General features: G+C 42.5%; 1 protein-coding gene across 1 annotated transcript; it reads right to left on the bottom strand.

Moving 5' to 3' along the window:
* Nucleotides 1-29,228: 29,228 nt before the first annotated feature.
* Megf10 (multiple EGF like domains 10) lies at nucleotides 29,229-139,946 on the bottom strand. The gene is made up of 24 exons (XM_059245951.1): nucleotides 139,827-139,946; nucleotides 131,425-131,526; nucleotides 129,780-129,880; nucleotides 107,597-107,689; nucleotides 86,700-86,946; nucleotides 85,143-85,263; nucleotides 81,298-81,434; nucleotides 76,922-77,134; nucleotides 68,602-68,776; nucleotides 67,064-67,184; nucleotides 66,130-66,293; nucleotides 63,779-63,881; nucleotides 52,214-52,360; nucleotides 50,958-51,092; nucleotides 50,347-50,475; nucleotides 46,719-46,847; nucleotides 44,511-44,639; nucleotides 42,356-42,484; nucleotides 40,565-40,801; nucleotides 39,305-39,432; nucleotides 37,817-37,940; nucleotides 34,839-34,883; nucleotides 33,884-34,090; nucleotides 29,229-32,827 (listed from the first exon to the last, which is right to left on the bottom strand). The coding sequence occupies exons 1-24, from the start codon at nucleotides 139,940-139,942 to the stop codon at nucleotides 32,610-32,612; spliced, it is 3,450 nt and encodes a 1,149-aa protein (XP_059101934.1). The 5' UTR covers nucleotides 139,943-139,946; the 3' UTR covers nucleotides 29,229-32,609.
* Between the last annotated feature and the right edge of the window lie 4,233 nt (nucleotides 139,947-144,179).

Raw genomic sequence — 144,179 nt, 5'->3', positions numbered from 1 at the left:
CATACTTATTCAATATAGTACTTGAAGTTCTAGCCAGAGCAATAAGACAACATAAGGAGATTAAGGGGATACAAATTGGAAAGGAAGAAGTCAAGCTTTCCCTATTTGCAGATGACATGATAGTATACTTGAGCAACCCCAAAGATTCCACCAAGGAACTGATACAGCTTATAAACACCTTCAGCAACATAGCAGGATACAAGATCAACTCCAAAAAATCAGTAGCCCTCCTATATACAATGGACAAAAAAGCGGAGAAGGAAATCAGAGATACATCACCCTTTACTATAGCCACAAATGACATAAAATACCTTGGGGTAATACTAACCAAGCAAGTGAAGGACCTATATGACAAGAACTTTAAGTCCCTGAAAAAAGAAATTGAAGAAGATGTCAGAAAATGGAAAGATCTCCCATGCTCATGGATAGGCAGAACTAACATAGTAAAAATGGCAATCTTACCAAAAGCAATCTACAGATTCAATGCAATCCCCATCAAAATACCAACACAATTCTTCACAGACCTGGAAAGAATAATACTCAACTTCATATGGAAAAACAAAAAACCCAGGATAGCCAAAAGAATCCTGTACAATAAAACAACCTCTGGAGGCATCACGATCCCTGACTTCAAGCTGTACTATAGAGCTACAGTAATAAAAACAGCTTGGTACTGGCATAAAAACCGACATGTGGACCAATGGAATCGAATTGAAGACCCTGATATTAATCCGCACACCTATGAACAAATAATTTTTGACAAAGAAGCCAAAAGTGCACAATGGAAAAAAGAAAGCATCTTCAACAAATGGTGCTGGCAAAACTGGATATCAACATGTAGAAGGCTGCAAATAGATCCATATCTATCACCGTGCACAAAACTTAAGTCGAAGTGGATCAAGGACCTCAACATAAATCCAGCTACTCTGAACCTGCTAGAAGAGAAAGTAGGAAGTAGTCTTGAACACATTGGCATAGGAGACCACTTTCTAAATAGAACACCAGTAGCACAGACACTGAGAGAAACAATCAATCAATGGGACCTCTTGAAACTGAGAAGCTTTTGTAGGGCAAAGGATACGGTCAACAAAGCAAAGCGACAGCCTACAGAATGGGAAAAGATCTTCACCAATCCCACATCTGACAGAGGACTGATATCCAGAATATATAAGGAACTCAAGAAATTAGACATCAAAATGCCCAACAGTCCAATTAAGAAATGGGCTATAGAACTAAACAGAGAATTCTCAACAGAGGAAACTCAAATGGCTGAAAGACATTTAAGGAATTGCTCAACATCCCTAATCATCAGGGAAATGCAAATCAAAACAACTCTGAGATACCACCTTACGCCTGTCAGAATGGCTAAGATCAAAAACACTGAAGACACCTTATGCTGGAGAGGATGTGGAGCTAGGGGAACTCTCCTCCACTGCTGGTGGGAATGCAAGCTTGTACAACCACTTTGGAAATCAATATGGCGATTTCTTAGAAAATTGGGAATCCATCTCCCCCAAGATCCAGCTATACCACTCTTGGGCATATACCCAAGGAATGCTCAACCACACCACAAGAGCACTTGTTCAGCTATGTTCATATCAGCGTTGTTTGTAATAGCCAGAACATGGAAACAACCTAGATGCCCTTCAACTGAAGAATGGATAAACAAAAGGTGGTACATATACACAATGGAATACTACTCAGCAGAGAAAAACAATGACATCATGAGGTTTGCAGACAAATGGATGGATCTAGAAAAAATCATCCTGAGTGAGGTATCCCAGACTCAGAAAGACAAACATGGTATGTACTCACTCATAACAGGATACTAGATGTGGAACAAGGATGACTGGACTGCTACTCACATCACCAGGCAGGCTACCTGGAAAACAGGACCCCAAGAAAGACACAGGGATCGCCCAACGACAGAGAAATGGAATGAGATCTACATGAACAGCCTGGACATGAGTGGGGGTAGTGAAGGGCGAGGGTCGAGGGAAAGAGAGCTTGGGTGAGTGGGAGATCCCAGCTGGATCAAAAACAGAGAGGGAGAACAAGGAATAGGAGACCATGGTAAATGAAGACCACATGAGAATAGGAAGAAACAAAGTGCTAGAGAGGCCCACAGAAATCCACAAAGATACCCCCACAACAGACTGCTGGCAATGGTCGAGAGACAATCCGAACTGACCTACTCTGGTGATGGGATGGCCAAACACCCTAATTGTCGTGCTAGAAACCTCATCCAACTACTGATGGATCTGGATGCAGAGATCCATGACTAGGCCCCAGGTGGATCTCTGGGAGTCCAATTAGCGAGAATGAGGAGGGTTTATATGAGAGAGAATTGTTGAGACCAAGGTCGGATAAAGCACAGAGACAAATAGCCAAACAAACGGAAACACATGAAATATGAACCAATGGCTGAGGGGTCACCAACTGGATCAGGCCCTCTGAGTGGGTGAGACAGTTGATTGGCCTGATCTGTTTGGGAGGCATCCAGGCAGTGGGACCGGGTCCTGTGCTCATTGCATGAGTTGGCTGTTTGAAACCTGGGGCCTATGCAGGGTCCCTTGGCTCGGCATGGGAGGAGGGGACTGGACCTACCTGGACTGAGTCCACCAGGTTGATCTCAGTCTGTGGGGAAGGCTTTGCCCTGGAGGAGATTGGAATGGGGGGCGGGCTGGGGGGAAGGTGAGGGGGGCGGGAGGGGGGAGAACAAGGGAATCTGTGGCTGATATGTAGAACTGAATTGTATTGCAAAATAAAAATTAAAAAAAAATGCAGACTAAATAAGCACTCTAAATCAATTTGGAAACAAAGATTTTTAACTCTAAATGTCAAATCACACCTATTGAGAGGACAAGTTCATCTTGTCATGAGTCATATTGTTTTGTTTTGTTTTTTTCTTCAAATCCAAAATGACAGACTGGACTAAGTTTTATTCTTGGCCATATGAATTGAAAACATTCTATGCTATAAACACACACTGGAGAGAAGGACAATGTGTCTCATGAGTAATGCCACCTTTCGTGGCCGTGGGTGCTCTGATTGAAGTGAACAGTAATCCAGACACTTCTCACATAGAGATACAGGACAGGGCTACAGAGATATAGACCTTTTCCCCTTTGTAGCCCAGGCTGTCCTTAAACTGAAAGTAATTCTTCTGCCTCAGCCTCATCAGTGCTGAGCCAATATGCCAACTCCGATAACTTTTTAAGATCTGTGTGGGACAAGAGTTAATTAAGAGTTTGTGGTTTGGGTTTTAATTATTTCTGGGAATTTTTTTCTCTGAGCCAGTAGAGGGAGCTCAAAGCTTAATTTTCCTCTCTGACTGACTGGTTAGCTTTGATTCTTACAGTTGGTATTTTATTATTTTAAACCATTGTTTTATTTCTGTATGTTTGTATATCTGTGCACCACATGTGTACCTGGTGACTGCAGAGGCCAGAAGAGGGCATCAGACCCCCTGAAACTAGAGTCACAGACAGTCACAAGCTGCCATTTGGGTACCAGTGCTCCCTAGAACTCAGACGCAGCAATTGGTGTGTGACTCATAAACGCTCTGAAGGTAAGAGCCTGGCCGAAGCTCTCGGTGTTGTGTGGATGCTTTAGGAGACCCCGTCCTACATCACTACTGTGAAAGTATAAAGTAACTACAGTAACATAGGGACTGCTGAAAGCCAGGAGCTAAGTCAGGACGTTGTAAGCCATGCTCATAACACACAATAGGATTTTCTTTTCAATTAGAGTGGCTTTTAAAAGAAAGAACTAGAAATGGAGTATGGATCTAAAAGAGTGCTTCTCACCAGATTGTAAACCTGTAAGCCTTGAAAAATAAGTTTCCCTCCTCTGGTTCCCTTTTTATAGCCTCTCTCCTCTTTCCACTGGACTCCTCTTCCTTATTGTAGGCTTAGAGCTCACATCAGCCAAGCAGTGAAGGAGACTGGTCTACACTTGGATGAGGATTCAGAACTGTTTGCATTGTACTGGGTTTTATTATCTAAAAACAACTAGGGAACTGTGAAACGTCTCAAGATTTCACCCGGAGAACAAAGTCTTTAGAATTTGAAAGATTAGTTACCAGTCCTTTGTCCTTTACCACAACCAAACCGATAGGTCAGTAAGCTAAATAAAGGAACACACAAGTACGTCTATGTTATGTCTAGACACACACACACACACACACACACACACACACACACGATGGCTAGTTATATTCTAAAAAAAGTTACACCTTTCCTAACCTTTTGACATTTTCTACTTTTCCTTAAAATTCTTTCAATATTCCCCCCACTGTTTTAGATGACACTCTCAATTCCATATGGATTCAGAATTATCACTTCTAGGCAAATTACTTTTTTTTTTTTTGCCACATGTAAGAACTCAGTTGCCGCTAATAAAGCTTTTACTTTCCAGTCTATTTGGTTTGATGTTGGAGCCCACAGAGATTTTCTAGGGACATCTGAGCTTGATTTACCAGCAGGGCTACATAAGAGGATGATTGGACCACAGGCCTGGGTACCAGGTGTTTGGAAAGGTCTACACTTGGTTGTATCTAGCAAGGGGATGTCTTTTGCCTTGCCCTTTGGCATTGTTATAAAAAGCTCTTTTGAATAAAGTTCTGGGCTGGTGGATAAGGATCCAGGACCACTTGAGGCTATCCTGTGTTTCTATCTGTCTCTCTCCCCTCTACATTTCTATCTAAATCTCTTATCTCTCACTCCTCAAGAGTACCCTGGGGGGAAAGGTGGAGGTGAGTCCCCCCACAGTTTGATATTAACATAATAACAGCAACTTTCTCTTGAATGATGCTTGTTTAGTATGTATTTCTCCATCTTTGAAGTTTCTTTCTTGATCACTGTACGTTAAGTATGCCTTTTTGGTGCCATGAGATACATGGTTTTTGTTGTTGCTATAGAACCCTGTGTCTTTTATCTGACAAGTTCATCTCACGATTATAATTATTTACTGTTCAGAGATTTTTCATGAGATCTTACTGTGTTTCTATTGATGTCATTTACTACACTGTGGTCTCCTTTCTTATTCATCAGTGTTTCTGCATTTCCTTTTCTGCCTTTCACAGATTAGCCTCAACACTGATTTGATTTCCGAATTTTATAGATTTACCTAATTTTAAATAGTAATTATCTAAGAGCAATACTAGAAATTTAAGCACTCAAAACTTCTGTGTTTAAACTTTCAATCAAAAGAAGTAAAGCTACCTTTCCTCTTCCTAAGTCTCACTGTCCAGAGAAATTTCTTAAAATCCTTCAGCTTGTTCTTTTAATTAACATACATAACACCACATAAGGTTTTGATGCTGCTATTTAATTTCTAAAATTTTAGATACTGCCTATTGGCTGTGCCTTAGTCTATTGACACAGGACTACTATGTTCTGGAACTCTTTTTTCCGTGGTCCTATTATTTCTCTTTTGAACATCCTACTTCCTGGACTCTATGATTTTTCATTTTTTACTTCCCCAGATGTTTTGAGAGAACACATCCTTCTGTTCATCCTACTGGAAAAGGGCACTTAGGAGGTAAGATCTCAGGGCATGTTTGTCTGAAAGCTAGTTATGGTGTCTAATGTCTGGAACTCCGCTATCTGGGAGGCTGAGTCGGAGTGGTTGTAAATTCAAGACAAGATTGAGCTATAAGACTGTCTCCAAAAAGAACATGATTAGGAGTTAGATTCCCAGACAGACAGACAGACAGGGAGGAGCCATGACTGGGTAATAAAGATGGTCAATTTCCAAGATGACTTCTTCCTTACCCTCCTAACCTGAAACAAAAGCCTAATGGCTTAAAGCAAAGGACCTGTGGGCATTTTCTCCTGGCAGCAGGGCCTCTCCTGATGGGCATTTCCTGTATTTTTCTGCAGAAGGACTAGTACATCTGAAATTAGGTCATTGGTTTGATATTTTGAATGGCTTATATTCCTTTAGTAGAAATACTTGCAATGTTCAAGGTGTAATAAGGTGTAATAACTAAGTTTGAATAAGGCTGAGGTGGTGTTTCTCTCAACTGCGCTGGGGGCTGGCTCAGTAATTAGAACCTCAGCCTGTGTATTTGGGGCACTAGGCTGAGATCTCTATTACTATTCCATGAGTGGAACATTATCTGCAGGAACAATAACTACCCAAGCTCAATTAAAATACAATTCCTTCATCAACTGTAATTGTTTCAGGAAGAGAAGGTACTCCAAAAGTACTGTGTGTACTAAGATATTAGTTACTGATGGTATAAGTAGAAAGTGAATAAGCAAAATGTAACTGCTTATTACTATTAAGATGATAGAAAAATAATGGTCAGAAAATACACAGAGCGGGGAACAACATGGACGAAGGAGAGGATGAGGCAGCTGTGGCTAACGGGAGGATGAAAAGAGAAAGAGGCAAAGAAGTGCAATCAGATGGCCCAACTAATCACAGCTCTAGAGAGGCTGAGACTAGGGAACTCCAGCCCCAAGCCAGCCTGAAGTCTTGATAAGCCTATCCTAAGTAAAGTGGGAAAGGAGAGAGAGAGAGAGAGAGAGAGAGAGAGAGAGAGAGAGAGAGAGAGAGAGAGAGAGAGAGAATGACAACAGAGTAGGACAAAACTGGCTGCCAAATTAGCTCAGGCACTGAATAAAGGAAGTCTAAAAGTGAAGAGCGTGTTGGAGTGCGGAGTCTGACTCTGGACTCTCACCTCAGCGCTGGCTTCAGTATCACCTCTAAGCATTCATTGCTAGCCTCACAGATGCCAGTTACAGCCTTAGAAGGTCTTTGCTGTTGGGCTTGTCCAAGCTAGTCATGCTTTGGGGAAGCCAGTCTCCTGATGGCAGAGCGTGTGTTGGGGATCTACGTCTGGGGTATAGTCTAGACTGTAGCTCAGGCCAGGTCTGACTCAGAGATTCTTCCCTGCTGTCTGGAAGTACACTTCGAGTCAGGTGTAGTATATTCTTCAAGTCAGGTGTAATCTCACAATACTTGCTCTGGGTTTCCAAGTGTGTGGTCAGGTGGCATCTTTTTCCTCCAGAGTCACCAAGCCAAGGGCTCTTCAGGAGACGTTTAAAACTGGTTTCTCCCCTCTGCTCCCCCAGTACTTCCCCTTCCTCTGACAGAGCTGCTGTGACATTTGTTCCTCTCCCTCTCTCTCCACCCCACCTTCCCACCCCCTCTTACTGTCTCCCTCACTCTAGCTATTCTTGAAGACCTCTGTTGATTAGAATTGCAGCGCTTCTCAGTGCTCTGTCTTGATCGGTGCTCCTGGCCTTCTGCAGTGATTCTCTCTCTGTGTCTCTTCTCTCTCTCTCTCTCTCTCTCTCTTTCTTTCTCTCTCTCTCCTCTCTCTGTGTGTCTCTGTCTCTCTGTCTCTGCTCTCTCTCTCTCTGTGTCTCTGTCTCTGTCTCTCTGTCTCTCTGGGACACACTCTGGACTTTCCTGTTTTCTCTCCAAGCTTTCTTAGTTTGCTTTGCTACGGAAACCACGGCTTTTCTGCCACCACTCCCTTCTATTTATATCTGTCTATCTAACTACTCCCAGCTGGAGATCCTAAAAGTCTATGCCTGTGTATCTTTTGCCATCTCCCTGTATCTTGTATATATCTTTTTAAAATGCCCAAGCTCTACCCATTCTTCATTGCCCGTCTTAGGACTGTGGTCTGGTCTCGGCTGTCCAAAGGCCAGAAATAATCATCCCCTTTTGAACAGAAACATCACATTATATACTATCCCTGGCTTTCATAATAATTTTGGATCATCTACAATTTTGGGAAGGAAGGGATGTATCCACAGCCAAGCACCTAACGCAGCATCAGCTGCAAACACCCAGTGTAACGGGAGTACTCTGCAATAACTATCAGACACCTGTTAGTGACTTGATGTCTGTCTGCTCCATGTATCTGTAAAATGAATTACTATACTCACCCTGTTTACCTTGTAGAGTTGCAGCACACTAAAAGATGTGCACATAGAAAGACTTTATTAAGTATATTAAAGAAACCTAAGATACTTTTATTTGATATTCCACCAGTGTTTATTGAGCTAATAAAAACATTTGAATCGATATATGTTTACTATTTCATGGAAATGAGGGGAAGAATGTTCGGAGCAGGTGTGACTTGCATATTAATACAAGTGAATCTTTCTTTTAAGGAGAAGTCAACTTAAGTGATGAAGTAGCAAATTTAAATTGCAGATGATTTCTAGAACTCATAGATGGGGAGTATTTCTTATGCATACAAAACAGGCCCATCACATTCATTTAAAGTACCACAGACAGGAGTTGGAATAACGGCTCAGTGGTTAAGAGCACTGCCTGCTCTTCCAGAGGACTTAGGGTCAATTCCCAGCACCCACATGGTGGCTCACAATTGTCTGTAGCTCCAGTTCCAGGGGATCTGATACCCTCTTCTGGGCTCCCCATGCATCAGGCATGTACATGGTGTACATAGATATGTGCCCACAAACACTCACACACATGAAATAAAAATAAATTATTTTTAAATCAAGTGCCATGGAACATAGAAAACAAGTGAGAAAATAATCCAGCTGCCACATCTATTGAGTCATCAGCCCTCATTAGCCAAGTGCGTTCTTCCCGCCTCGAACCTTCAGCACAGTGGCAAAAATATTTCTGAAAATACTCAAAAAATTAGTAATTTCTGTGAAGTTAATGTTTTTGAGTATGTGTAACTTAGTCACTAAGAACAAAAATTTGAAACCAGACTAATTGGGTCTTGCTCTCTCTCTCTCTTTTTTTCCTGTTGCTATCATAAAGTACTCTTACCAAAAACAACTTACAGGAGAAGTATTAGTCAGGGTTCTCTACAGGAACAGAAGGGATAGAATGAATAAATATAAATATAATGAAGATATATAAAATTCTAAATCAATCAGCAATGAAGACAATGCCCCACATGCATTCCTACAGGTCAATCTGATGTAGGCAGTTTCTCAACTGATGTACCTTCTTCCCAAGTAACTCTGGGTTGTGACAAGTTGATAATCAAGACTAACCAGCAAGTCTGGATAGATGACTTAATGGTTAAGACCATTTTTGCTCTTGCAGAAGACCAGAGTTCAGTTTCCAGCACCCATGTCCCCATGTCAGAGAGATCACAACTGCCTATAACTCTAGCTCCAGGCCTCTGTGGGCACCTGTACTCACGTGTACATGCTCATGTACAAACACACAAGTATACACAATTAAAAATGATAAAATAATCTTTAAATTAACAACCAGCATATGATTAATACTTGGATCCTTCATTTACTAGTTACATAACTAGTTACACACAAGTTATTTTTTAAATGTTTTGCCAAGTGCTAAATGGGGATAATACTCCTAGTTATGAGTATTAGTGAATTGATATATAATAGAGCTTAGAACAGCATGTGACATTGTATAACAGCTGTCACATTATCTATGTTAATAGTTAACACTGTAAATTGTTCCTTTCTGTTCAGAGGAGGTGGGCTCCAAGGCTCATGTGGGTACAGAAGTCTCTAGTTGTTCATATCCTTTATGTAAGACAGCATACTATTTGCAAAGAACCCATGAACACCCTCCTAAGTTCTGGAAACCATTTACTAACTACTTATAATACCCAATTCTGTGTGCTGTGAAAATAGGTGGTGTCATACATTATTTGGAGAACAGAGTTGTGGGATATTTGATTGCACTATGAAACTCCAAGACTATGTTAATAAAATAACCTTGGATCAGAAAGTGGAGCCAGTGACTAGTTGACAGGAATTAGCCATAGAGAGGACAGAGGAGCTAAGCATAGTGATAGAGAGATGCACAGGAAGGAGTAGAGAGGGACTTAGAGATTTGTGGTCATTTTGGTTTGGGATGAGTGGAGAGATGCTTCTCTTGTTGGGTCTCCACACAAAAAGGAAGGTCAGTTGGTTGGTTCTTGGCTTCTCTGATCTAGCAGGTTTTCACCCTAACATCTGACTCCTGAGTCTTTATTGCTAAACAGAACGACAGAGACTTAGTTGAAACCTACATTTGGTGGCCACAGCTTAGCTGGTGCCAGTGGAACCAGAAAGCCCACCAGGCTATGATCTGAGCAGCAGGGTGCTGACTGTGGGGCTGTGGGGTGCAGACTGTAGTTAAAATATCACTAGGTGTGGCCACTAAGCCAACAGAAAAACAACAGAATAGTGACAAGAAAAAATTCTGTACATCTTCAGTACAGACATAATTGTTCCTAAGGTACTTGGGTCAGCAGTTGGTTGAATCTGTGAATGAGGAACTACAGGATGTGGAGAGACAACTCGTGACATGGCCCAGAGTAAAGCATTTAGAATGCTAAGCTGAACAGGGTTAATAAAGCAGGAAGGTAGGAAAGTGATCTTAAACTAAGCAGTTGTCAAAGGGATGCAGCAGGTAGGAGCAGAGAACAAATAACTCAGTGAAAGCCTTGCTGTAAATGGTCAAATCACCTTTGATGCCTTTACAGAAAATGAAATGAGCTTTTGTTGCCTATAGTAGCTCAGGAATCCTGGGGCTCCGCAATCACAGAAGAGGATGATCTTGCATACATTTCCATTCATCTTTAGGAAGCATTATGGGATCGTTCAAAGGATGGCTTGTGTAAGGTTCTCTTACTGAAGTCAACGTTCAAATCACCTTTTATTGTACAAAGACCCCAGTCTGTGGGAGAAGGGCATGGCTGTGAAAAACACTGGGATCATTGACTCACTGTGGAGAATCTTCAAGGTAAATAATGCAGACAGGAAAACAAGTGGTAGTCAAGTCCCTAGAACAGTCATCTGACTTCAGTGTGAAGGCGTTTTTCTATTGAGAAAGAGGAGACAACATCTAAGTACCTATCCTACTACTGTAGGAAAATGAATTCTTTTTAAAACATAATTTATTTTTAATTGTGTGTGTGTGTGTGTGTGTGTGTGTGTGTGTGTGTGTGTGTGTCTGTGTGTGGATATGCAAACGTGAGTGCACATTCTCATGGAGGCCAGAAGAGGGCATCAGATCCTCTGGAACTGGAGTTACAGACAGTTGTGAGCCATCTGACATGGGTGATGGGAACTGAACTCAGGTCCTCTGCACTAGCCATATTCATGCTTAACCACTAAGCCATCTCCCTAGCCCAGAAACTGGATTCTTAACGTGAAGGAGGCTACCACTCATCTCTGACACAATTTAGATGACAGTTTCCGCACTATTGTTATCACAGCTGCTTTTACTAAATAGTTGAAACGAAAATTAAAATAATGTTACAACAGTTTGTCTAATCTGTTTGACATGAAATTCAGAATGAGAAGTAGTTTCAGACAGAAACAGATGTTTTCAATATTATAAATGTATAAATATCAGTGATGTTATTAAAATGTAAAATCTTAAGAAACCATGTTATGCTTTGTCATTGTTATAAACTTTAGGTGAAAGATCATTTCAGAATCTAATATAGATTTATTCTGGACGTTGTCAAATGTTGGTAAATCTCTATCTTAAGCATACCTTTTTTTCTTTGACTTTTGTTGCTATTGGCTGCTGACTAGAAGAAAACATGACTGAGTCACCTGCACTGGTATTTTATACTTTCTCCATCAGACACTTAAAGGAGTCATCTGATAGCCTGTCCAATAGATGGCTGACCTTTTCTATTTACACTGACTATGTTAATTAGCGAAATTACTTTCTTAGGAACAATAACATATTCCTAAATATAGGAAATAAATTCATATTTGAGTATTTCGGTTGATACTAAATGACAGGCTTCCAGAAACGAAAGGGCAGTGAAGCAGGCAGAGACATAATATCCAAACAGGCATCCCTTTGAGGAAGGGCAGGAAAGACAGTGGTGTTGGAACTGACGTGTGGCTCAATTCAAAATTCACGGTGAATTTCTGCAACCTTTGAGGGAAACTGGACAAAGAGAGACCAACTGGCACGGTATTTTCACCATTGAGCTATTGTGTTTCATACATCTAAACATTCCACTATTTTATCTCCCAGAAGCATGGAATACAGAATTCCAGGAAACAATACACAAAAATTAGAAGATCCCTGTGCGTTTAAAGGATGGTGTGGCAGCCAGCCCTTCCCAGATCGGCTGTTTATGGTGAGAAACCCTACTCCTCAAGCTTTTCAGTCATTCACCCTTTTTGTCCATGTCAAGATGAAGTGGTCTTTTGTGTCTAACAATGCACCATTTGATGGTCACATCATCAAAGCCACTGGAAGTGGACAAAGCATGGAGGCATGTCACACTGTGCAAATGGCCCCCAGCCTGACTGCCACGGCACAGTTACCATTGTGTCCGAGTGTCCAAAGTCTGGTCCAGGCTATCCAGTCAGCCCATCACCCTGCATGGGAGAATTCACTTAAAATGCAAACCTAGCCCATGACCTCACTCGTGGAACTTTAACTATTGATGGCAGCAGCCGTGAACCTGACTCTCAACCCGGCATGGGAGCTGACTAGAAATAAAAGAGCAGATAGGGGAATCATCAGAGGGACTGTAATAAAGCACTGTTCTTCTCCACAGTGGGAAACGCTTAGATACGACTTTCTTTGAGGTTAAAACCCCAGCAAACTTCCATCTGTGTCCTTTCATGAGAATCTGCCAATGTCAGTTTGATGTATCAAGTTTGTGAGTTTCATTTTCCAAAAACAACTTGGCTGCTAACAGGAAGAAAAAGGGAACTAGCACCATGCATACTATCTCCTACTTTTATAAGAAAATATGCATTCAGAGAGACACTTCCTCCAGATCCATCTGCGTAACTCGATCTGACCTTTTCTCACGTGGCATTGTAATTTTGGTGGAAATGCAGTATGCTCTACTAGCCTGTAAATGCTTTGTGCACGCAATCTCTCTCTCTCCCCTTATACCTTCAAACCATTTGCAAATCCAATATGTAGACGTAGTTCATAAAAGTCAGCACAAAGGTATTTACAATGAAAGCAATGTCCCTGCCTATCCACAGTGATTTTTTTATTATAAGCAACTACCATTGATTTTTGAACACATGCTGTTCAAGAAGTTTTCTGTGCATATATGAGTGTGTGCATGCTAGCCCCTCATTATGTACTGAGGACACAGCTCAAGAGCCCCAGTGGGTGAGGGAAACACACACACACACACACACACACACACACACACACACACATTGTGCTAGTTCTAACACACAAATGCATATGATAAAGCACCACTTAGGAATTCGTGACAATATAGGTTAACAATAATGAAAATAAATAGAATAGTTATAACAATGCACTCTAACAAAAGTGATGTGACTGGGACCTTGCAAAGCATCCTACCAAATCGTACTCACCCTCCTTGTCGCGATGTGATAATACACCCCTAGATGGTAAGACAAGTGACGTGAACAACGCAGGCCTCACGACACACTGTGCTGCCCGTGTGTCAGAGTTACTTCAAAACAAACACTGATCAAGATGGCCACTGACAGGAGTGTGATCTGGCTGTTCAGCATGGTTGTCATAGGGCTGCTCAGAACAGCGTTCACCTGACACTTTTCACCGAATAGTTTCAGAATGGAGCTTGGATGCAGGCACCTGAGGCTGAAGAAAAGAAACTCACTCATGCCAGAAGGTATAGTGTTGCTTCTTTTTCTTTACTACTGCATTTTTTACAGTTTCCACACCAGCCTATTCCCATTTATGAAAATTCTAAGGGCAGCTTTATAGTTTATTCTTCTCAAATAAGTAATTCTTATATTCTTTCTTGGCATAGGAAATGTCAATTAGCAGGTACCAAGGACTTGTTGTTTCTGGAATTCTCTCTCTTTTTCACATCTTTAAAGTCAGAGTTGGTATTTGTGGCAAGTAGAATAGCATGTATTTGGTAAAGAAGACATCTCAATTAAAGAAGGAGAGAATAAATGGAATATTTTTTAAATGTTGTTTTTCATATCTGACCTCATTTATCATGGCATATTACACATCAACAATTTGTAAAAGTCCATTTGTGAGATCGTAGTGGCATAGGGAAGAGATCATTTAACACAGTTATGTTGATTCAAACATGGCGGCACACATCTGTATTCTCAGCACTTGGTTGACTTGAGTTTAGTTCAGGAGTTCAAAGCAAGCCTGGGCTGCACACTAAGACCTTGTCTCAAAAAAGGCAAGAGAAAAAAGTTTATTTTCCTATGATTTGCCTTCTAAGCACATAGTTCTCACATACCTATATCCCACCCAAGCCCCATCACAGAAACCTATTTTTCCCTGTTTTCTCTTAATGTATCTATTCCTTTAACCAAAAACTGGGAAGGCAAATGGTCTTTTGAGTTTATGGACACCTGGGAAATATGGGAAAAGATCCTTCAGTGGTTCCATTTAATGATCTTTCTTCAGTCATTTCTTCACTGTTTCTGGTTTTCTTTTTTGGTTTAAAGCATGTGTTGACTAATAATTAAACACGAGAATCAACTCCACAGAAGGAAGGTAGTCCTCGGATCCCTTTCTGAAATGCTGGTCTTCCTCTCTAACCAGAGAGCTGCATCTCAATGCCCACTATAATCAAATATGCAATACTCTTGATTTTCTGCCTGAGTCCTCTTTCCATTTTAGAATATTATTTTACTTTCTGGTCATTTACGTATATGAATACAGTTCATTTCAGAGAGAGAACACACCTGGAGCCTTTCGTTATATGCATCGCTAAACACTAAAATTGTTCTAGTCAAGGCTGGAGAGAAGGCTCAGTGAGTACAGGCAGCGCAAGCATGAGGATCAAAGGTCAAGTCCCCAGAATGTTAGTAAAGGCTGGATGCTTAGCAAGCTGATCTGTAGTTCCGTGCTTTGATGGGGAGCTGGGAGTGGAAACAGGATGAACGCTGGAAGCTGGCAGGCCATGGAACCTTATGTTTACAGTGAAAAACATCAACAAAACCCTTTGTCCAACAAGGTAGAAGCAAAGGACATACACCTGAAGTTGTCCGCTGACCTCTACCATGGAACATCTAGGCCTGCATATCCTCCATGCTCCTCCACCCCCAGTTTGCTCAAGCTTATGCCAATCTCTGAAACTTTTCAATAAGAAAATGAGACACTTTCTATTCCTAGCATTGGACTCTACTAACAACCTGCACTCTCTTTTATTAAGGTCGAAACATGCAAAGATCAGTGCTAAATCTTCCCTGTTCTATCAATTTGTGATCATCAGTGAATGACCAGCATTCTCGCCATGACTGATTTAAGGGTGCATTCTCAAAACCGTAAGTCCTGTGGCACGTCTCCTGTTGTAGTGTCCCGGGGATGCAGAATGTGCTTCTCTAAGCTTTTGAGAGCTGCTACTTCTCTTTCGGTGGCCTTTTTGTGCCTGACCCTGCAATTGCCTTCTTGAGAGATGAATTAAATTGTTTGTCCAGTTGATAGAATGAATATCTCTGAGGCTTGTTCTGTGGCTTTCATTTTGGTCTCTTGGATTGATTCCCTAAGGGTACTTGTTTAATAGTTTCAGAAATGTATGTTTACTTTTAGATTCCCAGTGACATGTGCTAAGACATCCAAACTCCAACCCTTGATTTTAAAAAAGCAGATGTTAGAAACTTTCAAACTGATCACCCTTTATAAAGCTTTTTAGATGCTGTAAAGGCAGAAATCTAAGGAACTTCTGATTCAAGTATTTCCTTTCTGTCTTTAAAATTTTTATTTATTTTTGATTTATTATTGTTTTGTGAATGTACATGCATGTGCATGCATAAGTGTGTGTGTGTGAGTGTGTGTGTGTGTGTGTGTCCATGTGAGTGCAGCATGAACGTGGCATGGTGTGTGTGTGCAAAGGTAAGGGGACGCCTTTGTCAAGTTGGTTCTCTCCTTCCATCTTTTTGTGGGTTCCAGACATCAAACACAGGTTGTCAGACTCATGGGAGAGTCACATGACCTCCTGGATCTTCTCACAAGCCCAAACATTTTTTAAAACAGCACACCCCAGTTCTAAAATTGCTACTGCAACTAGGGCAGAGTTAATGTGTCCTGATACTAGAGGCTGACAAGTGTTGTGTAGCACAAATCTTAGAAAGTCCCGCCAATTCCTCAGCTGATCCTGTTTCCTCAGACTGAAAGCTTCTGAGTCCTCATCCAAATGGATCTCAGCTGAACTGCTTCTTGAAAGCCTGAAAGCTTAACCAGGCCAAAAGCTTCTAGTTTCTGGTTTTCATGCCTTATATACCTTTTTGCTTTCTGCCATCACTTCCTGGGATTAAAGGCTCACTTCCTGGGATTAAAGGCATGAGTCACCATGCCTGGCTGTTTCCAGTGTGGCTTTAAACTCACAGAGATCCAGAGGGATCTCTGCCTTAGGAATGCTAGGATTAAAGGTGTGTGTGCCACCATTTTCTGGCCTCTGTATCTAGTGGCTGTTCTGTTCTCTGACCCCAGATAAGTTTATTAGGGTGCACAATATTTTGGGGAACACAATACCACCACAGTGTTGTTTAGCTCTGTAAGTCTGAAGGACTCTCTGCTGGTGAGAGAACACCCAGCAGGTGTTGCTGGGATAGCTGTGGAATCTGAGTGAATCCTCTGATTGGATAAATCCACAGTAGGTGCTTAGAGTCTTCATCCCGGCTTTGAGGCATCTCTTCCTCCCAAATCTACTGTGACTCAGAACTTTTCATTATGACTCTGCATAGAGCTTGGTTTCCGAATGTAGCTCTGAACTAGCCCCGAATCCAGAGCTCTGCGGTGCATAGCACCAGTTTGCCAAAGGCTTCAGTCTTTGGTGTCCCACCTTGGCTGCCTCACAGAAACTTAGAGATGAGAAGGGGAAACAAACAGGAAGCCACGTATAACAGTGTGGACACGGTACTGCATCGCATGCCATCGTACACGTTCAATTGAGACCCAGTTAAAAGGCCTAGCCCCTTCTCGTTGATGTGACAAATGATTGTGGAAAAAAAATTCTACCTTTCAAAAGTGATAAATGACCATGCCCCCTTTTAATTTAAGCCACGGAAATACGTTTTCCAAACCAACTTGGAACAGATCACACATGATGCTCGATCCGTGCAGAACATGCTTGGATATCAGAAGCAGAGGCAGCGAGGATTAAAAAGTAATGAGGCCACTGAACAAGGTATTGGAAATAATCACAGGGAAATAAAGCTTAGCAAAGGGTTTCCAGCCCTTGTTACTGCTGAATTTGTTTTACCAGCTTAGAGAGTTGTTGGATGCTCTGGGCAGCTAGAAAATGAAATCGTGCATTGTTTCAAACAGGAAGTGATTTATTGCCCTGCAGTGTCTTGACATGAAAGGATTCAGCTGTTGCTCTACCCATGTCTGGCTAAGAAAAACAGAGGGAAGAAAGCTCATAGTTGGACGGTGTGTATGAGGTTTAGACGCCTTCAGACAAAACCCAGCCGCGGGACTAGGGCAGTGAAATACATGGACTTATTCTAATGATTGTTTGAATCGATCTCAGGAAACTTATTCTTAGGCTGCTTACGTTGAATTTTACCATTTTGACACTTTTAATGAGTTCTGGGGCCAGCAGTTTCCGAGGGGAGATGAGGCACGTTAATAGTTTTCCCTCCTTTCTTGCTGTCACACCCAAGGACGAGAATTCAGTTTTCAGGAGAAGCACCAAAAAGGCAAAGCTGTGTGTACTTCAATACACAGCGCTCCACTCAGCATTGTGTTTATGAAAACTATTACATGAGCTGACAAGAGTGAAGCTTTCAAAATGCATATAGATTCATACCACGGGGGCGGGAGCTAAAATGTTAATCACTGTAAATTTTCTAACATGAAGTAGACTCATTGAGTTCTGCTAGCGAACTCAGGAGCAAGAACCTTGTCCATATTTAAGAAGAATAAATACAGTGTTTATTGAACAAAGCAATTATATACATATAATTTTGGTAAGAATAAATGTGTATTTTGAGAAGTCCAGCACCCTCTAGCATTCCAAGAACAGAAAGGAAATACCTTGTTCCAGCCTCTACTGCATGACTTACCCTGTCCCATCAAAGGAGATGGAATGCTCAGTAATGCACAGCCCAGGGCATTGGCTCCCCCAAAGAGGGAGACTAATCATAGGACTGCAGGATGCTTGCCCTCCCTCAGATTTACTGTTGCATGATTAAGGCATATTTATAGCAAGCCTTACCCATCCTCACCTTTCAACAAAAAAATTACAAGGCCAACTAAGAAGCAAACAAACACCCAGATTGAACTGACAGGACACGAGTCAGTACTATAGTCAGATATAATAAGAATTCCTAGACCATGAATATTCTAAGAGTTTTAATATAAAAAGCAGATAACATCCAAAACAGTTGGGAATGTGAAGAAAGGACCAAAAAGAAGTGATTGAAACCAAAACTCCATCACAGAAGTAAAGACTTCCTCTGGTGGGTGAACAGTACTGAAGACAGTTATCTCTGAACTTGAGAAAACAACAATAGACATTTCCAAAATGGAGAATCACAGAGAAGGAAGGAAAGGAGGAAGAAAATAGAATAGCCAGGACCCATGGGACCACGCTAGACAATGTAACATAAACATAGTAAGGACAATGGAAGAAAGATGATTAAAGACAATGCTGAAAGCAATAACGATTGAAAATCCTCCAAAATTAATGGCAGACCCTAAATATCATATCTAGGAAATTCAAAAATGGACACACAATGCAAAAGTAGTCAACTTTGAACTGTGGAAGAATGAAGTTGAAGGCCTGATGCTACCCAACTTCAAGACTTACTGCTAACTCACCGTACACAAGACTGTACCACTGACTGAGAGTGACATATGTCACTGGGAAGGAATGTCAATAGATGGGGAGACTATGTGTGTGAGAGCACATGATTATGTGCAAAGTCTGTACTTTCTACGGGCCACTTACTGTGACCCAAGACTAGCCTAAACAATAAAGTTTACTAATTTATTTTAAAGTGGCATTTCACTTACATAAGATCATCTCTGCTTTAAACCATTCTAGCTCTTTCATAAATTTCTCAGGGACATGTGCCATTTCCATCCTTACTTCTGTAGTGTGGTTGAAAGCTAGGAATGACATACACACCTCTAAGACACGATGTGAGGTCATCTAAACAGGCTGCCAAGAAAGTTCATCTTATAACTGAGAAGTTAAGCCAGGACTAAGTGCTACTAATATTAGCCTTTCTGACTCCCAAAACTAGTTGTGCTATTTGAAATTAGGTAGCTCATTCATTTGGAGTCATAAAATGTGTACTTTATATGTTATGGCAATTCTATTGAAAACAAAGTCAATAGCTTCTCTTCTCAGGTAAATAACTATTGTCAAATGAGACAAAATTATTTTAATCAGGAGCACACAAGGTATCAACAAGCCAGCCACCTCCACGTTCCCTCTTGTTTCTATCATTTTGAGAGTGAGTCAGTGATTGCATGCCTCTCAGTCCATAAAAATTTTGATGAGGACACAATGAAAACTGCTTCCACAGCACTATAAAAACAGACTATAAAGAGAGTGAGCTATTTAGAGAGAAGATAACATAGGTAAAATAATAAATATCAGATCAAAATAATTGCTATGCCTGTCTTAGTCAATGTTCTATCACTGTGAAGAGAAACCATGACCATGGCATCTCTTATACAGGAAAACATTTAATTAGAGCTTACTTACAGTTTCAGAGGTTTAGTTCATTATTGTCACAGTGGGAAGCATGGCAACATGCAGGCAGACATGGTGCTGGAGGGGTAGCTGAGAGTTCTACATCTAGACTGGCAGACAGTAGGAAGAAGAGAGATGCTGGGCCTGGATTGAGCATTTGAAACCCAAAGCCCACCCACAGTGACACACTTCCTCCAAAAAGGCCACACCCACTCCAACAAGGCCGTACCTCCTAATCCCTGTCAAGCAAGGCCACTCCCTAATGATCAAGCATTCAAATATATGAGCCTATGGGGGTCATTCCTATTCAAACCACCATAGTAAGTAACCATTAAATTGAGATGAGAATTCCTTAACTATAACGACAAAATCTCTGCATCATAAAGCAATGTTACCTGAAGAGAAGCTGTGCCCTGTTTGTGGTGTGATGAGAAAAAAGAGGAGATCAAGAAAAGACAAGGATGCTCTAGACCAGGTAGAAGCCAAGTTAACATCAGCACACTCTATGCGGGCCACCTATGCTAATAAAGAGAACAATGTGTGTCTCAGCATTATCCTCCACCTCTGCATGGTGTGACAAGATTTAGATCATGGAAGAGGGGAAAGAAAGAGTGTGAGAGCAAGAGGTAAATGACTCCAAGGAAACAGTGTCTTCTGAACACAGCAGGGCAACTGCACATGTGAACTCTGAATGGTCATGACACCATGCATAAGACCTGTGCAAGCCCAAGCCAGACCACATCCCAGCTGGGCACAAACTGCCACTCCTACCCATGGAGCTATTGGCAATCAGTGGCCGTTGGGTGAGGGAGAGTCAGTGTTCTCTAAGAGTATGGTTCCTGGCATGTCAACCATACTACAGTGGAAGATGGTGCATCCAGGAATATTTGGGCAGCCCAAGTTGGTCTTGAGGGTTGTTGGGGGCGGGAGAGATATAGAGTTAGGTTAATGAGAATCAGGAGGGATCTGGGAAGAGTTGGGGGAGAGAGGGTGACTATGATCAAATCACAGTGTGTGAAATTCTCAGACACAATAAAACCTTTTAAATGCCAATAAGAAATACTACCAGAGGATCCTGGCACTGCTGAGGAAGAGGGTTGAGTGCTCCAGCTGGCTGTGACACGGGATAAAGGACCCATCATGCTCTGCTTCTCCAAGAAGCAGCTGGCTTTCCTATATTCCTCTGAGGTTTCCCTTGGAGCCTTGCTCTCATTTTGAGTGGATTTCCAAAAGCATAAAGCTTGGAGCAGAAAAACAGCAGTCCTGGTTTTCATGACTCAAGAATTTAATATGTACACAAGCAAACAAAAGCTTTCCTTGAGGTCATTCCCTCAGATAACGAAATGTCCCTTTGGATGAAAGCAAGAGCTCCTTATTCACTACCACCTCACCACCCCACCATGATCACAAACACCACCACCACCACCACCACCACCACCACCACCACTATGATCATAACTACTACAATCACAACCACCACCACCACCACTACCCATCCCCTTCACCATCCCTCCAACCCCCTCCACCCCCCACTACCACCATGATCACAGCCACCACCACCTCCAGCACCACCAGCACCACCACCCCACCACCACCACCACCCACCACCCACCACTACCCCCACTACTCCCACCATCACCACCATGATCACAACCACCACATCTCACCACCACCACCCCCAGCAACCACCACCACCACCACCAGCAACCACCACCACCACCACCACCACCAGCAACCACCACCACCACCAGCAGCAACAAAACAGACACTAAATGAATCTGTCTTATATTAAGCACATGATGTTTTAACAGATTATGTGTGCCTCATTGCTGTTTTGTTTAATGGTGCTTAGCTTTTCAGTATTTGCTATTTAGTACTGATTTTGCCTTAAAATCATCTATGTAATGAAATAAATAATGTTCTAATATGTGTTCATCTAATCAAAGTTTAATGGAGCCCATTTTATGTGTGCCAGGTGCACAGCTCACAGATACGCCAGTTGTCCCACTAAGGGAAGGATGCTCCTTCCAGGATCATTTTCTTTTTCCTGTTTTCTGCTTTTTTCTTTTCTTTCATTAAAATAGTTTTTTTCATGCAATATGTTCTGATTATGGTTCCCCCTCCCCTACTCCCCCTAATTCCTTCCCACTTCCCCTCCCATCTGGATCCCTTCCCTCTCTGTCACAAGCCAGTTCCTATACCCAAGATAAAACCTGGTCCCATTGCCAGGGGATCCACAAACACAACAAGCCATGTAACTTTCACCCACATTCAGAGAGCCTAGTTTGGTCCCGTGCAGGCTTGGTCATTTCGGTCATTTCGAGCCCTCACGTTCCCACCTCCCACCTCCTCTCCTCTCCTCCCGTTTACCCAGGAGATCTTAACCCTTTCCCCTTCCTGGGGGGATCCAATCCATGCATGGCCCTCTTAGTGTCCTCCTTTTTACCTAGCTTCTCTGGCGTTGTGAATTATAGCCTGGGTATCATTTGTTTTGAGTCTAATATGCACTTAGGAGTGAGTACATACCGTGTTTGTCCTTCTGGGTCCAGGTTACCTCACTCAGGATGATTTTTAGGGCTCATTCCCAATGGTGCTATGCCTTACTCAGCTTTGATGCAAGGGGGAGGGGCTAGGTCCGGCCCCAATTTGGTATGCCAGCCTGTGTTGACTACCCAAGGGAGGCCTGACCTCCTATGAGGAGGGGATGGGAGTGTGTGTGTGGGGGGGGAGCAGGAGAAGGGGAGGGAGGTGAAACAGGGGTTGGTATGTAAAAGGAAAAAGATTTTTTTAAGTAAAAAAGAAGAAAACAGGCATCTAAGGAAAAGTAATAAAATAAAATAAACCAATAACAAAGAAATTGGAATATGATAAAACAGCAAAAATAAGAGAAGGACCTAAAGAAAAAGCACAAGAAACACATAGACATGCAGTGATACACAGGTTCGCACACTCAGGAATCCAAGGAAAACACAAACAGGAAGCCTTAATAAATACACAAAGGACCTGCAAGGTTAAAAAAAAAAAAAAAAACAACAACCATGACTTAACATTATGAGACAAAGAACCCCCTAAGATGCCTTCAATTCGTTTGCTGTTGGCCGTCTACTGCTTGGGGGCTGGGGACTACCCTTAAGAGTGGTGTGTATCCCCACTGAGACTCCCTTGGAGGAAACTATTTTTTCATTGACAAGTGCTTGTCATCTGGAGGTGACTTCTGGGGTAGGGATGGGGGCTTGTGTCTACTTTCCCTGTCAGCACTGGGACCCCATCTGTTGCTGACCCATGGAGGTCCTCTGTATGCTGCCAGTCTCTGTGAGTTCATATGCGCATCAGCCCTGTTGTGTCTAAATGGTCTTGATTCTGTAGTGTCCTCCATCTCTCTATCACTTAAAATCTTGCAGATTTTAATTTTCTAAGGAAATGACATAGACACGCATCCTTTGCTGTAGGGTGAGACTGTTCACTGGCCACCATCTAGCTCTCTCCTGTAGGAGGGCAACACCACATTTTGAGTTGCCATGTCCTTTCCTTGCTTCTTCCTTCCTGCTCCGTTCTTTAGGTTAACATACAGAGCAATGGGTTCATGACAGCATTTTCATACATACAGGTCAGTATACTGTGTCCCTATGCACTGCCCTCCTGACCTGCCCTCTCCCATACCCCCTGCACCTCTCTTTCTGGTTTTCTCCTTCTAAATAGAGCTCCTCTGCTTTCTCATCATATGAATTCCATTCCTTTATTTCCACCTCCTCTATGACCTCTTCCTTCCTTCTCACACTCCCCTTTCTAGTTTTATGACCTACACACACACATCTATAAATGCTTGTGCATGTGCGTGCGCGCGCACACGCACACACACACACACACAGAAGGTGTTGGGGGAAACAAATGTATGCTTTTAAACCCAGGTCCTGCCTATATGAGAAAGCATAATATTTTTCTAAGCTTGGATTATTTCACTTAGCAAAATGATTTTCATTAGTATCCATTTCCCTGTAAATGTCATGACTTCATGACCACAAACATTTCCACGAACATATGAAGCACGTTTTCTTTCACTGTGTACAGGTAAGCACATCTGCTCATCTGTTGATGGACATCTGCACTGGGTCCTTTTCCTGGCCATTGAGAACAGTGCGGCTATAAACAAGAATGGCAAAGTATCTCTGTGCCGACACTTATCAAAGCATAGTGCAGTGATCATATGGGAGCTCTGCTTTCAATGTTTTGAGGAGCCTCTGTATTGACTCCCACTGTGGCCGCACAAGTTCACACTTCCAACAGCAGTGAGTAAGGGTTCCTCTTCTTGTATCTTCACTCAGAGGTTGTTGACATTTGTTTTCTTGACAGCTATCTAGGCTGGAGTGAGATGGAGTCTCAAGTTTATTTTAATATACATTTCCCTGATGGATAAGGATATTGAACACATTTTCAAGTACTTCTTAGCTATTTGTATTTCTTCTTTTAGGAACGGTCTCATTAATCGATTTATTGAAGGTGTATGTGTGTGTGTGTGTGTGTGTGTGTTGGGTGTTTATTCTTTGCACAATTGTATCTATCTGGGTTGCTCACCCTTGTCTGATCGATAGTTGGCAAAGGTGTTTTCTTGTTTTGTAAGTTGCCCCTTCACTCTGGCACTCCTTTCCTTTTCTACGCAAAATCCTTCTCAATGTCATGCGATCTCATTTGTCAGTTCTTTGTATAATTTCCTTTGCTACTGGAGTCTCTTCAGGAAATACTCGCAGAGTATTCGCTGTGTCTCCAGGTTTTGCCCATGTTTCCTCTGGCAGTTTTAAAGTTTCAGGTCTTACATTAACATCTTTGATCTATGTGTGTGTGTGGTGTGTGTGTATGTGTGTGTGTGTGTGTGTGTGTGTGTGTGTGTGTGTGCAAGGTGGGATCTTGTTTAATTCTTCTACATGTGAACAGTTTTCCCAGGACCATGCTGGGGGAAGAAAAGCTCTGTTGGGGCTGGAGAGATGCCTCAGTTGGTAAAGTGTTTGCTGTGCAAGCGGGACGACCGGTGTTTGAATCTCTAACATCCACATTAAAAAAAACAAAAACAAAAACAAAAACAAAAAACCAAAGCTGAGCACAGTGGTGCATAACTGTGATCCCTGTACTGAGGTGCAGAGACAAGTGGATCTGGCTGGCCTGCACAACACATCTGAATTAGTAAGCTTTGAGTTCAGTGTAATAGAGCTAATTTCAAAATATAAGGTGGAAAGCAATTGAGAAAGATACCTGATGTCAACCTCTGGTCTCCACAAACAAAGGCACACAAACTCATGCATGCTCACATGCACACATCTACATGAGCACGGACACCATACACACACACACACACACACACACACACACACACACACACACACTTGTCAAAAATTAGGGGACTCTGGGCTGGGTTCTTTTCCCAGCACCCACATGGTGGCTCATAACTAACTCCAGTCCCAGGGGGATCCAATGTCCTCTTCTGTCCTCTGTACGTGTTGTGTGCACATGGCACACAGACATACATATAGGCAAAACATTCACACACAAAGGAAGTGAATCTGCTTAACCCTGAGCTGTGGTTTTTGTTTTTTATTTTTTCCTCTACATTTACATGTTAATGTACTGATTACACCATTACTGTCAAGGCCGTGTATGTGTGTGTGTGTGTGTGTGTGTGTGTGTGTGTGTGTGTGTGTATGTGTGGAATTTGAACCCAGGGCCTTTGCTATACTAGGCCTAAGCTCACCTCTGAGTTACATCCTCAAGCCTTAAGCCAGGTTTATCACCCATTAAACTTACACTATGAACTTCAAGCATTGAAGTATGATATCAAGTGTAACCCTTTTTTTCGTGATTCTTTGAAGTATATCATGCCCAGTAGAACTCAAGCTCAGAAGCCAGTGTTGAGCTTCTAAACTACTACATCAATACACTTTGGCTTTAGCTGATAGTTCCCCACATCCTTGCCTTTGTTTTAGCATGGCATCCATGGCTCTCTACTGAGCACATTGGAAGCAATGTCTTAAGACATCTCCATGTCTGTTCTCCCAGTTGTACTGATGACCATTAAGTAGCCAGAGAAAAACTAGCCTGGGAGCTACGTTGTCTCAGTTGGGGGCATGAGAATTTAAGCTTGGATCCCTAGCACCTTCATATAAAAGCTGAGTGGGGCAGTGCCTATCTGTAACTCTAGCACTAACCAAGACAGAAACAGGCAGATCCATTGGTCATCTGGTCTACCTGCATGGATGAGCTACAGATTCAATGAGAGACTTTATTGTGGAAAAAAGGGGAAAAATAATGGAAAAGAAAAAGAAGGTAGAGAGAAATTGAGGAAGACATCTAACATCAGCCTTGGGCCTTCACTTGCATATACATACAGATGTACTTGAACATGTGCACATGTATGCAGACCCATACAAATACATACACACACACACACACACACACACACACACACACACTCACAAAGAAAAACAGCTTGACAGTCAGCTAGAAATTTAGAAAACAGAGAGGTTCACTGTTAGTTCAGCAACATAGTCTCTGCCTTGGGGAGAGGTAAATGGAGGTTACAACAGGTTAATGGATTTCGAGTCCTGTTTGTCGATGTCTAAATGTCATTTGTCCTATAATTCTGGGCATATAATGCTAAATTATTAAATATGCTATGGCTGCATGGCCAGTTTGTGGTCCATTTTGATATTTTTCTACCACACGATAATCAGGAGTAGATTCTAAATCATTAACATTAGACGAACTGTAACAAATCGTATGCCAAGAGCTATGCAGGGTTTGACTCATTCTGACCTTGGAGTTTTCATTTTGCTGGTTCCCTACTAGTGAGTTAATGATAAACAGGTGCTTCTGTATGTCCAGCTTCCTCCCTATGCCCATCTACAGCACAGTCTTTCTTTGTGTTCCATCTTTAAGATTTACTCATGGGCTGGGGAGATGGCTCAGTTGGTGAGAGAACTTGCTATATCAGCAAGAGGGCATGGACTCAAATCCTCCATGTCCTTGGACCAAGAGTCAGGCATGGCTGTGCTTGTCACACTTGGAGGCAGAGACACAGGATCCACAAAGCATGCTAGCTAACTAGCCTAGCCAAAATACTGAACTTCAGGCTCAGAGAGAGACCTTGACTCAAAACTGAATGTGTAGAACTGAATTGTATTGTAAAATTAAATTAAATTAAATTAAATTAAAAAAAACTGAATGTGGGAAACAATAGAGGAAGACACCTGACATCCTCCTTTTGCCTCTTCATGTGTGCACACAGATATACATACACCATGCATGCATGCATGCATGCACACACACATACACACACGCACACACACATGAGAGAGAGATTTACTTTTTAATTCATCTCATCTTTGAAAATATGAATTCAATCATCTTAATTAACATATTTCCTTATGTTTATGTTCCACTAATGAATTTTTAAAATGATAAGTCATTTTTAATTCTGCTCCTCTCTGCTCCTATGATTATATTCCCTAAGAGCTTCAATCCTATTTGAGCTGTTTTCCACATTACCTCCATCTCCATAGTAGAGACTCATTTAATTGTCTGCTTTCATTTTTTCCCCCTTCTAACTAGGCTACAGCATTCCCACCAGTCTGCCTCTGTCTGTTCATATGGACAGTGTATTGAATTTCAGCACCTCTGTAGATCTCTCTGGTCCTTGGCATAATGCAAAAACAAGTGGCCTTTACAGATAGCCACTGGCCGGGCTGGTCCTTTTCACCACATCACTGGCAGAAGGCCTTCAGTTTGAAAATCCAAGTAGTGACAGATGTCCTCAACTCCACTCGGGAATTATCCTTCCTGCTTAAGAGAACCCAACACTGCTAGCTTCTGTCACTGCCGTGAGTGCGACAGTGGAGACGTTCCTCCCTTACTTTCTCTCTATGTACCCTTCCAAGTCAGCTGGCTGTCACTGGGTACTCCCTCCATAATCCCCCCTCACCAGATCACAGAAACTTAAATGTCATACTCGTGTTTCCTAAAATCACTTCTCCAGAAACAAACTGTGTGTGGGATTACATGATAGTACAGAGATGGTCTGGGATGCACATGTGAACAGACAGCTTTCACAATAGTCATTGAGTGCTCACTTCTAATCTTCCAGTCTCACCATTGATCTGCTGATCGCAAACTCATTCATATCATTGATTCTTTTTCATACTGGTGATGTTGCCTAACTTTTACTAGGTCTACCACATACCAGCCCCTGAAAACGTGCTTTGCATCTTTCATTTCTAATGCTCCTCAAGCTCCATGAAATAGGTGCCAATATTTCCAATATATTACAACACGGAAAACAAGGCCTTGAGAGGTTAAGTAACTTAGTAATGTCACATAGCTAGTAAGGTGATTTGCCTCCCTTAACTGAGTAGAGTGACTCCAGGGTTGTAACTTTTCTGCATTATCCACTACACCTGGCATGCAAGTTCACAAGGAAAGAGCTTTTTTGTTGGTTTGAATGAGAATGGCTCCCATAGTTCATTTGTTTTAATGCTTGGTCCCCAGTTAGTGGAACTGAGAGGTGTGGCCTTGTTGGTCCCCAGTTAGTGGAACTGTTTGGGAAGGGTTAAGAGGTGTGGCCTTGTTGGAGGAGGTATGACCTTGTTTTAATAGATGTGTCACTGGGGGTGGGCTTTGATGTTTCAAAAGCCCATGCCAGGACCAGTCTTTCTTTCTGCCTGCTGCCTGCAGATCAGGGTGTAAGCTCTCAGCTACTGTTCCAGCACCATGCCTGCCTACCTGCTGTCATGCTTCCCACCATGATGGTCATGGATTCACCCTCTGAAACTCTAAGCAAGTCCACATGTGAATAAAATGAAGATTCTGTCACTCAAGAACACTTAATCTGGGGCTGGGGGCACAGTCTATCTAGTTGGTAGAGTACTTGCCTATCATGTACAAAGCCCTGAGTTCGATCCTCAGTACCATATAAACTGGACACAGTGGTGCCTCTAATCTCAGCCCTCAGGAGATAGAGGCAGAAATGTCCGAAGTTCAGGTCATCCTCAGCCACCCTGGAGTACATAAGACCCAGTCTTGGAAACAAACAAACAAACATAACCATCTAAAGCAGTAGTTCTCAACCTGTGAGTTGCAATCCCTTTAACAACCCTCTTTCTCCAAAGATTATTCATATTACAATTCATAACAGTAGCAAAATTACAGTTTTGAAGTATCAATGAAAATAATTTCATGGTTTGGGAGTCATCACCACATGAGGAACTGTATTAAAGGGTCGTAGCACTAGAAAGGTTGAGAACTGCTGTTCTAAAGGAAAAGCATACACATTAGCAATTAAATATAAGTGCTACTGCTTTTTAATGTATAGCTAAAGTACTATGGAGCCATGCATGACAAAATGTTAATTTTCTAGTAGTATCATGCTTCTTTCTCTCATTGGTCAACAGAATCACATAAAGAAATAAATACTGCTTTAGAGCTTTTTTTTTTAATCAGAAAGTTTATTGCATTCATTTACAAACCTACTTGGCAGTATAAATGACAATGTAACTAATGCTGAGAAGGATTTGTCATCTTTGGAAAAGAGAGATCGTTTAACACTCAAAACATTAATTTTGTTTGCTATTACCAAGTAAACCATAATGCAGTCTGAATTTTTTCCTTTTAAAATATATATAGATATATTGCAATTTGGTCATATCAACACAAAGCTGAGACAAAATAGTGAACAGAACTCTATGGGGCATCTTGCTGTGTATCATCCCATGTTTCATAAACAACCACCCTACACCAAGCCTCTGGACATGTCCATGGCATTAAGACTTTAAAATCAAAAATAGCCCTTAAATGGTTCATTGGAATAATAAGGACATGTCACCCAGAGATGGAAAATTCATTATTTTAAAACCATAACCCCTAAATTACTTTTTATGATTTTTGTCTTATTTGAACTGTAGACTTCTAATATCAATGTGAATTATCAATGGTATATGATGCTTTTGTTTGACCTCAACTTATATTAGGTTGAAAAGTTCCCTAAGACTGACCACTGTTACACCCCACTGAGGTCCAAATGACTGTATTTCCATAAAGTAGTCTACATTTCTGACAGACAGCAGTCATTATCCTAATAGATTTGGCTGTGACACTCTATGCTGCTCAGTTAAAAAATTCTAAGGTCAATTTTTCTGTACTTGGTCAATACCAACAAAAACATTGCTAAACCCATTGAATTCTGTCTGCTACTAGTACTCTATGGGGAGGGGCTGGTGTCTAACATTGAATAATTATTAAAATTTTCTTATCATACAATTAACCACAGGTATCATAGTCTCCTAATAAAAGCAAGTATATGCGTTATCATTTGGGCAAGTTCGGATGTAATGCTGCACAAATATAGTAAATGATAACAATTTTAAAACATCTATTCTAGGGAAAGAGTAGCAGCTGGGATCACATTCTCATATGGATGTCTCTCGCAAGGCATCACCGAACTCATTCAGTGCTCTTTTTTTTTTTTTCCTGCCACAGGATACTGGAGAGAAATGACAGCAAAATATCTAGACAACTGTACTTTCTCTCCAAAGACAACGTGGGATTTTATAGTCTGAATTGTGATGTGGTCTGACTTTGGAAAAGTTTCAGGTAAACTGCTAGGTACGCTCTGCCTCGGACACTGGTTCAGGACAGCAGCTTGTGTTCAAACATGAGTATTGGCAGGACTCTACAGGGTAGCTAACTGTATATCATCCCCACTTCCTACGACGGCTATGGAGTCTTCATCTGCTCTGCAGGTTTTCCATGGAAGTCCCTCTTACTTTTGCACACAAAGCTTTCTTTTTTTTTTTCCAAATGGTAGAGTGAGAAAAGACAGCTTTTTTTTTTTTTAAACCTAGCTCCAGAGAGTAACAGGGGACCTCAAACTTAACCGTTATGCTCAAAAGAGATAATATTTAAGGAGAAAAAGGGCAAGTGCTCAATGTTTTGTTTTGTGTTTTTTTAACCAGGAAGCTCCTGTGGCTGCTAACCCATGTGTCTGCCTGATGTTTGTTCCCGAGGGATCAGCCAGTGCTTAACCACTGGGAAAAAATCAATTGTTTCTAAATATGGTCCAGATAATGAAAGAGCAATTGTCCTAAGTGAGCTTACAGAATTAGCCACCTGACCAAATTAACCCATCATGACAGGCACAGGTGTAAAATGCAAAATGACTAGATATTCCACCTCAAAGGCTGACTAGGACAACACTTTCTGGCTATGGCTAGTAGATGGGTATGTAGTAGACAATTATAAATGGACTCCAACAGAATGCCATGCATAGTTTCCAATCTTTAAAACATCAACGACTGCTGCATTCTGTTATGATGCTGCATTCCCTCACAGCCTTTCCACTCCTCTGCATGCTCATATTTAGCAATGCTTTCTTGTATCACTTTGGCACTCTCATGAGATAAAAGCCTTGGGTAAAGATGTATCTGCAATAGTGTACACCGGGCAATTCTCTGTTCTAGTTTCCTGGGAACACTCCATATTTAAACCCAATGCAGGATGATTATTAGTAATGCTCTCATTTACTGTTAGAAGTATCCCAGTTTAGATGCTCAGTTATGGATAACCATGATGGTTATCTTCATCATGTCTTCAGTAAAATTGCCTGTAGTATCCACTGCTCCTCCTTCCTGAGTTTAACCAAGACTCAGGGAACTAACGCCGGAAAAAAAGAGCTCCATTGTGGACTCTAAAAATTTCCATTTCAGTGATCAGCTACACATCTATGGCTGCTAAACTATTTTAGTAATGACCAATTTAATAGGTTCAAATTGTGTATTTTCATTTCCTCCCTCCAAAAAAGGCATTTTTATCAAGCAACTGATAAATGGTAATGATGTAGCAAACAATGGCCATATCATATTCTTGCATTAACAATCCAAACACTACAAAACATAGAATAAACGACTTAATGAAAACACAAACTGAAGAGGAATGGGTGCATAACACATTAGCAATGCAAAAGGCCAGCTTAAGCATAGTTTCTCTAAATCAACAATTAATAAGGAAAGTGCCCTTTTCCCAAATACGCACAAAAATATCTCTGTCACTTCTAGGAAAAAAATTAAGGTAAACTCATTCCTCTAAGTCTATATTACAGCATGTACTACTAAAGGTTTACCATACCCAAGAATCTTACACTTAAATGTACACCCTTTGCACTCATCACACACTCACTCAATCAAAAATAAAACGATTGCGTCTTTGTATTTATGAATAACTGAGAAGTTATGAATCTGAAGGGTAAATATGCATGATGGAGACAGGGATTAGAATGATGCCATGAATCTAACATGGGCCATAGGTCAAACAGAAATACCACATGTATGTATTGATTTCTGCAATACTTATACTATATCTAAAATAATTTTAATTGTACATTTCTCATTCTATAAACAAAAATTTTGTATTTAGATTTGCTCCCATTGCTAGTGTTTATTCGAAGTTTATGCAATCCTACTACCCGACAGGCTGCTTCCTCCAATATTCATACAATCCCTACAATCCTGAATCCAAATGGAAAAAATTATGCAAGAAGGACTCAGGACTATATTCCTTGTCTTCTACATGCTTAGTAATTTCCATCTTCATTAAGTAAATGTGTGGTAACCTGAACAATCCTAGGGGTGTCTCTGTGATGTTAAGGACAACAAATAGATTTTTAATTTTCCAGGGGATAATTACAGTGTCCCCTCAACTCTGTGTCTCTGAAAGGTTCTGCCAAGTTCACCCCATCAGCCAACATCTTAGAACAAGTCACTGGTACTGCAGTTTCTAACCTAACAGCAATGAGAAATCGTGAAGCTCTCTCCTTCCAAACCACCTGTTTTCAACACACCGAGATGGGTGTCAGCCCCAGCTTGGAGCTTTCTGATACATGTCCAACAGCTGCTTATTGGATTAGTTCTCTTCATCTGCAGCGTCAACTGGAAGATGGAGACCTGGACAGCGGGCATGGAAAGAGTTCCATTGCTCACCCAGTAGTTCTTCGATGTCATTCGCTGCTGCTACTGCTGCTGGTGCTGCTGCTGGTGCTGGTACTGCTGCTGCTGCCACCACCGCCATCCTCTCCCTTAGGGGAGGATGAACTGTCCCTTACTGGCAGCAGGTCATAATGGCAAGGGATGTGACTGTTCTTTGGAAGGTCATATGGATCTTGGGTGAGAGGACCATTATTGCTGAATACTCCTTGGACAACACTCACTGTAGGTTCTGTAATAACCAGCAACGACAGCAAAAATTTATCAGCAGGAGAAAATTTTTAAAGGATGATGCTATTTCTTTCAAATATAAAACACAAAGGAAGTACTATATAAAAATCTAGGGAAACAGTTTGAAAAAAAAAACCAATATCTTTTATAATCTTACAGGGAAGAGAACTCTATAATTGTTCAACCAACTGGCACCCAGAAATAGTGTTCAGAGAAAAGGATGAAGAAGTCAAGAGGATGTGCAGAAACCATGAATATGTATCATTGTCTCAAAACACCTTGAGAATAACCTAGTCCAAGACCCTGACTCTACAGGTGAAAGTGTTCTTAGAGGTTACCTCAATTTATGGAAATACTCAACATGTTTACAGCCTTAAACACTGAGCAGAGTTCTCATCTTAGTGTGGTGCCCTTAAAGAACACTTAGGGGATGCTATCACTGACTATAAATAAAGAAATAAGTTCACTATAGTTTCTCCATTAAGAAGATATTTTTATATGATAAATATAGACAGAGAGACTAAAAGATATAGGCCTACTATCTAGTCAACATTGGCTGCAGTATGTTTTGCCTTTTCCCAAATGGCATTCACAGAAGGCACTCAAAATAAGTATCATTTTATATTTAATTACTGCAAATTCATATGAGATTCATATGAGAATACATCTGACATATTAAATAAGTTTAAAATAAAAATGGTCCAATTCTGCCAAAAGTATTAAGTGAATATCACGGATACCGGCAGGAAATGGAGCCACCTGTTTGGTCCAATTGAGCCATTTGTTTTGACATACCTGCTGTATTAACTAATATGATACATATGCTCTTCCACATGTGTGCTGAAATATTTATTATGGTTATAAAACAAAAGATGATGGTCATGTGGGAGATGAGGGAAATTATTTTTAATTTGCTAAATGTTGTTTTCCTGACAAATTCATTTAACATCAATTAATACAATCTCTGTAAAACACAACCACATACAGAATAGGGGCTTACTTAGAGTTGTTTCAAATGGTCTTGTGCTAAGGTTCTTTATGTGGATAGAGAACTCACCAACTTCATAGACATTCCTGTTGGCTGACGTTGAGTTATTGATCTCTGCGTAGGGGGAGTCTCTCCGTGCTGGTGACTTCATCTCCACATAGCCACACTCAGAGCTTTTAGGCAAGAGTGCAGGTGGGTCTTTAATCGTGGCATATGGGTTTTCAGAGCTGCTTAGGGAACAATTACTGGAGTTATAGTCAGAGTTCTTTCCCAGATCTGAGAAGAGAGACGAAAGGGAAGGAATAAGCGCAGTTCACGGGCAACATCATTTCTTGGTGATAATTTCCTTGGGCAGATTAGTTCTTTTTCTTTATGGGTAGGTTTCTCTAACAGTATTTGCTGAAAACAATGGGCACTCTCTACTCATTTTGAAGACAATTTGCTATAAAATTGCCCATCTGTAAAGTAATTTTAGCTCCCCTCTAAAGGGATAACCAAGAAAAATGCCAAGGGTCTGATTTCATTTCGATGATCACATTCAAATACAATTAATTCTGTTCTGATACTATGAGAACATTTACTAATTAAAGCCTTTAAATCAATAAACCAGGAGCTGATGGCCCCAGAAACACAGGATATTTCTAATATCATAGAAAGAGGGGCATTTGTACCATGGAAACTCCTCAGTACTGGATAGCTCAAAGTCATTGTGAAGGGCCGGTGTTAATCATCAAATGAACACACTGATCCCTTCTTACTTCCAGCTATTTCCCAGGCCACATTTCTCTTTCCCCAGACATTGTTTCATTTCAAGAAAATGAGAGTATCCCCTCAGAAAACTGGAACGCTTGCCCTTCAAAACAGATCTGCCTATAGTCATTCTCTCCATGCCCATCAAACATGTTGGCGTCTTAGTACAGTGACTTGTCACATGGAAAATTCTAGGTCATCTTGGCGATGCCATGTTCGCTTATTTTAAAAATTACTCCAGTCTCTGAGATACTTCTTCAGACTTACACCGTACCTTTTAAGGACTTTCCCATGTAACTTCTGTCAAGTCCGAACGCACCTGTGATGAGGAAGGGAGAACCAGCCCATGAGGACTGAAAGTAAAAGGAAACAACATGCCCCACATCTCAAATCAAAGCAGATGATTGCTCCAAAGTGAGCCACCATGGCTCTGCTCAATAATCTTTATACCACATCAATCATGCCCAGGGTTGGACCCAAGTGGGCAGTACGTATGGACACACTCACCTCATCATCCACCTGCTTGTTTGCAGGGCTTTGGAAAAGGCTGAGGAACTTATGTAGGAACAAAGGGACAAGCAGAGAGCAACTGGCAAACCTGAATCAAGCTGAATAACAGGAAGGATGTACCCAAGGCTAGACCTGAGAGTTCACACTCTAACAGCTCCTTCAATGGTCTGATGGTTTTCACATCGTTTTCTCAGCAACTAGCATTCAGTTATAGCATCATCTCAATTATAAGTATGTTGACTTAACACTTTATCAGTCAGTGTTGGATCTTGACAATTTTTTTATTAACTTTTATTTGAAATTGTTGACTTTTCCAGGTTTTTTTTTTTGGGGGGGGGGCATTTATCTACCTAGACAAAACAAGTAGTTGTCTTGTTCTCAAATATCTGGACATCATGGAGATGGGGGCTGGTTTGGAATAAACAGCCCTGCTCACCCTGGGAAAAATGAAATCTGTTGGCAGTGAGAACATGTAAACACTGAAACCAATGAATTTAGTTTCATTCCCCTCTGACAGAGCGTCGGACTGGAACCACCAATCCATGGCATTCGCATTCCCAAGAAGACAGGAAGGCCCCTCTAGTCCCTTTTATGCGATGTAAACGCTACATTACACATTTAGTGCTGAACAGGAAACAAGGCTGGCCCTGGAGCCATGGGGGGAAGAGGAAAGGCAGCAAGCAGAAGCCAAAGCATGTAGCTCCATCACTCCCTTGGTGCACAGCTTTAGGACTTAGCTCTAAGTGTCAGTTTTCTCTTCTCCAAAAACCTGCACTCTAGTCTTACACAGCTATTCTCACCACTAAGTGAAATAGAAGACACACGCGCGCCTTGCAGACTTTGAAGCACCATATAAAGGAATGGAGTTTCAATTTCTGTAACACTTAAGCTATCATCACAACATCAGCATCAGTCCTGCTGTAAGCATTGCAGGACTTTTTTATTTTTAGTCTCTCAAAGAGATGTTAAGAACTTAGTTAAAAGCAGAGAGTGGTGATGTGGGGAGAGGGAGAGAAAGGGGGAAGGAAGAGAGGAGAATGGAGGGCAAACGAGGGTGGGGGAGCATCCTTCATGGCTTCTGCCTCAGGTTCCTGCCTTGATTTCTCTAACGGATTGTGTCCTGGATGTGTAAGATGAAATAAACCCTGTCCTCCTCTAAATGGCGTCTGGCTAAAGGTTTTTTATCACAGCAACAGAACGAACCCAGTACAAAGGCAGTGCATGCATGTTCATTACTGGATTGTTAATCTTCCTCAAACTAACGAGCAAACTGCACCGTGTGCTGGGTGGTGTATCCCAGAAGCTGGCACCCACAATTCCTGATCAGGAGGTTCTCAAAATTAAAACGATTTCATAGTAAAATGGCATTACTGGCCTGCCATTTTAATTCCCTTTCAAGTGTAGAACGGCCTTTCCCTGGAGCTCTACAGTATGAGCTCCACAGTTGACTGATGGGATGCAACGCAAACGTGAGAATTTGGCTATCTGCTCTTAAGCCAGACAGGAAATAAATCCATAAGGCCAAGCCCTTCTTAAGGCAGGGGTGGGAGGAAGGGGAATGCAGTTTTATAATATACTCTTAGTGCTATGAAATGAGATTATTATTGCAAATTAGCTAAAATAATTATTTTTAAGTTTCTTAATTTTTAATTTGCAGTATAATAACTATCAAGTAGACGTAGTCTACATCAGCAGGGGGCCCTTTCAGGTATTCAATAGTATTTGAGACTATAGATCCATCCTGTTCGCAAAAGGCTTGAGGACCACTAATCTCATGACTGTTTCCACATGCGGAAAGGGGGAGAGATGTTGAATGTGGTATTCAATAGCAAGAGGGAACAAAGCGGATCCTCCACCATGGCAAAAGTTGACAGGGTTCTATGGTGATACTGTGTTCCCCAAAATATTGTGCACCCTAATAAACTTATCTAGAGTCAGAGAACAGAACAGCCACGAGATACAGAGGCCAGAAAATGGTGGCATACACGCCTTTAATCCTAGCATTCCAGAGGCAAAGATCCATCTGGATCTCTGTGAGTTCAAGGCCACACTGGAAACAGCCAGGCATGGTTACTCACACCTTTAATCCCAGGAAGTGATGGCAGAAAGCAGGAAGGTATTTAAGGCGTGAGGATGAGGAACTAGAGCCTTGTTAAGCTTTTAGGCTTTTAGCAGCAGTTCAGCTGAGATTCATTCTGGATGAGGACTGAGAGGCTTCCAGTCTGAGGAAACAGGATCAGCTGAGGAACTGGCAAGGTGAGGTGGCTGTGGCTTGTTCTGTTTCTCTGATCTTCCAGCATTCACCCTAATACCCAGCTCCAAGTTTGTTTTTATTAATAAGACCTGTTAAGATTCGTGCTACAGGGTTCAAAGGCCAGATCTAAGAGATTTTAAAAACATGTTACTGGGCCATACAGAACTCCCTCAAGCTTTTTATGGCTTATGTGTTTAACTGTCACATGGAGCTGAGGACTACCTATCAAAGTTTTGGTGAGAAATGAGTTAATGTGGATGAAGCTACTAGCAGGCAGAGATGCTTATCTGTTGATTCTGGAGCCAGATAATAACTCAATCAGTGTTCATTGAACAAATAAGACATTAAGGCTAATAGTAAGCCCTGTAGAGGTGTTAGACATAATTCCATTATTTGGATTGGGTGTGTATTTCTGGTGGATGGTTACACGCTCGAAGCAGAATGAGTGCTTAGATTATCAAGAATGTGCATGCACTTGTGGGCCTCACCAAGCTCATTGAGGTAGCCACCTTGCTTCCAGTCGGCTGGCAGAGTCCCAGTGCAGTCCACCAAAGCACCTCTCTTCCCCGGATTCACATTTTTAAGATTCACAAAGAGCTGATTGTTTTTCGACTATGAAAAAACAAAACAAAACAAACAAAAAAAAACAAGATTTAAGAGGAGACCACACTGGGAGAAAGCAATTTCGGGGTTGATCGCAAGACATCCCCTTGAGGGGAGGTGAAAAAGAGGTGAGGTGATCCATTCCTGGCATGCTGAGTGCACATCCCTCAGTCCCCATTACCTGAAGGGCTTCATCTCACACCGTCACCTTTTACCAATTAGACTTCATTTGAATTATTGTGGGAGCCCACAGAGGTTTCCTAGTGAGATCTGAGCTTGCTTTACCCAGCAGGACTGTATGAGGGTATGACCACGGGTGTGGTTAGCAGGTGTTTGGAAGGGTCCACACTTGGCTGTATCTAGCAAGGGGGAAGTCTTTTGCCTTGCCCCTTGGCATTGTTATAAAAAGCTCTTTTGAATAAAGTTTGTGGCCGGTGGATTTTGATCCAGATCCTCCCGAAGCTATCCTGTGTTTCTGTCTTTCTTCTCACCGACTAGGCCTATCATTCTACCTAATATTTCTTATTCCTCTCTCCTCTTCATAGGAACCCTCTTAAAAGGTGGGAGCAGGCCTCCCACAGATGGTGCCCTGAACAGAGACATAGGTTCAGGCCCCCCACAAATTATAAATGGTGAATTTTAAATTGAAGAAAAAAAATTGTGGGTCTAATTTCTATCAGTGTCTTCATGATGCCATGGGTCCCCAGTGCCTTGGCAGTGCTGATAGGCATAAATATGAGTGTGAGAACCTGTAAGAGACGGGGTGGGACGATGACTATGGTATCTGGGCAATGTGAAGTACTTTTAACTCTCAGGTGCCACTATGAAAAACCAGCAGTGTCCATAATGACAGAGGATTAATTAACTTCACTCCCTGCCCCCTCTTTTGTTCTATTCTTCTTTCCCTAACAGAGAGCTGGACAGTAGTAAGCCAGACAATGGAGATTGGGGGCAGAGGTGGGCACAGTGAGAAGGTGAGTTTGGAACTCAGAGCATCCTGGGGAGGACACTGAAATACAGGTGGTCAGAAAAGATAAACTTGGTGATTTCCCCATAGGAATTTATGTTTTTATTAGCATCAGCACGAGACACAGTTTTAATCTCATGTAAAATTAGGAACACAGTGAGGACTGTTAACAGAGAAAACTTCATGCACACAGCAGCAGTGGAAGAGACCGGAAGCCATTCTAAGCCCCTGGTGAGTTCCCTGGAGATGCTTAGACACACTCGAAGGATAGTTTAGGAAGAATCAAGTGGACAAGATGCAGGACATAGCTAGAGCAGCAGTGGTGAGCTGCAGCCCTCATGAATGTGTGTTCCTTGTCTCTCTCCTCTCCCCATTTTCTGATTCTTGAGGCATTTTTTCCCCTCACCTTGGCAATGGTCATCCTGTCCCTGTTATTGACATGAGGGGATGTGGCACACTGGCTAAGTGTGTGGTAACTGGGATTGGTGAAGTAGTGGCTGTTGGCATTTCCACCATTGCTGTGAGGCAGGGTTTCTGCAAAAAGAGAGGGAATGCTTAAATCAAAATGATAGTACAGATGTTTTCCTCTCCTACCCACCCTACTCATCAAAGCCCCAAGAAGAGCAGGCAGGCATCAGCTACTGCCTCTCTGGAAATTGTGAATGCATCCACAGATGACTGCTCTTAGCTTTGGAGCCTGTAAGACAGATACAGCATCATCCGAAACTACAACAGCTACACCCATCTGCTTTTTTAAACATAGGCAATTTCTTGACACAATTACTCTGCATTGAAAATATACTCTTATGTAAATTGCCTATTTTGCATATTCCCCCAGAATCACAATATTTATAAGCATACAGGCAGGGCTTTCAGTAACTGCTCAAGACTGAGTAAGAATTTCAGCTTCCTCAGTTTAAGAGTTTACTCCTTTTGATGGTTGAATGGATCTAAACGAGGTTTTATAATGGACGGCCTTGGTTCTTGCTAATACCTCGGGTTTGTCTCCTTTATAACTTGGCTCTCTACAGTTACTGATACAGGCAGGATGGAGGATGCCAGGGGAAGCACTCATGCCAAAGACCTCGCTCTCTCTCTCTCTCTTTTTCTCCTCCCCATTCACAGAGGACAGAATTTGGGATTGGCTGTTCAGCAGATTCTATCCACAAGTGAAATTGCCTAACTATAAAGCAACCGTTCATTGACCCCAATTTAAAAATCCTCACAGAAGGGCTAGAAAGGTGGCTCAGTGGTTAAGACGGCTTGCTGCTCTTCCACAGGTTCAATTCCAAGATTCCAAGCACCCATGTTGGGCAGCTCACAACCATCTGTAACTCCAGCTCTGCTGAGGATCTGACTACTTCTTCTGGCTTCCACAGGCACCTGAACACACACACATACACACACACACACACACACACACACACACACACACACACACACACTAAATCTTTTTCAAAAACCTCTGAAAAAAATGAAAGTGATAGTTTTACTACTGCTGTAGCGTAAACCACATCTCTAGGTACAGGTACCTCTTCCAAAGGTGTGGTCACCTCATGGAAAACTGCCAGATGCAATGGACCCACAACCAAACACCAAATTCCAAAGAAGCAGGCGAAGCCTGAATTTCCAAGGAAAGGCATGCCTCCGCGCACTGCAGCCCTACCTGCAATGGTATAATCTGCGTTGATGACCCTCATGGCGGGGGTGTAGGTCACCGCCGGCATGCTGGACTCCTTCCTCTTCTGCTTGTGTCTGTAGATAATGAACAGTGCCAGCAGGAAGAGCACAACGAGAACAAGGATGATGATGCCCGCAATGGCGCCGATCTGATAGGAATCAGCGGGCAGGGCGGTGCTGGTCCGGCTTAAGCTGTTCAGATTGCCCACAATGATGACACCAGCTAGGAGAAGGGGGAAACAAGCTGAGTGTGGGTGATGACGGGCCACATGAAGGTTTGGTCTCTATTTAAAATAAAATAAAACATGAACACTCCCACTGGCCTAATGCCTGGGTATTTTCATTAACTTGGAAACAGAGAAGGGGAAAGACAGACATTCTTCCTCCTCCCTTTCTGACTCTGAGCTCCCAGGAGACAGAATATGAACCCTGAAATTCAGGACTGGGGTTAAGAGCTACTCGTGTATTTCAGATAAAACACAAAGTGGCAATTAGGCTTGGATAATGATTTATCTAATTTTTGGTTTGTTTTATGTATTATCTAGTACTGACCTTACACAGGAATAAATCCTAAATGCCTCCCGTCTAACCCAATCTTTTCACTTATCCTGAGCATTTTTTAAGAATGATTTGCCTTCTAAACAAGCACAGCTCCAATATAAGCCCAGTCCAAGGCTCCTTGTACTGCTAGAGATACCGTCCTCTGAAAAACTATTTTGAATAGCAGAAAGATTTTTTCTTGATAGTTCCTGGTAACAATACCTGGACCTTTACTCATTAAACTCAAATTTCCTGGTGGAAGTCATGCTCAGAACCACCAGAAGAACATTCTCAAAAGACCCTCTGCCCTGGACAGAACTATCTAAGTGCTTCCATGAAAAATATGTTTGACAAATAATTCCAGATGATTATGATACATGCCCTAGCTAAAGCAACATAGACGTACATTTCTTTAAAAGTTAAATATAATGCTGCTGTCCAGTTCAGTCACTCTCTTCTGGAGTGTTTAACCCAGAAGAAATGAAAGCACATGCCATGTGAAGACCGGCATTCATTGTTCACAGCAGGCTTAGGAATAGCCAGACACTGAAAACCATCCAGATGTCCACAGAGTGTGGTATATCTATTCACTGCAATACTACACAGCAGCAAAAGAACTGATCTATTGATTTGCTTAAAAAACATATTTTTAATTTCAAAATATTTATGGCAACTAAACAAAACCTGGTATAAAAAGAGTACCATATGATTCTTTCCATGTGAAATTCTAGAAAAATGTAAATGGTGGCAGAAAGATCAGTGCTTTCCTGCTAACTAGTGAAGAGGTGACAGAGAAGGCCATGAGAAAACAGAGTGATGGGTATTATCTTGATTGTGGTGGTTACTTCAGGGATTTCAGGGATATATACAGATTTTAGAAAACTGTAGCTAAATGTATGTGATTTTCTATGTCAGTTATGCCTAAACAAATCTAAAAAAATCCCAGGAAATTCATGCATTTTAGAATAAGAAAAGCATGCCATCAAAGCTGTGACATTCTGAGAACTAGCTATGGGACCTTGGGGACAGTGTCTGACTTCTCCAACTTTGAGCCAGTTTCCTTATCTATTATAGACAGCCAAGGTAAGACACCCACCCTGCAACCACATAAATAACCACTTAGGCCATATGAGGTTTTATGAGGCCACACACACAACACAAGCAAAAGCACTTAGTACCGAGTGTACACAGTGGCCACCCTCAAAGGGGCGGTCCTTGTTATTTACCAGGACTTTACCTTGATCACACCGTGCCCCTTTCCATCCGGGGCTACAGTAACAGGTGCCGGTGATGTGGTCACAGGTGGAGTTGTTGAGACAGTCACATATCTGGCGACAGCCATAGCCGTATGTTCCTGCGGGGCATTCTGGAGAGGAAATGAAACCACTCTGTTTCCCAAGTCTTGGGAGCCCATACATACCAAGGCTGTCTTCTTCGGTGTGCTGTGTGTATCAGGTGGTGAGTCCTCTCCATGGGTTCCTGCTTAGGTAGACCTGTGCCACCCGAGGTGTGGGAAGCTCAATGGTGGTCCTCAAGCCATGGTGGGGTTCATAGTCCTGCTGCTCAGGACTGAGCCCGTGAACATTATGGCTCAACTCCTAACACATTTGCCTGCTGGATGCCCACTGCTCTGCTGCATGGGTAGAGGGTCTATGGAACCCTCATGGAACCCATGAAAACATGAAAAGAAAACTGATGTGACTTGTACAGTCAGATCTGTGGGTCAGAGGGAACTTGACTGAGCAGTGCAAACTAGAGATAATCCCTTGAGAACTAGAGATAATCTCTTGAGAATACACGTTTTATATAGGCTCTGGAGTTCCCTCTTGAAGACATGTTCTTACTTGGATTAGCTTGAATTGGGAGCAGTTTGGGTTATACTCTAGGTAAGCATTTCACTTGACATAGAATGACCCAGTATAGTCTCAGAGTCTAACACAGTACGATTCTTACGATATATTATAATTTAAAAGAACAGTGTAGGGGGATGGGATTTCACTCTGAAAATCTTCAACACAGATGTTGTTTGAAAAGTGAACAGCAGGGAGCGATGTGCCATCGCGATCAGGTCTGGCCACCAGGAGTCCTGTTTTTAAGGAGCATTGGGAGTGAGCTTAAAAAACACGGACACTTTCATCACTTCAATTCCATGTTCAGAGAAATTATGGAAGTACTGAAGAGGTTTTTCTTAATAAGACCTTAGCTGGTTGCCTGGCATTTGCATGCAAGTCTGTTTAGAGCCTGTGCTGATTTCTAGGCCTAGGTTTAGCAGGCATTTATACACACAGAGATTGCTACACACGCGACTCTCTGGGACTCTGCATTGTATCTGTTTTATGATCACCTGGAACAGTGATGCAAAGCTAACATTGTGCTGTCTTTGTCTTGAACGGGCTCTGGGTGGCTCTTGCTGTATTTGCAGGAGGAAGGTTCCACATAGACATGTTATGCATTAGCACTTAAGGCTGAGACCTCTAAACTGCCCCGGGGCTGTAAAGTTGGAATGGAGAGGAGGAATGTCAATTCCACCCACCTGTCCAGGCCATACCATTTCTAGATCGAGTCACCTTTGAAGCCACCTTCCCAAGAATACATGCACTGGTTAGTGGTGATCTCTCATTTTGCCCTGCCTCAGGGCTTTTAGCATGAGAGAGTGTGCCGCACACAGCTTTGGCCTTTATTGTATTCAGTACTGTACAAAAGCCACAGAGGAAAAGAAAGGTACGCTCATCTTACATACTCCATTTAAGGCTAACGTTCTTGAAAACCTTGTGACCAGAGACATCGTTCGTGGGGGGTGGAAATTAAAACAACAAAGATGGGTAATTCCTTCAGTCTATTATTCTCCCTGAATGGGACTAAAATAAAAAATGTAAAGGCAGCGTGTTGTCTTGAAGATTAAGACTCAGATGACAATTTGTTAGTGGAAAGAGTAAAAATCATCATCAAAGGGTGGCAACGTTTGCCTGGACTCATTCCCACACTAGTTCCTGGGGCTGGCTCCAGGCCCCAGCACTTCTCCCTAACCAGTGCTCTGTCCTCCGATGTGAGTCTGGGTTCACTGCTGCCGTGGAGGGAGACTGGCCATCTCTATCTCTGTTAAAAGCCTCCAAGCCACCATGTTCCAAAAATAAGAGAGGGAGGGAAAGCCAGGGAAAACATAATGGAAAAGTTGGGCTTGCTTTCATTCCTATAGTTTCTCCACTTCCACTCAGCTTGCTGGGTAGTCACTCAGAATTTGGAGGAAAGACAGCCAGCAGGATTCTAGCAGGGAGGTCTTGAGAGGGGGAAATCAACTGTGCTGGTAGCTAACCATTGCCCGAACAACTAGCATCTCTGGGCCCTTGAGAAAGGTGACCCAGGGGCCCCGTGATGCCACGCAGCGTACTCACTCTGCTCACAGTGCCGTCCCATGAATCCTGTGCGGCAGGTACACTGCCCTGAGATGTGATCGCAGTCAGCTCCATTTTGACACTGGCATATCAGTGCACAGTCCTTGCCATAAAACCCCAGAGGGCATCCTGTGTGAGGAGGGAGGACAGTAGCAGTCAGAAGGCTGCCTGTGAGAAACTGGGCTCCTGCCTGCGTGCACTTGAGGTGGAACTTGAAGGACTGCGGATACTCTTGAAGAGTGAAGGTTTTCCCACACACCTCAACTGTCACAGGGCTGCTTAGGAGTCTCGGGTCTGGACTCCTGCAAGGAGATTGTAGTATACAAGCAGGAGACAGGAGAGTTTCCTAGCTGTCAGCATAACCACCACTGGTGTCTTCCTACAAAGCTCCTTGGAGCCCATGAAGGGTGTGGGATTCCCTTCCATCTCCACGCAGTTTCTAGAATCCTGGATTTGAGTTCCCTGGGCTGAAGTGAGTACTTTGTATTTAGGTTGTCTGTATGCTTTTACCTTTAGTACAAAAAGACTCAAATTCTTCTACTAGTCCTGCCCACTGTATCTGTTTTTAACTTAAATCACATTATCAGCATTATCAAATACATGTGGTAGAATGCTTAAGGAAAAAAAACAACAGTGTTTCAGGGGTGCTTTGGAAAGGCCTTTAAGTTTTCACGCTGCTGACCAGCTTCTAAAGCTTACACCACCAGGAGCCTGGGGCAGAACAAACACACACACACACACACACACACACACACACACACACACACACACACGCTCTCTTGGCTTACACGCATCAGCAGCTGCTCTGCAAGGGGGCTTTAGGCACAATGAAAGCTTCAGTCCAGGAAGATTCCTTAGTTGTTTCCAAATATTGTCCATGCCTTTTACTTTGCCATTTAAGGAAAGCTCGAATTTTCAGAAGCCAGAGTGACACACAGATCCCAGATGCCAGCTTGTAATGACATCCTCCATATCCTATATTTGTTGGACACCCACTCTGCACTGGATCCTTAACCTTCATTCTGTCATTTGCTCTTTAGTGGCCTGAAAATACAGAGGTGGGTCTTCCTATGCTACAGATAAGAACTAGGCCTTGAGTATCCCACCACACAGCTATTAAGTGGCAGGCAGGGCTATGGTAAGACCAGACCCATGCAGGTACCACTATGTCATGCTTTGGCCACTTAAAAGGGTTCTCTGTTTAAAGTCTCCCCTGCTTTTTAGAATGATAAATGACCTCACTGTTTTTTTCCCTAAGGAGTTCAGACATCTTTATGGATGCATAATCTTTAGAGAATAGCTTTCAAATTTGCCCTTGCCAATTCTGTCTTTCAAATCTTGGGTCAATAGCATCTCTCTTCCTAGAAACTTCTAGAAGTCTTCTTCCAGCTATTTCTCTATTATACTTACAAGTTAGTACTTAATAGGAATTACCTACTTTCTAACTCATCTTTTTCCCTCAACGTGGTAAAGTTATGCCACTATTGGTAATAGCCATAACAAATGCCTTCCTGGCTTGTCACTTCACTTGGCTGAAAGCCGTGGGGCACTTCTCCACAATGTGTGCATCTGGGGGATGCTTGCATGTTGCATGTTATGATACTAAAAAACCACGTGGGGAAAATTAAAGGGTAGTATGAGATATGGGCTATGATAAGAACGAGAGGAATGTTTTTTAAAACATGATCCTGGGCTGACGTTATCACCAATGGACAGAAATGCACATTCACAGGTCCTAGTCCAGACACACTGAATCAGACACCGTGGGAGGCGGGCCAGGCATTTGGAGTTGCCTCATTCCTGTAGATAAACCTCATTTTCTCTGTGGGCACACAGTAAGTTAGGCTATGAGGTGTGTATACCTACCTACTTCCTAATCCCCATCATTTGTCCCTACACTTGTACAGTCAGAAGAAATGAAAGGATTTCATGCACAGAAATACAGTCTGGTAAAAAAGAGAAAAGGGAAATCACTTACACATTAGAAATGAATCACACACACACAGCTTGCTCTACCTCAGTGGAGCTAGCTGAAGGAGACCTGGAATGTGAGGGTTCTGAAACACTCAGAGAAAGGGCACTCTCTAGAGGTCATTGAGTGGGTGACATACACTTTGGGAGGAGCCCTCACTGACCTAACATGAGACACACAAACAGAGGGCGTGGGCGTGGCCCCCCTCGGTGAACCTGGGAAGGTTCTTCGCTTACTCTGCGTGCAGTAGAGCCCCGTCCAGCCAGGCGTGCATTTACATTCCCCGTCATAAGCGCTGCAGAAAGCTCCATTGTGGCAGTTGCAGGTATGGATGCAGTTCGGACCCCAGTGGGCAGGAGGGCAGGCTGAAAACCACAGCAAATGTGGAGAGATGAGTTGGAGTCTCCAGGTCAGCACCAAACAGAACGTGCCATCCTCCAACTTCCTTCCATGTGTTAGGGTAATACCACTAATATGGACAATACACTCACAATTTAATTGATAGACTGAACACTGTGCTAAACCCACAAGACAATGATGGTCACAAAACTATCAACATTGCTGACATACACACACAGAGCTTCAGAAGGACTTGAGGGAGCAAGACTTCCTTTAAAGATTCAATTGTTAGACAAATCACAGCTGATACCGACTGTGGACCTAGCACTGTTCTGGACCCAAGGAAGAACAAAGAACAAAACGGGAGTCCGAACTGCTCTCTGAACACTTCTATTTTGTGAGGTAGCAAAACTACCAGTCAACTGAAAAGTAGTGCTGGAAAGAGCCCTGGAAAAATAAGATGTGATGAGGAGGACAAGAATGATGAGGGCTTCTCCTAAAACCCAGTCTCCCTTAGGAGGAAACACTGAGTAAGGATCAGCTCGGGAGGGATTTTCTTCAGGGCTCCTAGGTCATGGGCTCAGGGCTCTGATTTTCTTTGAGGCTCCTAGGTTATGAGTTCGGGGCTCTGATTCTCCTTAGGGCTCGTAGGTCATGAGCTCAGGACTCTGATTTTCCTTGGGGCTCCTAGGTCATGAGTTCGGGGCTCTGATTCTACTTGGGGCTCCTAGGTCATGGGCTCAGGGCTTTGATTTTCCAATCTTGTCCTGGTCTCTAGGCTTCAGAGTTGCCATTAGAATCTCACATTATGTGCTAAGGTTACTAGCTATAAGAATCAGTTTATTCATAGAAATTTTTGATTGGAAGAAATAGCAGGCAACATGACTAAATCATCAGCGGCCACTGTCAGTGGAAGAGCTATTCAAAAGCCACAGCAAGTCTGGGCAAAATAATTTGATTCCCACCACCCCCAAATAGTTTTATTTATACTGCAGCTTCAAGAAAATATTTAAAGGGTGGCTACTTATCATTTCAAACTTATTATCTAATTGAGAACATGGAGCAAAAAAATTAAATGAACCTGAAGTAGTTTTAAAATGAAAAGTATTTCCCATAAACATATGTGCCAATTTTACCCAAAAAGCAAGAGAAAAATGACAGCTGATATTCATAGTCCATAGGACTGCTAGGATGGGTTTTCTAAGAAGGCATACATTACAGATGAAGAACTTTTGGCTCAATAGTGGGGAATAGGATCTTGTCCAAGGTCATGCAGATTTACAGTGATAGTAGCTCTTTGGTACATAAGCATGGCTTCACTTTGAAGGCTAAAGATGAAGATAACTAATGTCCAGCCCACCCGATGCTGCATATAGCACTCTCTACCCCCAACACCCCATTTCTAAAAAAAAAGAAAAGTTCAGCTCTGTTTTCTGTCACCCAATTTCCTTAATTCCATTTCTTTTATTTTTATGTTTACTTACTTTAGTTGTGTTTATGTGTCTGTGCGAGTGTATGTGTAATATATGTGCAGGTGTGCATACCTGTGTGTACATGGATATCAGAAGAGTGCACTGGGGTGGAGTTACAAGTGTTTATGGGACATTCCCCCAGCTTGTTTTGAGGGTACTGGGATCCAAACTCCAGTCCTCATGATTCAGCAGTCAGAGCTTTAAACCATAGAGTAATCTTGCCATCCCCAAACAGGCTACTGCCAATGATGCTTAATAAGCTTCATAAACCGTCTTCTGCCCAGAGCATATTTTTCCAGGTTGGCCACTTGCAGCAGGCTTTACTCTCCATGTCAGTTGTGATCAGAGATTGGAAATAAAGATCACTCAAATTTTCCATTCCCAAATGTAAATATAGAGGCAAGGCTTCCGATAGTCTTTTTGCCAAGGACACTGCCCCTTTAAATGCACTCCATTAGTTTTCAGAGTCTCTGTTTGCATGGTGAAGGTCTTTCCTCTTTTTGAAACTAGCTGACAATCAGCCAAGAAGAAATATTAAGATGGGCCCGTAGGGGATCAGCGAAACCAATGGTCCCCAGGAGAGGCAAGGCTTGCCAAATACATCAGTTTCCTCTGGAGTGATTATGGGGACAGGCCATGCCATTGTCTCCATTCACAGTGCTGTTCCCGTTTCTGTTCCTTCCAGCACATTCCTCCTCCAAATGAGGAAGTGACCAACTTCCAGAATAAAGAATACGTGTTAAAGGAGCAAATTATACCAATCATGCTCCAGCGGTGACATCGTGTCTTTGTTTTCCTTCCTGAGCCCCGCCATTCATTTTGAGTACCTAGTCCACAACCTGCTCCTCTGCCAACCTGAATCAGAGCCCTGCCAGGCCCAGATTCGAGTAGATGGCGGTTACTTCTGAAGTTCCACCCCCTCAAAAGATTAAAACACATCCTATGAAATTATCTATAACAATAAACATTCCTTCACCAAAGGCTTTCTTAGCTCAGAAATGGGGGACAACCTGAATGACTGAACACAAAACTATCATTCAAACAAAAATATATTCCTCACCCCTTAATATTTACATATAGATAACTCTATAGTCTGAATTCATCAGCCTGCAAACCACCATGTAGTATCAGAGTCATTCCTTGACCTATCATGCGTGTACCATGTCAGATTTGATATGAGCTGATCATGGGTCATGTAAGCTGTAATGAAGAGCAGAAGGGCAGACATACGCTGTCCTTGGTCAAAAGCTGAATACTTTGTGGAAATACACTAACTGAGCCTTCCAAAGTCTGCTGTATGGTCACTGTCCTCTTTTCATGTCATGGGTAGTCTAAAGCCATCAACATAACTCCTCTTAGGGTCATGCTACACCCATCTGAAGAGCAGAATGAGAGGCACCTGGGGAGATGTGAGTGAGGTGTAGGAAAGTAGTCAATCTGCCCACGAGCCCAGGAAGCTTCTAAGATCCCTATCATTTTGATTCTATTCCTTCATGGCTCCATAATGACGTATTCTGATGAATATACGCCAAAAAGATAGATCTCTAAACACGTCTGCTTTTGTCTTAGATAAACAGAGACTTGTCTACATAGAGATGTGGCTCAGTTGGTAGACGGCTTGCCTAGCATCCCTGAAGCCCTGGGTTCAGTTCCCAGCACTGCATAAAACCAAATATGGCCATGCACACCTGTCATCCCAGCATTCAGGATGTGGAGGCAAGAAGAAGACGTTCAAGGTCAACTTAGACTCCATAGTGAGTCTGAGGCCAGCCTTTGCTACATGGATCCTTGTGTCAAAAAAAAAAAAAAATCAATGGGTGGAGAGTCACTGAGCAGTAAATAAGAAAACATGTTACAAGTTTAGGTTTTCCCCGAAGAGTCACATCAATTTATTGGTAGATATTGCTAGGTCATTATACAGGGCTCTGAATTTAAAAACTATAATACTTTTAATAAATGATCACGGTCATATATTCTTTCCTGATCACATAGACTCTCATCATTCAATCCTAACACACGGGAAATCGATCGGTTGTTCTCCAACACGACTTACGCTGAGAGCAGTCGCTGCCAATCCAGCCTGGGTAGCACTGGCAGGACCTGTCGATGGGGTTGCAGGTGCCATTGTTGGTACAGGTGCAAACGCCTGCGCAGTTTTTCCCAAATCTGCCACTGGGACACACTGTGAACAAACCGGAGTTCAGTCAACTAGAGTTGGAGCCCATCTCACGGAACCCCGGACAAGGGCACACGAATTCCAGGGCCACCCCCAGCTGCCCGCTGCCTGCCTGCCTCCACTTGAGAGAGCACATCCCCTAATCCCAGATGGGCTCATCTTTACAAACACGTGAAACCAAAGGCCTTATTCTGACATCCCAAAAAGAAACTGTGGTGTGTGGAGAAATCTGACTTGTGGCTTCTCACCCAGGGAGTCAAAAATCCTTTGTCACGATGACTTTTCATGAAACTGTAAGACACTTCTAATGAAACTGTAAGACACCACCAAGGAACTTGACAACGACAAGGCAGTTTGCTTCCAATGTTTTCGTCATTTCCAGAGCTACCTAGAGCTGATGGCGGGACATGTAGCCTTGGGGAAGTCTGAGAACAGACTTCAGGAAGCTTGATCCTCCCCATGGCTCTCCAGGGTGCTTGGGTGCTTACCTTCATTGCACAGGGCTCCTGTGAAGCCAGGCAAGCAGTCACACAGGCCTGTGATGTGGTGGCAGGGGCCGCTGCTGTGCACACACTGTGGGCATGTCTGGCTACAGCGGTGCCCGTAAAAACCCGGGGAGCAGACTGCAAATAGATCGGAAACTCATAGTTACCTTTCTGAGTTGGGTTTATCTCCTCTTTCCACTCAGAGGTCTAGTTAAAATGGAGGAATAAGAAAACTTTTTAAAAAAGTTGATAATGGGAATTTTTCAGGCACGAAACAAGAAGGGCAGCTTTTAACAAGGAAAGAAGCTATAAAACTCCAAATTTCACTGGAGCAAGAGAATGTCTCAGATAGACCTCACTGTCCTCCTGTGGTTGGCTCAAGGCCGGGCCTAGACCAGAAGCTCAAAGATATTTGTTGAATGAATAAGAAAATGGGGAAAACAAAACTCTGAATATTAATGTTTCAATTAAGCAATACCAAGCCATTTGTTGGTCCTTTATTCTTTAAGAACCATGATTGGTTAAAAAAAAATGCTCAAAATTCAAAGATCTTTCTCCTTTACAAAAAGTACAGACTGATGGTTGTGTTTAAAGAGAGTGAGTAAACAAAATGCTGCGTATTTGGATATTTCCAACAACTTTATTTGGGATAAAGAATGATTGCATTGAACTTTCAATGGAAAAGAAATTGATTTGAGAAATTACAACAGTGTATAATAACTTTTCTTATTACATTTCCCAAAGATTTAGTAAAATCTTCCGGATCATTTCTTAATTCTACGGAGCAGCGTCCACAGCTCCCCTTTTTAACTTTCAATTCTGCTTTCCCCACAGCACTGACTTTTAGCTTACTAGTGCGGTGTGTGATTGCCTCAAGGTTTGGCTGATGTTAACTTCTGGTAATTGAGGTGAGGCTGATGCCAAATTGCTGAATAAAATATTTACAGGTCAGTGGATTTCTGGAACACCATTTGCACACTCGAAGGAAGAAATGAGGATGGTATCCTGATGATGGTGCCCAGGAGGTAATGAAATCATCACCGAGAAGAAAGGGTTAACGCCCCCATCTGTTAGGTCAGTCCTAGCGGTTGAAAGGAATAAAGTTCTTGGGGAAGTGTCATTTGAGGACGGTTCTTCAAGGACTGCTCTGCCCTTGACTGCTACAAAACGTCACTAGAAACTAAAAGGTAGAGCGGAGATTGTTCTGACCATAATTCCCAGGAAAGGGGGACAGAAATCATCACCCATGAGACACTTACTTCTCTGACAAGAGGTGCCCCGGAATCCGGGTGCACATTCACAGATGCCATCATCAGGAGAGCAAGAAGCCCCATTTTTACAGTAGCAGGGCAGCGAGCAGTTAGGACCCCAGCGTCCCTCGGCACACACGCTGTCACAGTGCACACCTGAAAGAACACACACAGGGCAGGGCTGAAGGGGCCGCCGTGTGGGCGTCTAGGGATGTTAACACAACAATGAGTGTAAATAACGAAGCTCCAGGATGGTGTGAACGCAAGTGTCCCAGACAACAGTGAACAGAGAGGATGCTAAGCTTAAAATCCACTTACTACCTATATACACCAGTACACAGAATCATCCTATCATTAATGAATACCCAGAATTCCTTCCTATGCTGTCAAGGAGAGAACACTTTCACCACATTGATTTTTTTTCTTCTTTAATAGAGGGAAGCAACAGGAAGCCCAAGGGCTCTGTCTATTGAAGGCAAAATTTATCCCCCCCCCAAAAAAAGACTATTGATTTCCTATTTATGCCCCCCCCCATTCTTTGTCTTTACAGAGAAATGAACAAAGTGTACAATGATCAGGCAAAGCACAAAATGATTAAATTCTTTTATGTGAAGGAAGCCCGACTGGGTAGTAAAAAAGGAGACACAATCCTAAAATAGTTCAATGATCTATTGTGCTAGACACGCTGATATGCTCATATGTATCACCAACTTCATCCTTAACAATTTCATTTCACACTGGACAGATAGAGGCAGCCGATCACAGCCAATAACGTGGAGGTCTAAGTCACTGTTGCGAAATTGTGTGGCACTATTTAAGTTTTTGTTTGGGAAATAAAGAAAGCTTAAATCAGTCATGACCCAATAAACAAATTCCTACAGGAAACTGAGTCTGCAAGAATAAAAATAAAGCTAGGCATTAACGGAGGCAAAGGAGGGTTTTGCAAATTTGTATTTGAAATACAACAGGGATCTCTTGGTTACATCAGAACTCTCAGAGCCTTTCCCCTACAAAGGAATGGGTTCTGACTAGGGCTGCACTGATGACAGACAGCCTCAGAACAAGTGAGAACACGGTGAGGACATGCTCAATCCAGTATTCCAGAAAGTTCACAGCGACCCTGCCTGGAGGATGCTTGGTAGGCCACATCACATTTTGCCTGCTTTTTGGGAGAAAGGTTATTGTTCCCCGAACTTGATATGGAAGGCACTGTAGATGACCATAAATATGTCACCAGCTGGTATAAAGCCATTTCTGTAAAATAATAAATCTCTGCTTTTTCCTGTCCCCATGTCCATCCTCCAGAGAAGCCCTTAGCTTGGCAAAGGCTGGCTAGTGAGGCACAACCCCATTGTGTCCAACTCCGATTAGCAACAGACTTTTATTCCAGAGGAAACAAGTTCTGGATATAAAACTAATCAGGAGCTAAACGTTCCCCACAGGATAAGTAAATAAAATGTGGGCCTGCTGTTCTTTCCTGTGGTCACACACATCTCACTTTTCAAGGTCTTTTGGAAAGTGGAGACCCACTTGCAAATTCAACACTCTCTGAAAATGAAGTGCCAGCCGTGGAGACTCAGCAGATTTTTTTTAAACCAATACCTATACCGCACAGAACCATAAGGCCTTCAGAGCAGCAGTGAACTCAGGAGCAAGCTACAAATGTAAGCTTTGCTTTGTGTCTGAAGAAAGTACTCACAAGAGTAACCTGCCTGGGGCTTCTCTCTCAATTGGAATTCAGGTTTTCCATCCCCACTGTAAGCCAAGGCTCCTGTTTGACAGCCAAGGTAGTAAGGGACCACCTGCTTCACAGATCCCGATGTCCCTGGGCATTTTGACCCAGATCCATTCAGGCTAATCTCAACAAGAAGCCTGAAGAAGTAGAGCCCAAGTAATTACTCAGCTAACCTTATAATCAGACTGAAAATTAGTTCTGATTTCTTAGTACTTTTTTTATGTGGAATAGGGTTTTAAGCATGAGACTTGACCATTTAAGGTGAGCTAATTTATCAGCTATTGGCCAAATCATTTTACACTTACATTCAGTCATAACGGAATGGAATACACTTCAGGTCCAAAGTATATACTGGCTGTATTAGTCATGGTTCTCTAGGGGAATGGAACTGATAGAATGAATCCGTGTGTGTGTGTGTGTGTGTGTGTGTGTGTGTGTGTGTGTGTTGTGTGTGTGTGTAATCTCTAATATATATAATATATATATAATATATATATATATACATGTACATATATATGCATATATATGGAGTTTATTAGAATGTCTTATAGACTGTGGTCCAGCTAGTCCAGCATTGGCTGTCTACCAACAGAAAGTTCAGGAATCAGTAGTTGTTCAGTCCCAAAACTGGATGTCTCAGTATACGCCTGAATCTCAAAGAGGTAGACTCTTGTGCCAGTGAAGAAATAAACTTGCCGGTGAGAGTCAGAACAAGCAGGCAAAGATCAAGCCCTTCCTTCTTCTATGTCCTTCATATAGGATGTCACCAGAAGATATAGCCCAGATTAAAGAGGGGTCTTTTCACTTTAAATGACTTACCTAAGAGAAAAAATCCCTCACAGGTATACCCAGCCATTTGGGTTTTAGTTAATTCCAGATGTGGTCGAGTTGACAGCCAAGAATAGCCATCATACTGGCGTTGAATATTATAGGTTATCGTGATTTGTGGATAAGCACACAAAGCTAGTTATGAAAAATGACTGAAGGCCAGATTAGTGATTGAAATTAAGTAATCCTATGCTTGGTATCTGATTCCTCTTCCCTCAAGAGATTCGTCCAGCTGGTTAGCACACCATCTGTCATGATCAGCTTCATCAAGGTAATTTTCCAGTAAGTAAAAAGCATGAAAAAGTAAGTAAAAGCATGGAACTGCCAGGAAATCCGTTGGAAAAAAAGCAAACAAACAATGAAACACTATGTTTCACATGATTTACCCCTCATTTTGTTCCAGAGACTGCCTGCCTCCAGCCATATAAACATATTTCAGCAGAACCAATTTGTTTTTTAAATAACTTTGGTTTCTTTAGTTTTAGGATTGTGAAGGAATCTTTCCATTGAATGTAAATTATAAACTTTCATTTTCTAGTCTTTCTTTGAAATTCAAGCTCTCTTCTCCTCTTCTTTGCAGTAAAAGAGTCATCATTTTGCATATATTAATGCCTAATCTATTTCAAGACAAGTATCAGAGATGAAACAAGCCCATAGAAAAGTAGGATGCTGTCTTCCTTCTGCAGCATCCTTTATCCCACATTCCTACCTCTCCTCAGACCCTCTGTGCCTCTTGCCATCTCTTCTTCCATTATATATTCAGGGAAGAGCATGATAAGTCTATTATTGCTGGGATCTTCTCTCTAAGGATTATTAATATTGCAAGAAGGCACACCCTTTGAGAGTCGAAGAAATAAATACCTAACTGTAAAATGTCAGGCAGTGAGAGTCATAATTAAGTCCTGGCTAAGTGTTTCTTTGAATCACGTCCTAGCAGCAGGTTGGGGAGCTGAGTAAGGACAGCCCTGCAGTGAGGCATGCTCCAAGATGAGGAGGTGTCGAACGAGTGGTAAGTTTGCTTAACACCCCCTCCTCTCATCATTTCTATTGATCTCATACTTCCCAACTCTGATAGAATCCTACACAACATACTCTTGTTTCCTTGTTTGCCAAAGACGAAAAATAATTTAAGTCGACATGCCTTCTGGGAGTCCAGCCGATTCTGGCTTGTTGATGAGACACTCTCCAAAAGAGTTAACTCCAGATGATAAGGCCCTGGGACACACCCCCAGCTCTGTCCAGTGAACTGGACCAAGGATGGAGGGAAAATCGTTCTAGGCAGAGGGGATAGTGACTACAAGACTCAGAGTCCCAAGAAGCATGCAGAAATCCTTCAGGAATTACCAAAGTTGGGAAGAGCTGGGACTTAGGAACTAGAAATACCAAGCAAAGCATGTGGACAGCCATGGACTCATAAAGAAGAGCTAAGAGCACCATGCTGTGGAGGGAGAGACCCCACCCCTGCACCACACCACATTAGCAGAGACCCAATGAGGGGTAGCACAGATGAAATTGTGCTTTATAGGAGAGTGGATGAAGGTGTAAGAGATGAGTCTTGAAGACAAAAAGTCACGTGACAAATTGAGATTATGGAGGTGAAAAGGGAGAAAAACGAACAGGCACCGAACAAAACCAACTGCAGGGGAAGAATTCTGGAGACCAGTGGAGAAGTTGCGAATGGAAAGTTCCTCTGTCCCTCTTCCTACCCCAAACAACTCACTCTGTCAGCCGGGAGATCGAGAGAGCCTGGCTGTGCAGTCTGGAAACTGACGCATATGAAGTGTAATGGCTGGCCCTGGGTGCCAGTGTGTCTAGATGAAGAGGAGTGTGCTTTCAGTATGTCAGTGTGTCAGTATGTCTGTCCGGTGCTTCAGTGTGTCTGTGGGGATGTCTGCAGAGAGGATGTGGCCCAGTGAGTAGTGGGAGAGCGCTTGCCCTGAATATGAGGGCTCGGAAGAATGGAAGCTAGAGCAGGAAGAAGCCAAGACACAGTCCACATGGGTGCAAGCACCGTTTCCTTCCGGAATGGAAAGGCTAACTTTCAGGGGCTGGGAGCTATTACCCCCAACTAAAGAGAAATAGAAAAAGAATGAAATCCCCTAAGATGATTTCTTTGGGATATCCACCAAGGAACAGACAAAAACTTCAAAACTAGTTGTTTCTGGAGATGATTCCTAAAATACTTGGAAGAGGGGCCGATGGGTAGAGGGTGGGTTTCTATTTGCAGGCAGATCTGCTCAATGGACGCACTTTTTTTCTAATAAATTTTCCAATGCTGATAAGGAGATCTGCGAGGGACTGTTTTTGCCAGGACTGGGGACAAAGAGCCCATTGATAGCCTTCTCAAGTTGCTAGGCAATGGCTGAATGACCGTGATAAACTTCAGCTTAAGCAGCACTAAAGAAGTGTTCGTGCATTTAATGCCTGATGCATTAAGCCAGGGGCCTCGATGTGAAACCGGCATTCCCTGGGCATTTGTGATTGCATGAACGTAGTAAATAAATCATCTAGGATGTCATTATTTCCCCTTCTCAAAGATGTAGCCCCAAGTCCTCGTCTCTTTCATACCCAGTATGCCAATATTACAGTATCTGGGATGTTGGAAAATAAAGAAAATGATTTTGATTTAATGGCTTGACCCTGGGCAGCAAACCATTAAACACACGCTAGAGTGAAAAAGAGATATTTGTTAATGCTAATTGGGGTAGGTGATTGTAGAAGAACCACACTGTTTAGTCACAAATTTGCTAGTTTCCTAATTTCTAACATCATCCTCAAAGTGATGGCACAGACGATATAGACAAATTATTCACCAGTGCACCTACCACCTCTGTCCATACTTCATCTTTCCCGACAGAACAGAGAAGGAGTTGGTACAATTATGACTCTCCACTCCCCGTGCCCAACCATAATGCCAGCAGAGAACACAGAGACACCCAACTTGTGGTTATTAAATCACACCTTTGTATTGGTTGTTGACAAAAAGTCCCTCTCAGTCATAGAAATTAGGGAGGTTCACATCTGTAGCAACAAGACCAACAAGCTGGCAAGCACTGCCTGTCTGAGTACAGCATTGGGTGAGAGCCAAGAGCAGGCTGCAGGGCAGAGTGGGAAAGCTGGGGGCTTTTCTGTAGTGCCATTCTCACTTCAGGGTGAGAGCCTTCTGTCCATCAAGGGAGGGACAGACAGAAGGATACCTGCACACACACACACACACACACACACACACACACACACACACACACACACCATGCCTCGGCCCAGAAGGTCCCAGAAGTGGGTCATTTGCATTCGTGGTTAATTGGGCATTTGCATGTTGATTAAACCCTTTCGTGTAGTTATTGACTTGAACTTGGATTCCCACTTAGGTGACTCTGGGATGTCACCCTTGCAAGGCCCTCAAGGTAACCTTTAGCACCACTGAGGGGCTAAGGTGCCAAAGAGCTATGTTGAGATAGATGAGTCCCTGAAGGTAGTTTTCATCTGCACCACTGGTCACAGTGGGTGTTTGGGACAGAAAGGCTGCCAGTTCTCCTTCCTGGGGGTCATGGAGAAGCTGGTCTCTTGTCATCAACATCCCCATGGGGCTCTCCTTCCAAGTCCCCCATTCCTGGCTGGGCCCAGGTGAGTACCCTACCTCTGATTTCATTCTGCTGTCCCATCTCCTTATATTATGTCTTGATCATCCCATTCATTTGCCTAGGGGCTCAAGGGTTGATGTGATATCCTAACCCCCTTTCTACCAATTTAGTATTTGTGGTGGTTTGAAAGAAAATGGCCCCCTATAGGGAGTGGCACTATTAGGAGGTGTGGCCTTGTTGGAGTAGGTGTGGGCTTGCTGGAGGAAGTGCGTCACTGGGGGTGGGCTTTGAGGTTTCAGATGCTCAAGCCAGGCCCCAGCTCTCTCTCTCTCTTCCTACTGTGAGTCAAGATGTAGGACTCTCAGCTTCTTCTCCAGCACCATGTCTGCCTGTACACTGCTGTACTTCCTGGCATGATTATAAAAGACTAAACACCTGCACTGTAAGCCATTCCAAATTTTTCCTTTATAAGAGTTACCATGGTCATGGTGTCTCTTCACAGAAACCCTAACTAAGACAGTGTTCAAATTTCTTGTTCTAGTACGAAGACATCTTTGAGCGTTTTCTTTTCTTTGGTCACTGGTATGAGGCTTCTGTCAAGAAATGGTCCCTGGGCCCCATTATCATCAATAATTAGGATGATAAGATGTACCAGATTCCATTAAACAGACTGTAGAGTGCCAGTCTGGGCTACTAGGATAACTTTTGAAACGACGCAAAGGACAAGTCAAATCACGGTGTGCAGGTAGTATACTAGACAAGTGCCCCTGGCAGACATGCAGCTCATCCCCATATGCCAAGGAAAGCATGCTGAGAGATTTCCAAAGCCTTTCAAATTTTGTACCAAAAAAAAAAAAAAAAAAGCTTCATGAGTGAGAAGGTGTAGAGGAAGGTGAGAGCTTCCTCCTCTCCACCCCGCCCCTTCCACCCTCCAAATTCCCATTCAGTAGGTGCTAGATTATGACTGGGAATATGCAAGTGGAAAGAGTTCCCAGGTGACAGTGATCTTGGCCAGAGCTGGGAACCAGGCCACAGACCACACATGTTTTCAGACAGCTGGAATTAAATGGTGATTAACTGTAACGCTCAGTGAATAGGTGTTTCTGGCTGACTGAACCCAGAACAGAAAGGAAGAAACATCAACCTGTTTCTACTGGTTTTTAGGAAATACTTTATAAAGCCCGTCACTCCACTACTACTCTGGAAAACTGCATATACATGTACATGTCTATCTATGTAAAACTAATTATATTTCATCTGGAATTTCTCAATCATTTCTGAAAAGCTGGTTTCAGTTTATAACAGTGTGGAATGTGTTTGTACACATGCCATATATGGTATGTGAGTGCACATGAATGTGTGCAGTGTGTATACTCATTCGTACAAAGCTAAGACACAGCCTAGATATTCTTGATGGTGTCACAGAGTAACACAGGCCCCAGAGTTTTCTAATGAGATCTGTTTCTTTCAGATAAAACAACCTATTGGCTGAAAATGTCAATAAACTAAAGTTTTAAATATCTGCATATTATAAACGTGCATTCCTTTCTTTGAGAAAATGGTGCATTAACTTTGGAAAGAGAGGTTGGAATATCAAATGCACTCTGAGTTTTGCTTAACTTTCACAATATTTGGCGAGGGGGAGGTTTCAAGGCAGGGTTTCTCTGTGTGATAGCTCTGGCTATCCTGGAACTCTGTAGACCAGGCTAGCCTAGAACTCACAGAGATCCACCTGCCTCTGCCTCCAGAGTCCTGGAAGTGCAATTATGTGCCACCACCACTCAGCCACAGTATTACATTTTCTACCTAGGTAAGACATGCTAACATTTATAAACCTATTTTCCTCAATTTTTGTAAAAAAAAAAAATTGAAATTATATATAATTGTATCATTTCATTTCCCTCCCTTTCCTCCCTCAAACCCCTCTTTATGTCTCTCCCTGCTGGCTCCCTCTCAAATTCACAGCCTCTTTTGATTTAATTGTTATTATGTGTATACACAGACATGTATAATTTGAATGGAGTCATGCCACCTAAGCTGACAATGCCTTCCCTCCCCTGGTCAAGAGCCATAGTCCCTAGCCCTGTTTTAAAAATCTCAGCTCCTTTAGGAAGATATAAACCTGAGGCAACACCTCGAAGTTTTGAGTGGTGATGACTATGGGTTAAGACACCAGACTTCCTTAAGATGAGATGACGGCTCAGTCTAAGTGGCTAATGTCTTCAAATGTCCCCTCACTACCCCCTCTGCCTGTGTGCTCTGGGATGCCACCCTTGAACACTTTGTGCCACTTTTGTCACTGTGGCCAGGGGAAGAGCCTAGGCCCTGCATTGCAGTTCACTGAGGACACGCCCCTGTTACATCAGACTCTACCCTCTCCAGCAAGCGATCCCTAACTTGTCATCTAGAGCAGTCTCAGCCACAGAGAATAAAGGAGGCAGATTCACGTGCCTCCATGGGCTCAGGGTAATGATTTGGCTGAGAGCTGGCTCCCCGGTGAGAAGCAAATCCTTCTTCTTGTGAAAAGTCTTAACAAGGAACTTATTGAAACCAAATTTATCAGTGAAAAAACATGAGTCTGTTCATGGCTGACAATGAAATGATGCCCTGTATAAATATTACACAGACTCTGTTCTTTCTGTTTAGAAGAAAGTAACCCAACTCTCATTCCAAATGTGATCTGTTTTTAAATTTTCTGGAACTGTCTTCCCCCCCACGTGTTTGCTTGTATCAAATGTGTTCTTTGAGTGTGGGGAACAACTTTTTAGCAGGCTCAGGGACTGACGACTATTTACACACCCAGGCTCATGGAAGACCTGGAGAAATGAGGCATTGGGACTCCTGGGCTGGCCTGAGAGCAATAGAGACTGAAGTACAGGCTACAAAGCAAAGAGACAAAGGAGAGTGTGTGTGTGTGTGTGTGTGTGTGTGTGAGAGAGAGAGAGAGAGAGAGAGAGAGAGAGAGAGAGAGAGAGAGAGAGAGAGAGAGAGAGAGAGAGAGAAAGCCATGAAGCAGGAAGCAGGCTGGTCACAGATGGGCAGGGGATTACAAGATCACATTGTGTGGCAAAGCCAGTGCATTCCCACAGGAGCCTGGTAGGTCTAAGGCCAGATGGGATAATTTGTCTTACCCCATGACCCAGACTGTGGAATGCCAGGAACACATTTTTTGACTGGCTTGAAGCCAAGTCATCTCCTGCTTTTCTCATGTGTACTAGGGTGTTCCTTTCACAGGCTGGTTCTAAATCATCAGAGTAGGTTGACACCCAAGCTGTGACCCCTAAGTCCAGGGACACCCCCCTACTCTCTATGTATTTAAAAGACAAACGTAGGTTTGGTAGAGTAGGGCCCAAATTAGATAATGTGGCCTCTGTTAGTCTTGATCTGAAATTTACCAGATTAGAAGTGTTCCTTTGCCTCACTGAGGTCACTGAGAATTTAACAGCAGTCCATCCATTTGCAAAACCCTGGAACCCTGGTGAAATCACAGATGTGATTTAATGCCTGACATGATCCAGCATCAACATCAGTGATGGAGAGATGACAGAGACTTTTGTACTATAAAGCCAAGTTCGCAAGTCAAGAGGGAACAACAGGGACAGGGACCTTGACTCCATGGGTCACTCCTACTGACAGCAAATGAAGTCATTGTACCAGCTTCGCCTATCCGACAAGGTGGCTCTAAGGCACTAAAATGTGACAATCCACCCCTGTTTTCTTCTACCCGCAACCAAAGAAACTCACAGCAAATTTTGGAGGGGGCAACAGATCCCTCTGAGGGGTTGCTGGTGATAGACCATGCTTGTGAATCTGAAGACTTAATGTAGCTGAGTTGCCAAGGCTCCCCAAATTAATCTATCAGCTAAACCCCACTAAATTTCCATCTTACTTATTTGCGGAAACTGGTATATCAATGCTAAAAGCCATGTGGAGATTCAAGGGATCCAGCATGGCAGAGACAACTGTAAGAGGGAGCAAGGGTGGAATGCTCACCCTTCTCCCAATTCCAAACCTCCTACGCAGTCACCATAATCAAGGAAGAATTGTACCTGTGTGAGGACAAGCATACAGACCAATGGAATGGACTAGAACATCCAGAAATAAGCTTCACATCTATGGGAAACTGATTTCTGGCAAGGAAGTTAAGACAGTCAATGGGGGAAAGAAAAGTCTTCAAATAACTGTGCTGACGTCACTGGTTATAGAATGAAGTTTGACCCCCTGATCACAGCATATAAAAGATTAACTCAAAGTGAATCAAAAACCTAAGTATAAAAGTTTTAGAAACTTTAGAAGACAACATAAAGATAAATCTCAGCAGTTCCGTGTTAGGCAATGATTTCTTAAAATTGATACAAAAAACACAAGGGAACAACATTTTAAAGTTAGACAAGGTAGACTTTATCAGAATAAAAACTTCCGCTGGAAAAATGCTATGAAAATAGCAGGGAGAAAAAAAACAGAAAATGTGAAGGAATGCTTGCAAGTCATGTCTGGTAAAGAACATTAATATAATGTGGTCTTAGAACTCAATGATATAAAGAAAAATAACTCAGTTAAAAATTAATGAAGGATCTGAATAGATATTTCTACCAATTTTACAGGCGGCCAATAAGTGTACAGATGATGGATCCTCAGCATCCTCAGCCACCAGAGGAACACAAAGCAAAACCTCAAAGAGGTACTACTTCACACCCACGGATATGGATGTCACCCGAAAGACAGATGTGTAGTGGGGACATAAAAACACTCAGATGCTGCTGGTGAGGATGTAAAGTAGTCCTGCAAGAAGAGCGATGTTCTCGCTCATGATTTACAGACTTTGAAGATGGCACTAAATGTCCAAGCAAACCTGAACACCATGAGTAAAGACATCATTCTTCTTCCGGGACCACTATTCACCTGATACACTTCTTGGCTGAACTCAATGGAAGCCACATAAATGAGGAGGAGTTTCTACCCCATGGTTAGAAATGTTATGCTCAATCATAACATGAATTTTTTTTTGACTCAAAAATTTAAGAAAGATAAAGTTTTCAAACTTTTATTTTCAGGAATGAGATTTAATATTAGTATATGAATCATAATAGTAGTTAATAGTTTTATCTCTATGATGATTCTAATTATAGTCTTAGGACTTAATTTTTTTTCCTCTGTCAATACTCAAAATATACCACAGAAATCTTGCTGGCCTACATTCTATCAATGGGATTTAAGCTCAATGAAACTGGCTGCCCTTGGTGACTGATTAATCACACCTAACATATAACATTTCATGGACAAAAAAAAAATGTGTCCACTTGCTAGGGACTTTACTGCATTTTTTTTTCTGAAAAAATTACCTGTGTATGTTTCTTTGAAGGAGTAGGCAACATCACTAGATACTAAAGCATTGGTTATTTCTTTCAAACACTGGCCCTAAGCTCGTACCTGACCATCCAGGGAGGCAGCGGCAGTGGCCTGTGGTGGGGTGGCAGCCGTCTGCGTGGCTGCAGTCACAACGCTCAGCACAGTTTAGCCCATAGGTGCCATCCTGCAAGGAAGGGAACATCAAAGCCGGTGATAACAAACCTAAGCATTCCCATGACAGCAAACAACAAGGGCACAGGCATCACATCACCTCTCCCATGATGCAAAATGCAAGTTGGATGGGTAGCATTTTAAAATCACCTCTAACTTCAACTCTAACTTCAATAACATCAACTCTAACTTATGTCTGATGCAATAGTTGGGAAATATGCATGGTGAAAGCAAGTATGCCAACAGGAGTGTATGATGCATACATACAATAATATAATATATAATACAACAATATGATATTGTAATAATATAAGCATGCCAATTGACTAAAAGAGCTTTTTCTTATCATTACCACACTTGTAAAAATATGTTCATTTGTCTCTAATTATTCTTACAATATAGTTCAGTGTTCCCTCCCTATAATTCTCTTCCTTGAGGAAAAAGAAGTCTTTGTCCACATAAAAAAAGATGCACATGCACACATATAAACACACACACATACGTTAGATAGACAGATAAATAGATGATAAGTACATAGATACATAGATATGGATACATAGATGTTACATGTGTTATATACAAATTAAGTTCATTTCCATAAGCTCTTGTCAGTGGAATACATGACATAGTAAAGAACACTGAAAATCTGTTGTTATTTTCTCTAATAACTATCTTCCTTTCCAAGAAAAAGTCTGAACTGTGTAGAACATTATGATTTAAGACTGTAAATAAACATTACATTGGCAGGCTTCTCATCTGCCCCTGAATGTACGTGCTACTATCAAGTGGCCTAATAAAGAAGAGACTGTTGGTGGATGGGCATGACCAGTTGTTCATGAACAAGAACGGAAATTTTTATTTGTAGGGAAAACTTACTTTTGACCTCAGATCCTAGGAAATGGTGTAGGGAACTATAACCCTTCCTGTGTCACCCAAACACTGAGGAAAACAGCCCAGTGACTGAGGCTGGGGACATGGAAACAGCATTATCAGGCAGCGGGTGTTAGGTGACATAATCATTTGTCTAGAATTTATTAAGCAAAGAAACCAACTAAACCACTTATGAGGCTCCACTAAGGTTTGACGGGATTGCACAGCAGTTAGCTCTGTTATAACAGAAGCCACTGGACTGCCAGATCTCCCTGATTTACTAATACAGGAAACCTCACCCGGCCCGGACACGGACAGGATTGACAGATTGATAGCTCTTTCTCGATTAAGTCTAATGCAAAACAATGGATGACTTGCACTGGGGTTTCCACTTTGTCCACAACGAGGAAGCAGAAGACCACCTAACCGTCCAGTGGAGCTTTGTTAATCTGCCCATTGGTCTGAAGAGAAACTGCAAAGAGAGCTTAGCTCCTAGGGCCTTGGGGAGCACAGAATAATGCACGGCCGGAATCCTTTTTCCCTTGGGAAATGGGTTGTACTTAACAAGAAGGATGCCCAGAGGGGGAAAGAGAAGTCCCATGGAAGCCCTGTCTATAAAATGGCCCAGTTCAGGGGGTCGCATTGTTATCTGAAGATATCCTCGGGGAAGAGAACATATGCCACTGCTGATAGAATGCTTGTTGGCTCAAGAAGAAAGCATGGTGTGCGCAGGGAAGAAAGCAGTTAAGTGCTTTGGAAAGCAAGCATGCAACAGGTCGCTGCAGAATTCCCTTCCCACTCCACCCTCAGCCAGTCTGCAGCACCTAGAGAGGAGACCTTCCAATGGTGCATGTCTCCAAATTAGGTCAAGGGAAGGGAGTGAGTGCCGAGGAGACTTCTGCGCCTCCAGAAATATTTACATTAACCGAGGCTGTTTCCAAGCCTTCTTTCATCATTTCTGTGACACCAGCCCCCGCCCCCTCTTCAGCCCCCTGTCACTTCCCACCCCAAAGCCTGCAGATTTCCATTATAATGGAAACAAAATACGTGGAGAGTTGACAGGCATACACTGGTGTTTGACCAATGCTGCCGCCTGGCTGCACCCCAGAGATGAGTGTGTAAGAACCTAAAAATGCTGGAGTGGGGGCTGGGAAAACAGATAGGGATGAAAGGAAAGAAGGGGGCATTCTTTACAGCCTCCCTAACTGACTTCCACTCTATCCCTTTCCGAGCCTCTGTCCACTTGCACTCTTGTAATAGTTACTGAAGACTGGGTCACACTCATTCACCTTCAGTCAGGAAAAACAAACAAACAAACAAACAACAAATTGCACAAAGAAGTCAATCCTGCTGCATAGTCCTCCGGGCATGGCTACCCAGAGCACACATACCTGGCAGGGAAGTTCACATTTCTCCCCTCGCCATCCGGGGGCACAGGTGCAGGTCCCATCCAGGGTGTTGCAGGCACCCCCATTGAGGCACTGACATGTTAGGTTACAGCCAAAGCCCCATGTGCCACTGGGGCAGCTGATGGAACAGTCTACCCCGTGCCAGCCTGCATGACAAGAACGACAGAGCGTGTGAGAAAAACAAAGATGACCGGGAGCTTTGCTAAGCCCTTCCAAGCCACATCTCCCTTTAGAGATGTCTTGGAGATGCGTAACAGTGCTGCCCAGCCCCAGTCACAGCAGTGGCAGACAGCCTTGGCTCTGCCACAAAAGGCCTCCACCAGAAATGAAAAGGAACCCCCGAGGAACCAAGCAGCCAATTGTGCCGTGTGATCGGTCAGGGATGCCAACCCTGAGAAGCACCCCTGGGCTACTGGGAAGGGATGTGGAGTGAGGTCACCTTTAATGTTGTGTGATGCTCAGGATAGAATGATAAGCTTTGTTTATTTATACGGGAGGAAGTAGAAGGTTTGTTCTTGGAAGAATAGCCCCATCTTTGAAGTAGTAGCCATTAACCATGAAAAATGTGTTTCCAAGATCCTGGCTGCATCTATGGAGGACACACTCTGGGCCACACATAAAATCTGTGCTGGCTGCATTTCTTGTCATGCCTCCAAGTCAGGCCATTTGGGGGCATAGACACGTCTGCTTGTTTACCCTTCCCAAAATCATGGACTCAGACTTTGAAAGCTGGCAGCCACTTCAGAGATGACCAAATATGAGTTTCTTTCCTGGACTCAGGAGGGATGAGGGATGATGAGGTCACCCCAATTTTAGTGGCTTTAGAGCTAGATCCCTCTCCAGTGTGTCCTTGCAGTGACTCTTGGAGGTGAGAGGACCGGAGTCTAATAAAAGATTCCCACATGCATACTCTTACCTGCCTTACAGATACAAGACCCATCCACAGGAGAACAGACAGCATCATTTTTACAGCCACAGCGAGAGGAACAGTTTATCCCATAGCTTCCCAGAGGACATGGAGTAGAACAGTCAATTCCCTAGATGAGCACAAACAGCAAAATGCAGCTATTTTTTCCAACTGAAACCATGCCAGCGCAAACAAAAATATACCGCCGCAATGCTAATTGTGCGTTCCCTCTAATTTTAACACTCCATGCTTTTGAAAGTTGCTATAATACCATTCCTCATGTAAATTGTACCTATTCAAGTGCAACACTGGCTGGTCACGATTGTGATAAAACACTAAATGGGACATCCCCTAAGCCTGCTGACTCCTTTAGATTTGTCTTCCTAACAGAACAACCAAACAAAACTTTCTCCCTTGGTTACGCAAGTAGATACATAAAAATAAGTTATAACTGTAAAATTATTGTCAAGAAAAATATAAATACAAACTGCACATCATTTCTAAATGCTTCGTGGGCCCCTTTGTATGATATATAATGTTAATGGTTGAATCAAAGCAATACTCAGCCAGCGGTATGATTCAATTTATCCAACAGTAGGAATTAAACACAGAACGGAGCTACTTAAGGTAACTGAGGGACATCTCTTTTCAAAAAAACACAAAAGGCTCTTAAGAGCAGGTTAATTCAGGGGTCAGCCAAAGGATATGACTCTGATCAGAAACCTCTAGAAAGATCCTGTTGGCTCTACGACTTCATGGCCCACTCTTAGTGCACCATGTGCCCTGGAGTGACTGTCAACACTTGACAGAGTTCAATGCTATCTTTTCAAGGGGAGGAAATAAAACACAGCCACCACTTCCCCTTTTCAATAGCTAAGAAAGTCCTAGGGACCAAAGGCACAATTCTGCTCTCTTGTTGTACAGGTACATTTGCAGAAGCTGCATTCTCAAACAGACTTCAAAACCACATGCAACTGACTGCAGTGTGCAAATGTATCATAATTGCAAACTGATGCATGTTGTGTCTTTAAGTTTTGTGGAATTAAAATAGAAACTGTTAAAAATAATAACTAGGCTGGATGGTGGTGGCATATGCCTTTAATCCCAGCACTCAGGAGGCAGAGACAGGTAGATCTCTGTGAGTTCTGGGCAAGTCTGGTCTACAAAGCAAGTTCCAGGATAGCCTAGGCTATTTATTACACAGAGAAAATAAAAGAAAAGAATAACTAATAAAAACCAATTGGAAAAACTATTTCTATGTTGCTAATAGGTCACAATATAACAACTACATAAGGAATAATTGTGATGGGTCATACTTCCTGATGAGTTCTAATATTAAACATCAATGACACCTTGATGGTTTTATTAGTGTTCTCAGTCATCAATGGAATGTTAGAGTTAACTTTCTCAGACAGTTCTTCTTTCATGAATGCTATGAATGGTTTAACCACGTTCACTGTACTTGATGGTAGCTCACGTAAATTGCGCTGTTGATCTGTTTCACACTGTGTATCCCTCTCCTGCCTCCCAGAGCCCAAGTTGCTCACCTTGAATCCAGGAGCACAGGCGCACCTTCCAGTCACACTGTCACAGTCTGCCCCGTTCTGACAGCTACAGATCTCTTGGCAAGCTTCCCCATAGAACCCAGGAGAACATGTTTCATTACAGTAGAGTCCAGACCAGCCCGGCTTGCAGCCACACTCGCCAGACATGGGATGACAGCTGAGAGACACAGATGAAAAGACAAGTCATTCTGGGCTAAACATGACACTTCAGCCATGGACAAATGTCGCTTTCTCAAGAATCACTAAATGTGCAGGTAAGTCCGTGAACATGATTTACACTTAATTCCTTATGGTGGTGTGTTTAATTAATTGGCTGGCACCCAATTGTTAATACAGAACCAGTGAATGAAATCAGCATCATGTCCTACTCAAGTGACTACAATAACCATATCTTTGTGTCTAAAATTCTTTTTAATTGTCTTAAATTGAAAGCACCAACTCAATAAGAAAGCAGCACTATGAGACATGCTGAAGAGCTCCAGGCAACGCCAAGTCCACTGTGTGATAGCCAGAGAATTCCAAAAGCAGCGACCTTGCCAACAAGCCTCTCCTCCCAACCCATCTACCTGGTGGTACCGTGGCAGCTGCCACCTGGAACAGTAGTCACATTGACAGGCCAGGCAGCCAGCTGTTGCCCCACAGCAAATGGACACATCAGCTGTGCTAAGATGTTCATGCAAGTGAGTGGACACAGTACGGCACTCTGTGGTATGCCGGCTTAAAACATGTGTGCTTCTTGACACAGGAAAACCTTGACAATCAAACTCTGCTGACAATAGAAAAGCTGTGTAAAGATGCACCCCCCCTGCCCACCCCATGAAGCCCAAAACCTCCCCTTAAATAGGATAAACAACAAAATCTAATTTCCACCTAGACATTTGCTAAATGGAAATGTCTTTTCTAAAGGACCGTCATAGAATTTGTACTCTTTTGGGGTGGGGGACAGTGAGGAACTGGTAGTGGTGAAGTCAGAATCTAATGCTAGTTCTCTTGTCTACCAGAGTGACCTTAGGGAAGGCACAGAGCCTCCTACCTAAAATCCCCTAGTGAGTGAGGTCTCAGCCACACACCATAACCTTATTTGTTTTTAATGTAGATGAGAGCTTTGCCTATATGTATGTATGAGCACCATATGCATGCTTTGTGCCAGCAGAGGTCAGCAGAAGGCTTTGAACACCCTATAACTGGAGTTACAGATGGTTGTGAGCCACTCTATGGGTGCTGGGAACCAAACCTAGGTTTTTTTGTAAGAACAAGTACTCTCAACTTCTGATCCATCTCTCCAGCCCCACACCCCAGAACCTGATGTTCTTCATTTCCTCTCTCCTTCAGAAAACGCCAGGAGACTGGATGCTTTGGTCTTCATTTTCTGAAGTTTTATTTTTTTAATGTACTTTCAGATTCCTACTATAATTAACCATCCACAGGAAAAAAGCTAGATATTCATCACAACCCTGCTCAGAAAACATGAAGAAAAACCTAAATACATTTATACAATTGAGGTTTCCTGGGTAGAGAAGGTTTGGGTGCAAAAGACAAGGGTTGGAGTCTCAGACACACTTAGATCTATATATGTACGGATATATCTATTGCTCATCATCCTTGGGCAAATACCTGGCATCTTTGTGGCATCTCAGGCTTACTGTGTCAAAGGCTGAGCCCTGTTCTTCCCTTCTTCTATATCCAGTATCTGCCCTAGTCACCTGTATTTCTGTATGTGGTACCACATCCCTCTGCCTGGGGATTGCTCTGTTTGCCGGTGTTTCTGTCCACTTGCTTGCTCATTGATTCAGGACCTTGCTACATGGCCCAAGCTGACTTCGTAATCAAGATCTTTGGCTCTTGCTAAGATTACAAGCATGAACTACTGGACACAGCTAGGACTTGTTCTCTTTTACTCTCCTTAAAATTTTTTTTATTATTTATTTATATTTTTAAACTTTTAAGAAAAATTTTCATGCACTGTATCTTAATCATGTTTTCTCTTCTTCCAGTTACTCTCAGATCCTCCTCGTCTCTCTGCTCACCCAACTTTGTGGGTATTTTTGCTCTCTTTAAAACAAACAAAAAAGAAACACACAAACAGAAATCAAAATGAATAGGCAAAAACCATCACAACAAAAAAAATGCCCAAACAAAGAAAAATTAGACAAAATGTTTACAAAAATAGCATTGAGTTCATTTTTTTTTGTTGGTCAATCACTCCTGGGCATGGGGCCTGCCCCTGAGTGTGGTTAATATACCCAGTGAAAATCCATTGGAGAAAACTGATTTTTTTCCCCTTTGCTAGTGGGTATCAATTGCAGATATTTTCTTGGTTAGGGATGTCACCCCATGTCCACTCTTCCCTCTCAGTGCTGGGACCCTATCTGGTTTGAACCTGTACAGATGTTGTGTATGCTGCCACAGTCTCTCTGAGTTTATATGTGCATCAGTCCTGCTGTGTCTGGAAGACAGTTTCCATGGAGACATCCATCACCTCTGGCTCTTATACTCTTTCCTTCTCCTGTTCTAAATAGTTCCTTGAGCCTTGCAAGTAGAAGTCTGATGAAACACCCCATTTAGGACTGAGTCTCCAAAGTCTCTCACTCTGCACATTGTCCAGTGGTGGGTCTCTGTATTCATTCCCATTCCCTGCAAGAGGAAACTTCTCTGATGAGGGCAGAGAATTGTTCTTGGTCTCTCCTTCAGCCTCATCTCCCATCTCTAATTGTTACTAGGACTTTAACCATTCCAACTCAAAACTGTATTTTGACTATCCACATCACCTCTACGTTGTTCTATACTTTGCCAAAGCCTGAACTGAAAAGCCTTCCAACCTTCCTCCCTGTGTCTACACATGCGCTGTCATCTAAAGCATCAATCACACCACAGTTCCTCCTTAAAGCTTGTCAAAGGTTCCCTGCTAAACAGGAATAAAACACATACTGTTTAACATGCTGACATGACTGTACTATTAGTTACCTAAACCAGGACCTCTTAAGAGTAAAGAAGGAGGGACTAAAACTTACCCAAGACAACAGGCTTCACTAGCTTGTCCTTGTAAAGCCAGATAGAGAGTCACCCTGAGATAGCCATGAAGCCTCGCCATCGGCCACTGCCATTTCTGTGTTTTCTCCAACCCAACAATGAAAGGCCTGCCATTGCGGTCCTCACGTTATCACTACACTCAGTCACACTGAATTTCCTTCAGCTTGTAGAGGCACCCCGAGTTCTCCACTTTAAGAGCTTCCACGGGGGCTGCTCCAGTGTCCTCGAAGGCACCTCCCCTCCTCTTCACCTATCTCTCTCTTCATCTTGTCCTCAGTCTCAGCTGAAACAGCCCCTCTTCCTAGAAGCTTTCTCCAACCACCAAGACTTAATCAGGTCTATCCAGTTCCCTTTCCCTGCATCCTTCCTTTCCTCAGCTCACCTCTCAGTCTGTAGTATTGACTTGCTTTATCTCGACATCTTTCTTCCCCGCCACGCCACAAGATCTAGGAGGACAGGACTTAAGTCACTTTCCCTGCCCGTCCCCAGCACACAGTAGGCTCATAGCAAAAACTGCAGAGTGAAGGATGAAAAGGACATAGCCAACTTCAGATCTGGTTTTCATATAATCCGGGCTTCTCCCTTGCATCTCTGAGACATGACACAGTACCTGTGTCCAAAGGCAGGGCTTCCTCTAAACTTTGTTTCAAAAGTGTTAGTCTTAAATTAAAAGGAATTGCCTCCAATCCCAAAGAAATATACAATATCTGTGAAGTTAATTTAGGCGAATACAGACACTAGCACCTGGCATTTACAGGGCACTGAACTGGTGCCAGCACCCTGCTGAACTATCTAGATGCATTATTTACCTCAGTCCCCATGACCATCTAAAGTGGCAGGCACAGCCACATTTCATAAATGGGGATCTGAGGCCTGGAAAGGATAAAACTTATTCGGAGGCTCACATATGTAGTAGTGGCAGAATCAGACTACAACACAGGATTGTCAGTCTGTTTTGAAACTGAAAGAAAAGGAAGTTTGCTAGCATCCTTCAGGAAAGACTCAATACAAAAAGGAAGTGCTAAAATTTAGGATTTTACACTGTGATTCAAAGTCAGCAAGATAGTGAAAACAAGCTGGGCGGTGGAGGCACACGCCTTTAATCTCAGCACTCGGGAGGCAGAGCCAGGTGGATCTCTGTGAGTTCGAGGCCAGCCTGGTCTACAAAGTGAGTTCCAGGAAAGGCGCAAAGCTACACAGAGAAACACTGTCTCGAAAAACCAAAAAGAAAAAGATAGTGAAAACAAGACAAATGTATATGAGTAAAACCTCATACTTGAGAAAAGGAAATAAAACTTTTTATTTTATCTTCAACTGTGACAAAGGAAAGGATATTCTTTGGTAGAAAATGGCTTACAATTAAAATTCAGAAATATTACTCATGACATAGGCATTAATGCTGAACCAAATAGATATTACTACATGAATGTGAACTGAGGGGCAGACAGAGAACGTGATATTCAAGGGCCCCCTGTGAATGGTAGTACAACGCACTGGTTCTCACAATGATTGACACTGGATTAGCATTTTGTAATTACACTCAGGACACCAGAGAAGTTTGGAAGTACTCAATGGGCTCTCACTCAGGCAGTTAATGGATAATGAGACCTAGATGTGGAAGGTTGGAGGTGGAAGGGTGATATACTTCATACCTGTTTTCTGTCTAAAGAACAAGTTGCTTTACACATGAAAATATAACTATGCACATATGGAAACAGTTGTCATTTTATATATGCATATAATCATAGCTAATTTAAAAGAGTAGTTCTTCAATTTAATAGCTAATTTGTAACACGAGTCCAGTTGTGCATAATATTGGCTGAGGCTAGTGACATGGGTCTGTGATCCCAGATACTCAGGAGGCTGAGGCAGGAGGATTACAGGTTCCAGGACTGCTTGGGCCATACTGTAAATTCAAGGTCAGCCTGGGCACTCAGTGAGACTCTGTCTCAAGATAAAAAAAATATGAAAAGAGCTGGGACTGTACCAGTAATAAAGTACTTGTCTAGCATGTGTGAGGTCCTGGGTCCAACCCCCAAAAGACATATTTACTAAACATAATGAGTCATTGAATTTCTTTTTATTTATTCCCTTATATGAGGTCTGCACTCAAATGCAATGACAATTGGGTCGTCTCCTGGTTAGTTTTGATTGTAAACTTGACATAACCTAGAGTCACCTGGGAAGAGAAAACCTCAATTGAAGAGTTGACTCAATCAGATTGGCCTATGGCTATGTCTGTGAGGGATTTTCTTGATTGGTGACTGATATGGGAGGGACCAGCCCACTGTGGGAGGCACCATCCCTAGGCAAGTGGGTATCAACTATATAACAGAGTTAGGTGAGCATAAAGAGATTGAGCCAGTAAGCACCCTTTCCTCATCATTTCTGCTCCAGGTTTTTGTTTGGATTTCTACCCTGACATTCCTCAGTGACAGACCAACACCTGGAAGTGGAAGCTGAAACACACCTCTTCCTCCCCAAGTCACTTTTAGTTATGATCTTTATCACCACAACAACAGGAAAGCAAATTAGAACAGGTGGCGCTTACAAAATAAGGCACATACTGATTGCTAACGGCTACTGAATGTCCTTATTAACAAGGGCTAGTATATATATGCTATGTGTGGTCTAATTAAACTCCTTTTATTTTCTTGTTCTAAATCATTTCCACTATGAAAGTTAGTTTTCCACCTGAAGGTCTAGGTCAGCAAAAATGTCTTTGGGTTCAGTAATATTTAAAATATTAATGTTACTTGTAAATACAGTTAAATTAATCTCAACTAAATAATGGATTACAAAACAAAATGGCTACAATTTTGGGAGGGACTCTCCTAAAGAAGTGGAGGCCAAGTTAAGGCCAGTCTGGTCTACATAGCAAGTTCCAAGTCAACCAGGGATATACAATGAGACCTTGTCTCAAAGTAAAATAAAATAAAGTAGAGCCTATTGAATTTGAGTATGCTTGTGAGGGTTGATTCATCTTACAAATGAGTATTAGGCAATACAACATAACCAAATGCTTAAACGTATTTAGATGTTAAAGACTGCCCTGCTTGTGGCTGCCTTTAGTTGGCTAAAATGAGCCCAGGCTACCCTTCTGTAGACTCCATGTGCCTAGTCACTCTTGTCATGCAGCCCAATGCCAGACATGGAGTGACGATTTCCAGGACCAGTCAGTTTCCCATAGATCTACCAGCCAAACCTACAGAAAATAGCAAAGGAGACCCCCACAATGAGCCTGGCCCACCCATTAAAAAGTCATCAGCCGCTAAGGCTATTCAATTTGGCATCATGCGTTTGTTGTGATGTAACTAATGCCAGCCTATACTAACTCCTCCTCAAATGTGTGACTCTCAGATGTCAATATGTACAGGCACAGAACTAGACACTATGTAAACTACTAATTTACATTGCATTATATATTATTAATTACACGGAAAGGCTTTTGGATAAATTTGTTGCATGAATTATATATAAGGGCAAATCTCTGCTTGCTTTATTAGACGATAAGAGAACAAATTAGGCTTTCGATTAAAGCAATGATTCTAAGCCCTTTTTATCTCCAAAGGGCCCCGCATTTTAGAGAGATGTTCAAGATGTAAGAATTAACAGATGACTCCAGCTGTGTAGCCAACGTGATAGACTCTTGTAATCCACATTTAACTAGCTTTAATAGAAATTTGTAAAAAGCTAATCTTTTAAAATAGCTTTCAGGAGGAAGGGCATTTAAATTGTTTCTAAATCTTCTGAATATCTGATAGGCATCATTTCAATATTGTTTTGATCTATGTAATTCTCAAACAATCTCATCTACTTCTTTATTGGAGTACATACATTTATAGTCTGATGGAGCCCATGTCAAGAGCACCCCAGTCCTGTGATCAAGGGGAATAAAAAACAAAAAACACCCTCCACCTGCATCGAGAAACCCAGTTCCACCAAAGCCAAGTCTCTATGCTTCTCCAGTTCCTCTCAGAACAGAGTCCACTTTTCTGTAGGTCTGCGGCCTTATTGGGTTTCAGTTGCATCCACCCACAGCAAAGCAGTCCGCATGTGGTGGTGCTTACATGAGGCTTGCCTTACTGTAGAGGAAACCAAACTCATGATTTGTGTTTAATCATGCTAGTTCCTTACATATCAGGAAGTTAAAAATAATAAATCTTTGCAGAGAGCTTATTACTTATATACTTACCTAAATGATTCATGTAAGAGATAGCAATATGTTCCAATGAAGGAAGCCCAAAGTTGACCATAATAAAGTTACTTAAATCACTTAGAGAGTACACTTCTTACACACACACACACACACACACACACACACACGCACACACACTACAATACAATACAAGTTCATTTTTCTTCTGTTCACAATAATGGCTTAAAGAATAGACCAACTGCACACCTCTGTTTTCCTCCAACTCTTATGTATTTGGGATTTGATGTGGCTAGGTATAAATGAAGTACCATCTGTGCTGAATGCAAACAAAGGTCTGAACTCTTACGTACTATAGCACATTTTTGTCCAATTTATCTTTTCCAGAAGTCTGCAAATGGGCTGGGAATTCTAAGTTATATGTATCTGGTCCTTGGAGAAGGGGAGAGAAAATAATATGCAGGAAGATACTTTTCAGGGACACACAAGGCACAGTAGGGTGGGCAGGAGTGTGATTTCCTGTTCCTAAATTTTTGGAGAGATTTTTAAGCTGAAAGATCCCTATGAGGTTTTTTGGGTTTTTTTTTTGTTTTTTTTTTTGTTTTTTTTTTTTTTGTTTGTTTTTTTTGTTTTTTTTTTTCAGAGAAATCAGTTCTGAAAGCTATTCCACATGTGACAGCCTCATGTGAAGCACTCTCCCAAACCCCGCCCACTTCCTCTCTGTAGCCTTTCTTTTCTCCCACAGATGTGCTGTCAAGTAAAAGATGCTGCAGGGAGCGTGATGGTTTCACATCTTGCCTTTGGCTTAACCCCTGTCTCTCTGTGGTATCTTTGCTTCTAAGGGAATGTCACATAATCTCTCTCTTAGGGAAAAGTTCTGTTCATCTCAGCAAAATCATTTTTACCAGTCCCAATCAATAGATAAAATAACTTAATACCCACCAATAACCAATAACTTTAGCCTTTTGAACAACAGCTTTTAGTCCCTAATGAAAAAAAAAGTAGTCCTTCAACTTGATGATCTCTGTCAATGAGAGCCCATTCTTGCCAACTCCTGAATACTAAAGTTAGAACTTCACAGTAGAAAAGGTTTCTCCAGGGGCCGCTGGCACTCACCTATGAGTGTTGTCCAGGTGGCAGGGGCACTGCTTGTCACATTTGATGCCATAGAGCCCCTCGGGACACAGGCGCGCCTCACAAAGTTCGCCTGCAAAGCCTGCTTCGCATAGGCATGCCCCGCTCACGTGATAACACTTCCCTCCGTTAACACACCTGCAGGTCTCCGCACAGCGAACTCCATAGGTCCCAACAGGACATTCATCCTGACACCTAGTCAAACAAGAGGCCAACAGTTGGTTCAAAAGGGCCTAACCATGTACAAGTTGAAGTGCTTTTTGAACCCATAGTGTTTTATGTTTGTCCCATTATAGGCAGAAAACGTAATGAGATGGATCACTCTGGATAATAGCATTAACAGCCATAAGCATGTAAAAGGGAGAACTAAATACAATCAAAGACTCAAGGAGTTCTAGGCTTCCAATATCAGATGTCCTCCATCCCAGTTTGTAGGTTATAAGAAGGCATTGAGTTTTCTAACAATTTTTATTGGCAAGTGAGATATTGTCCTCTGTTGGGAAGGATAGCCAAATGACAAGGGGGAAAAAAAGCAACCCAAAAGTTCACCTTAGTGTCTTTTTAAGAAAAAAGAAATGGCATGGAGGGGAGCGATGCTTAGGTAGGTTGGATAATGTGGGAAGCTGATGCTGGAGGACTGAAAGAGTCATCACTGCTCTGTGGCAAGCGTGAGTAGTTAGTGGGGCTAGCCAAACCTCTTTTTGGCGAGGTGAGGTGACGGGGAGCGTTCAGCCAAGAAGACAGAGATAACATCACATCTAGGAGAGTGTTCACCACAGGAGGGGACACTGTCTCAGCAGCCACTTCCCATGTGGCTTTCCAGTCAGACCAGACTCCGATAAAAAATGTAGGTCAGTATTGCATTTTCCAGATCTAAACAATGCAAGCGGCAAGGCATGCTTAAGAGCAATAAGAGAGAGAAATAGTTCCAAGAGAAGCAGCCTTTCCACCAGGCTTGGCATACTTTTAATGATAGGGTGTGGTGAGTGTCAATATTGGAATTCTAAGTATAGAGGGAAAAGCTTGGGCGTCTTCTGACATTTTGCTGGTTGACTCTGGCTGTAGCATGCGTTAAATATGATGGAGAAAGGGGAAAGGGCCTCCTGGTACTAGGTTATCTGCATGATTTTAATGTGGTTTATTTAAGCATGCTGTAAAGGCTGTTGGGAGTTTGGGAAAGTTATGATGCCGCCCCATCACAGGGAACTAGCGTGGGGCGGGAGGGGGGGGCTCATTGGGTCTTGGCACAGTATTTTCTTTCTCTTGGAAAGCAAAATGTATAATAGCTGGTCCTGGCCTGTATTTACCTCTCTAGCCTCTAATTAAACAACTAGTAGTTTCTAGTGTAAATTCAGAACAAATACACTTAGATTTGCTGTCTAAGCAGTCACTGTGGGAGCTGCTGCTTTAGTCAGAGCTTCATCTTCCTGTCAGTAATAGCTGTGCATTTCCACCTGCCAAACCCAAACAGCAGGGCAGCTTTCTCGTGGAGACCTTCCCCATGGTCTCTTTCAAATCACTGTTTTAAGTGTGTACAGATGAACAAGGTACAGTGTGATATTTCAATGCACGGATACAGAACATTTTCTATCTTAAGTAAGCATCATGGAGTGGTGATGTCTTTCTAGTTGGTCTCTAGCTTATGACCATTTCCCTAGCCTTAGGGTTGGTTTTGTGATCCCACAAGAAACAGGAAAGGCTACCTCAGGAATCAGTAATACATTTTCTTAAGATGGCAGAGAAATAACAGAGAGTAATAAACCTTGGCCAGAGAAGAAATGTAGAAACTGTGGCTTTCTGTTAAAAATAAAAGAAGAAAGAAATTTCTAATAGTGTTGTGGAGTTAGGAGAAAGGACAATCACTAAGTAGATATAAACTGATAAAACACTAATTAATGGGGAACATTCCTACATCGATATCATTCTGGTCACTACTTTACATCCGATTGTAAACTTGAGGAAGAGGAAGTAAGTGGGGACGGAAGCTCCTCGTCTTTCGGAGCACGTCACTTCCCAGAGTGACTGGAATAGCTGAGCCAAACTGTGATTGGGTGTAAAGGACCCCCCTTCCTCATCAGACCTGGACGCTGTGGGTCAGCAGCCTGCCTTTGTAACATCTGGAGCTGCAGTCCTGGGGGAAAGTCAAAGGCACTGAGAAGGAGCCAATCTTTCCACAGTCAGAGAGACGGAAGCATGCCCCTTCACTGAAGACCAGTGCTGCGTTCCTCCAATGCTGAGCCGCAGTCCCCGACCTGATGCCATCACCCTTCTCCTGCTTCACTTTCAGAGTCATACAGAGCTGTCTGGGGGTTCACTATATCAGACTCCCTTACTGAGTCATGAACACTCACTGAGCATTCTTTGTAGGCGTGGGCCCGTGCCCTATCATCAAAGTATCACAGAGGAATTCTGCAACACACCATTAGCACCTTGTATGGCATCTTCAAGCAGAGCTCTGTGAGGATCCCAGAACTGTCTTCTCTTCATTTCCTGCTGACTTCACTGTGCTGCATCTTCTTACCACTGTACCCTTTGGGTCTTTCCATAAACCTCAAACCCTCCTACTTTTCATCCTTTGTGTAGTTCTGCAAGCCTGTACCATTTGTTTCCCTGTGGTGGGGTGGCGTCCCCACATCCTGGGTATATTTGCTGGCAGCTGCTTGCGGTGGCAACCACCACTGTGGAGCAGCCTTCCTAATCACAGTGCTCCAGGCACACCGACGTCTCAAGACAAGTGAAGGGACACTTACGATCCCCACCCTTGGGTCTCCTTCCCATCTCCTGCCACAAACACAGCCACTCACTGTGTTCTTCCGTGGAGAAAAAAAAAATGTGCTTTCTGTCATCGCATGGATTGTGTACGTTAATAACTTAAAACAGAGGATAGCCATGGAAAATAGTGACCACACGTCATCACTGATGCTCCACAAAAGCATGGGTAGGACCGCAACCACCCCCACCCCACTTCATTCTGTGATTCTCTTCCCTGGTGTTCCAAGTCAGCTGAGCACAAGCTCCCTGGCCTGGTAGGTGTAATGTTTTTGTGTTGCTTTTAAACTTAACCCTCTAAATGCAGTTTTGCACTGAAATGTCTCTAGAGCCTAAAACACTATAGAAATAATCACTCAGGATCTTGCTTGGTTTTGTGCCTCTCCTCTTTCCCTGACCCTGTTTTCTGGAGTATAAAGGTGCATGGGTCAACCTATCATCTAACAACCTCATCTATCCAAAGCACAGCTGAGAACCAGGCTGTGGATCACAAAGTCACATGGAGTAGCTCAGTTCTACATTGTAGAATGAATAATTGCAATATCTATAATTCCTACATCAAAACACGCAGTAAACAAAATGGCTTTTAATTAAATTACGTGGACACTTCTATCAAAAGACCTTAAGAAAATAAAAGACTGGGAAAGGGATACTGGGTAATGTGGTAACGAGAAACTGTAGACATAAAATTACCCGAAGCCATTTCTGATTCAGCAGAATAAGGCTGGACTTCCCACACTGACCTCTCCTACTTGTCAGAATCAACTCAGAGCTTCAAATCGGTACAATAAGAAAACGAGGTAATCATTAGAAATATTTTTACAGCAACTGGCTCATCTTTAGTGGCGGATACTACCAATGCAAAATTGAACAATCCCAGTATTTGCTTAAAATATTTAAATTAATTTAAAAATTGGTAAGATAAGGAGCAAAGTGAGAAGCAGGAACTGAGAAAGCAAGTTTTCCTTTATCTAGAAAATACCCAGTCAGAAACCAAAAGAGAATTTTTGTAATTTGTAAAATACTGAGAAAACGCATTTAATAAGAAAAAACAGATGCTGCCTGGAGATGTGGAGAAGCTTATAGTATCTAATCAAAGGTCATAAAAATTAGAGCAGAATTTTGGAAATAAAAAGCATTCTTGAGGCTACTCTGAGAAGGAAACTGTACTTCATGTAAGTTCCTAAGGACACGTCCCTTTTGAAAACCAGTCTGCCAATGGCCTCGTCCCTTTCCTCATTACTCTGCCATACCTCAAATCCATCTAAAAATACTGAAAGTGTAAAGTGGCTTCCTAAGTACTCAACACTTCAGAAAGACACATTCATCGCGGGTTCTGAATAGCTCGTGTTTTATTGTCTTTTTTCTAATGTTTTCTCTAATTTCCCCCAATTCAGTGTTGCTGTCCTGTGACTCAGTTTCTATACATTCAATGAGGATAGAGTTTTTGAACACTTTAGACTTTATAGATGCTTCTGGAACAGGATATAGTAGTTATAGATGCATGATGCTGTGCCTGCTCCCTAGACTCTCCAAACTGTCCTTCTAGCTCATTATGTACAGTCAGAGAAACACCCGTGTGTCCTTACCGTTCCCCTGTGTATCCTGGGCTGCAGTGACATTGGCCTGTGGCAGCATCACACGTCCCTCCGTTGTGGCACTGGCATTCTTGGGAACAGTTCTTTCCAAAGCGACCCTCGGGGCAGGGCTGACCACACACTGTGCCCTGAATTCAAAGAGACTTAGAAAATTAGATGGGCCACCAGCCAGAACCATGGAAGGCAGAGGAAGGAAACAGGGACAGCAGAAAGGGAGGAGAGATCTGGGGGACAGGACTGTGAGAAAATTAGATGAAGGGCATTTTAGAGCACGAAGTGTTCATCGTCTTTAAAGTATGGGGAACTTCAGGTTGAATTACTGACTTGATATGCCCAAATCTCAAGATAGTTCAAAGATAGCAGAATAGTAATCTTAAGAAATTTTTATATTAGAAACTGAATCCTAAAATAAAGTTACATAAAATTATGACAACTTAAGGAATCTATAAATATTCCTAAGCGTTCTTCCCTGTGCCTTACATACATCCTAAGTCAACAACACTCACTGAGCATCTGCTACATAAGTAACAATGTGTGGTACACACAAAGCACCCAAACCCTTTCCCAGATGCTGTGCACTGTCTCTAGCTTCTTTTCTCAATTTGTAACAAGGCATGAGGTTGAAACGTTGTATACTTGAATTAACAGTAACATCACCTAAGAAAGACTTCTATACAAATTAACCTTTGTTTCAGAAGAAAAGGCATATTTTCAAGCAGGTTCAATAAACATTTCTGAGGCAAACTTATTTCCTGGGGAGAAAACCCAAGGAAGTCACTAGGACATTTCTCCTCACCCTAGGAGCTGTCCTTAGTGACTGCAGTCACGTATATTCCAGTCCTGGGCGTGTGACCATAAGACATGATCTCAAGATCTCAATATATCAACGAAACACCCCACTGTTTTCTACTTCACTTAGCTATGTAACTCGGGCTTACAGCCTCTGATTTGTTGGAGTTATAATCATTAGAATATTTATTGGAGTCATAATTAGTGCAAACAGCATACCCCACATAACAGGATTTCCCTAATGTTTTTCATTGTCCTCTCTCTCTCAAAAGAGACAGACTGCAAGTACTCCAAAATTGGAACCTAGCTAGAACACCAGATGGTTTTCTAAATGTTTATTCTGGATAGCGTAAGAAATACATTTTCTCTAACTACTGGCTACCCACAAAGGCAGTTGGTGAGCTAATTAAGTCTCCTCTGGTGGTTTCAAGCTATCCACCAACAGGAAAGATTCTTCCACAGGCTCCTGGAACCATAAAAGCCTTTGAGAGATGATTCAGATTAGTGCTTAACCGAGAATCGTCTACATGCCAGGCATTGCACTAAGTACTGAGATTCAATGATTAGCTGCCTTTGCCTGGCTTGTTCATGGGTGATGAGGAGAGAAGATACAAAAATAGCTCTAATCACTCTGTGCTAGGACACCCTACTGCACTTAGTGGAATATAATAACATTACTGAAGGAATGATGGACCGAGGGCCCGCTAACAGCTGACCAAGGTTCAGTGAGTGGAGGGATCTGGTGCAAATGTTCTCTTTCTCAGGGTCTGATTCTAATGACCCACCGTGGTCCCTCAGAATTTCCAGGGATGTTGTTGAAATGTTGGATATGAATAAAGCCTAGTGTAAGCAAGCAGCAGAAAGATGACAGTGTTGCTGTTGGCTGAGATGTGTGTGTGTGTGTGTGTGTGTGTGTGTGTGTGTGTGTGTGTGTGTGTGATAGGAATGCCAGTTCACCTTTGGAAACATCTAAAGTAATGATACAAATAAGATGTTGCAAGAGAGAAATTTGAGTTGGGAATTCAGTTACCCACAGGGGAAAAATTGTCTGGAATCTTCTAGTAAGAAACATCTGTTGTGGCCTAGAGGAAGTGGTTGAGGGCAGGTTCCAGGGGACCCACAGAGTGGATCCATCTGTCTTCCTCCTGGACTCATACTCCCAGACTATGGCTACCACCTTCCCACATCATGACCTCCAGGTGACAAGGGGACATTCCAACCTCAAGATGAGGCAACCTCAATGTAAAATGTCTACAGTTCTTCACTCAGAGATCTTGGGGGCTCCCTGGACACTGACACTTGTATACAACAAGACTGCTCCCTTGTCATGAAGCCAGCCAGGGCCAGCGTTGACGGAAGACTGATACAGGAGCTGAGAGAAGAAAAGGAGTCAAAGATAACCTGACACTTCTACTTGGTCTTCTAAGAAGTGTTGGCTTGCACTCAGGTCCAAAGGGCTGAAGCATACGGCAGGTTTGTTTCCTAAGATTTCCTTTGCTGGGCCTACTGGAACTACCCCAGTGATTCTTGCACAGCTTCCTTCCACCCCCAGGCCATCAACAAAAGGCTGCACCCTTTAACTCCATTCCTTACCTAGCTCCCATACTTTGCTTCAAGAATCAGACTTCATCTGACCAGTCTCTGGCCTTCACCATGGGTCTGATCAATTCATTGTATGCTTGATCTAGTGGTCTCGATAAAACTCTCCCTTATGTCATAAGGCCCATGCCTGTGCCCCTTGCCTACAATAAAGAGTAATTCCAGATCAATTCTACCCCACATCTGGCCGTAAAAAGTATAGCTTAGGGGGAGCCCTGACAGTCACTGACATTGTGACTATGGGCTACCAAGGTTGGAGTAACCAACAGGGTAGTTGTGTCACATTTGGACTCAGGGAAGGTAAGATAAAGATCTCAGGAAAGCAGCAGATGACTGCTGAAGCCAGTTCCCAGAGAGTGTCCACAGTGAGAAGATTGGGGGATAAGACTGAAACCTGGGGAATGCCACAGTGGGTGTAGAAGAGGATTGGGAAGAGACCTTTAGTAAGACAAGTGGGAGACAAGGCCACTGAAGAAGTGGAGGATGAAAAAGGTTAAGACAGAGAGGCAGACGGTCAAGTGAGCCAAAACTTTGGGGAAACAAATCAGAATAAAAGCAGAAGGGTCTTAGTGGTTCCAACGATAAAGAAGTCACCATAGACGACAATAAAGAAGTCACCATAGACGACAATGAAGAAGTCACCATAGTCAATGAAGAAGTCACCATAGACAATGAAGAAGTCACCATAGACAATGAAGAAGTCACCATAGACAATGAAGAAGCTGTGCAAGAAGAGTTCCTGGACAGACAAGGTAATGGTTGTGTAAACTGCTCTTGTAAGACATTGTTTTCTTCAAGCAGACATGCATAAAGCAACTCAGAGAAACAAGAACTAATACTGTTTTCCTGGCTTCACATATATAATTAGTAATGCTTGAACACTGTATCCTATATAGCAGTAAGCCTATAGAATTACTACATAAAGAAAAGGCATTATGGTCAGAGGGTGGGAAGCTTTGTAAGTCTGGCTTATTCCTACATTCTCTGGGAAGTTCTACAACTCTTGGTCTGCTTGATTTACTTTGGTGTTTCTTCAGATTTTTATAACAGCCTAATACTTTTGTGTGACATCTTGTTAAGAAGGATGTATTCAGACAGTAACAATCCATGGACGCAATTGTGAAGGCCGTTATTAAATAATTTCAGCATTTATTGGTTGCTGTTGTTATGTGTGAGATCACATATCTGCTTCTTTTTCTCTTTAGGGGAAATGCAGAGTCCATGGTCATTATTATTTCCATGGGAGTTCTTAATAAACTTTACGGACAAGTGCAGGACAGAGTTACCTCATGGCTTCTCTGATAGAAAGGATTTGTTTTTAAATGGCTGTAAATTTCAGTGTGGGGGCAATAGTCACCATTGCTACTTCCTTTTGTGCCAAAGTCTCCATATGACATTCTCTTGTGTGTCTTGGAATGTGTGATTATTGGAGGTGGAAGGACACTTACCATCCAGCCGGAAGGACAAGAGCACTCTCCAGTTACATGATGGCACACACCTCCATTTTGGCAAGGACATCTCTGCTCACACTGTGGACCATGTTTGCCAGGGGGACAAAGATCTTCACAACTGAAGTATTTCAGTGAAACAAAAGACACTGTTATCTATCTAAGCATATGATCCTCAGATTCACAGACACAGCATCATCCAGAAACCTAAAATACACAGCCTTTCCTCATTCATAACGTAATCGGCATTTAGAACATTAATCACATTGGCTGGAAGTGTCTTGATGGGTCATTAGGTCCTTCTTTTGGTTTGAGTCCTCTCTCTCTCTCTCTCTCTCTCTCTCTCTCTCTCTCTCTCTCTCTCTCTCTCTCTCTCTCCCTGTGTGTGTCTGTGTGTCTGTGTGTTAACCCATATGTATGTATGTAGAGGCCGGAGGAGGATGCAGGAGGTCCTCTGTCAGTCTTCACTTATTCCTTTAGACAGGGTGGGTGTCTCACTGAACTTGGAGCTCCCTGACTATAGCTCAGTGTTCAGCATTCAGCAAGCCCCCATTCCCTTAACCCTACTGTCCTTCCACATTCCCCACTAAACCATCCTTATTTTTTTGCTCTGATGAAATGCCTCCAAGTTTCCCACAGCCCTATTTAATGTCGGCCTTGCTGAAAACCCATAAAAGTGATATTAACAATTAAAACAGTTTGAAACAAACATCTATTCTGAAAACCAGGGCTTTCTAGCTAGTGTGGGTTTTTATTTTTCTTTAACTCTACTTCACAGACATTAGCACTGTCAGCAGGACATATTTACCTAATCAGCTACATTTCCCCAACTATTAGTTCTGTGATTTACGAGTGTAATTTTCCCAGTAAGGGGACAAGATTCCTCTCTCTCTCTCTCTCTCTCTCTCTCTCTCTCTCTCTCTCTCTCCTCTCTCTTCCCAAATTCTGCCTTATACTCTGTTAACAGAAGCAAACCAAAGAATACTCTTCTCAAAATAAAGTCATGGGCATTGAGGACTTACTTCAATGTTCTCCTGAAAAAAAAAATTAAACTCTTTATGTGCAATGTATCCTAATAGATATGATATGTGCACTTTTATTTCGTAAAGAACTACATGTGACCACGAGCACCGAATGACTCAGGTATCTTTCACATTATTGTCTTTCATTGTGTACAGACATTTCATTCTCTTTCATTGGTTCTGGATCCACCTGGATATATCCAATTAATTGCCAAAGAGCAGAACCACCCAGACCACTATCAACTATTCCTAGACGGTGAGTGGAGTTGTGGGAGATTTTCAACAGAAACCCATACCCGCTAGGGTAATCCCCAAATATACTCATTCACACACGATCTGGTGAGCCTGGAGGCTGGTCCTTAAATCTTGGCGGAGCTCTGGCATTCGAAAGTCAAGCAGCAGGAGGCTCTAGTGGCCATCACAGTGGTACCTGGACCCTAGACCCGACCCCCCTCCCCGGCAGTGGGTATTGAGAGAGCAATAGAAATGGGGGTACACGGTATCTGGGGTGCTGCTCCAGGGCTCATCCACTTACAAGGCTCCAGTGTATCCCGGTGAACAACGGCATTCCCCAGTGATGTGGTCGCAGGTCGCTCCGTTCTGGCACTGACATCTTTGGTGGCAGTCATTACCATAGGTGCCCTGTTCACAGCGGTCTTCACAGCGCCATCCCCGGTAGCCTGCCGCGCAGTGGCAAGCCCCGGTGATGGGGTTGCACAAAGCTCTGTTTTTGCACTGGCATCGGCTACTGCAGTGTGGCCCCCAGTGATCACCGTCGCAAGCTAGGATGAGGAAAAGAGGAGGGTACCGGAGCGTGAGGGTGGGTACCACAGAGTGAGGGTGGGTACCAGAGCGTGAGGGAGGGTACCAGAGCGTGAGGGTGGGCCTGGTACCAGAGCGTGAGGGTGGGTACCAGAGTGTGAGGGAGGGTACCAGAGCGTGAGGGTGGGTACCAGAGCGTGAGGGTGGGTACCAGAGTGTGAGGGAGGGTACCAGAGCGTGAGGGTGGGTACCAGAGTGTGAGGGAGGGTACCAGAGCGTGAGGGTGGGCCTGGTACCAGAGCGTGAGGGTGGGTACCAGAGTGTGAGGGAGGGTACCAGAGCGTGAGGGTGGGTCTAGGCAGTTCGTCGCTCTGCTCTGCTTTTTGAGAAAGGTAAGCCTTCATCGCGATCTCACCATTGGTGTTTTGTTTTTTTTGTTTCGTTTTATTTGTTTGTTTGTTTGTTTTAGATAAGGTTTCTTGTATCGCAGGATGGTCTCAAACTAGCTATAGAGTAAGGGACATCCTTGAACTTCTGATCCTCCTGATTTCATCTCCAGAGTGCTGAGATTTCAGGTGTGATTTTTATGCCATGCGGGGAACTGAACTCAGAGTTTCCCAAATGCTAGGCAACCACTCTGCCAACTAAGCTACCATTCTTAAGCTGAGCATCCAGCCTCGAGCACCAACAGCTGCATTGCACAAGCTGCTGCTCAGGGTACCTGGCACCAACCAGGCACCAACCAGGCACCAACCAGGCATCATCCATGGCATCACTCCACTGCTTAAGCATCACCATATCATTTTCCAGCTCCAGGGCTTCGCTCTTCCTGTTCCCTAAACCCAGAATATGGAGTTTGATGTGGCCACAGTAATGGATGGGCTAGTGAAAGCTGAGAAGGGAATAGCAGGGAAAGGAGGCTGGGAGGGAAGCTGGGAATGAGCAGTTTGTACAGAGGCTTTTCTGCTTGCTAAAACTTGGGCATCTTTTATACAAGGCATTGCAGTTGAAGGATTTTAAACAAGGAAAGATGGAGCCATCCTTGGTGTGAGGAAAAGGCATCAAGGGGCTGACAAGGAAAAGCAAAAAGACAGAGCAAAAAGAACGGCCACTGCTTGGATGAGAGGCACCTGAATCCAGCCAGTGACAAAGGAAGAGGGACCGGAAACTGGGTTGTTCAAGATCTGACCCGCCCTTTGGCAGCAGCCTGGGTTTGCAAGATACCAGTAAAAATTTATGTCAATGCTTAAGCCCGGGGACCTCCCAAAGAAAAAGCCGAATAAAAAAATAGTATTCTATTTAAAAAGTACATCCAACCTAAGACTGAAACCAGACAACTAATAAACAGATAATAGGCACAAGAAACCATACAAAACAAAAGGAAAAATAGAAATTGAAAGGTGTATTCAAAGTGTGACGGTGAATAGTAATAATAACAGCCATTAATAGAAGTCAGTGAGCAGTGGGGGTGGGGGTGGGGCGTGTCAGTGGAAGGAAACAACCCCAATTCCAGCCATCCTGAAACCCATGAGGGACACAAACACACCTTTCTTGGTACACATCCATGTTCAATTGTTTATTAGAAACTACAACCATCACCCATAGTATACACCCCATAGGGCAAATTGCCTTTATCTATAAAAACTATAAGTTCACTAGACCTGAAATAATACTGTGAAGGAAACAATAATTCTCAGCACACAGCAAGCACCTCACCAAAAGTGTAGACTCCATTTTCCAACAGCATAATCTACTGTGGATTTCATAATATCAAAAGGTTTAAATGAATAATTCCATTTTTAATCAGCACGGCTTTGGGCTCATTAGTATTTTAATAAACACTCTTTAACAGAATTAAAAACAATGAGCGAGAATTATTGAACTTAAAGCAGATGAGGAGAGCAATTACCTAGGAGCTCACAATCTTCCTCCACAAAATAAGATTAGGTGGTAACTCTAAAATGAGATCCAAACCTAATTACTATTCATATCAGTTCATTCCTCTGTTGCCTGTGTTTTAGGATCCTGAATTTTTAAAATTGCCACTTTCAGTCTTAAAAGAAAACGATATCATTTTAAAGCTGTACATATACAGTACCTTACTCTCTTAGTTATCTTAGGTGGAGACAAGGGCATCCTGTTTTTAAAGTCTTCTGAAGTAAGGTGTGTGGTTCTGTGTAACTCATTCCCTGTCTCATTAATCATCAATAGTGAGAGAGGTCATCATTCTACCCAAGACAAATCCACCATCCCTTTTTCTAATTCATTTCCTCTGCCTTAATCCCAGGACAGTCAGTGTAGTTGACCCCTATCCTGTTACAAATGATCTTACTCCTGACTCATGAACGTAACCTTGACCCTGTTCTGTGTTCTGTGCAGCAGGGCACACATTTTTGTTCAGTGGGGGTCATTCTCTATTTGTGCTACCTTAGTTTTTGAGAAAGAATCTTTCACTGAACCTGGAGCTCAGGAATTGACTAGGCTGGCCAGTGAGCCCCCAGATCCCCTCTCTCTCTGTGACCCCAGGTTTAAGAATACAGGCATTCACTGCTGTATCTGACTTCTTACAGGGGACTGGGGATCTGAACTCAGGTCCTCGTGTTTCCACAGTAAGCACCTTCCTGACTGGGCCATCTCCCCACCTCTCGACCCACTTATTTGATAAACTACACCTGCAGCTCAAAGACTCATAGCAATTCTCCAGAACTTTGTATTTGTTTTTCTTTGCTAAACCCTCTCCAAAGTTTTCATAGCTTCCTACATTGTAGGAGCCTCAGCTAACGGGACTCAATACCTGCCTCCTCTCACGCTCAAAAGAAAATGAGCTGGCAGACACAAAAGGCAGTTTTAGCTTATAATATCATCTTGATAAAGATACTAAGGTTGTATTTAAAAACATTTTTAAAACCTATGATAAATGATTGTAGGGCCTTTTTCCCACTGTGACGCTGTAATAAGAGTAGGGATAAGCACATGTGCATCACAGAATGTATTTTATAAAAGCACAATAGTCGCAAAGTGAGAAGGAGGTGCTGAGGAAACAGGACCCATCTCTCTTCTCCATGAGACTTCCCACCTCCCAGTCAACGCTTTCCCAGAAAAGCAGGCAGAAAGAAACCAGCTCTCATTTCTTTGAATTTGACCAAAAACAGAAAGAAAAAAAGGAAGGAAAAACTTAAGACATCCCCTTACTATAGAAATTAGTTTATAATAGAAATTAATAATATCACCATAAGAAAAAAAAAAGAATTGCAGGCTTCCAAAGAAATATTATCACGCCGACATGGTTAATTTCCTGGCTATGTCTCAGCACTGTGGCATGCTTTGAAGCAACAGCCTCCCTGCTTTGGGCTGAGTTTTCCTGCAAAGCCACTGAAACACAGGCCCCACGGTGTGAACACTGGGTCAACATGAGCTGCAGATGGAGGTTGAGTCTGAAGGCAGAGTGTTCAGAGCACAGAAGTCCAAGCCTAAACACGACTGTGATTTCCTTTCCAAATTTTGTTACACTCGTGGTCAGCACACCTACTCTTACATGTGTCCCAGTGAGTTACACAGTTTCCAACACAAAAACCAGCCTTCTTCTCTGATGCCTTCTACATCTAGAGTAAGTTGATGTTGTCTAGACAAGAAGCAGAGATCTTCCTTACACTGATGCAGAATTTGACCAATTATCTTCAGTTCAAGCGCCGTGTTTGATCACACAGTTTGGGAAAGGTCTAAACAAAGATACACTTGTGTGTCCACGGTCTCTGCAGACTTGAGACGGATTAACTTAGAGACTCTGAGGAATAAGTACCACTCTTGTTCCTATTTCATAGATGATCAAGTTGAGATCCAGGGGGCTTGTTCAAGGTTACAGGCCATGAGACACTGAGCACAGAGTGCTCATCTCCAGAACCTGTGCCCTAGATCATTCCATTTTGCTCTCCCCAAATTATAATGATGTTTATCTCAGCACTCTCTATAATAAAAAAAATTAGAAATAATCTAATTATCCAGGAACAGGAGACTGGTGGGGAAAAAAACGGGTATAATTATACTTCAGAACACTGTGCACAATTAAAAATGATATAGGGAATAGTTAATGAACTAGAATCTTGGCAATAACATAATTATAAAAAGTAGATTAAAAACAGTATAAATCATGTGATCCAATTTTAGCAGTGGACTAGATGAAACCGCCATTAATTTAAGTTTAAAATGCAGAATATCAGTGGAAGCATTTAGCTGGATGTAATACCTGGGAGATGGAAGGCAGGGGAGAGCAGGAGAGAGAGCCAGAGAACATAGTGGACACCACAGCAACATGTCACCAGTGGGCATCCCTAGGGCCTGAGATGATGCTGATGGTTTTTCCTATATTCTGATTTAGCTAGGTTGCCCACATTTTCTAACACATATCTTCTTGGCCATAAGAGAAAAGCAAGCAGCAATACAACGTGTTTTAGGATGTGTTTTGTTTGTTGTACACTTTACCATCAGAGTAAGCTTAGTATCCTTTCTGCATTTATTTGAGTGCACGAAGGATTACTGCACTCAAATAAAATGTCTAAAAACACCCCAATAATAAGATGGGACATCATTTTTCAAACCCTACCTGGGATTTCAGTACTCTGGCTACCAGCATCTTTCATGAGGCCATTTTGCCTGTGAAGTTAAAACGGTGTTTTTTAGGTGCACAGAATACTCCACAGCTACATTTTATTTAATATAATCCATTGCAGTTAGGGCAGATCACTGACAGCCACTATTTAAGAAATTCTTTGGGGCTAATCAACACCTTAGTGTTTAGGAGCACAGAGGCTGGGCAACTGCCTAAACAGTGAGAATGTAGACGATTTCTCAAAGGAAATAAAACGCAGAAGACAGTCAACTTGAGGATCACCTATACGCTGATGATCATTTTACACAAATAAGAAATTGGGAAACTCACTGTGAAAGTGTAGTGACATGTGTGCCATGGAAATAAAGAGGCTACTACTTCCAGGGAGAAAGGAAATCAACTATGGGAAGAAGAGGGATGGAAGAAGATACTGGGAATACAACGTAAGAGTAAGGTACAATTAGAGTAAGGTACGTAAGAGTAAGGAAAGCCACTAGGTTGACATAACTAATGGATACTAATTAGTTAGTATTTTAAAAACAAAAGAAGATTTGAAAACAAAAAGAAAACACTTTGGTGTCTATATTTAGGAGCACACAATCCTAAAAACTAGGTCTGCATAAACAGCTAACATATGGACCACACTCAAAAACTAGTTGAAATAACGAATGGAAATGACTGTGAATATAAAGAGCTACAACTTCCAAGTTAAGCCATCCATTAAAGCATTAAAAAAAATTCTAGGTGCATTATTCTCCCCTAAGCTACCTCAGACTGTCAGTCCAGTTTTCAGGAACAAGAGATGGAGATCGTGTTGAGGACGAGGGGGATTTCTAAGTTCTTAACATGTGCTGGGCATTCCTAGGGGCACTATGGAGGCATTTTATTTAAACCTCACAATCACTCAATTAGATAGGTAGAATTATCCCAGTGGTTCCATGTGTGATGTGGACTCAGCCAGAAATTTGCCCAAAGTCACTCAGCATTGAACTGCAAGCAAGGACTCAACTCAAGGCAACACTTGGAAAGCTAGTCTTCTGTCACACCGTCCCCCACGAGCAGAGGGCGCTATTATGAAACCGGCGTCTCAGAACAAAGGTCTCCCAGCTCTTTACCTGAGGAATAATACTTAGTTTTGCCTGGAATGACAGTTCTCAGGCTTTAGAGCTGCTGCAGCAGGTTCATCAGATTGGCTTTCATAAGAGCTATGCACGCCTTTAATCCCAGCACTTGGGAGGTAGAGCCAGGCAGATCTCTGTGAGTTGGAGGCCAGCCTGGTCTACAGAGCACGATCCAGAACAGGCACCAAAAACTACGCAGAGAAACCCTGTCTCAAAAAGCCAAAAAAAATAAAATAAAATAAAAAAAAAGAGCTACCCATATATAAATTAGGCAGACATTAGACAAATGTCTTTGAGTGTATAGAGATGCTGTACTGAATCCCTTGTCTTCATGTAGATAAAACACAATGAAAGAATAGAATTAGGGGCAAACGGAAATGCCAAACCGAGAGGTTCTCTGCAGAGGGAATAAGACAATAAGCATTGTCTGATCTCAGAATTTCTTCTGGGGCAAGGAGGACAGGATGAAATCACTTCGCCTTAGGTAATGTTTATCATTAAGTTCATCTTATTCCAGAAGTCTTCAATCACTGCTTGGCACATGGAGAGGTTATAATCATTTTATATTAGTATGCCTGGGGCCCTGGCTAGACCACATCTACTTATGGGACCTTCCTTGGGCACGCCTTCAGATTTCGTTACATTGAATTTTATTTTCACAGAATGAAGATAGCAGGAGCACATGACACAAAGGGTACTTCCTGTTATGTGTGGCACAGCCCAGATTCTAGTAGCAGCCGTCCGATGGCACACATTGGAATACCTGACCCTGGGGATGTGATGCCCTAGGACAGCATCCCCCCCCCCCTGGCCCCCGTGCACTGGTTTGTATTGTTTTGCAGGAATCATGCACATCCCAAAGGCCAACTTGATTCTCACAATGTAAATTTCAAATATAAATTATCCAGTAACTCTAAAACCAAGTCTGAAATACGTTCAGGCCTACAAGGAAAAGCAAATACTGCCTTATAGCTTATTTATCACTGCTAATTAAAAACTGGATTTACCACTCCACAAGAGGAAACTCATACCTGGTACTGTAAACCTGGTCAAGAGCCCACGACTGGGGAGCTCAAAAATCACAGGCGAGGGACCTATTGCTATTGTTTTGCTAAATGGTCATGATGTCAAACTGGCTTCTAAACATTCATGTTTATATCCACGGTTATTATGTCCTCTACCTTCATCAGGAAGCGTCTTACTGAAGTGAGTAGAAATTAATGCAGGAGCCTATGACTGATGGGACACCTGTCCTTAGATAGGACATCTTTTCACCTCCCCAAAGGCTCAGCGAACATCACAGAAGAGGTGTTGGGAAGAATGTAAGGGCCAAAGGAAGGGGAGATAGGCAGCAAAAAGACATTCTTCTGGACATGACACGCTTGGTGCACCATGAGGAAGTCACTCCAGCTATGGTTAACTGTACAACCCCTGGCTTGTAAACATAGCCTCATGGATGGACTATTGGCAGTCAAGGGTTGGGCAAGGGGAGCATTTTCATAAGCTGCTCATTCTCCAGTGACTTCACACACACACTCCTACAAGCCATTCTGATCATACTAGGTGGGTCGCATGCAGAAAGAAGGCATGAAAGGAGGGGACTGGCTGAGAGGAGGAGCCTCAATGTGAGACCAGAATGAGACAGACCAATGTGGCGAAGTGACTGGAAGTCATTACATACATGTATGAAACTGGCAAAGATGAAAAAATAAACACACACACACACACACACACACACACACACACACACACATGCACACACATTTAGACACTTCTTGGTGACTGTAAGTTCACCAGTGTAGACTCATACTCATATGGGGTTCCATAAATATAAGAAGGGAAAGAGACAATTCCCAGTGTAATCTCCATCCCGGCACAAAGAACTGAATCAGCATAAATAAAATCTAGACAATCTCATCAAATTGACAGGTACCAGACAATTCTGCTGACTTAACTTGACCTCTTTATCTAGGACCCTAGTTCACCAAGAGTGCAGAAGAGACTTTGAAACACATCTTGATCTATAAGGGCCTTCCCTTGGGAAGTTGATTCAGAATTACATTCTGGCAGAAGCATCCAGTTCCGTGTGCTTGGGTTACATCCAACAACCCTAAATGAACTGAACCAACTTAAATGTGTGTATGTGAATGTGCACATTGTGTGTGAAGGCCAGAGGACAACCGTAGATGTCGTCTCAGGTGCCATGCACATTTTTTTCTGAGCCAAGGTTTCTTATTGGCCTAGAACTTATTAAGCAGGCTAGCTGATTACTTAATGAACTCAGGTCTAGTGGTCTCCATATCCCCAACACTGGGACTCCAAGCATTTTCCTTGGTGCTTAGCTCCTTTTATGCAGATTCTGTGGACTGAACTCAATTCCTCATGCTGTCAAGGTAAACACTTTACCAACTGGCCTATCTCCTCAGCTCCAGGCCAGGATTATTATTTAAATCTTATTTTAATGCCTCTGTGATCTAAGTGTAATTGTGGGATTGCCTGGGGTCAATAGCCTTGGAGACGTGTTTCTACCGTACACTTATGGTGTGTGCATGTGGGGGCAGGGGGAACAACATGTTGGCACTTAGTGCTCCAGCTCACCAAGCTGAAAGATGTCAGCTTGTGCTACACAGCCAGCCACCTTAGGATTACTGCTTGAAGTAAGGAGGCCCTAAGGACCCTTAACACGGAAATGTCAAGTATCTATTAAGGCGTAGATCAACTGTGACTTAAATGGTTTTGCATGAGGATTGGCTGAGGATGCCTTTAGACATGAGAAAATGTGTGTGGCCAAAAGAGAAGTTAATAGGGAAGAAAATTCACCAAGCACCCCCTCCTCCCCCAATGCGTACATCTTCTAACATAGACGCGAAGTACAAATAAGTCACTTTCAAGGAACTATTGCTATGGAATATTTTCCAGAAGAGACCAAAATAACTTCCCTCTGTCTCAAAGGATAGAAACGCATGGCTCTTGGTGAAACACACACCCTTTCTTCTTAAGCCTCCTCCGTGCCAGGCTTTCATCTTCCTGTGATTTCATTCTGGTGCTTCAGGCTAACATGACAGTGGGGCACCATTCCCTTTGTTAATGGAGAAGAAAAGATCCTCATTCAAAACATCAAGCAGCTTTCAAAATAAAACAACTTTGTCAAGTGTCTCCATCCATGAAAAAGAACAATAAAAATGCATTTTCCAGGTCCCCTGAAAGTGCTAAACCCTGTGCCCTTCACATGTCAAAAAAAAAAAAAAAAAAAAATCTCCAAGGGCTGACAGAATGCCAGCCATCAGCGTGGACAGCTACCCAGTGCCTCTCAGATTAATTTTACTCACTGGCTGAGAAAAACTCTCCATTCTTCTTAAAGATGTTTGTTAAAGGTTAGGCTGTGGTTTTACAAATTCATTGTAGGATTATCTCATATCACAAACCAGAAAGAAAGGGCATGAAATGCTTATACCTTAATGTATATAAATGCAAATGTTAGTGTCTCTGTGTGAGAACATCTTGATGACTATACTCACAGTGCAGGAAAACCTCAGGGATACAAAGTGTGTGTGAAGGGGGGGGTATGTAAGATTACACGTGTTCCCTAATGTCAAGAGAATAATAACCATGGGAGCCATTATATGGGAGCTTATGCTATAATCTCATGTCATATGTGTGTGTGCCATATATGTATGTATGTATAATGTACTCATATATATATACATATATATGTATAATGTACTCTTTTATTAAGAAATTGTTAGGCATCTTCTACAGCTACCAAGTTCTTGCTATCAAGCCCACGCTACTTACTCCTGACTAAGACAAAAGCTATAGCTAAAGTTCATTATATATTAGAAGAGGCTAGACCACAATGAGATGTATCATGTAAGAATGTATAGGCTTGGTGATAAAAAGCACAGGACACTAAAGTGAAGGCCTACTTCCATCTACACTTCTTTTCATGGCCATCCTTGTTCAAAGAAAGAAAGGAAGGGAGGTGAGATCTACCTGGAGGAGGTGGGACTTCAGGTGAGACTTGAAGGATTAAACATGCAGACCCACCACTGTGCAAATACCATCCTTGTTTTTGATACAAGGTTAAGCAGCAGAGGCCTTAAATGATTCGTCTGAAACCCTACAGTAAGAAAACTCGGCCAAGACCATCCACACTGACTGAAGGACTTGAAAGTTTTAATACCATTTCCTCAAGAAAACTTGGTTTCTGACTACTGGAGAAATTGTTAGTACATTAAAATATAACTTTCTTTGATATTGTCCTCATTAGTTCTATACAGCAGTAATGAATGGTGAAACCATCCAGTTTTTACAGGATCCTAAGCTAAAATGATTTGCTTATCAGCCAAGAACTATGTTCCTATAATGCCTATTACATAACCCACTGGGCTAGTCTCTGTAAGTAAGATAAATATTCTCCTTTTGTTATTTCCTACCTTCATTAGTTTTATATATCTCAAGCATCCCTAATCTGTTCCAGGCACAGTCACACATGTTCAGACTCTGAAATCAACTAGGTTTTCCACAAATCAAAAGATTTTTTTTCGATCAGAAAAGAAAAAAGTGATTATTTTTTAAAGTTTCTCTTCAGACATGTTTTGAGTGTTTAAACAAGGACTATTTGACACAGTCACAAACAAGATATTGGTTTTAGTCGGGAAATCCACTGTGTTCTAAAACAATCAGGAACATATGATTTCAGTCGACTTACAATACATGTGTGAATATTTGTGGTTCTACCTGAATCAGCAGTGGTCTAGACAAGAGCAGGAGGCAACAAGCGAACCCACAGGGCCATCTGGCATACATCGTCACCTCGCCCAAAACAGAGCAGGCAGCTAACACATTACTGTGGTCGGGAAATGCTTCTTATAGGTTGAAATGAAGGAAATTACAAAGATCTGTGATGAACTAATACTTCTGCTCCCTATCTGAATTTTTTTTAAATGGACTGAGCTATTACCTGCTACTTATTTGATAAGAGGAGAGTCTAAAAAGGTTAATGAAATTCTATTCATTGTTATGTACTTTGGAATAATTTGTAGTCTGAATGTCTTTGCCTAATTTCTTGCTATTTATACTCCAATTGGATACAGATTAACAGTTACATTCTATCACCTTTTAGAATCTTCCCCATGAGGAAGAAAATGGCAAAAATTTAGAAAGGGGAATTAGTAGACATTCTCCATTCACACAAAGGCTGACTTAGCCAGTTTTCTTAGTCATGGGCCCATCATTCAGAAGTCACATCCCTGCATCAGGAACCCCTGGTGCTCACAATACATCAAGGAGTAGTCATCTCTTTCTGGAGAAGGGAGCACTCCCAGATCCATCCATCTGGTATACCTTCTCTGACTTCTACAGCTGTATTTCAGATTTCAGTTTACAGGAGGAATCCCCTGCTGTCTCCAAGGACCAGAGTCTACAGTGCACACAAGCAGTGGTGAATCCTGAAGCCACAGGAGTCTGCACCCCCTAACAGAGCAGAATGAATGACTCCAGGTCATCCTCTATCTCTGGCAGACCTTTGGCCACTTTCTTTCTTGACTTCTGAAGATGCCTGTTTTTCATGGCCTTCTACTAAGTTGAAAGAGCCTAGAAAGACACAGAGTATCATCTCCAATAATCAGGTTTAGCCATTATTACTTTTGGCACATTTATGTCTTTATTCCCTCCATCTACAAATATTTACTGAACATTACGGCATGCCCAGAACAAAGCTAGACAACAGTGAGTTAAATAACCAAAAACCTGTACTTTCAGTTTTTTCTAAACCTGCATCTTTTTTTTATGAAGCTTATATCCTAGAGGGAAAGATGGACCAGACAACAATCAATAAGTAAACGAGGCAGACATTCTCAGGCAGCACCATATTTTTTTAAAAGGTTGAAAAGGAAATGTGATCGTAGTAAGAGACACCCTTTGAGTATGCAAAAGCAGAGAGAAAACCAGTATCTTCCAGAACTGGAAGGCAAATGCCGAGCGGTGTTGAGACCTTGGATGGTATATATGGGCAAGAAGCTGGGGAATAGAGCAGATGATGCAGGCTTGGTGGATCACAGAGTTTATTTGAATCATACTGGCCGAGAAGCACAGAGCTTAGGGATGGAAGCAGCCTGCTCTGAAGCACGTTTTTACAAGGTCACTGTGGTCTCAAGACAGGGAATTGATTCTTAGTAGGCCTGAGGGAGAAGTGGGGAAGCCAGCAAGGACACTACTGCAGTCACCCATGAAGAGAAGAGGTTGCCTTGGAAGCGGGTGACAGCAGAAGAAACAGAGTCAAACATTAGATTGTGTAGCTAAGCCAACAAGATCCGCTGGTAAGTGGATATTGCACGAAGTTTTTTTTTTTTTAATTAATAAATCATGTGGAGCGGAGTTAAACAGCATGACAGCTCAGCCTTATCATGCAACCATTCCATATGAGCTTAGCTTGCACAAGCAGTGTGAGCATCTGTAATAGTCTTGTGTCCTAAAGAGGACAAACCAGATGTGCATGTATCTCATACAGATGACCTTTATCAGAGGTTGGAAATAATGCAAAACAAACAAAACAATAAAGTAAAAAAAAAAAAAGCCACCACTCTGGGCCTTCTGTATCGGGAACGTCCTGACAAGTCATATTGACAGGAGAATCTTGCTGAAGAGAGGCATGGCCTACAGAGCAAGATGAGCCGTCAGAAGGGGCTGCTCCATCTGTTGATGGTCCTAAGACCAAGCGAGTATGAAAGTGATGACTGTTGTGAAAGCATCACACACATCTTTGATTCGTCTTTATGATGATGCCAGGCACAGCATCCATGAAAGTGATGACTGTCGCAAAAGCATCACATGCATCCGTGACTTGCCTTTATGATGATGACGGGTGCGGTGCTGAAGGCAGTGCATTTTTTCATTGTTTAATCCTCACATGATTACGAGAGTAGACAACCTTACTCTTATTTTAAGCGCTAAGGAAGCAACACCCAGAAACACGAGGAAAGGGTAAGACCTAGGGTGGGATGGGGAGAGCTCAGGTGGGGATTCTCAGTTCAGGTAGTGGCTCCTTTAGAAAGACAAAATTAGCAGTTTCTATGTGTGACTCTGATGGTCCATCAGGGAGCCACCTTCAGGTGGTTCTGGTGGACTATTCTCTTCCCACCTCTCATTAGCACCCGACCCCCTCACTCAGTGAACCCAATGATCTCATGCTCTGGCTGCTCCATCAAACTGATTGTTAAAGTGATTCTGACAGTGCTAATGGGAATGTTAACTACTGGCTGTGGGGACTGGGCTCCTGGGGCTTCCTCTCCTCAGACAATATCGATCCCACCATTGTGTCTGGGTAATAGATCTATACCACAGACTTTGCTAGGGAACATGTCAGCTTTGTGTACTTTACAAACGCTGGCTTGTAATATCTTTCAGACAGACTCCTTCATTCAAATGCCCCGCAGGCAGCATCTTACTGCTCCCTGCTGCACAACATGCCTACCTAATTCAAAAGGTCCTTAGGGTGCCTCACATTGCACCTGGAAACATTGGAGCCAGTCTTGCCTCCAAGGCACATTTTTGCTATTTTCGAATACCGAAAATGCCATTAGTGATCAAACAAAACCCCTTCATGGGTTTTCAGGACCAAAATTAATTTCCAGTTTTGCCTCTGTTTGGTTCTAATCTTGAAATTAAAGAGCTTGAGGGACAAGCTTTTGTATCTATTTGCTGGCTGCTGGCTCATCTGGGACTTTCCTTTGTACCTTGTGGCCAAAGGAGACATAAATTTCTCAATAGCTGTTTAAAAATTACAAAGTGGATTCCATAGGTTCAGACAACAAATGTGTGGTTACTCCTCCCAGTAAAGGTAAAGGGTTTATAACACAGGGAAAGAAAGGGCTTCAGGAGCTCCGTAAGCATACTCATTGAGGACTTGGGGAGAGAGCTGGGCAATTAAGAACAGGATCCTTATCAGGGTCCTAAGTTCAGTTCTCCACACCCATGACTGGTGACTCACTACTACCTGTAACTCCAGCTACAGAGGAGCCAATACCCTCTGCTTGCACATGTAGTCACAGGTACACACACACACACACACACACACACACACACACACACACACACATCAGAGCTGGGATCCCGTTCCAATCCTATCAGCCATCTGGAGTCATCTTCCCCTAACTACCTGAATTCCTTTCTCAACTGAGTTCCCGGCCTCAGAGCCCCTGAGAAAGTCAACAAAGCCTTTTCTTGAACTTACAATTACTTCTTCGTTTCTTTGCTCCTTCTCTATGGCTTCTCAGAGAAGTTTCTGGAAGAGGAGTCTATACTCAGTCATCCTTTCATGTTCTATGGTGATCTGCTCTCTGTTCCTGGCACAGCTTTTAACCCTCCCTGCCCCTGTCCTTTCAGAATCCTCCCTACTTTGCCCAACCCCAATTATCTTTCCTTGATCTTTTATTTTACCTTTCTCCCAAGCTATGATGTCTGTGAGATCAGTAATCATTCATCATTATTTTTTGTTATCCCCAGCATCCAATACAATGCTCTGCACACTGTAATCATTCAGAGTAAGTCCTCAAAACGAACACATGAATGACCTTCTCAGAACCATACAATTCATTCAGTCTCATAATTTCAGCCACATGCCAAGTATAATGGAGATTAACAATATTAATAACACCTGGATCCTGCCTCCAGAAGTTACCACCCAGTGGGAGGGGCAGAGGAACAGAGGATTGATGCTTAGACAGATAGATAGATGGGGGAAGGAAAGAGGAGAGGGAAGGTGGAAGCAGGTAAAACAGATTAGTGTCACTCAGTCATAGAGGCAGGAGGTACACATTCGGATGCCAATAAAAGAGAAATATGTGAGGGCTTTTTCAAAAAAATCATTTTAATCAAGTTTTAAAAGAAGCAGTATGTCAAATAAATCATGATTTCATTCAGAGTGAACCAACTTTGCACAGTCCTCTGCCTTGCATGTATTGGGGGCACACTGACTGCATCTCAGAGGTGAAGCCCTCCTTCTGCTGACACGGTAAACAGTCCTATCTTGTCAGGGACAAGGACAGAATCTCTATCTGATCTGAAGCAAAGGGGTGAAAACCTCCCATTTGAAAATGTCAGTCTCCTAGTTTCCTATGTCTTTGGGGAAGAAAGAAAAAAGATAGCTGCGTGTGATCGTTATCAGTTTATTGTCCCCTGATCCTAATTATCAAAGGGGAACTGGATTGCTGCTGGACATGGAGTCTGCACGGCAGTTTCCCTGGGTGGAACACAGGGAATGAGCAGAGCGTATCTCACGCACCCATGCCTGGTGGTACAGAAATATACCACTCTATTTATATATAAATACAGAATAATGTATATATATTATATTCATTAGGGTATATATAAATATAGGGTGATAGAAAATGGCATCAGCCGGGCGGTGGTGGCGCACGCCTTTAATCCCAGCACTCGGGAGGCAGAGCCAGGCGGATCTCTGTGAGTTCGAGGCCAGCCTGGGCTACCAAGTGAGTTCCAGGAAAGGCACAAAGCTACACAGAGAAACCCTGTCTCGAAAAACCAAAAAAAAAAAAAAAAGGCATCAACCAAATGGAGAGTCGGGAACAAAAGGGAACATAACCCTCTCAGCAATGAAGTCTTGAACCATTCTTCCAGGGAACAAACCTCAAGCAGCTGAGGTTCTGGGTGAGAGAGACAGAAATAAAGAACAGGAAGGGAAGACACCGTGACTGGGGCTCTGCGGCCAATGGCTGAGAAAAGACACGTAGCAGCTTTCGGTATTACTCTGCTTCCGTATCCCTGTCCGTGTGTTCCTTTTTAAGCTACCCATTATTATTTTATTTTTAAGTACAAAGTGTCGCAAATTAACTGTCGTATTTAGGGGATGCTCCTCAGAACGGTGACTAACTTTAGAAAGGTATCGAACAAGCAGCAATGGATACAACACTCTCCTTCTTGGGAGAAGGAAGTGGAAACATTCTCGTTTGTGAAATGGGGGCTCTGTCAAATTAGAAGGGGGGACAGAATCGTCGTGTGGCTGTGGAGGAATTCAAGTGTGAAGAAAAGGGAATACAGTAGCTGAGCAAACCAAGGAGCTACCAATGCCCCACCTCCCCGTTTAAAATGTATCTCTCACTGGCTGTTCCACAGAAATGTGCGTGAGTCTTTTAACTACTTTTCCTTTGTTCTCTGGTTGAATATCAAGCATTTTCAGTAGAGGGCACTGGAGAGACACTGGAGAAGGGAAGGAAGTTTGACTCTCGGCCCCAGGGTGTGGACCCAGCTGACCCCGCCCCCCATGGCTTCTCTAGTACCAGCAGCTCCTTCAGAGTCCTGGGGGCTTCGGCAGCAATAAGCTCTTGTAGCATGGGCAGCTTCCCTGGCATCCTTCTCCCCTTTGTAACAGAATGGTGTTAAGACACTGCTCAGTGCACAGGCTAGAGTACTACAGGGCAGATTTCTAGAAAGTTCTGCCAGAACAGTACCGTCATCGCTTTCCCCCGGCCACTCTGTGAGTTGTGGTTGTGCCTCTCCTACAGTGTCCAGTGCACACGGCTCTGGGACTTCTTCGGGGACTTTTTTTTTGTCTCAGTCCTGGGGGAGTGGCTGTTGTCATGTGCTGTTTCTATATTCTTCGCACTTCAACTTGCCTATAGTCAACCCCTCACCACCCCAACCACCCGTTCTACTCATTCATTCTTTCTATGCTCTGGTGAAACTTTCCCCTTTTGACCCACTCCATGGCCCCAAAGCAGTGAACACGCCCAGCAGTGAACACGCCCAGCAGTGAGCACTCCCAGCAGTGAGCACTCCCAGCAGTGAGCACTCCTAGCAATGAGCACTCCCGGCACTCAGATCTTGGCTTCTAAATATCATTCGACACTAAAGTAAACCAGACTCCTTTGAGAAATTCTCCATTCGAGGGCTAAGGAAGGAAAAGCACAAGATACATCTGGAGTATTTTATCATACCAGAAAGTAAGGGAATGCTCAAAAATCAAAAGGGTGGGCCATATCTAAAAGATAAATTTGGCTACAGTATCCATATTGAAGTAATTATGTAAGTTCTCCCTCATGGATCTTCGTGTCGGCCTTAACCCAGAGGGGAGGCTAGGATTAGGTACTGGCTTCCAAGGCAATGCCAGGGAGGACAACAACTGTGTGAAGAAACCAACTGCTGGCCTCCTGGGGGAGAGCCTGCCCGTTCCTGCTGATGTGAGGAGAGCAAGCTGACTCCGAAGTCTGTGTGTGATAACACACCAGGGACATAGACCGGGGCCTGGGCAGCCTGTGGGATCCTCGCTGTCCTTCTCTAGACAAACAAGGAAAGACCAAGAAGTCCACACAGACAGAAGAGAGCGGGAAGACAACAGAGTACAGTGTGGCGCCCAGAGCATCTGGAGCAGAACGAGGAGAAAAATCCATCACTATCACACACTGATACCCTTTTCTAATTTTTCCTGAGACCCATGGGAGATGAGATTGACAAGGGACATCCGGGATTTGCTTGATACCAATGTTCTAATGTCCATCTCTCAGTCCTGCCAAACTCACCGGGTACTTAAGGGGCTAAGGACAGAGGATTCCGAGAGTGCACCCATGAGAAGTCTCCAGGTATCTTGGCCACTTTCCTTCAAATCTCAAATTGTTCCAGAAGCAAAGATTCACTAAAAATAACTAGGATGCTTTTGGCCTTCTGATTGGCCCTTAGCTGGTACAAAATGTCATCCCAATCATTTTGAGCAATCGTGGTATGGATCCACCACAGGAATGCTTAAACACAGCTATAGCCAGAGTGAAGGGAAAACAGGAAACTTTGGAAACTTTTTAACTCTGGAAGACTAGTACATGCATTCTGTTTCCAGAATTATCTGTCCAAGACTAGACAAACACATTTCCTGAGATGAAACCCAGGTAGCAGTTTTGGCCTTTGTGTGCTGCTCAGGTCGTAACAGCATTCTATCCTGTGCTTTTGGGTATTTATTTTAAAGATTTATTTGTGTGCATGAGTGCATGTGTGTGTGCATAATTGTGTGTGTGTGTGCACACGTTCCTGCATGCATGAATGTGTGTGTGTGTGTGTGTGTGTGTGTGTATGTGTGTCTCTGTCTATGTGTCTCTGGGTTTGTGCATTTGAGTGCAGGTACCCATGGAGGCCACAAGAGGGCATCAGATCCCCTGGAGCTGTAGTTACAGGTAGTTGTGAAATGGGTTCTGGGAACCAAACTCCTGCCTTCTGGCAGAGCAGCATGTGCTCTTAGCCTCTTTATGGTGTGGGTTTAGTAAGTGTCAGGAATGTTATTCTTGGAACATCTTTAAAGACTTCAGATATCTGTTCACATGTATTTCTTACACAGCTCAAATGTGAATTGCAGAGAATAAACTAAAAGTTGCTTAATTATCATATTCTATTATTGTTAGAACGTACAATCTCAGAATACTGGACTCTTCATTGAAGTCAGAAAGCTCTAACGTAGAGAGCAACCCTTTATTTCTCAAAGGCTCAAATCAGCTTTAGAGTTTGAAGTCCTTATGGGCTTTTGTTTTGTGCACAAATGCCCTTTAGTCTGAGCCCTGAACTTGAGGTAGTCTCCAAATTTTAGGAGACCAAGTATGAATACAGCTGAAGTCATTTCACAGCCTCTTGCCCTGGAATGAGTAAGAAATCCATTTTCAAATAAAGAATACATCCATTTTCCCCTTTCCCACTTTACAATAATATTTTTTTTTCAAAATGTCTAGGTTTTAAAGTTGGAAAAGTTAATGAAAGCAGTGTCGTATTTGTGGCCAGTCAGCCAGGAAAATGAACACAAGCCAAATCCCACATCCCAAACATTCTGCTTCAATAGCATGTGAACAGAATGCCCAACTCACTCCCTGCTCTCAAACAGAAATGAAACAAGACTCTGAAATACAGTTACCCACCGGAATAGAGCTGCCTAACAGAAACAGACACACACACACATTCACATCTGCCCTCACACTCATACACACACACATTCACATCTGCCTTCACACTCATACACACATACACAAACACACACATTCACATCTGCCCTCATACTCATACACACATACGCACACACACATTCTCATGCCCTTACACTCATGCACACACATACAAACACATTCACATATGCCCTCACGCTCATACACACACACACACACACACACACGTTCACATATGCCCTCACACTCATGCACATACACACATTCACATATGCCCTCACACTCATACACACACATACACACATTCACATATGCCCTCATACTCATATACACACTCACATTCACATATGCCCTCACACTCATATACACACACATACACACATTCACATATGCACTTATACTCTCATACAGACACACATTCAAATATATGCTCACACTCATACACATATACACATTCACATATGCCCTCACATTCATACACACACACAGATTCACATATACCCTCACACTCATATACACACACTTCCACACACATTCACATATGCCCTCACACACACACACATTCACATATGTTCTCACACTCTCATACATACACAATACACTGACACACATCCACCTTTGCCCTCACACTCTCATATACACACACTCACACACATTCACATATACCCTCACACATATACACATACATACACATGTGCCCTCACACACACATTCACATATGTTCTCACACTCTCATACACACACACTAACACACATCCACCATTGCCCTTACATCCTCATACACACACACACACACACACACACACACACACGCACATGCTCTCACACTCTCACAAACACACACACTCACATATGCTCTCATACTCTCTCTCTCACACACACACACCTCACAGTCCCTATCAGTTACAATAAGGAGGCTCTTCCTACTGAGTGTTCTGTGCACAAAGGCCTTCCCAGGAGATGTGGCTTCAGGGGCAGCACAGAAATACTTAGTGTAATAGTGTAAAGGTGTTCTTAGCAAAATAAGAAAGAATCTTCACAATTCCAAAGAAAACAAGTAAAAGCCTTAGAAGCCAGCTTATCTGGGCAACTTAAAATTCCTTCAGACCAGTCTCAAAAATGCAGTTGGTAGCAACAGAGACTCTTTGGGTTGTCAGAGGAACTGGCTCAATTTTGGAAAACAATTATTTCTCTTGTATGAGTTTAATGATTTATTCATTGCAATATAGTATTGTATTTCCATTTCCTCTCATATTTTTTAAGGTCATAAAGAAAAAGGCACAATTTTGCATGCAGCAACAAGTTGCGTGAACCCTGAAATTTTAGCTGCAAAATGTGTGAAAGTAACTGTATCCTACGACATTCCAACTTTATGATACTGAAGATGGGGGCCTTGAGTGACGCCTTCTTAGAATCCAGAAGACATCGTTTTAGAATTGTAACTCTCTCATAACAAAGACAGTCATACGGTATGTTGTAACACTGTTAAACACGCATCAAAATGTTCATGAATTTTTATTACAGATTTATCTCCCCAAAGTTATCTCAGCATGCACTCATCATTTTCATCTCAGAGTTCAGAGGCAAATGGACATGTTAGGATCACACCATTCTATTTCTGAATTAAATTCAACGTGTGACACATTTTAATCACCAAGAAAGTAGCTTACCTAATTAAGTTAGAAATAGAAGTTAGACCATCACGGCTATGTTACCGCAGTGGCCTTCCCTCAGTGGGAAACTAAACTCCGGCTCCTACTCTGATACTGACAGAGGTGTGGGTAGCAGATTGCCCAACTCTCCTTTCCGAGAACTTTTCTTTCTACTCACTTAACATCAGTGCTTTCGGCAACACAGCCATGGGTTTAGGAGGAACAGTTTGAATGAGTTAGATTTGCAATCCACTCCACCCTCTGCTTGGGATGAAGACAGAAACTTTGGCTCAGAGGAACCCATAGACAAGGGGCCCCACGACAACCCCCGGAGACAGACAATAGCAGATGGGACTTACCACTGGAGCAGTTGGTCCCACCCCAGCCAGGCTCACACTGACAGGTGTTTGGAGCAATGCAGCGGCCATGGACACATTTATCAGCACAGTGAGCTGTCAGAGAGAAAAAAAAATCAATCAAACCAAGAAAGTTGGCACAAGAAAAAAAACAACAACAACACAGCTGTTGTACTCCCCAGGCTCACATGTCACCTAAAAACAACACGCATGCCTCATAACTGTCTTCAATCCTTTCCTCGGCCCTTTCAGAGTCGACTGTAGAGCCCAACAATCCCCCTCTTATTTTGATATCTCCAAGTAAATTCCTCCATTTCTACTGTTTAATTCTACTTCACACTAAATTAGGGAAGCGATGTCAAGGAGAATTGTCTAATCCATACTTTAAGAGCTGTGGCAATGGGTCCCAAATACATCTTCTTTGTGCTGGGAAGAGTATATGTGCAGAAACAAACCACAAAGCAAGATATGAGTATTCCACAGTGACAGCATAGACCAAGAGGTCATTTCCTGTGTATGATATATTCACCAGAAACAATGATCACCTTTCTTCATGAATGCATTCATGTTCTGACACAGCAGAGTCAAAGATACATTGTGCTGGACCTCAGTGCTTCATACGCACATTATGTATTCTCTAAAATACCCAGATATGTAAAATATTGTGAGAGCTAACTGAAAGAGCTTGGAGTTACAACATTTTACTTAAGGATGGAGTAAAGTACCTTGACTTAGATGTGTTTTTTTAAATCTGTGCTTATTATTAAAGTAAAGCATATTAACTTCCCAACCTCATAAAATATTAGTACATAAGTAAGCCTCACCTCCAGTTGTACACACTAGCAGCATTTTTTGGTGGTTGTTTCAGTATTTTTTTATTTTTTATACTGTGTGTTTTTTCTTCATAAAAAATAGAACCATAGTAATTTTTAAATTGCTTTTCCACCCAACATGAGAAGCACGTCATTAAATATTCTTTTATGTACTTTATTTACCATTATTGGTATAATGTATCTATAGTGTATATGTATAAATACATATGAATAATTATGAATCTGTAATAGATGACCATTATGAATATATAAGACTCACAATGATGGTCATTTGGAAAGTCTTGACCTTAGACATGAAGAGACTCCGGAGAAGTTATTTGGGATGAAGAGAAAGCAAACACCAGTGATCAAACCAAAAATCAGTGGGAATGAGTTTTGTTTGTTGCAGGATCGGGAACAGCAGGGCAGATGAGAGAGACTTTGAACCAAGCTGAAATGTAGGCACCTCACTCAGAACTAGCAAGGAAAAGTCCAAATGAAGTTCAAACCTATAAACAGAGGACCACAGAAGGACTTACTACCACCAGAGTACGTTTTAACATGTTAGTGACTTAGTAGCTGGGACACCAGGCCTGTTGAGAATGAGATTCTGATCTATGATACAGTTTCCTGACACGAGAATTCCAAGGAAGCACTTGGTAATTCTGTAAATATTGACTTAGAATATTACACCTTTAATTGTGATAAAAAGCAGAAACCACCCCTAGCTTATGAATATACCAGCCCCACAATATGTCACTTACACTGTCACGTTAAGTCAATGTGTGCTGACCTCAATCTCCTTCTATTTCTGTGCACGTGCATGACCTCACAGGTGGCATTCATTTGTAAGGCCACATAGCTCTCTCTTGTTATCTGTTTAAATGTAGGTATGGACATACTTGAAGCCAACGACTTGTCATATTCAAACACACAAGATTCAGTGAAATGCAACAGGAGGTGAGATGAGAATGAAGATCGAGCTCTCTATTGCACACACTGTGTCATAGGGCAGCATGTCCAGAGGACTGTCACTTTCTGAGAGCGCTGGTACCCGTCATAAGCATGCCACCATGAGAGGGCTTTGTCTTACCTTCCTCATGGACTGATGGCATTTAGGTTCCAAGCACATGGCTGCTTAGCAATTTTTCCTCCTTCAGGGTACTAAAGCTATTTAAAATGATGTGTTTATATCTTGAGACATTTTAGAAAGTAGATGCTATTTACTTTTAAGGTGAAACAGGGCTTCTTTGTTAAAAATGAAGAAAAAGAATGATCCTGTGGTGGCAATTTTAAACTCTGGATTATTTTAAGAAATCTCTTGAGCTAACATTACATCCAAGTCTAAAACAAAACGTAGATGGATTATTGATATAGAAACCAATTCATCTGAAAGCTAATTAGGAGTGGGTGTGGAGGGGTGGGGTCTTAATTAAAACTCAATCTAATGGAATCACCTTTGAGTATTGCCTCCTGAAATAATGATCCAAGTGACGAAAATAATGGTCTAGAGTCCGTTCCATGTGTAGAAGCCTCACACAGTATTCGACTCTGTCATCCAAATTCCTTCTCTTCTGTGTGCTCTTTCCCAACATCTCTGACTCTCCAAATCCAATAATAGCCATGTGCAAGTGCTCACAGATGGTCAGGGGCAAAGGGAAGCAGTGGGGCTGCTACAAAATGCACAAGATGCTCTGTGACCTAGGATGCCACAGCCTACAGAGACACTAAGTATGATAGCTTGTGATGCAGTGACAGCAACTGACTCTGGGTAATCAGCTGAACCTGTCCTCAGTTTCCCCAGGCAGCTTTAGCTGTCACCCACTCTAGGTGCTGAGTGTACAGGACTAACCCCACAGGGGAAACCAAGTAGATTCAAGATGTGAATTAGCCGTGCATATCCTGCCAAAGGGGTCTAGCTGGGAAGAAAGGGAAGAGCATTCAGTTTAGCAAGTGTTCAATGATTTGGGTCTCAAGCATAGGCAGAAAGAATCATTACAATGTCTCACCCACAGGAACAGGAAGTCTTTATTATTTATCCATGCCCTTTCTTCTTATCTTTAAAGGGGTAGTTAACTAAGAAAGCATGGAGTTAGTGGGACAACTCAGTGAATGAAATGTTTGTAAGCATGAGGACCTGATTTCAACCTACAGAATCCAAGTTAGAAGACAAAGATGATGATGTGATGAAGACAATGGTGGATGAGGACTCAATAAAGATGAAGGAGAAGAAGAGTAAGGGGAGAGGAAGAGGAGGAGGAGGAGGAGGAGGAGGAGGAGGAGGAGGAGGAGGAGGAGGAGGAGAAGAAGAAGAAGAAGAAGAAGAAGAAGAAGAAGAAGAAGAAGAAGAAGAAGAAGAAGAAGAAACAATGGCACTCACTTGCTAACTTGTAATCCTGGCAATGGGGAGATAGGAAAATGCAGATCCCTGGGGCTTGCTGACCAGCCAGTCTAGCTGAATCAGTGGGCTTCAGGCCAATAAAGACCCTGCTTCAAAAAACAAGGTGGATGGCTCCTGAGGAATGACATCTAAGGTTGTCCTGTGGCCTCTGCACTCACATTGTACACAAGCGCAAACACACACACACACACACACACACACACACACACAGAGAGAGAGAGAGAGAGAGAGAGAGAGAGAGAGAGAGAGAGAGAGAGAGAGAGAACCCTAGCACAAACTTTCTATGCAACATGATTTTTTTTCTCGTCCCTTTAAAAGGAAATAATTAAGTACATGTTCTATGTTTTTAGCAGCTTTTCTCTGAGGCCAGATAGAAGCAGAACCTCTACCCACAATCTGGACCCAGCTGGAGGGACAGTAGGCTGCAGGGCTCAGCCAAGGCCACTTCTCCCCCAGGAGTGGAGGGGCAAGAAACACAGACAAGACAAACAGGCCGAGTCTTTGAAGTGGGAGCTGTGGACAGCCTGTCTGTTGGTGGACAGGTGAAGACTGACATGATGACCCTGGAATCTTCTAATTAGGGTCCTGTTTCAGCCTCAGTTCCTAAATCCATTTAAATCCCATCACTAATGCCACGGGCCTCATTCCTTTCCCTTGTAAATGCTGAGTGACATTAGCTGTAATGTAATTTCTCTTTTTCCCCATGCATTTCCCTGTGGATTGACTCTTAGGGATGGAGAAAAGGTGACAGACAGGAAGAGTGGGCAGACTAAAGATGCCTGCACAGCCCAAATACGTCCGTACAAGCAAGGCATCTATTGCTCTAAAGGCAATGATGCAATCAACTCATTTAAATTAAGAAAACGTATCTCTTAAAAATGACTGCCCATCGTTTACCATCTTTGCGTCCCTTTCCTTTCTGCAAACAAACTCTGAAGAGCGGGATACCATGTAATGTTCGGAATCAGGAAAACAGAATGGATCTGCAAACAAGGAACTCAGTCTGGAGGGGAAGGAGCCACGGAAGTATGAGTAGGAGACTGTGAGGGGATATTGGATCACTTATTCATATGAAATATCCAAATAGGATACTCCATACAAAAAAATGCAGGCCGGGCGATGGTGGCACACGCCTTTAATCCCAGTACTCAGGAGGTAGAGCCAGGCAGATCTCTGTGAGTTCGAGGCCAGCCTGGTCTACAGAGTGAGATCCAGGACAGGCACCAAAACTACACGGAGAAACCCTGTCTCGAAAAGCCAATTTAAAAAAAAAAACCCAAAAAATACATTAATGAGTGACATAATGCAGGTTTTTTGAGATGAAGAAAACATTTAAAATTTGGTCTCGTGATTTTGTACAACTCTGAATATACTAAAACTAGACTGAATGGCATAATTTAACTATAAATTATACAGTAATGTGAATTATATCTCCAAAGGTTATCATAAAAAAATACTATGGGAACTAGGGGACGGTTTTAATTAATTCCAGTTGGGGTTAGATCAAGGAAGATCTCATGACAGAGAAGATATCTGAGCTAATGAAGTGGACACTTCTAGAATAGCTACACGCAGAAGTGGCCTGAAGTAGCTGCCTCACAGTACCCCACCCTCCTACCCCATCCCACAGCCACATAACTTACTCCATAGCCACCAAAAGACTTTATGCATAGTGGTCCTAGATGGATAGCCATCGTGGAGAAGGCAAGAGCACATAGGCAACTAGAACTCTGGATGCAATAAATATAATGAGGAAACATATGCAAAATTCCTCTCTGTCCATTCTTACAGGGTCTTCGTGTCTCTTAATGGCAGATACAGAGTTATTGCTAACAGTGTGTTCTGCAGACATTGATAATTAATGCCCCCTTCTCTTTTATTAGCAGAGTCCCAGTCATGCCAGACACACTAGAGTGACCACCACATTTCTCAGCTTTCTTTCTAGAATGATGTGCCCATGTGGAAAACAAGGCAAACAGACTCAGTGGTCAGTCCAGTTCCCCTCCTCCCTGAAACCTTGAGTGACAAATAGCAGGATTTTCAGAATGTAGATGACAATCCTAGGAAAAGAAGCAAGTGGACCATGGGACTCTTTACTCTGAATTCTTCCCACAGATGAATGAACACCATCAGCCACATGCAAGACTCTTACAAACCCTAGTTGCTTGGGTTTCTGTTATACATCTGTTTTCTTCTCAACATCATTCCAAACTAGTGCATTGGCCCTTTCAGAGATCTGCCAGGTGAGTGTTACAAAGTGGCTATATTAGCAGAGTGAATTGAAGGCCCATTTCTGTTAGAAAGATATGCAAGGGCTCTGAGTTTCTCCTAGACTTTGAGGCAAATGGATCATACGAGCCTATATAGGCTGATCAAATGCTGTGAGGAAAATTAAAAACAGTGCCACAAAGTACATGCCCTGCCCTCTCTCTAAAGTATAACTTTGGAGTATAAGAAGAGTTAAATAATGTGGATGCTGTCATCCTTAAAACAAACAAAACAGCAAAACTGTTATAGTTAATAAACCAACAAAAAAGAGGGTAGACTAGTGGAAAGTATCCAACAAAAAAGAAGATGAAGCTGAGAACAGAGGACGGGTGGAACGCAGAAAGCAAACCTAATAACCTCAGTAATTACATCAAGTGAAATGGCCGAAACATCTCACTTAACAGGCTGAAGCTTTTAAAAAAGCAAGAAACTATTGTGTTTATAAAAATTACATGTGAAATGTAATAACAAAACACATGAAATATAAAATAGTTTAGAACGACACACTAACTCTCTTAGGTGTGTTTATATTGCTGTGATAAAACACCATGACCAAAAGGAACGTGGGGAGGAAAGGGTGTATTTCAGCTTACAACTCTTAGGTCACACTCCATCACTGAGTCAAAGCAGGAACGTGGAGGCAGGAATTGAGGCAGAAGACACAGAGGAGTGCTGCTTATTGGCTTGCTCCCCATGGCTTGCTCAGTCTACTTTCTTCTACAACTCAGGACCACTTGCCCACTGGTGGCACCATTCACTGTGGGTTTGACTCTGCCACATCAATCATTAATGAAGAAAATGCCCTACAGATTTGCCTATAAGCAATCTAATGAAGATGTTCTCTTGATTCAGATTCTTCTTCTCAGATAACTCAAGCTTGTGTCAAGTTAACCAAAAACCAATCAAGATACTAATGGTGATCAAAAACTTGCATTATACTATTATGATAATTTTAGAAGAAAGACTGTTTTCAGAGGTAATGAAGGCCATATAACAATAATAATGTGTGCATCAAAATAAGAAAGAACTGTCTCAAAATGGTTATGGACATTTGGGTTGTTTCCAGTTTTGAGCTATCACAAAGAAAGTAGATTTGAATACCTGTGTCCAAATGTCAAACAATTCTTCCACTCTATTCCAGATACTACCTAAGAGAAGTGTAAGCCATATAAACACTTGTACATCAGTTCTGCAGGCAGCTTTTTTTTTATAATGGTAAGATAGAAAATATCTAAGTATCCATAAATATGTGAAAATATAAACAAATCGTAGAGTATATATATATATATATATATATATATATATATATCACTCAGAAACAAATAGAAACAAACTAATGATGTACACAAAAACATAGATGAATCTCAAATTCATTATGCTTCATAAAAGAAATGAGACATCAGAGAGAACACAGTACTCTAGAAAATGCACCCTAACCCGGAGCCACAGAATCAGAGTGATGCTTGCCTGAGGAAGAGTGAAAAGGGAAGAGAAGATGGAGGAAATTTTGAGTAGGCTCATTGGAAAAGGAAGAGTGGATGGAGGAAGTTATGAGTAGGCTCATTGGAAAGGGAAGAGTGAATGGAAATTATGAATAGGCTCATTGGAAGGGGAAGAGTGAATGGAGGAAGTTATGAGTACGCTCATTGGAAAGGGAAGAGTGAATGGAGGAAGTTATGAGTAGGTTCATTGGAAAGGGAAGAGTGAATGAAGGAAGTTATGAGTAGGCTCATTGGAAAGGGAAGAGTGAATGGAAATTATGAATAGGCTCATTGGAAGGGGAAGAGTGAATGGAGGACGTTATGAGTAGGCTCATTGGAAAGGGAAGAGTGAATGGAGGAAGTTATGAGTAGGCTCATTGGAAAGGGAAGAGTGAATGGAGGAAGTTATGAGTAGGCTCATTGGAAAGGGAAGAGTGAATGGAAATTATGAATAGGCTCATTGGAAAGGGAGGAGCAGATGGAGGAAGTTATGAGCAGGCTCATTGGAAAGGGAGGAGTAGATGGAGGAAGTTATGAGTAGGCTCGCTATCATGAGTGGGGTAAGGATTTTACAGTTTTGAACATATGCCAATTCTTATCAATTTTTTCACTTAACTATGTGCAGTTCATTTTATGTAAACTGAGCTGTTTAAAAAAACAGCTGAATGTGAAGAGAACATTCTAAAGGGAATCAAATAACTTTATATACCAAGGGGATGGGGAGGAACAGAACATCTGAACTGTTATTAAAATACTGTACATACTTTACAAGATTCTTTTTAAATCTTCTTTTTCTGTGATGCCAAAGATTGAACACATACTAGGCAAGCACTCTGACACTGAGCTACCTTCCCAGGCCTACAATTTCAGTAAGAGTCTATGGACTCTGCAAATGCTTATGAAGGCATTGCTTTGAATCCTCTCAAGAAATGTATCTGGAGAAGTGTCAATACATTTTAAAAAATCACAATGTGATGCTCCCCTGAGATTTTCCTCCTTGAAGCAAATAACTTAAATTGGGAAAACAAAACCAAAAATTTGTGTGGAAATAGAGAGTTGCAATGGAGCCCATATAAGGAATAGGAATGCCATCTGTGGAGCACATAATCCTATTCATTGCTTGAAAGTGGAGTTTTGTTTAATTCTGAACTTACACAGGCATTATGGATTTTGGCCACAGCTCTCACGTCGGTCTCTTTAGGTTCAATCAGATTTAAGGAACTCCAGTAATATGATCATAATGAGCCACCGTTTCAGACTGGTAAAGGCGCCGGAATGAACTCCAGTTTCCTACATGGAAATGCCTAACAACTCGGCTTCTGGCATGTCTGATGACACAACCTACTCTGACTCATTCTGAACAGGATGTAAAATTTCTTCACTGACAATTTAGAGAAGGGACCAGAGGAAGCCTCATTCACTCGAGATGGATTAGTCCCTGCTGGCCTGGTCTCATCTATGTCTATAAGAAAAGTGTGACGGTGCCACAGGAAGGGCATGCCAGCCTCTCTTGTTCTTAGAAAGGCATCTCTCCTGGTCTGACCCCTCACTATGGGGCCATGGGGTCATTTCAGAACTGTTTTCTACCACATGGCATGTGCCCTAGCTTACCTGACTGAGATATGCTCCCAGCCTCCGCATCGGAATCACATATTCATAATGAAAGCCAGTCATGAGGAAAGCTAAGAGGGCAGTTATACTTCTTCCACTCCATGCCCTTGCCCTTCTACCCCTTGATGGTGATTTGTAAACACTTCCTTTTGGACTCTGAGACCCATGCACCCTTTCAATTCTCCTTATACATCTATAGCTGCTGGGAACAAGTCAAATCATCATGCCCAAGAGTCAAGGACTAATAGAGACACCTGCAGCTGTCCTTGTCTGGAACCTTTGCTTCATAGTATGGATACCTTAAGGAAAATGTATAGATTAAGCAATTTAATTTATTCCAAAAGGAGAAAGCAAAGCTGTAGGACTTTGGCTACTAGAATATTCAAAAAAAAAAGGAAGGAAGAAAGGAAGGAAGGAAGGAAGGAAGGAAGGAAGGAAGGAAAGAAGGAAAGAAGGAAGGAAAGAAGGAAGTCCATAGAACAACTAATATGTCTTTGGGGACCAGATACATGGGGACTATGTATATTAGAGGAATACTACAAGTAGGGCATGACCCAGGGAACTTGGGAGCTACAGTAGCCTTCAATATCCTTTGTCACTTAGGAACATCAAGCAGTGTTACTAATCTCCTAGCTTTTCCAAGTTGCTACGAAAACGTGTTAAAATCAAAGACAAGTACAGACCTAACCAGACTTGATTGTATACCACAAGCTAAGTACAGTGATATGCCTTTACAGTCCCAGCAACACAAGAGGCTGAGGCAGGAGGTTCCCTGAGAATGTGAGTTCAAGGCCAGACTAGGAAATACATCAAGATGCTATATTAAAAAATAAAATAGGGGGCCGGCAGTAGGGAAATAAAGGTGCTTGCTGTACAAGTCAGGGGACCTAAGTTTGAACCCAGGACCCATATGGGAAGGAAAGAACCAACTCCCAAAAGTTGTCCTCTGACCTCCACATGGGAGTCATGGCACATGCACATTATGGCAACCCCTACAAACACTCACACATACATACACCCCAAATATAAAAATAAATAAATATAAAAAAGAAAAGTCTAAAACTTGAATATATGTCAGACCATCTGGATTTGCTACTCAGACAACTTTACAGCACATAGGAAAGATCCAAAAAGAACAAATAAAGGGCCAGACAGTGGTGGCGCACACCTTTAATCCCAGCATTCGGGAGGCAGAGTCAGGCAGATCTCTGTGAGTTCGAGGCCAGCCTGGTCTACAGAGTGAGTTCCAGGACAGGCTCCAAAGCCACACAGAAAAACTCTCTCAAAAAAATAAATAAATAAATAAATAAATAAAAAATAAAAGGGGCTTTATGTTCCTTGAAGGTCACATTTTAAACTTAACAGCTATTTTCCCCTTAATTTTAAATTTAATCCTACAAGATCTGTCATTTTTATGACTATTCAGATTTTTACATTTTATATGCATATGTGTTGACATCTTTACTTCTTGATAAATAATGGTTGGCCATGACATACCTCCAGTGGTAATGGTTAAAATGTTGAGAGAAAGACCCAGACAACACTGTTCCCAACAGTGAAGCCAGTGTAATAGACCCCTCCTCCATGCTGTAGGAGGGATGTGTCTGCTACACCTGTGGAATCTGCTGTGGGATATCTTTCTGTACAGTGTGAATATGTGTTGCTACCATTGGTTAATGAAGAAGTTGTTCTGGTCTATGGCAAGACAGGTTATAGCCAGGCAGGAAATCCAAGTAAAGATACAGAAAGAAGGAAGGTAGAGTCAGAGGAGACCTTGAGTGCTGCTGGGAGAGCAAGATGTAACTGAACACAGGTAAAGCCATGAGAAATGTGTCGATACAAAGAGTAATAGAAATGGTTTAATTTAAGATAAAAGAACTAGTTAGCAGTAAGCCTGAGCCATAGACCTAACAGTTTTAGTTAATACAAGCCTCTGTGTGTTTACTTGGGACAGAGCAGCTGCGGAAAAACAGGAAAACTTCTGACTACAGGATGCAGCTAAAACCTTTCCTTTCTTGAGTTGCTTGATGTGGGAGGGAGGTCTATGGCAATTAAGTTTGAGACATGCCTTTTGCTCCAAGCATTCCCAGAGCATCTAATAAGCTAATGTAGTCCTTATGAAAGGGTATCTACTAACCTACCAGGAAAAAAATGTACCCAATGGTACAATCATGGCATGACTGTTGTAGGGGTAATAAACTGCCCTCTGATTGGAGTTTCAGCCCACTCCACAAGAGGGAATTCATACCAGGTAGTGTAAACCTAGTTTAAAAACCTATGACCAAGGAGGACTCATGGTCTAGGAGAGATTTTACTATGGTTGTTTGGCTAAATTGACATGGCCCCAAACTGAGCCAGTCAACAGTCAACCATGGATGGGGGAGGGGTTCCTGGAAATCCACCATCTCCTATTGAACTCCTGGCTCCTGATGGGCTCTTGGGGAGAAACAGCTGTTGTCTTCAGTTGTCTACCTACTGATGAACCCACAAGGCTCCAACGAATAGCACTAAATCACAGATGGTTCTTACCAAACAGAAACAGGTCACACAGCAAAAGAAATGAATGTAGGAATGGGATTTGAGGGAGGGGGAGAATCTGGAAGAGGGCAAAGGCAGATTAGGTGGGGTGACAGGATCAGAATGATCTATATATGTATGAAATTGTCAAAGAGCAAATTTAATAAAGGTTACGGCAAATGGTAGAGAGAAAGAGTATTGAATCAATGGCATTTCCCAAAATACCTTCATAATGTAGCAATAAACTCTACAGGAGAAACATTCCATCATTCAGATGAGAGGCATGTGACTACAGATGGTACCCAAGACCCAATTTTGGGAAGCCAGTTTTCTCCTAGGAGAGTTCTATCTCTGGTGCCTTCCCTCTTTTTATGCCCACAGTTCCACACAAGTATACCACACAAGTATAACTCAGCTTCTCTTTTGAAGGATAAGCATCCACTGGACCTCTGTCCTCATTTAACTGTCCATTAGGATATTGGTCACTCCTGTGACCCAGCTGATTAGGGAGACCCATCTCAGGCTAAGGGGTCCTCAAGGGGACCTGGTAGAGAAGTTTCTTTTACCGAGTAAAAATTCTCTAGGAGTTCTATCTGAGTTCTCTCAAGCTTTTTGTGGACTCATTTGTCTTGAAAACAGAGTAAGTCTACAACTTCAGATATTCTTAATGCTACAGCTGAAGAACACAAAACTGTCTGTGCAGTGTGTGTGCCTCAGACGGATGCCTTAGGTTTACCACTGGATTATCTGTACAAACGCTGGCAGTCGCTATGCCAGACTGATGAGGGGGAGGGGAATGCAAGCCTGCCACCTGGCCATGCCAATGTTCTTCACTTAGATCAAAATGTGTTTTTCTATTATTTTAAATTACTTTATCCTAAAAAGATTGGAACAGCCGTCCAGTTCAAATTGCTTCTCAGTTCCAGGCTTTTACATTAGCGATTATCAGTCCCTGCAAGGACACTGCATGAATTATTAGGCCTGTGGACATGCTAACTATCCTGAAAAGACTGCAATTTCAGAGACTTGCTTCCTGGAGGTGAGGCAAGTTTCCATTGTTTCTGTTAGCCTAGTCTCCCTGGGATCCTAAAGTCAGGCCTGCTTTGGCAGAAAGAGCAGCAGGCAAGATTTCCATCAGAATTGCACTGAGCCTATCTTAAATTCATAGTGGAATTCTTCAAGATTAAATTCAGAGTTCCTATTTATAACATTCTCTATAACAGGGAAGTATCGAAAATCAGGAAAGCAACAAACACCCACTGCATCATTTGTAAGATCATATCTTCACTCCTAGCAGAGTCCAACATCCCCAACTAGAAAACCCAAGAATAGGTTCCAGAGGGCGTGTGGGAAAATTGGAATTTCTCCTGGTGCAGTGTATGGACAAAAGACTTCCCCCTGCATTTTCTGGTAGGTGCCTCTGAACCAAATAGGACTCCATAGCAACGGAGTACAGGGTCCCTATGGAAACATGAAAAAATCCACTGCCTGTGCGGGAGGGGCACTATTGGGTAGTTACACTGAGGGACATACCATCTCATTGTTGTCTCTGGCCAGCCAAACGGGATTGTCTCACTTTTATCTCTACTCAAAAGGGTGTGCTCAAGAGTCTAAAGACAACAGATTTTTTTGGAAATGCTTGACAAGCTCGTAACTGCAAATTAAACAAGCCTGTGAGACTCGGACAAACTCAGAGTAGGAAGCTCCGGCTGCCTTGAACTTCAAAGAGAGGCCTTCCCACTCCTTCAGGTCTTGCCTACCAACCAGGGAAGCTCTTCTCTCCCTTATACAGCACTCTGCCAAATGCTGAGTCTCCACAGCCCCCCCCCCAAAAAAAAATGAGAGGTCTCGCCAGCAACTCATGTTCTAAAAAACTCTGGGTTCAAAACTCTTCAAAAAAAAAAAAACTTGAGTCACACAAAACCTGGATAAAAGGCAAAATGTGTCATTCACTGTCACCAAGGGGGTGGGAGGTGAGACAGCATCTCAGCCAGCTCTTTCCCCAGGCCTTACCGAGTTGGTCAACATACTCATGCTTGCTGTCTCTCTCCCAGTGCGATCCTTCTTAGGTTGACACTGAGACAGAATGTGGATGTCTCCATCCACTTGACAAAACTGTAGACAGTGTTCTCCTGAGTTAGTTTGGCAAATATTCTGACTTTCCTAGAAGCAGCCAGTTTGTCCTGGAGACAAGAGCTGGTATAGTGGATGGCATGACCATCAGTTAAGTGGCAGAGATGGGTCTAACAGGGGCCTGTGACAGGTGATTTAGGGACCATGATGATTAACCGGAACAACTAATATCTCCATGACATCTCTCCAAAAGATCAAAACTCCCTTAGGATGCTTGATAATTTCAGAGACAGAAAATATGGAGCATGCAGGCCACTCACTGCAACCCTAGGTCACCCATTAAAGACCGGTGCTTCCTCTTCATCCCAGGCTTAGCCTCAGACTCTTTCTAAATACCATGTTCCGGACAGCTGCTTCCAAGAGAAGCACCTATTCTCCCCAAGAGGAGGATTTTTGTTAATTCCAGTCTAATATAACTTAATATCCAAAGACAAAGGAAGAGGCTGGGGGTGTGGGGGAGAGAATTATGTGTCACATGACAAACAGCCTCCCATGGCTCTCCAAAGTACAATACATCTGTCTCTTGAAAAGAAATGAATTTTGACTAAGTAAGCTGCAGATGTTTGTAGCCCTTGCCCCAGTATTTCAGGTTAAAGTCCATTGCCTATTTTATTTTACTTCATATAAAATATGGTTTTATTTTTTCAAAGCATGAACTATTTTTTACCATAGCAGTTTCTAAACATAAACATTTTTACCTAGACTCTGTAAAGAAACCTGATTCATCATAAAAACATACATATAGAAAGTACTAAACAATATAAAATATATATATTGTTCTCTTTTTTTAAGCAGGACATCTGAACTAGAGCAGAGTTCTCGTCTTCAGAGTTATTTTCTCATACAAACATCAACAACAGTTCTAGCTCCCTGTTTGCCTACAGCCAGTTCAGTTTTACATGAAGTTGGCCAAGTTAAAATCAGCTGTGAATATTTATTCACTGCTCTGGTAATCAATTGTCATACTCCTCTCTGCTAAGAACAGGAAATCATATAGAGATCAGTGTGTGGGAGCTGGGGCTTTTTATTTACGGTTCCCAGGTTCTCTCAACAAGTGCCAAAGACAAGAGGGCACATCCATGGGAACTGATCCTCCAGAGCTGGCCTGCAAGCTGAAAGGGGGAGAAGCCAGATCTCAGACCTTTCCCTTCCGAATCCCCTGCAAGCCCGGGAGTCCCCATTAGAGCTTTAACTCAAGTTAACACTGAACTTCCAGCTAAGGAGGACAGGATAGCTGCCTTTAAGTTTCCCCCAGAGGAAAGGATCCTCAGAAGGGTCCCTTCCTTTGCAGCAGCACCCGGCAGAGGGATGCAAGGCATCTGAAGGAGTACAGAGAATGGGAAGTGAGCTTGGAAGGGACCCTGGGCATTTCCTTTGTGAGTCTGCTGCAGTCTGCCTGGTTTACAATTATCTGCTTGCTATCATTAGCCAAAAGGAAGCCAAGGACATCTGATTGATGTATGTCTGAATTCACCAGTTCCCTTCCACTGAGGGGTAGCTGCCAACACCCTACTCGTGAGCTTCTCCAAGTCCCCCCTCCTGCCCCATAACCAGATCCATAGGCAATCCCCAGCTCACTAAAGGCCAGATCATAAAGAAGTGTTTAGAGATCAGTTGTGTGTAGCAACAAGCATATTTTCCCAGAATTACAATGTAGATGATGATTAGGTCCTTAGTATAATTTCAAAGGTTTCTTTACTCCAAAACGATCCTGAAAGAGCTACAGTACTCTGGGGACCACAACTCTGGAATCTTTCACATGAGTTGCGAATTTGTGTTTCTGCTGGACCAAGAGCTCCCCTCCCCTCACTGCCATGGGATCATAGATCATCCCTCTCCTTAGGGGAGAGAGCATGGGAAGGAGACAGGAGACTGCCCTGAGTACTCATCGATAGAGGAACAGCAAACAGTCCAGGTGTTGGGAGGGGAGGCCCTCTGGAAGTTTGGGGTACACAGACAATGTGTGTCCATTAAGTTGAAGGATTAAAGGACATTGGAGGACCTAGTGCTTCTGCTGGCTTCACCTCTGGGCACGTGTTTGTCAATTCTCAGTCTCGAGCTGTTGCTGTCACCAGCCCCAAAGCCATCCTAGCCCCCTTTCCTTCCACACCATCCCCATTTGTGCTCATTTCTCTTTCTATGACTCTCTGAAAGACAAAGTCTCTCTTCGTCTCCCATTCTGCTCTAGTCCATTAAGTCAAAAAAAACAAATAGATAATAAAAAATGATTTTTAAGAAATCAGCAACACTGGTAAATTTGAAATGCAAAATAAAACAAGGTCCTTATTTTTTTCACCTAACAGAACTTTAAAAAAAAAAAAACAGTAATACTTAGTGTCGGTGTTGTGGGACATGTAGTGGGAAGGTGGGCACCCTCATGCATTGCTGGTGGAGGAAGCATATAAACCATATAACTCATCCAGACAGCAATTTGGCAGTGTATATGAAAACACATTAGTATTTAATGTGTGGGTAAGATCATTCTTGTCTTTGTCTTTCAAAATCCATTATCCTCTCCCCACAGATGTCCTTGCAGCTGGATGAACCCATTTTACTAAGGCCTGACCATGAGTATGTAAGAAAAAAACGGCACATGCTCACTTCCATGACCTTGGGAAGCTGCATTGCCATGGGATTTTCTTCTCATGCCACTTCCACTGGCTTTGGGAACTGGATTGATATCTGGAGCTCAGTTGTAGTATAAGAAAATAAAGACCGCTCCCCCTAGAGATGGTAGATGGAAAAGGTGGAAATAATTTTGTCCCCTATTGGTTTGGCCACCTTTGGGTACCTCATAGCCAAATCAAATCCCAAATCATGCAATATGCACACATTTTCCTGTGCTTTGGATTGTGATCATTGTGTATCCCTCCCCACAAAGGGCCTACATATTGGAAGTTTGGTCCTAAAGATGCCAGTTCTGGGTGATGATGTAGATCTTTAAGCTATAGGGCTTAATGGGAGGTCCTTGTAATGATCAGAGGAGTGTGCCTTAAAGAAGATTATTTCTTGTGGGACCCTGGTTAGTTCTCCTGGGTGATTTTATATATATATATATATATATATATATATATATATATATATATATATACATATATCACAATTGTTATAAAAGTTCAGCATCTCTGATACCTGTCTGGTCTACCTGCATCCTCCCCACATCATGTAACACAGCCAAGAGATTACTGACCAGTACAGAAACCATGTCATACTCTTGAACCTGTAGAACTGTGAGCTAAATAAGCCTCTCTTCTTTATAAAGCAGCCTGACTTGGGCATTTTGCTACAGTAACACAAAATAAATTTGTATGTTTTTGTTCTAGAAATTCTGCTCAGCATAATTCGTCTTATGAATCACTCATGTCTGCAGAAAGATTTATGAAATGATGCCTATTATTTTAGTAGCTAACAATAGTACATATCAATACAACATTATTTGGCCATAAATTGATTAATTTATTAGTCATGTAAATTAATGACTAAATTGCTAGATTTGATTTACTTATAGGAAATATATCCATGATATAACACAAATGAATAAAACTATTCAAAAAAGTGTTTGCATAGTATAAATCTATAAATTTGTTTTAGATTTAATGAACAGGCAAAATATAGTGTTCTATACTAAAAATAGCAACATATGAGTGACTATTTATTTTCTCTCTAGTGTTCCATAAAGACAAAAAAAAAATACTTCACTGTGAAAAATAATTTGAGAAAAAAATTTAAAGATACAACAAATTACTGTCTCTGAAGTAGTTTAGGTCTTTTATTTCTAGTAAACAAAATGGTCCATTGATAAGGGAGGATCAAATGGTCTGTCTGTCCGTCCTCTCTCCAATCTGTACCACACTGCTACCTTTCAACACAGACAAAGCCCTGAAGGACATCAACAGTGGTTGGTTGTTTCTTCGATCTCTAACACAACAACTCAAAAGTTGAGATTTCAGTTCCAAAACAGTCATGAGTTTTCAAAATGGAACTGATATCATTTTAACTTACAAGGCATGTGTGGTCAGAGAAGACAAGAAATGAATGAGAAGAATCCCATGATTGAGTCATTTATCATGGTTATTAGACCAAAAAAAAAATCTGTCTCTTGAGAAGGAATTAGAAAATTCAAAGAACTGAGATAACCAATGTATAAAATTGGAAACAAAGTAGGAAGTAATGTGTCTACATTCTAAGGCTTCTGAGATAAACCATAGTGAAAACAATGGACTTGACATGTTCCATCAAGGTAGCAACATGGACCGTACTCCCTGGAGTTTAAAAATTTCAACAAGCAAAGAAAAATAAACATGTAGCCTTATGGAGAAGGAAATCCTGACATGTGCTGCAACATGGATGAACCTTGGGGTTCATAACTATAATGCCCACACATTCATTAACACCAGTGTGTGAAACCAGCGTATTAACCAATCTAAGGTAAAGAAACACAGAAAATAACAGTAACCCCAACATGAATATTGGTGTGTATTAATAAAAACGTATTGGCATATGTTTGAGTGAGTGTGTAGTTAGGTACAAGAGCCTGACACTTTAATCAACAGCATTTTTATAAGACACCAATTATGTGACTTTAAAAATCACGTATTTATATACATATATAAACACATATGCAAACACACACAGAGACACACACATATTTCTACATACACACACACACACACACACACACACATATTTCTACATACACACACACATCAAAACTATTTTCATCCCCTGGGCATTTCTTCATTAAGAGGAAGATTTTTCCATATCAAAAATAACTACATATCAGATCAGATAAACCTAATCCAAGGATGGATGAACTTAGGGTTCATCATGATTTATAAACAGAGTAAATCTCAGTATCACAAATATCTTCATGCCTAGTAATACTTTCTTGGTGAAAATTGTTCCTATCTCTTCTTTTTCCCAACTAGATTCTTAGAAAAGGCTTCTACTTACACCTTCCTCTCCTCTTCTGGTCCAATAACATTCATCTGTCTCCTAGCAGAAGCCTAGCTGTTCAAGTGTGTTCTATGGACCTGTAGCTTCTGAAGTCTTGAACCTTCAGTAGAAATACATAGATCAGTGCCCAGTCCAGACCTACTGAGCTGGGAGTCGGCATGTCACCACTCCCTCAGATGGTCTGCCCATTCATTCCTGTCTCAAGCAAAGAAGGTCTCCTCACTGTGCTCCAAACACAAGAAGAACATGGTATTGTTCTCCAGGGATCTCTCCCTGCAGCTGGCAGAATTAAAAAGTATATTTCAGCATCCTCTGCTGCCTCCATGGCGGTAAACATGGGAGGAAGGCCACATCTTGAGAGACCTTTTGTGAGAATCTCCACAAAGACTGAGCTCCAGACCTCCCCTGCTTTGAATACGAAGTGTAAAAGTTTCTGGGTCTTTCTGAACTCCTATTCTTATCCTCAGAAACCCCAAAGTATTAAACAGGAGGAGCATCAGCCAAGGCTCCCTCACTAGCTGAAAGGTCCACCCCACATCCGGGTACACCTCTGTATCCACAGGCAGCCGCCCGGCTCATACAGATGGAATCACTACGTTTGATATCTGTCTAAACACCCTCTATAAAGCTCTTTGTTTTCAGAAACCTTTTCAAAGGCCAACTTCGAAAGAGAAAGTGTTTGCCCATTTTAGTCACTTTAAAGAGAGATGAACATGAAAACAGAATCAAATTTGTGAATTGAATGAAGGGACTTGGTTTTCAAAAGCAAAATTATCTGATATCAGTTCCATTGATATCTCTGTGGTCGTGTAACGGTAATGTCCCTGAGCTATTCTTGAGAAATACAGTATGGCAGGAGCTAGGTGACGCTTCTCCATCTACCAGCTGTTCCGCCATTTCCTTGTGCTTGGATGAAGTCTCTCATCCCACATTCAGAATATATACGGCACCATTCCTCACCACTCACCACCACCTGATCAGTTTCCTCGTCTACAAAATGCATAGGATTGTATCTGTCTCACAGTGAGGTCGGGAGGAATTAGTGTGATGATGTGTATGCCTGGCGAAGAATAAACACTTGGTCATGATAACTACTAATCTGTTGTTGTTTTGCAGACATTAAAAACTACTTAGGGTAAACTCCTTGGAGGAAAGGAGCAGAGCTCTCCCAGATAAGCATGTAATCACAGAGCCCAGCCCTTGGGTTTTATACCATAGACAAACAATCAGTGCACGTTTGTACTGAACCCTCTTTACTGAACCTGATTTTTTTTTTCGTATGAAGAAGAGGAGGAAATGATTTTGGGGAAAAACAAACAACAAACAACAAAAAAAAATAACAACAGTGAATTCCTTTACATGGAAAACTAGAATACAAAATGTCCTTTAAGGACTGTGGATGTAGCTCAGTTGACAGTGATGGGCTAGCATCTGTGAAGCCCTGGTTTTGATATCTAACACTGTATAAACCACATACACTGGGCATGGCAGCACAGGCCTGTGATCCTAGCATTCAGAATGTAGTCAGGAGGATCAGAAGTTCAAGGTCATCCTAGGGCTTCGGGGCAAGTTCAAGGCCAGCCTGGGATACCTGAGACCATTTCTCCTGGGGGAGAGTTTTCAGCTACTTGAAAGAAATTTGACTGCAAATACAGAGGAAAACATTCTTTGCTGCCTTTTCAGGAAATCTGGTAATCAATAATTAATTTCAACTGAGGACCGATTCCTATTTCTGCTCCTTTCTATAACTGGAAACAGTTAAAAATGATGACCATGCTCCCTGCTTGGCAGCAAAACCTGTTGGGAAAAGATCACAAGAACAGCATCAAGAACACTCCCTGCCCTCTCCACAGTGGTACCTGAGATACAGAATGCAAAATACTGAAAAGCATCCTCCATCACAATCAAGAGAGAAGTCAACTTTTTTTCAGGGCATTGAGCAATGAAATAAGACATCACAGCTGATAAATGCAAACTGCCCTAAAAAAGGCAAATAGCTCCCAGGCTGGTGAGAGCAGACAGTAAGCTGATTAAATACAACATATCTAAAAGGAAAAAGAGAACTTTTTTTCTGCCTATAGGGACCGCAGATAAGCTAAGAAGGCCCAGAAAAAGAATTTTAGAAGCAATTGCTGAAGGTGTCATTTACATAGCCTGGGGAACACATTGTAAGAGTCAAGTGGAAGAAAAAGGTTGATATTTTGCCAGTGTAATTCCGGGCGAGATGAACGAGTAGATTTGCAGCTGCGGTCATGGAACACTGAGTTGCACTCTCTAACTGCTCCTGCTAGGGTCCATACTGTCCACACTCACTGGCCTGTTGGATCTCATTTCCTCCATGCCGGCATTCCAGGAGGGGAGGTAAGGACAGAGAAGGCCCAAGCAACCCCAAGCCCTGAGTAATAAATAGTATTGTGGCTTTCTTTCTTCATGAGTCCTATGATCTGGGGACAGAAGCACTCTCTCAGTGTGGGTTGACAGTTGTGTTGGTTAGGCTGAACCCTCGCTAAGGGCATCAGAATCATGTCACCCACATCCCTGGAGAATGGCCAGCCCTGCCAGTGAAGCCTCCACCCCCCACTGTGTTCCCAGTCTTTCTTTCTTCTGACAGCTTCTCATGAGCTGAGGCTACTGAGATCAATCAGTTCCTGATTATTCTGTTTGATTACAAACATGTGATTTTTTTTTCTTATCTGCCATCCTCATTAGTCAAAGATATGCAAATTCAGAACAAAACTTGTCACAGGGTATAAGCTGACAGACATTCTCACTTCCTGAGCGTATCCCTATACTTATATACTGGAAACCCTCCAGGTGTGTACACTTCTGGCCTAGCAATTCTACCTCTAGGATTTTAGACTTAACTGATTTAGGAAGTGAACAATTATTTAAGCACAAGGACAGCTTGTGAAGCAGTTCATAATAGAGGCAACTTAGAAATTGTGTACATATTTACCCTAGTTTAATTTAGAAACATCTACAGTACAACCATGCACTGCTGGACTCAGAAGACATTTACTGGCTGCACGAGCCCTTCACTGTGTATTTTTGTTTCCTTTTTGTTAATTCCATGTTGTATTTTTTGTTTTCTATGCTCATCTGTCAGTAGACACAGTGGTAGTTTGGAACCAAAGTTGGGGAGTTACTGATATCTGCATGAAGATTGACAGGCACGGATTTAATTCCCCACCCCTACCCTCTGAGCCAACAAGAAGCCTCCTAGAGGTATAGCTGATGGATCTGAGGCCACCTAGCTGAGTGGTTGGTGGAGCTAGTACCGTCAATTTAGACCCATCAGGCATGTCCATTGCCTCCAGATTACAGCAGAACCTTGTCTCTGCTCTCTCAAATATCGGTGCCTCAGCTCAGAAGTGGGGGTTGCCATACAGCTGTGCATTGAGTTAAATAGTTTTTCATGCTCTCTCTTCTAAGTGACTTATACAAAATAATTCTGTGAAACCTGCACTGCAATAGCATCCCATGAGATCTAGAGTCTTCTGAATATGTTATAAACTCTAGGCTTCTCCCGAGATGCCTCAGAATCAGGTAGGGGATATGCTGCAGGGAAGTAAAACGCCAGTAAAAATGCACTTGTGCCTTGTGCCCTGGACCCGTCCCTTCATCTTTCTGTGACCATAAAAAAAAAGCACACTGGCCCCTCAGAAGCTAGCTGCAGCAGGAGAGTGATGTTCTCTTCTGTGACCTCAGCCCAGTGACTCCTAACCAATTTCCAGCTGAAATGACAGTTGACAAGGCCACATCCGGCCTTGCATCATCTTCTTCACAGCTGTTTTCTCCTCAAGCAATGCTCATCTGGGGAGTTTTGGTAGGACTTGGGTACAACGTTAACGCCTTTTGCAGGACACAAGCCAAGGGCCCAACAGCCAGGAGCAGAGGGGAGCATTCCAACTGCCCCGTCTCCAAAGTCCCCAGCTCAGCTGCCACTCCCAGAGGCAGAGCAGCACTGGACATGCAAGAACAGCACAAAGGATGGACACCTTACTTACGGACACACATGTCCCGACTTTCATAAAATCCAGGGCAACACTGTGATTTGCGCCTATACATGGTTTTCTCCCCATGGCGGTAGGCTGTCCGGTAACTGATTCTGTATGAAAGAAAAAGATGGTGCCGTTAGTTCTGATTGACAAGCTAACAAGGAATGATTTCTACTTTGATAAAAATAGCTATCAGCTTTAATAAAGTATGAAAAGCAAAGTGTTTCAAAACAAGAAGGAACACAGAATAAGATTATAATAGTTCATTATTAAGATGCTAAAGAGGATTCCCAACTCCAGCCAATTTGAATTTTATTTCAAGGCATCAGAAGCGTTGTGATTTCCCTACTTCAACTATCTGGAAATAAGGTGCCAAGTATTTCATGTATGATACCTATCTAGGCATCATTGACTTATGTTTCAAAGGAAGAATTCATAGACGTCTTTTTTAAATTCAACATAGTGTCATCCTACTATAAAAGAGAAGACTAATTTTATCATCTGATTTAACTGAAGCACCATTCATTCAGTGATTCCAAAAATTCATGCATTTCTTAAGCATTCAGCATATTGCAGGGACTATTTAGGCACCAAGGAATGAATGGCAGCAAGCAAAACAGTATAAAGACTTTCTTTGTATTTCTCTTGCCAGAACTTATACTTCTAGTAAGAGAAGATAAAGCTGGTAAAAAATTTATTTAATAAAGAAACATATTAAACAAATAACCAGATCATAATGACAGGTATCACACTCAATCCATAATTTATGATACTATAAATATTTAACTAAGAGAATAAGGGTATCAGAGTTCCCTTCATTACAAGTACTGATGTTTTGGGTTCTGTGTTCTCATGGACCATAGACAGCCTATCTTATTTAAAGATTAAATTCCAACATAAACTGAGTCAAACATCCAACTAGAAACAGACACTGAGGCACGAGTTTCTTGGTAGCTGGTGATGGACGAGGGAAAATGTCTCCAGTTTGTGCTGGCAAACTTGTCAAGAGCACAGCACGGCGCCTGCCCTAGAGTACTGTTGGCATACCCAGGGTCAATGCATTTAAGGCAGCTGATTTTCCCTCTCTCGGCAGCTATGATCTGCAAGTAGCTTCTTGTTTGGGGTGGAACTTCGTGCTCCCTTCCGCTCCTCTTTGCTGGGATCTCATCTGGCTTGAGCCTGTACAGGTCTTGTGCATGTCCATTGGACTCCATGTTTTTTAGTGGATCTTTTTTTTTCCTTTTTTGTTTGTTTTTTTTTTTAAGAGAGAGAAATAACATTAAGTTGGTTAGGTGCTTTCTAAGGGGAATAGAGGATGGGAAAATATGGTAAAAACGTGCTGTATAAAATTCTCAAAGAATAAATAAAAGGAAAACAAAAGAGTGTCTCCTCTAGTCAACCTCTATATGAGAGCTGGATAAGGTTTTTCTAATCACAGCAAGGACAACAGATATGTCACCTGTAGTTAGACTGTTAGTTCCCAAAGGTCATGAACTATGTCACCCCTTGGTTGCCCCCTGAGCTTGGGATCAAAGCCCTCAACACCTGCTCTCTGGGTGCATGGATGCTCTTTCTCAAGTAGTTGGTATCTCTAACTGTATCAGATTCCATTCCCACACAGTCAAGCTCATAAACATATCCACGCCTCCATTACCTGTGTCGTGTACATTTAAACCAGTTCAGGATGTCTGTGCAGCTTGTGTAGTAAATCTGATCAAAGGGATGTGGGTACGACTCCTGCACGGTCACTGAGTAGCTGAAAAGAAAAGAAAAAAAAAAACAGGAATCAGCATTCCTCCACATTACTTTTTACATTAGTGATACAATCCTCACATTAAAAAAAGAAACAAAACAAAAAGAGGCTAAACTGTCTTCATTTGCAGCCCCACACTGATTTTTCCCCCTTTGGCCGTACCAGGAATTGAACTCATGCCTTGAACCTACATGCCCAGCTCCCACACTGGCTTTGAACAGAATATTCCTGTTTACGTAGGTTTTCGATTGAACTAGCACAACCCAAAGGCAAATATTAGCAATAAAGTAAAAGACAAGGGTCCACATTACACATTTCAACAGAAATCCTTTTCCTCTCCACACTACAATTATGTTCCCAAACTTCAAAACCTATCACTGTGTCTTTCTGTACTTAAGTCGCGGCTCTCATCCCAGGATTCCATGCACAACAAAGACCTTTCATGAAAAGTTCTCACCGTCAGCCATCAAAGAACAAGGTCAATAAGCAGAGATACAATCCCAGTATTCAGAGCCGACTCCATTTCACTGATTATTTTGAAAAATCAGAACAATTGGAGCACTTGGCTTTCATATGCTGACCCAACTTCCCAGGCAGCGGAAGAGTGTACAGTACACAAAAATGAAGGCTACCATGAGTTCTTTACACTCAGGTCTAAATACATAAACAGGCAGAGATAATCAGCCTGAAACAGTCATGTCAGCAGCTTGCTACACTCTAAGCGTTCTGTTCTCCATTACACTCTACTAATGCCTTCTCGGTAGAGTGGAAAAGTAGAATCCTGTGGCCTGGGAAAGTGAAATACAGAGAACACTTGACACTCAATTCTATATTTGTTAATTTGAAGCCTTTTGCATGCTCCAGCATATAACGTCTGCCTACAAGAAAATCACGAGAATTTTCTTTTTCAAAAATTTGCTTTAAGTCGCCATTAAAATCTACACAAAAACAAAAAAATGGGACAAGCATCACTGACTTACTTGCAGGGAAATCAATAGTCTAAGTTCATTAACAAGAACTATCAACAGGAGAACAGACAAGAGGAAGAAGTTCTAACATGAAACTGGTCTTGGTGATTATTTTATACCTGCATGTCAATGGGAGATACATGGGATAATTATAATGTTTGATATATATTTATATAATACTTGATATATATATATTTATATAATATTTGATATATATATTTCATTTTTTGGCACACTGCAATGTAGTACCTAGGGACATTTAAAGATCCCCAAGAAATATTAGGCAGAAATAACAGGCCCTCTGAGAAGATCACTGGGTTAGAAGAAGGCAAGTTTGTAATTCTGAGAAAGCAGATGACCGTCCTCAGAATATCTCGCTGCCCTGGGCTTTGATTATCACATTTTAAACAGATAATCAGAGCTAGACTCTCTCACATACATGTGGGTGACTATTTCTTTTCTGTATCATCAGAGAGGTCCTGCTACTTCCAAAGGCACAGGTTCAGGTACAAGGGAGCCCTGTTGGCATGAGGTGATTCATTTTGTGCAAAGCAAGAGACCTCTGCCAAAGTATCAGTGCTCTCAAAGTGACATGTCACATCAAGCTACTAGTATTTTCTTCAGCGCCCAGCAGCATCTTGAGGTCCACTTGGGTGCAAGTCCTGAGACTTCCTTGACAGTCTGTCTGCTCTCCTACCCAGTTGCTTGTAAATAACGGAATCTTGAAGCCACATTATTATATCCTTGTTCCTTCCCTCTGAGGACAGACCCATGCCATAGCTATGGACTTGCATCACCTACAAGAAAAATGAGCCACTTCCCACATGCGCTTTGAAATAAAAAATGAATAGAAAAAAAAAAAAAGCAAATCCTTGCTCTAGCAGGCCCTACCGTATGGATTTTGTTGAACTAAATTAGTTTGTGAGGATTGGACATGACACAGGGTTACCAGACACTTGCAAAGGACATGCTACAAAACTCAGTTTTGTACATACTGGAGAGCAAAGCTGCTTATTTGTGCACTTGTAGGTACATGTGCATTTGTGTTCCAGTGCATGTGTGTGTCCAGGTGTGTGTGGAAGCAGAGGTTAATGTAAAGGCTTGCTTCTCAGGATCCATCCACCTTGTCTGTTAAGACAAGGTCTCTCATAGGCTAGGCTGGCTAGCCAGTGAGCCCAGGGATCCTCTTGTCTCTGCCTCCCCAGTTCTGGGCTTACAAGTGTCAACAAGCATCCTGGAATGAAGCCATGGGCTGACTGACTGATTAAAACCTTGCTGACTGTAGAAATTGTAATTATGTTCTTGGGCTACCACTAGCCCCATAAAAAGCCATTCATTGCCACCTCTGTCAGACCTAAGATCCTGATAAACACATCAAAACTTTCGGAATTTAGTAACTTAACAAAGCACTACTCTCCCGCAGTGGAAGAGCTAAGAATGTTTTCTACAATATCCGAGGCCTATAGTTGAGATCCTCTATCTGGCTGTAACTGCCTCTCTGATATTTCTACCAATATATTTTTTAAATGCCCTGATTTGTGTTTTATTTTGTTCTGTTACAATAAAAAAGTTCATGAAACTGCTTCCACCTTGGAACAATGAAATTCAGGAACCTAAATCTGTGTTGTTCCTGGGCCATGATCACTCAGATTTGGCTCCAAAATAAGCTTTTTCGCTTTGAGGTGAAAGTTGTGTTTGTGTGTCCACACAAGCATGATCACCATGCTGCGCTTCTTACATGGGTGCTGGGAGCTAGCTCAGACCTGTGCAGCACGTCTTCACTGGTTGAGCTCTCTCTCTTCCCCTTCCTCTTTCAGTTTTAAAGAAATTCAAAGCACACTATGAAATTTGGCAAACAAGCTTTTTAAATTAGAATGAGAGAATTCTGCAGCAACTCTGTACCCGCGGACAGCACGCTGCTGTTTTTTGTGGTCTTTGGGGTTTAGCTTGAGGGTTTGGGGTTTTTCTTACATTATAATGATACAATGCATACACTTTTGAAACCTGAGACCACATTGTGAACTTTTTCCCATTGTCACAAATAGTCTTTGTCAGCGACTACACCTAACTCACTTAGTATCTGTCATTGGACAGTTAGGCGGCCACTTCTCGATGGGCCCACTGGCTGGAAGCTGTATGTTGACATCAGGAAGGAGAATGTCCACAAACTGGCCCACCTCTCCCAACACCCCCTCATCACTGTGCCTTGGTCAATGTCCGGCTACTGTCTGAACCATGTTATCTCCTCTGCTAGCAGTCCAGGCCACCACACTGACCAGGAGCTGCTCCTCAAAGGCCTGAAAGGTGACAATGGCCAAGTCTGCATTGTCTAGTACGTTTCCATCTAATCTACTGTAACTGTAGTTATCTCCAGTCCTGCCCAGGCTGGCAGCCACTCAGACTCAAATAAACACACAAATGCTTATATTATTTAAACTGTATGGCTTAATGGCTCAAGCTTCTTGTTAGCTGTTCTTATATCTTAAATTAACCCATTTCTATTAATCTATAAGTTACCACATGGCTCGTGGCTTACCGGTATCTTTACATGTTGCTTCTCATCACAATGGCTGGCAGCATCTCCCTGCATCAACTTTCCATTTCCCTGAATTCTCCTCCCTCTTTTTCCCACCTATACTTCCTGCCTGGCTACTGGCCAGTCAGTGTTTTATTTATCAATCAATCATTCATAGCAACATACTTCCCATGACAAGTATGCTTCCATCTAGAATACTACCCATCACAAGTACACTTCTATCTAGACTACTTCCTATCACAAGTACACTTCCATCCAGTCTACTTCCTGTCACAAGCACACTTCCATCTAGACTACATCCCATCACAAGTACACTTCCATCTAGTCTACTTCCCATCACAAGTACACTTCCATCTAGTCTACTTCCTATCACAAGTACACTTCCATCTAGACTACTTCCCATCACGAGTATGCTTCCATCTAGTCTACTTCCTATCACAAGTACACTTCCATCTAGACTACTTCCCATCACAAGTACACTTCCATCTAGACTACTTCCCATCACAAGTACACTTCCATCTAGTCTACTTCCCATCACAAGTACACTTCCATCTAGTCTACTTCCCATCACAAGTACACTTTCATCTAGACTACATCCCATCACAAGTACACTTCCATCTAGACGACTTCCCATCACGAGTAACATGAGCTTCCAATGCTGGTGAGCTAGTCAGGAGTCAGCACTAACAACTGACATCAGGCCTTGACAAATTCTGCCCCTCTCACATTGCCCCTCAGATGTCACCCCAGAACACTCTACACTTCAAACGCAAGTAGTGAGCAGAAAGCCCCTCTGCTAAAGGGATTCGATCCCTCTGCTTTCTGTGGCTTGTTTGTTTAATCTCCTCAAACACACAGAAACATATCATCATGATTTTAACCTATTAAGCCTCACAAGGGAGAAACCCCAGCAGGAATTAATTTAAGGTCACAGAACAGGAGGGGGCAAGCCATCATCACTTGGGCACATTCCAAAGTGGTTAATTACATTTTATCTGCCTGAATTATCTTGTTACTTTAATCAGATATGGTAATAATCATCATTTCTTCTCTCAGCTCGCTTCAGGACTGCTGATTCAATTACTACCACTTCTGTACTACTAATTGGGGGTTTGGGAAAGGAGCCATTTCTCCTCTTTCACGCCATCTTGATAAGAATCTAGTTGAAAGAGCTGGAACTCCTGAAGCACAGGGATGGGAGGGAGCCAAGGGCTTCAGGGTTGCTCACTTTCCAAAAGGATGCTGCGGAGGATTCCTTCGCTCACAGGCTCCCCCTGCACATTTTTCAGGATTTAATTTTCTGTCCTTTTGTTTTCATGTGCAACGTCCTAAAACCACAGTTGCTGCAGTAAAACAAGGCATGGCGCGATCTGAAAGTAAATGTTCCAAGGTCAGTGGAGATGCAGCAGCAGGGCCTGACGAAGGGTTTGTGTTTGTGCTTCTCCAAAGTGAAGGTCTACGCATACACATGCATCTTGTTAAGATGCAGATTTTGACACTGTAGGGCTGGTGGAGCCTAAGAGCACATCTTCCACAAGGTCACTCTGGGGAAGCAGGTTCTATTTCCTGGCTCTAAACCTCAGGGTACAGGTGGTTTTCACTGGAAAACAGTCTACCATGTGCCCTACTCCAGCTCTGCTACCAAGAACACATCCTTGGAACTAGTCTCCTCTTTACATTTTTTTTTTTTGAAAATATATGTACTACCTGCACCTTCATGAATTTTTACATGTATATATGCATGTAGAATGTATGTATGTGTGTATGTGTGTGTGTGTGTGTGTTGTGTGTATATGTGTATGTATGTGTGCACATGTGTGAGCTTGGGTGTATATGTGTGTGTGTGAGAAGGGGTGTGTGTGTATGTAAGTGTGTATGTATGTATGTGTAAGAGTGTGTGTGTGTACGAATATGGAGTTCAGAGGACAGATTATGGGGATTGATTTTCTCCTTTCACAGTGTGGATTCTAGGGATTGACCCTGGGTCTTCAGACTTGGCAGCAAGTACCCTTAGCCATTAAGCCATCTCAGATCCCTTCATTTGGTCATTTTAAATTGATCTAACCTTTTTTATTTTATCAAAGCACTTTGGGTTTTTTTGGTTTTTTGTTTTTGTTTTTGGTTGTTTTTTTTTTTTGGTTTTTCGAGACAGGGTTTCTCTGTGTAGCTTTGCGCCTTTCCTGGAACTCACTTGGTAGTCCAGGCTGGCCTCGAACTCAGAGAGATCCGCCTGGCTCTGCCTCCCGAGTGCTGGGATTAAAGGCGTGTGCCACCACCGCCCGGCGCACTTTGGTTTTTTATACCTTTTCTAGGAATCATCATCTTGAAAGAAACCGTATATCAACAAGGAGATTGTGACTTTTGTCTTATTTCTCATAGCAGGTAGAAAACCCATGTCCCTGGGGGCTCCCATCATCTCCTTTCCTCTCAGTGATTATTTCAGGATCGACTCCAGGTTCTACTAGGTGTCGAGAGCGCTGTGGCCTGTCTCTCTCACTGTGCATGCCCATATCCGTATTTGGCCATCTCATTCACAATCAGAACGTAGGTCCACTTTTCAATAACCGTCTACTGACTACATGCCACACACACTGTCCCAGACAGTGGGAATTACCCCTGGTGAGCAAGACAAGACAGTGGGGTGCTGACAGCTTTGCTCAAATGTAGGTAAGGAATCCAGTCAAATTCGCTCTTCCAAACAGTTCTGGTTGGAAGATCCCACATGCCTTCTGGTCATCCCCTCAGCAACTTCCTATCTCATCATGCTGAACATCCCAATGCTAAATTTCCAGCCACTCCCAGGCACATGTTTCTGCCTGATTTCCTAAGCCCAAGGCTGTCAAACCACACGACCCCATGTGCTCTTCACTCAGCTCCCTTCTGCTGGTTTTTCACACGGGCAACGATACACACTGCAGGCTCTAAGTTCTGGTGGACCAGTTTCACATCACAGTCAATACATTTTCAAGATCCATTGATTTACTTGTCAGCATCTCACAAGCTTAACCTAACACCTAAAGCCATCAACCTCACACCTAAAGCCATCAACCACCAAGATGTTTAACTCGCAGTTGGTCCCTTGCGGTTCTAAGTTTGATACAATGCACATTCACACACACACACACACACACACACACACACACACACAAACACACACACACACACACACACACACACACACACACACACCCCTGCATTCCAGACTCATTTCTACTCTTTCAGTAAGTATTTATTGCACACTTCCCTACTGAAATGTCTTAGGGAAGGCACTATTAAGATAATACAGGTAATTAGTAGATGCCTATTTCTTTCATTCTATATGACACTGTTACTACCATAAGTTCATACAACCTTATGTTGCCTATTTTCTCAATGGCATGAAGTTTCATGATCTGTAACTTCACTTAATTGATAAAGTAATCGTGTTTTGTTACCCAGATTCTATGCTGCCAACAGAGGTGGCAGTGAGCTCTGGTTCCAAAGTGTGATGTGAGGTGGGAGACACCTGTATGTCCCCAGCACTCTGCTATGTGTTAATCGTGGTGCTGAGGGTGACGTAAAAACACCACCGAGAACTGGTGCTTCAGCCAGTACAGATGCACATCACGGTCTAAGTACTGGACACAGTCTGCTTGGTTAAACCTTCTGATGAACGGTTGGTTACTTTGGGGTAACGATCGCGATCTTTCCTGAGGCCCCCAGGCAGCTCCTGAGAGCAGTGCAGCCTGCTCCTACCACACTGCACCAGCACAGGGCAGGCTTGGGCTGGCGGGTTCTGCTTCAGCAGGAACTAGGGGATCCCTAAGGGTGGCCTCTTGCTTTGTGCATTTTGCATATTTCCTACTGTGAATCCTCCTGGATTCTCCATCTTCTGCCTCACATAATCTACCTGGATCCTCCATCTTCTGCCTCACATAATCTAAGTGATGTTACCTTCTCCAGTGCCCCACTGACTGTTCTGACTGCAGTTCTGAGTGATCTGCAAGACACCAAATCTAAGCTATCTTCTATCTGTAGAAGAAACCTCACCCCACTCCCCATCCCCAAACTGCTATCCACTCACATCTTCCAGAGCACCTCAGGGGATACTACCTCCAAGTCCCCATGAGTTCTTCCCTGTTCATCTGAAAATCAGGCCTCAGTTTGTTTGATGCTTGGGATTTAACCCGAGACAAGTGCTCTATGAGTTACAGTCCTGCCCCACATTAACCTCACTCCCATTTTGGGACTAGATCTTGTTAAATTGCCAACTCTGACTTTAAACTGATTCTGTAGTGATGGCAGACCTTGCCTGAACTTGTGATCCTCCTACCTCAGCCTTGTGAGGAGCTGAGATTGAAGTACTGTGCTATACCAGGCCTGGACAAGGCCTGGCTCAGACCACCAAGCTACCCACGGCACAACTGTTTTAATCCCACACCGTTTAATGTGTTAGTATAATGTTACCCCATGCTGCGTCACACTGTTCGCTCAACATTCTCAAGCATGGGTCCAGCTCCTCAAATCACCACCTCTGGATAAGTGCTTACAGAATTCTACCCAAACTCTACTTTAGTTACTAATGTTTCCCTCCATCTTACAACTGTACCCATGTTAGAATCAGATGTTCACACACACACACACACACACACACACACACACACATAATATGCATTCCAAGGGCAGTAACATGACTCAATTTATTAAATTGATTTTTCACAGGAAAGTTATTTCAAAGTATCTTCTCAAATTTTCATTCTATGCATCAGGCCTGTGGTGATAACAGAATAGATTGCTCTGGCTGCTTTCGGAACAGTTACCTTTCCCAGTGGCTGCACACATTGGGGTCTTCCAGGTTCAGAGAGGATGCTGCCCTTGCCCAACAGCACAACAATGAGCAGATGAGGCCCAGGCAGGAGTTTGAGAAAATGGTCATTTTCTTTGAAGAGCAATCTGCAGGAAGAAAAACAATGAAGTTGCATTAAAGTCACCAAACAGAGTTGTTTCCAGGGGACTCAGCGCCAGTTGTCACTTGGGCTGAAACACACACAAGCCACCTCCTGAAAAAGCTGGGTCGCCAGATTTTTCCTGCTGGGAGAGAGAGGCGTTTCTTATGTGGTGCAGGGTGCCGGCCATTTTGTAAGTGACTAAAATGTGCAGATCTTCATTTGACAAAAGCTCTTTGATCTATGCCAGCTGACGTTAAAGAACCCACCAGAGCAACACAACTTCTCTTGCCAGGCATAGTTCCTTCTGGAAGAAGAGGGCCTGCAGAGGAATCTGGCCTCGTTTGTCCCAAGAGCGCATGATGAAACAGAGCCTCCTTTGAGTGTGCCTAGAGAAAGGCACCTCAGCCTCAGGCTGAGATTCGTAAAGCAATTCATTCCACGTGCAAGGAGCGCCACTCAATCCTAGGCACAACAAAAATGCAGATATCCAAAACTGCACAGCTAGTCCCCTTTCCTGCCCAGTGAGGTGCTTGGTGACGCAAGTTTCTTCACACAGCGCTTCAGTTTTCCCATCTTTTGAATGAAAACCAAATCAACTATCTTACAGCGGTTTCTGAAAATGCGGACACCTGGGAAAAGTGTAAATCCGTTTAGACATAGTGTTGAAGAGAATGAAGCTCAAGCTTATGATAGCAACTTATTTGGAAGCCTGGAAAACAGGGACGCCGGTAGGAGGCAGGAGAAGATAAAGGTTCCAAGAAAGGGGTAAAGAGGTGAGGGAGGGCTGGGTGTATTTAGGGAGCTCAATTAATTCATGTAGGAGAAAGACAACAGCTGGAGAGAGGGGGGGGGCTGTGGGCATATCACAGTGGTTTTGTAAGCTATTGTAAAGTGTGAGGCTTTGTTCAAGCACAACAAGGAGCTACTTGTCATGTCCAAAGGGAAGTCTGGACCAATGGCTAACGGTGGTGCCTGCTAGCATACCAAAATGCAAGCTGACCTCCAGGCTCTCTCAGCATCGCAAATAACTGTTCCAGAGTCCATGGGGCATCCTGGCTCTTCTCATCCCACCCCCTGCCCTAAATATCTCCAGCCCATGGGCTTCCCTTCCCCCAGCTTCTCATTCCCATGTAACCCTGTCATTTTGGCCATGTGCTGTCCTGGTCCTCCCTTTTGACTTTCTCTCTTGGCCCTCTCTCTTGGTCTCCTTTGTCTGCATGCACTCCCTTATCTTCCTCTTTCTCTCTCACTCCCCACCCCTTTCATGGCGTGGTCCAGCCTGCTGGCCATGTTTAGTCTACTGCTTTCTCTCCCTGCTCTGAACTCTTCCAGATGTCTCTGGTTGTATTCTCCCTCATATCTACAATAAAAACCTTCCCCTCAACCATACCTCTGAGAGGTCGTGTCCTCACTTTATACACTACTAAAGTGTGCAGAAAGAGTGACTCCTTCCACATCTGTCAAGGAGTGGGCAGACAGACCACCGGGAGTGAACTAGAAAGCAACATTGGTTACCAGGGACATGAGTGACTCTGGAAGCATTTTAGCAGATGGAATCAACATGTCCTGGTCACTGTATGTAGGAATAATCAAGGAGGAAGACTTGGGATTTGGCCCTTGGGGAACTAGTCAACCTACCACTGGGTTCAGCTTGGATATCCTAAGATTGAGGCTCTGATTGGGTATTCAAGCAAAGCCACCAATGAGCATTTATCAACCTTGCACTCTGCAGACACTGCACCAGGCATGAATGTTTCGGAGCTGTAGTGGCATGCAATAGGAAATCACATGCACTCCTTCCCTGACTACAACTCAATACAAAAGGCTTCCTTAGTACCCTGTGTCATCAACACATCATAGAAACGGACACGGAACTAGAAATCGCTGGCCTGTTACAGGTTACGAGGAAGATAAGCATTGTCTTACCTACAGAAAACTAGCAACGAGAGGCAAGATTGTCTGATCAAAGAAGTTGTTTTCTGGGTGACAGCTGTCATCTTGAGAAGTTATACAAACTTTTCACACCACAAGAAGTTTTCATGCAGGGAATCAAGTGTGCTAAATAATAACTTGGTGGTTTGAAAAGATTACATCATTTTGTTGCTGTCGTTTGTCATTATTAGTTTGTTTGATGATTCTAGGGGTTGTAGGTGGGGTCTCATGCATACTAGGTAAGAGCTCTGCCCCTAAGCTACACTCCCAGCATGGTTTTAACTTGAAAAAAATTTTGTGAAAGGCTCTTGATAAATTGCCAAGACTGATCTTGACCCAATTCTGAAGACCATGCAGGCTTTGAACTTGCAACCTTCTTGCCTTAGCCTCCCAAGTAGCTGAAATTGCATACTTCAGTAGTCATCAGGGTTGATAATGTTACTTAATAAATAAATAATAAGCATAGCAAAAAAAACTAAAAACTGAGATATGATAGAACCTTCAGATTCAGGAGGACAGATGGGATGAAAGATATTAAATTCTTCAAGGTCAAGACTGGCCGCAAGGACACATGCTTTAAGCACCTTCTAGCAAGTTACCCATCTCTGACTCCACAAGAGAGAAATTGAGTGGAAATATTTAAGGATGAAGGAAAACATCACGAATTTACAGGATAATTAAACACAGTGTAAGCCATCAAGCGAGGCTGTGAAATCTTTTAAAAGGGTAGTCACTAAATAATTCCAATATCTGAAGCCTAATTAGGTAGCCCAACTATGACTTGTGAATCAGTGCAAACTAATGATACTTCTCACTGTCTCACATTATGCAGCAGTGGGCTTTGCAGCTGACTGTCATATCATCTAAGAAGCTCTTCTATGGAGAATGGGATGATAACGCGTGCTGAGCAAGACAACCACCATTTCCTCTCTGCTACCGTAGGCTACACACAGCACAGGCCTGTATGCCAATGACGTCATCTTCACATTAACTTGCCCGGGAAGCAGGGGCTCCGACTGTCCCCATTTTACAGCTGAAGACTGGTTAGTGTTTCCCTCGCCCACCAGAAAAAGAAAACCTTGAGTCTCTTTGGTTGTAACAAATAAGCAGAGAGAGGTTTTTATTTTCTGTTCCATAGCTTCTCTTTGTCAGGATAAGTATTTCCCTTCAATGAAGTGTGAAATATGCACACTGGATTTCATTTTTTCCCTCAAAGACAAAATGAAGGCTGGTTAACGGTAATCTGCCAACGACTCGTAAACAATTACCCCGAATTGCGAAGTTTATCTCCTGAGTCACCATTTCAAATCAAACAGTCCATTTACTAATTAGAACTGTTTAGTCTGTAAACTTAGAAACTGCTGCATGCTAACCGAACTGCCAAGAAAAAGAAAGACTCTGTGTGTTCTCTTTTAATGTACAACTTGTGTCATGAATCGTCCAGTTTCTTTCCTTTGCACCCGAGGCAAATAATCTCTGGGAGGGGCTGGCCAACGAGACAGACTGTTGTCATCTTTTCCTTGCTTTGCTCTCTTTGTTTGAGTTATTTTGTTGTTGTTGTTTACTTGCTTGTGGGTAGGGGTGTGTGTGTGTGTGTGTGTGTGTGTGTGTGTGTGTGTATGTGTGTGTCTATCTGTCTGTCTATAGGTCAGCCTCAGTGTTGGCTTCATCAGGCGTGGTTCCTATGGCCCCCTGAGGTGACAGGCCACAGACATCAACACAGACCCCAGCTGCAGCTGGACCACGGACCCAGACATGGCCCTCGGCAACAGCTCAGGCCCAGGCAACATCCTGGCTCTGCCTGGAAGCACTCAGATCAGGATGGCTCTGGCAGCAGCATGGCTCCCAGACACCACCAAGGCCTCAGGTTGTGACCTCAACCCCTGGCTTCAGTGTGACCTTTGTTGGCAACACCAGCTTTGGACTTTAACACAGACCCCAGCCACAGTAGGACCACGGACCCAGACATGGTCCTCAGCAGCTGCTGGATCTGGATACTAGGATTGTTAGCTCACGTCTTCATGTCTGAACAATAACCGATCACCAGTCAAGCTACTGCCTCAGCTGCTCTTTGTTTTTAAAATTCAGCACCCAGAACTATCAAAGACATGTTGCAGGTGACATTTATGTAAGGGAAAATATCAGTACATCAAAAGGTCTGTATGAGGATGCAGGCACACACATATACACATGATTAAATTAAAAAATGATTAAAGACAAAATAAATATTTAAAAATTGTATGGCGAAAGCATTATATATGAGTTCACTGAAACAAAACCTTATAAAATTAA

Source organism: Peromyscus eremicus, chromosome 19 (assembly GCF_949786415.1).
Source record: "Peromyscus eremicus chromosome 19, PerEre_H2_v1, whole genome shotgun sequence".
NCBI classification, from domain to species: Eukaryota; Metazoa; Chordata; class Mammalia; order Rodentia; family Cricetidae; genus Peromyscus; species Peromyscus eremicus.
The sequence above is the reverse complement of the archived record's forward strand: the minus strand, read 5'-3'. Positions and strand labels throughout refer to the sequence as shown.

What these genes read in the sequence shown, in the direction of transcription:
- Megf10 (XM_059245951.1), bottom strand. Translation starts at nt 139,942, where the DNA reads ATGACCATTTTCTCAAACTCCTGCCTGGGCCTCATCTGCTCATTGTTG. An exon ending in TGGGACCAACTGCTCCAGTG is followed by an intron (nt 86,947 to 107,596) that starts GTAAGTCCCATC and finishes TCCTCATCCTAG; the next exon opens with CTTGCGACGGTGATCACTGG. An exon ending in CCGGGATACACTGGAGCCTT is followed by an intron (nt 85,264 to 86,699) that starts GTAAGTGGATGA and finishes GAAATACTTCAG; the next exon opens with TTGTGAAGATCTTTGTCCCC.